Genomic DNA, 144,179 nt, shown 5'->3' with positions numbered 1-144,179 from the left:
CCAATGGTTTGTACCCTGTGTAATGACTGTGCTCCTCCTGACCCTTGAAGCTTAGCTCCAGTGTCCTCTGACCTTTCTGGGCCTACTCTCACAAAGGAGAGGGCAATATAGAAAGCCATTAGCCTTGACAGGGTCACTCGGATAACACAGTCCAAAGTCAAACTGGTCAAATCTTAAAGCTTGTTCTAAGACCATACTAAGGCCTAGAACTTACAATAACTTGCATCAAACTTGCATTGTGTGCTTGCCGGAATGGCCGACCCAAACATTCTGAGTTCTGTTCTGGTCTGTGAGCTTTTGGGTCGAACATTCCGGCAAGCGCACAAGGCAAGTTTGATGTGAGTTCATAACATCAGACTCGCTTGTTGGTTTTAAGGCCTAATATTCAGTTTTTACTTGTCCTACAATAAGGTGCAGTACTGTCAAAGGATTGTAGAATGTAAGAAATACAACGTATAATCATAGTAATAGATCCTGTGTAAGGACAATTTGCTGCTTCTCCTTTACTGTCCATGCTTGCATTCATTTAGAGTTGTGGGGACAGAAGGAGAACAGTTAAATGCACTTTGAAACCTGAAAACATAACGCAAACACAAGATCACAATTTTCTTTGGCTTAAATGTTTCCTGTGAGTATTCTTAAAGAGCTCATTGATTCTTTGCAGATGTTCTTTGAATACTAGTAGTTTGAGATTCCATTCCCCAGAACCTTTCAGAATATTGGCATGGAGTCAAGTGCTTGGCTTTCTCTCTTTCACTGACAGCATGCAATATATTGGCAAACTGATTAAAGCATTTCTTGATTCATGCAATGTGTGAAGTAAAGATATTAAGACATCCCCCAATTACATTGCCTGGTGATTTAGCTAAGAGATTCTGCATAGTCACATTGAGCTCCATCACCATTGGTAAATCTATAGCAAATCTTCCTTCTAGCAGATTCTGTCATTTCCATTTCTGTAAAGAAACAATGGGGTGAAATAAGCACATTGACTGAGGTCATTTTTAGTGTGGTAAATGATCTCCTGGAGGAGTTCCAGTATAAGCTTCATCTCTCAGACGGTAAAGAGCTGTTAGAATGAGCAATGCATCTTTTACCGTGGAGTATAAAACCAAATAAAGACAGAAGATTTGATGACCTAATGGTGAGGTTGCCACGTTCCACTTTAGTATACTTTAAGCATTCTGTAGTCATTCATTAGGTATCCAAGTAGAATGGTGTAAGTGTCTACCAGTCCTTTAAATCTGAGATACATGGTTTCCTGGTTTGCGTAATGTATTTCCCATTGCCTTAGATAGTTCATGTTCCCGACAGAGCTTGAAAGCTAGCACACAATAGGACAACTTACTATGAAATCAAACCATCAGCGTCTTTTAGAGGATATCCGAGCAGCTGGAGGAAACTTCCTGTTGCTGCTGACCCCATTCTAAGATGTGCTGCAAAGCAAAAGTCATAGTTTGTAAATTTATGCTAAAACCTATTACCATTATATTGACTAAAGGTTTAGTGATACAAACTGTATGGATTTTTGTCGCTGGTCATTAAAGTAGTGGCCATTTTATTTTTTTTGGAAATTTTAACCCCTTTAGAACCACATCATTTCAGGTTTTTTTTGTTTACAGAACTGTATGAGGGCTTGTTTTCTGCCTAACAGTGATGGCATTTCATATTCTGCGCTGGTTACTGGCACGCTGATAAAAAAATTCTCAATGCAAGGAAAAAACACATTCTTCTTGTGGACGCAGCTTTTATAGATTTCACTGTATGCTCCAAATGACACCTCTGCTTTATTATTTGGGTGAGTACAATCGTGGGAATTACACTGCTCAAAAAAATAAAGGCAGCATGGTGGTTTAGTGGTTAGCATTACAGCCTTGCAGCGCTGGGGACCTGGGTTCAAGTCCCATGGTCAACATCTGCAAAGAGTTTATATTTTCTCTCCGTGTTTACGTCGGTTTCCTCCCAGACTACAAATCATACAGGTCAGTTGATTAGATTGTGAGCCCCATTGGGGACATGGACCGATTTGGCAAGTTCTGTGCAGCACTGTATAATCTGTAGGTGCTATTTAACCCCTTAAGGACGCAGCCATTTTGTAGCTTAAGGCTCAGCCCGATTTTTTGGATTCTGACTTGCTTCGCTTTATATGGTTATAACTTTTGAACACTGTTACTTATCAAAACGATTCTGAGATTGTTTTTTCCCCACATGTTGTACTTCATTTTAGTGGTAAATTTTGGCTGATAAGTTTTGCGTTTATTTACAAAAAAAAAGAAAATATGATACATTTTTTGAAAAATTTGCCATTTTCGAAATTCTAAATCATTGCGTTTTCAGGCAGATAGATTTACCACCTAAATAAGTTGCTGAATAACATTTCCCATTTGTCTACTTTACATTTTCATAATTTCTGAAATGTCTGGATAATTTATTTTGATGTCACGCGGCCTACAAATAGAATATCGCTTTTCCGGATTTTCAGAATTGACTATTTTGGGGATAAATGCAGTTTTGAATGAAATTTTACATATTTAGCATCAAATCCCCCTATATAATCTACCCATTTTCAAATCTGCACCCCTCAACCTATCAGAAACAGCTTTTACGAAGATTGTTAACCCCTTGAGATCTTCATAGTAATTGAATCAAAATGGAGGTGAAATTTAGAATGGTCATATTGTTCCCTTATACGTTCATTTAGCACTAAAATTTACACATTTCCAAAATATAAAAAGAGAAAACCCACCATACAATTTGTTCTGCAATTTCTCCTGAGTACAAAGACCCCCCACATGTGGCTGTGACTTGTTTTATGGGGGCACAGCGAGGCGCAGAAGGGAAGGAGCACCCTGCAGCTGCCAGGATTTTAGTTTCCTCATTGGCCCCTTTTGAAGGCTATAAAATTTTCGCTTTTTCGTTATTGGGGCCATGTGACGGCATTTTTTTTTGCGGGATGAGATGCTTTTTCCATTGTTACCATTTTGGGGTTGGTATCGCCTATTGCTGAAAATTTAGGAACTTTTTTTGAGGGCAGGAGTAGAAAAGCATCAATTCTGTACTGGATTTTTTACTTTTTTTTTTGGTGTTCACCGTATAGACCAGTGATGGCGAACCTTTTAGCAGCCGAGTGCCCAACCTGCAATCCAAAACCCTGCTTTTTTTATTGCGAGGTGCCAACCAAAAACTAAAGCAGTAACTTATTGCTCCCTGTTCAACAACTTTCAGTCATATTGGTCTCCTGAGGACAGCAACACAGTAGAAAGATGGAAAACTTTCATCATTTTAGCTTCTTTCCAGTGTTCCTCTGTACACAGAGAAACGTGGAGCCAGCAGGAGGTCCTCAAAAAATAATTCGGCCCTGTCTATTTATTCTCCCTCTTCCTACAGTCCCAAGTAGCGAAGTTAGTATCAAAATATGACTGAAAGCAGCATCTTTTAAGTTGCATGGAACTGCAGGAAGATTTTTTGAGTCTTGTCTGGTGTGCTGGGGGCGATGGCCTGGGTGCCCACAAAAAGGACCCTGAGTGCCGCCTCTGGCACCCGTGCCATAGGTTCGCCACCACTGGTATAGACTAATAATCATGTTATCTTTATTCTATGGGTTGATACGATTACGGGGATACCAGACATGAATATATTTTCTTACGTTTTACTAAATTTGTCAAACAAAACCCTAATTTGGGGAAAAATCTATCATTTATGTATTGCCGTCTTCCAAGTGGCATTACATTGTTACTTTTTTGGCTACGGAGCTGGTTGATGGCGTGTTTTTTGCGGGACATGTTGTACTTTGCACCAGTATCATGTCTGAGTACATATGGTTTTTTGATCGCATTTTATAGCATTTTTTGTGGGATTGAAAAGGTAAAAATCATAATTTTTGTAGGGTTTATAACAGTTTTTTTTTACGGCGTTTATCGTGGGGGTTCAATAATGATTTACTTTTATTCTACGGGTTGTTACGGACGCGGTGATACTATATATGTGGGGTTTGTGTTATGATTTAGACTTTTTTTTTAGTTATATGTCTCTTTATATGTTTTGGGGGTTTGGGGCATTTTTAGTGATTTATGACTTTATTTTTTTATTGAATAACTTTTTTTTTTTACTTTTTCACTTTTATACCATTGGACATGAACAAGCAATCTTCTGATTGCTTCTTCATGATAATATTCTGCAATACTGATGTATTGCAGAGTATTATCAGTGTCAGCCTATGCACTTGCATAGGCTGGCACTGTGCCAGTAAGATGACGTCACAGACGCCATCTTACCGGCAATTCTTGCAAGTAACTCTGGGGTCCAGATCGGACCCCAGAGTTGCTATAGCAACGATCGGCGCCCCCCGAAAACGGTTCGGGGGGGCCGATCGTGGGGGAAAGACCCCCCAGATGCATGTTAGATGCCGCGGTCGCGCTGACCGCGGCATTTAACGCGTTAAGCACCCGCGATCGGAGACAACTCCGATCGCGGGTGTTACACTGGGGTGCCGGCTATTAGTTACAGCCGGCACCCCGTGTTTCTCAATGCCGGTTCGGCTCTGATCCAGAGCCGAGCCGGCATAAGTGCCGTGGCGTATATATCCGCCACTGAGCGCTAAGTCACTGCGCTCCGTGGCGGATATATCCGCCACGGAGCGTGAAGGGGTTAAATAAAGGAATTATTTATTATTATAAAGTGAACACTCAAATAACACATCCTAGATCTGAATGAATTATGTTTTTTTCTTTAACCAATGGAGTCACCCACATAATTAAAGTGGAAATACACACTGCAGGCTGATCCAATTTTGAAGAAATGTCCTTAAAACAAATCAAAATGAGGCTCAGTATTGTATGTGGCCTCCATGTGCCTGTATGTCCTCCCTACAACGTCTTGGCTTGCTCCTGATGAGGTTGTGGATGGTCACCTGAGAGATCTCTTCCCAGACCTGGACTAAAGATCCACCAAATCTGGGACAGTTTGTGGTGCAACGTGACGTTGGTGGATGGAGTGAGACATGATGTCACTGGATTGGATTCAGGTCTGTAAATCAGCAGGCATGTCCATAGCTTCAATGCCTTCATCTTGCAGGAACTGCTGACACACTTCCGCCACATGAGGGCCAACCGCACCAGAATATGGCCTCACAAGGGGTTTGAGGATCTCATCTCAGTACCTAATGACAGTCCGGCTACCTCTGTTGAGCACATGAAGGGCTGTGTGGCCCACCAAAGAAATGACACCACACACCATTACTGACCCACTGCCAATCCGTTCATGCTGAAGTATGTTGCATGCAGCAGATCACTCTCCAAGGCATCTCCAAACTCTTTCATGTCTGTCACATGTGCTTAGTGTGAACCTGCTTTAATCAGTGAAGAGCACAGAGCGTCAGTGGCGAATTTGACAATCCTGGTGTTCTCTGGCAAATTCCTAGCGTCCTGCATGGTGTTGGCCTGTGAGCACAACTCCCATCTGTGGACGTCGAGCCCTCATACCTGCTGGAGGCAATTTTGCAGGGCTCTGACAGTGCTCCTCCTGTTCCTCCATGCACAAAATCAGAGGTAGCGGTCCTGCTGCTAAGTTTTTGCCCTCCTACGGTCCCTTCACTTCTCGTGGTATACTGGCCAGTCTCCCAGTAGTGCCTCCAGCCTCTGGACACTAAGCTGACAGGCACAGCAAACCTTCTGGCCACAGCTCGCTTTGCCAGTGCCATCCTGGATGAGCTGCACTACCTGAGCTTCTTGTGTAGATGTAAAGTCTGTCTCATGCTAGCACCAATGTGAAAGCACCACCACCATCAAAAATTGACCAAAGCATAGGCACTGAGAAGTGGTCTGTTGTCCCCACCTGCAAAACCACTCCTTTATTGAGTATGTCTTGATAATTTTCAATAATTTCCACTGTTTTCTTTTCCATTTGCACAACATGTGAAATTGATTGTCAATCAGTGATGCTTACTAAGTTGGATTTCACAGAAGGTTGACAGAAGGTTCACAGAAGCAGTTTACAATATTAAGCATAACTCATATATATTATACATCCAGCACCCACAATCACTCACATTTATACCATTATGGCATAATTCTGATATACAATATGTTTCATTAATACATCCAGGACTCTCATTTGCACTATTTAGAAGTACTATACAACATGTGTCATTCATATACCACATCTCATATCCATCTCTCAAGTCAGATGCTTTCCTATACTTGTCCCTGCTTAGGTGCCAATCACATGCATTGTTACCATATAGATTTATCTCCAATTCTCACATACAGTATTAATATATTACATCCCCATTATATGGAAATACCTTTAGGCATAAGATTTCCACATTAAATATCTAGCTACTATACTTATCTTGTCATGGTTCCAGCGCCTACATTCTCTAGACAGCAATGTTACCTCTACATCATACCACTTATTAACTCCTAGTACACATACATCAAATTCTTGTCTACTCTACCTTTGCATTTAAACCAGCGAAGCCGGCCCTGACGCTTTACTCAGAGGTTATGCTGGATCGCGGTTTACCTTTCTTACTCCATTCTCACCCATCCCTTTATTCTAAACTAGAACTAGCACTACAGCAGAGACCCTGGACGATCACCATCAGTGCAAAATTTTATCTGACCCTTCACTCATACATTTTGACTCATTACACACTCATAAGACGATCCCTCTTTTATAGGCTTTAAACATAGACCAATCTGATATCGGTGTCAATTTAAGCCTACCGATGACAAGGCTTTGTCACGGGGGTCACGGGTGCTCCCACGACCCATATCACGGACTAACCCCTGCCCCTCCATGTTCGCAGGTGCGGCGCTCGCGCTGCTCACCTCTTCCTGCTCCTGATTCCCATCTGCGGTCCATGTGCGTGTGGCGGCTTCAGGAATTTTAAAGGGTTAGCGGGCTGTTGATTGGCGCTGGCCATTTCCCAGAAATCTATTTAAACCTGCCTTCCCCTGCACACCCTGCCGGATCTTTGTGCCTTGTGCCTTAGAGAAAGCTTTGTCTGATGCCCTATGCTGTTATTGTGATTTCCTGTTGTCACCCCGGTTCCGTTCCTGACTACGTTCCTTCGCTGCCTGCCTTGACCTATTGCTATTTCCCGGACTCTGAGACTACGAGATTGCCTGCCATTGCTGTACCTCCACTTTGGCTGCCAACGCTGACAAGTCGCGCATGTGGAACAACCTGGTGAAGACCGGGTGCCACATAGATTCTGGTCCCAGGTGTTGGCTTGTGTCATCATCCGCGGTGGTTCAGAGGATCCACTACCTCCGATCTTGACAGGGTTAGTTTCACTTTTGTATTTTGCTTCTCTCTATTGGGCGCTGTTTGCCTATAAATTGTTAACATCCTATGAATTTAATGTATATGTATTAAGTACAATTAATTTTTAGGATGCTTATTTTATATATACAAATTATAGATTCATTCATGTTAGTTATTTACCCCAGTTTGGACCTGATGAAGGGAGCGGTACGTCCCTGAAACGCTTGGTCCATCACTGTATCTCATTGTGAATAAATTGATTATACCTACGAGCAGCGCAAATCAAGTCTGTTTTTTTATCCACTTCCCAATTTCTGCATTGCGATACAAGCTACAGTTTTGGTAATCAGGCTTTTGTTACAGCTCATGTTGTCTCTGTGTTAGTAACATGATCTTAGCCTTGTCTGTTCACATCCTTTATGATATCCCACTAATAATAGTTTGCGCTGTGTAGCGTTTTCCTAATTTATTGCATGAAGAAATGTTTGTAGTTAGAAATAACTCTCTAAAATATGTAAATTAGGCTGGAGGCGCTCAGGCGTCAACTGAGTGCCTCTCGGCATCCCTGGGTTTTAATTTATTTCAACCCTAGCTTCTGCTCTTGACCGAGGAGCTGGGAGAGAGCACACACCCCGCTGTCTCCATGCCCGGCTCTCTGGCGTCATAGGGGGGGCTCCTAGCTCCTTGGCTGGGAGCAGGAAATACGATCCCAGCAGGGAGCTGGATAAATTAAAGCCTGGCAGTGCCAAGAGGCGCTCAAGTGACATAAGCCTTATTGCCTCCGGCTCATTTACATATTATTTAAAAGGTATTTTCTCTACAAACATGCCCTTACTTGTTTATTTATTTGTATATATAGGGAAAGGGAGGTGATTTGAAATTTTTTGTATTTTATTTGACGTATTGGCAGACCCCCTAGGGATTCTTGCTTCAAAAGAGGGCATGGCTGCACAAATAAAGGGCGTAATGTAGCCACGAAATTTGTTCTGTTTCAACAGTCTTAAACTATTCCAGATCATCCAGAATTAAGATACTGGTCCATTCCCCAACACTTTGTTAAAACTCCCCATAATGTATGAACACTCATACATTTTGACATTTCCGGTTAGTGCTTATTGCTAATATTTCTCAATTGAAAGTGATGGAACCTTATGGCACAAGCACCATATGCAAATCACCCAATATTAGTTGAGGCTCTGCTGAATTTTTATTTCCCATGCTAGATGCAATGTGCTTAGTACAATTTCCTTAATTAGCCACTGGCTGTTTTTAATTTGAGGTTAATTGGAGAACACTTTAGCTATCAGGTGGGTATGTAGAATGCAAAAGTTTACGGTATAAAATGTTACCATGTTGAGAGTTCTTTTAGTGTAGTTAAAGCCTAAAGTGCGTAATCCTGAAGTACAACAACAATGTAACATACGCAAGCTGTTGTGACTTATGGGTGAAGATTAGTATGTAAAATATATTTTAAAAATCTATGATGGATTTTCATTTATTTTCATCTATCAGTAATTGGAAATTGTTACAAGGGAGGGGATATAGCATCTGTATGCTGCTTTTTGAAAATCCATTTAATGAATGAGCCTAGTCTAAACATACTGGAAGTTTGTTTTTAAATGGGGTCTAGACCTCCCAATCATGCAATAGCTAAAACCAGCATTGTGTTGTGCACTTCGTAAGCTTCATAGACCTGTTTTCCAATGGTAGACTTTTTATTGAAAATTACATTTTAATCTCATTTCAATGTCTATAAGTTCTCGGGTGAAGCGCTTCCAACAATTTTTTCTTTATATACCTTAAAGGAAATCAACATTTAAAAAAATAAACACCTACAAATAATCACCTGCGCTCTTCTTCATCTTGATCCTGGCGGATCAAAAAGAAAAGAAAGTTACAATTAGCAGTACGGCGCGCAGGGACAAGATGTGGAGCGCTCCGGACTGCTAATTATGTATGCCCCTGCACCTCCTCCCATTCTGGGAGCACAGGAGAGTGAGGTGACATCAGGCTACAGGCGTGAATTCACACGCATAATTAACAGCCCGGAGTGCTGGACATCTTGTGATCCCGGAGTGTTAAACAATTTTATGTGTTTCTAAATGGTGCTAAACATGCTAAATGGTTACAGGGTTCACTAACAGGAAAAATTGTTTTTATATTATGATAAATTGAGTATTTTTGGACACGGGAATTACCTGACATGTTTATGATTGTGCTTGATTATTTATTTTTATGTATTGAACGTATTCTAGGGAAAAGGAGGTGATTTTAAGTTTTAGCATTTTTAAAAAAACTTTTTAAAAATTTCTTATTACTATTATTTTTAGACAGCCTATGGTGCTTGAACCCTAGAGGGTCTGATCATGCATTCATTTCACTGCAATGCAATGCCACGCCTCCTGAGGAAGCAATAGGCGAAACACGCGTCGGGGCGAGGGGCAGACGGCAGCCACAGCAGTAAGGTAACTATCAGCTGAATCTTTAACATGGAAAGAAAATGTGTTTATTTAAATAAGGGGATGCCAATATGTTCATACTGTAATGTGATGTAATATTGACTTGTTACAGCTGGGTTGCCGAGTCCCAACTTGCTCTTGGGATCATTTTAAAATTAAGTGAATTGTTAAATGTATGTATTTATTTTAATATTGATGCAATAAAAAGAATGACATTTTTAAAATACATTTTGTAGGTTCCCCTATTCTTTAGGGTGTTATATTGCAGTATAGCGGAAATTTATTGGCTCTGTACAAGACTCAAACTCCTCCAGGGTCTTAAATTTGCTATGACATGTCACAGGATCCTCGGTAAGGGTCCCGGCTATCATAGCAACTGATTTGACCGTGGCAATTAAATGACTAACTCCTGTAATCAGCTCTTACCGCGGATGATTGCAGCATTCGCCGTGTATGCAGAGGGCTCAGCCCATGAGTCTTCTTCCCTTCTAATATCCCTTCTACATCAACATTACATGCTATATATGTAATAAACTCGTCCAGAAACAGCGCAACCCCAACCAAACTAGGCGCAAGCTGTCAGACTGGGTAAGTGGTGGCAAACTAACCCTGTTATCTCCTTGCAAGCTATGGCCCTGCCTACAGAAAATAATACCACCCTGATAGGGGGGAGACCCACTATCAGGAACCTAACTAACGGATCAAATGTACAGTTTTTTGGGGAACTGGTAGGCTGGTATTCTTCCTTTAAGAGGATGTGTGTCCAAATAAATATGAAATATTTTCAGTAAAGAAATATATCAGCACACAATACAACTTGGAAGAATAGAGAAGCAGGGGAACTCATTGGTAAAATAAAATTCCTTTTTTTTTAATTTATTCCGATATTAAAGACATCACATTAGGTTTGTCTGAATAAAAGGGAATAAAACAAAAAAGCACCTATTGTTTCTGTTGCTATACATACATACATGCTCAACTCGAGTACTCACGTAAGCTTTCTCTCTTTATCTTCTTAAGTTTCTCATTTCACTATTAGATTTACTGTAAGCACAGTGGCCAAATAGCTAATTATCACTTAGTTTGCATTTCTCCAACCATTTAGGTTTCTTTTCTGTGTATTTAAAGTTTTTTTTAACTATTTGGGCCTCTTTAGATGCCGGATTTTGTTCATGCTGTATTTGATTACATATTTCCACAGCCAGTTTGTCTGGCTTTAAATCTAAGCGAGACGGCGTGTGCGTGCCATAGGAGACAGGAACGCGTGCGCCGGACCACGGGAGCCGTGGAGACTGCCGCTGGAGCCAGGAGAGGTGAGTTAAATTGCAGGCAGGAATCAGAGGCACCTGGAGGAACACGGGTGCGCCGGCTGTAGTTTGCAGGGGCACACGTGCCCTTGACACAGTTTATGCTCAAATATACATGTTATATGATATACATGTATATGTAAAGGCAACCCCGTGTTACTTATAAGACACAAGAATTTGTATGGAAGTCGGAAGAGGTAACTCCAGACAAAAAATTTTTCCCAGTGATAATTGGATTTTCTAAATTTTGTGCTGTAATGGGAACAAGGATTACAGTATTAATAAAACTAAATCACAGACACGTTACAGCTGATCATTTCAGCCTGGGCCTAAAGTAAAGCTTCACCAGGGCTCACAGTGGGAAGAAAGGTCCGTCTGTAAGTCAGGAGCTGCCTGTATTATATAACATTCACTATGGATCTTTGAGTACCACAATAATGTGATCCTGTTATTCTTAGATATAATGGAAAGGTTATAAGATGAGTCTGAATACTATTTGGATAGTTCTGTCCTTATCTTGGTATATAGTGTATGTACTTTTGCATATGTGGACCAATGACAGGAGGTGCAATGACTTGATGGGCTTAAATATAAAAAAACATATCTAATTGTCTGTTAAAATCATCTGAATATTTTTATTCCAAATAACCATCTAATCATGCACATTTTAAACATATTACTAATGACCATATATTGTCATTCATTTAATAAATAAAAAAAAATAATAATAATAATAAAAAATAAAATAAAATAAAAAAAAAATATATATATATATATATAAAAAAACAAAAAGTGTTGTAGCAGCACTCAATATAGAGAATATAGGTTGGGTGCACATCCCAGGACGACGACCACGAGTCCCTCTCAATCGTAGGCAAAAGAAGATGGCAGCACTCCAAAAATCAGTGAAGAAAAAAGTACCGGTTTATTCAAACATGTGCCAAACAGCTACGTTTCGGCTTCTATGGCCTGGAGCCTTCCTCAAGCAAAGGTGCATACACAGGTGTGCGGTATAAATACAATTTACAAAGGAAGTGACATCAGTATGAGCAAATTGTCATGTGACATAAACAATACATATTGTTCCACAGTAAATACATTGATATTTAACAAGATCTAGTGCATAAGTATTACATATAAAGTGCAGAAGTGCATATCTAGATCAGGGGCTCACCTAAGGATCAGCTGTAGTCGGATCAAAATATCGTGGCATACCACGGAGTCTAGTGCACATGTGCACAGTCAGCTGACTGTGCGTGCACAGGATTGTGGGTATGGGGGAGGTCACATGATCGGAGCAACACACCCATTGGGTACTGCTGCCGATAACGCCATCTTGGTTAAGGGAGGACAGGATGCGTCCATAGAGGTATATGGACAGTCTAAGGGAAACTTATAGATAATATCGGTGCACCGTTCTCCCAGAGCCACAGGCACAGGTACCGAAGCAGTGTCACCCTTATTACAGGATGGCCACATGCACGGTTACAGACCTATTAGCGAGCGATCCGAGCCGGGGGAACCCAGCGGGTGCTCGTGTCAGGTCTATCCCTGTACCTATAGTGGTCCTCTAATCGGAACATTTTGCACCTATAGAAATAACAATGAAAAGAACACGAAAGTCCTCCTAGTGGCATCGGGCAGGTACTACTCCCCATCATACTATAAAGACATATGGAAAAACAATATATCTGATCCTTAAGGTGATGTCGCGTTGATCAATTCTTCAACGTGAATGTGCGTGAAGTGTGGTGCTAGTGATCTATATAGAAAAAAGAAATAAAAGTTAAAAGGCTTGTAACACAAAACATATTTACATAGTAATTTTCAATTTGCACCAATGTTACTCAGATTATGATAGTCAGTCATGATCCCACAGCTCTCAGGGGGATGCCCATTATTAAGTCACATCAATGGTTCTAAATTCTGCATTTAGGCCCTTGGGTTTCAGCGTATCAAGTCTATATATCCACTCCAATTCTTTCCGATGCAGAGTGCGGATCCTGTCCCCTCCCAATCTGTGTGGTGGGACATGGTCTATTATACGCACCCTCAATTGGAACTCTTTGTGTTTAGCCTCAACAAAGTGTTTTGCTACTGGTAGGTCCGTCCTCTTGTCTCTGATGGACTGTCGATGGTTATTAAGTCTCATCTTGAGTTCCGTGCTTGTCTCCCCGACATACCATAGTCCACACGGACATTCCAAAAGATAAATTACATAAGAAGAACTGCACGTCAGGTAATGCCTAATGGAGTATTCCTTATTGGAACGTCTGTCTGTGAATTTGTGCCCTTTTACAATGATCTTGCAATTTACGCAATTAAGGCATGGAAAACAACCAAGTTTTCTGGAGGATAAAAATGACTGTACACTTTTCTTATCCGTACCGATGTCTGATCTCACTAATGTATCTTTAAGGTTCCGAACCCGTCTATATGCAAATAGAGGGGGGGTCTGGAAGCACGATGTATTTGTCAGTCCGTTTTTTAGGATTGGCCAGTGTTTTCTGCTAATGTTAGAAATGTCATTACTGGACTCGTTATAGGTAGACACGGCTGGACAATATGGAATCCAAATTTCGAGATAGGGGTTATCCTAAACAGATTTTGACTAAACATAGAGACAGGGTGACAGCCCTGGACAGAAATGATATACTGAACAAAAAATCACTGAACAAAACTGGAGATAGACTTACCTTTGTGTCTACCTATAACGAGTCCAGTAATGACATTTCTAACATTATCAGAAAACACTGGCCAATCCTAAAAAACGGACTGACAAATACATCGTGCTTCCAGACCCCCCCTCTATTTGCATATAGACGGGTTCGGAACCTTAAAGATACATTAGTGAGATCAGACATCGGTACGGATAAGAAAAGTGTACAGTCATTTTTATCCTCCAGAAAACTTGGTTGTTTTCCATGCCTTAATTGCGTAAATTGCAAGATCATTGTAAAAGGGCACAAATTCACAGACAGACGTTCCAATAAGGAATACTCCATTAGGCATTACCTGACGTGCAGTTCTTCTTATGTAATTTATCTTTTGGAATGTCCGTGTGGACTATGGTATGTCGGGGAGACAAGCACGGAACTCAAGATGAGACTTAATAACCATCGACAGTCCATCAGAGACAAGAGGACGGACCTACCAGTAGCAAAACACTTTGTTGAGGCTAAACACAAAGAGTTCCAATTGAGGGTGCGTATAATAGACCATGTCCCACCACACAGATTGGGAGGGGACAGGATCCGCACTCTGCATCGGAAAGAATTGGAGTGGATATATAGACTTGATACGCTGAAACCCAAGGGCCTAAATGCAGAATTTAGAACCATTGATGTGACTTAATAATGGGCATCCCCCTGAGAGCTGTGGGATCATGACTGACTATCATAATCTGAGTAACATTGGTGCAAATTGAAAATTACTATGTAAATATGTTTTGTGTTACAAGCCTTTTAACTTTTATTTCTTTTTTCTATATAGATCACTAGCACCACACTTCATGCACATTCACGTTGAAGAATTGATCAACGCGACATCACCTTAAGGATCAGATATATTGTTTTTCCATATGTCTTTATAGTATGATGGGGAGTAGTACCTGCCCGATGCCACTAGGAGGACTTTCGTGTTCTTTTCATTGTTATTTCTATAGGTGCAAAATGTTCCGATTAGAGGACCACTATAGGTACAGGGATAGACCTGACACGAGCACCCGCTGGGTTCCCCCAGCTCGGATCGCTCGCTAATAGGTCTGTAACCGTGCATGTGGCCATCCTGTAATAAGGGTGACACTGCTTCGGTACCTGTGCCTGTGGCTCTGGGAGAACGGTGCACCGATATTATCTATAAGTTTCCCTTAGACTGTCCATATACCTCTATGGACGCATCCTGTCCTCCCTTAACCAAGATGGCGTTATCGGCAGCAGTACCCAATGGGTGTGTTGCTCCGATCATGTGACCTCCCCCATACCCACAATCCTGTGCACGCACAGTCAGCTGACTGTGCACATGTGCACTAGACTCCGTGGTATGCCACGATATTTTGATCCGACTACAGCTGATCCTTAGGTGAGCCCCTGATCTAGATATGCACTTCTGCACTTTATATGTAATACTTATGCACTAGATCTTGTTAAATATCAATGTATTTACTGTGGAACAATATGTATTGTTTATGTCACATGACAATTTGCTCATACTGATGTCACTTCCTTTGTAAATTGTATTTATACCGCACACCTGTGTATGCACCTTTGCTTGAGGAAGGCTCCAGGCCATAGAAGCCGAAACGTAGCTGTTTGGCACATGTTTGAATAAACCGGTACTTTTTTCTTCACTGATTTTTGGAGTGCTGCCATCTTCTTTTGCCTATATATATATATATATATATATATATATACACCAATCATGTGTGGATATTGGAATATATTGCTAGAAGATTAGGGGTGCGTATACCATTCTCCTTTTGTTGGCACTGTTGAAATTTTAAAAACAAAACAATCTGTACATTTTGGCATTTTTCACAAATAAAAACAAAGCTTGTCAGCCCAAAATTACAACTATTATGGTACTTAAAGGGAACCTGTCACCAAGAGACCAATTTTTAGCACTCCCCCAGTCCCCACAGAGCATAGCACATACTCTGCCAAAGTGTTTTTGTATAAAAATAGGTTTTACAGATGCAGGGGGCGTCGCTAAGCCAAGTGATGGGTGTTTTCATATATTTGAAAAGGTCACATGGAGTAGCAGTTTCCCAAGAGTGGGGTGGAAACTACTCCTTTCCAGCCCCTCCCAGTGGACGACTTGCTAGTCACACAGCAGATGCTAATGAATAACATATCTTTTTTTCTGTAAAACCAATTTTTAAAGCAGAAATGTCATTTTAAAATTTTGCTGTACTTCTGAATTTAGTAATGAATTGACCATTTTGCAGGCCACGGACCATTCATTGATAATATGTATTAATAAACCTAGCAAATACGGATAAAAAACAGGAAGTAAAAATAAGTATTTATATACAGCTTTTGAGCAGGTTAATATGCCCCCTAAGATTTTCCTAGCAGACAAAGTGTGTCATGCTTACTAATTGGTGCCATGAACAGCAGAGGTTTGCAACCAACAGCGAAAGTTTAATTACAAGGGGACCAACCCAGGGCAAAGTTTGCCAAGGTTTTCATGCAAGAGCAGATTGCAGATCTCAGCCTTTTTAACAAAGAACCAAATGAATTGGACATTAGGGAAATAAAAGGAGAAATCTGATTAAGCATCCATTGATTCCGAAAAAGAGCCACAGGGCCAACAAGCCATCGTTAGCATCACCACATCTGCCACTTTGAGCTGCATTAATAGAGATTCATGAACAAACCCAGAAGCTACTGCGGTGCCTATGTGTGCTGTCTCAGGATATTATCATGTCTCTGCTAAACCATCTGACTGATCCATCAAAGTTTGGTTAAAGGCTGTAAAAACTCATACTTAAATTCATTTAGAAAAAAGTGATTCCTTTCTAACAATCGACAGGCTAAAGCTACAGTGAAGAAATACTGTCACATGATCATAGAATTGTTAATGCCAATATAATGCACAAATGGAGTAGAAGGAGGTTTCAGACATGTATTGGCCTTAACACTAAGAACTTTTTTGACCCATTACCGTATATATCTATCCTTTGTTATAGCAAATAATATATTTGTTGTAGATTCCCTATTCATTTATTTTTGTCATTTTAAAGGTGTTTTCTAACTTATTGATATTGATGACCTATTCCTCAAGATATGGATGGGAACTGGATCTTGTATGTAGCTCGTGTTTCCAAATATGTATTTATATGCCTATATGTCTGATTCTATAGCTCACAGAACCACAATCCTGATATGAACTTAAAGATCTTTAATGTATCATTTCTAGGGGCTCTAGAATCAAAGCAAGTGTCTGAAATGACACTCCCCCTGGAGCCTCTAAACTTGACTCATCTCTTCTCCTCAATGCTAATTTTCGCATAACTTTGGAGGAGAATTTTTATAGGTAAAGATACGGGCAAGAGGTACTTCAAGAAAAGCTATTTCATAGCCTACCAGAGGTTTCTAGTAGTTTATGGAGTCATCCCTTGTTTTTGTGTTTCTGTGTTTTACTCCATATTTTAAAAAAGCAATTACTCTTTTTATTGCATTTATAGAGTTTTATGCAAGAATGTGTTCTGCAAAACAAATTGGGGCAGATTTACTTACCCGGTCCATTCGCGATCCAGCGGCGCGTTCTCTGCGGTGGATTCGGGTCCGGCCGGGATTCATTAAAGCAGTTCCTCTGACGTCCACCAGGTGGCGCTGCTGCGCTGAAGAGCATCGGAACGCACTCAGGTTCACCGGCCTATTCCTAGTGAAGGTAAGTGCAAGCTCAGTGACACATTTTTTTTTTAAATGCGGCGGATTTTCCGAATCTGTCGGGTTTTCGTTCGGCCAAGCCCCCCCATTTCCGTCGCGTGCATGCCAGCGCCGATGCGCCACAATCCGATTGCGTGCGCCAAAATCCCGGGGCAATTCAGGGGAAATCGGGGCAAATCGGAAATATTCGGGTAACACAGCGGGAAAACGCGAATCGGGCCCTTAGTAAATGACCCCCATTGTATTCTAGTGGCTCCATTCAATATTCCATGCAATCCACTGGAAAAATATGTACAAGTGTGGTGCAATTGACAAATATTTATTATATCAATATCAAAGTTTACCCATATCACCTGCACTTTTGAATTATAAAATCATTTCTTATTAAATTTGAGAAATAATTAAGGATACTCAGATGAGTTCATTAACAGAAGACCTGTGCGGCTTCGATGCGGCCCGTTGTCCTTCACCTGACGTGGATTTGACCAGTATTACCTCTGCTAGGCCAGCAGTCAGCCCTCTCCCCACTGACGGCAATCAGCAACTGCCCCCTACGTATATCTTGTGCGGTTCAACAGGTTCTGATTGGAATGCTTCTTCAGCTCTGCCTACCGACCGCTCTGGCTCAGTAAACCAAGCCCCGCTCTTTCCAGCTAAAGCAGTGGAACCCCATAGTCCGTATCTAATTCCTTCTTTTGTACGTTCTGAGCCTCTTGAACATTCTTATGTCATACAACAACAGTCGCTGATGCTGCAGACTCTAGAGGCGTTGTCAGAGCTCCACACACTCAGATCTTGCCTTAAAGCAATACCTGCAAAAGAAAATATGGGATGCTATGTAGAACGCCTGGAGCAGTCATACATCGCTGAACTGACTGCAGTTTGGGAATAAGTGCAGCATCTGCAAAACCAGTGCAATCTCAGGTTGAAACCCATTCACAATTTAATTGTGAACATTTAATTTTAAATGACCTTTTCGAGGTCCCTCCTGAAACACCTCTTGAAATAGACAGGGTACACCGCTTGCTGCAACCCCGCCAGCCAGTGTCAGCACCACCAGGAGATGTCGTATGCTGGGTAGAACCACATCCCACTGAAAGAATCCATGATGGCTAAAGTAAGAACCAGAGAGACAATCTAATTTAAAGAAGCTACAATGATATATGCATAAGTGCACTATAATTATCTTTATTATAAAGCGATTAGCACAAGATTCAGGTAGATGGAGGCACCTGGATGCAAAATCTGCCAGAAGTATATCCAAATGCTGATGGAGAAGTTACTTCATTGATGGATAATGAGGAAAAATAGGACTTAATTGAGCTATACAGGCAGTCCCCGGGTTACATACAAGATAGGGTCTGTAGGTTTGTTCTTAAGTTGAGTTTGTATGTAAGTCGGAACTGTATATTTTATCATTGTAACCCCAGCCAGAACTTTTTTGGTCTCTGTGACAATTGGATATTAAAAATGTTGGCTTGTCATAAGAATCAAGATTAACAATAAAGCTTCATTACAGACACATGTGATAACTGTTATAGCTGATCATTGTAGCTTAGGACTAAAGTACAGTAAATTACCAATATCCAGAGGTCCGTTTGTAACTAGGGGTCGTATGTAAGTCGAGTGTTCTTAAGTAGGGGACCGCCTGTATAGCTGGATCGTAATGTTATTTAATTATACAAAAGTAAAATACATATAAAACAGGGGCTTATAAAATTTACATATAAAAAAAAAGAGAGAGAACGGACAACGCGTTTCACGCCTACTACCAGGCGCTTCGTCAGGTCCAAGTATTTTTCTCTCTTCCACTCCAGGTGCAAAATCTGGCGGGGGGTCTCACTAAATGTAGCTCAGAGAGTGGTTTACATTACTATTCTAAATTATCATTAATATTTTAAGCTTCCTCCTACTTACATGTTAGCCTAGCTGCTGGCCTAGCTGGCACAGTGGCAGTAGTACTGAGCCCTAGTTCTAGTGGCCATGCTAGTCCCATGCTTCACTGCAACCAGTTCAGCCAACTGCATGCAGTGCAGCTCCTGAAAAGGCATGCTGCATGCAGAATTCAATAAGTATGGCTGGACAGGTATGCTCTCACTGACAGAGCCAGTGAGTCACTGTCACAGTTTGGAAGCAGGTGCATGAACAGCAAGGTGGCACTGTCACTGCGCATTACTGCCAGAGACATTGAGCTCACAGCCGTGAACTTACTGTAGGACATTGCTGGTGGGGACCCCTAATGAGTAAAGTTGTGGGGGCCCCGGGTGCACACCACTAGAGCCCACCCTACAATTCAGCCCTGTAAAGAATCATATTCTTTAGGCATTTTGTATATAAGTGAAGTATTTTGAATAGAGTAAATTGAGTATTTTGTCCTAAAAAAACCTCTTGGAACTGTTAACAGGCAATATAGCATACTTGTTTTTAAACTGCATAACCCTACAATCTTTCTGGTGCTTCTAGTGTGACTGTTGTTTGCTGTTTCATCAGAAAATGGTCACCAATATGTCTCCTACTCAGGGCCGCATCTGCCATGAAGTGAAATGAAAATCTCACCTCAGGCAACAGAATGCAGAGCCCTTTGGGGAGCTGCATTATTTCCAATGCAATGGGGGGGCGATTCAGGCGCCCTTTAGAGCCCTACTCGTCCAACAAGGTAAATCCATCACACCAGTTTTTTAAGGTGTGATAGATATGCCGAGTAACGCAGCACCTTTCCGGCTGTCTGCGTCACTCCATACAATGCAGTGACACAGGCGGCGGGTGATGATGTCATGTCGCCTGTGTCTCTGTGCGTAGCCGGGAGAAGACGGAAGATGGGAGCTGCATGTGTGGGAGCAAATAGACTGTATGTAACTATAAGTTTTATTATTTTTATTGGCATAGGATGTGTTAAAAGGGGGTCTGGGGTCTATATATGCATATGAGGTCTGGATACTCCTTATACTCACTCTCTCTCTCTCTCTCTCTCTCTCTCTCTCTCTCTCTCTCTATATATATATATATATATATATATATATATATATATATATATATACTCCATATATTTCTATATGGCTCTACATAATATAAATAAACTGGCAGGTGGCTATATTTTAGGCTGTATGTATATATTAACTGTGAGGGGGCTTCTGAATATAATAAAACTGGGGTGGGGGAATTTATATATGGGGCAATTTCATAGAATCATAGTTTATAAAAAAAAAATTACACATGTCCATCAAGTTCAACCAAGGAAGGGAAGGGATTGGATGAGGAAGGGATTTAGGGGAAACAATTCTGTGACCAGCGCCTGAGGCAGGCTATTCGACAGATTGACAGTTCTCATAGTAAAAAAGCCCTGTCGCCTCCGGTGATTAAAGCTTGATTTATCCAAACGGAGACAGTGCCCTCTCGTCTTTTGATTTGATTTAATCTGAAACAATTTACCACCATATTTTTTTGTATGGACCATTCATATATTTATATAAATTAATCATGTCCCCTTGTAGTCGTCTCTTCCTGGCTAACTAAATCTAGGTGTTTTAATCTTTCTTCATAACTGAGACTCTCGACTCTCCATACCCCTTATCATTTTTGTGGCTCTTTATTGAACCCTCTCCAGCTCCAGGGCATACTTTTTATGGACCGAAGCCCAGAACTGCACAGCATATTCCAGGTGAGGCCAAACCAATGCCTTGTACAGTGGTAATACTACATCCTATCCTGAGAGTCCATACCACTACTGATACATGACAAGATCTTGCTGGCTCTAGAGGCAGCTGATTGACATTGCATGCTGATATTAAATTTATGATCTACTAGTACCCCCAGGTCCTTCTCAACCAGGGACTCTCCCAGATTTACTCCCCCATGGGCATATGTTGCTTGTGGGGATTATTAGCCCCCAGGTGCATGAATTTCAACCCACAAAGTTTTGCCCTGTCTTTCAGAAAGAGTGTAAAACTTTGAATGTTAACACCCCAATCACGTGCTGCATCGAGCCATGTCTCTGCATCACCAACAACATCTAACTGTTCCTCTAATACCAGAGCCTCAAGCTCACCCATTTTGCCTGAGATACTTCTGGCATTTGTGAACATACACTTTAATTTTCCACAGTTATTTATCTGATTTATAGTAATTTTACTGGCACATATATCCTCACTTTTGTTTTGTAACTTGTGGATCTCCTTATCCAATGCCTTACTCCCCCATACATTGCCCACTTCACCAACCACCGCCATAACCTGCCCCCACTTTGACCTGTCTACCCCTTTTGTGTCTTCCTTTTCCTCCTCCCCCAATCCTAGTTTAAATACTCCGCCACCCCTGCTAGGATCAAGTAAATAATTACACTAGGGGGGACTATATAGCAGGCTGTATATATTAAAACTGAGGGGGGAATCCAAATATGGGCGCAACATATTAATTAAACTGGGGGGTACTTTTATGGGAGACTGTATATAATTAAACTAGAGGGGGTGGGCCACTTTATATAAGGGTCAGATACTAATTCAACTGGGGTGGGGGACTATATGCGAGACTGTTAGAATTAAACTGTGAGTTCTGCATATGGGGCTGTATTTTAATTAAACTAGGGGCGGCTGTTAATAGGGCACAGAATATAACTAAGCTGGGAGGGCTGTATATGTGGGGCCAGATTTTATTTAAGAAGGAGAGAGTCTGTATATAATTTAATTGGAGGGGGTATATTAAAGACCTTTAAACATATTAGAGGGGGTGCTGCAAATGCTATAATTCCAGTAGAATATTTATATATAATGAAGGAATGTTTTATATGTGCGGAGAGTGTGGTTAGTTGTGTTGTGAGGGGTATATATCATTTAGGAGCACAGTGTTGTTATCCAGGTGACTTTATACTGTAAGTGACTGTGGTATTTTTAGGGACACTGGTGGGAGATGTGCTGGATAGAGCTGAAGAAGTCTGGCCATAAATTCAGCAGTGATACGTCATGGATGGGAAATCTCATTATAAAGTCCTCCTGATGGAAAAGCTTGTCATCTATAAGGTACTAACTGCCACTAATTATTATCAGTACCTGTAGTCAGTGTCAGTCGCACAGTGTCAGTGAGCCTGCCTGTGGGAATGTTAACAATTGTTAGTAAAGTTTTCAGCATTTACTGAACCTAGTGTGGATAAAGGATCAGTACTGGCTACTGAAGAATGGGGGGCAGCATTTTAGTTTTCACCTCAGGCAAAAAATATGCTTGAATCGGCCCTGCTCCTACTCAGAATTCCATAATCACTTTACATCATGATTCTAAATAGACAAGACTTCTTCATTTAGTTCCCTATTAGAAACGTATGGATGGTGTCCTCAGCGTTATAAGCAGCCATGGTACTTTTACTATTGCAATTATTTTTTGAGAAAATGACTTCACTAATGGTTTGTACTATATATAAAATGTACTGTTATAGTGGTCTGTAAATAATAAAACAACTGGATGTGGCCTATCTAGTACAAACAGAGGAAAAAATAAAATAAGCATGACGTGCTTTCTTTGAAATCAGACACCAGCCGTTATACCAGATGCATTAAATAAATATAAATTTTATTAAAAACACCCACATCTCAGCATTATCAGGAATGATATAATAAACAGTTTTCAAATAGCCTGCGTTCATTACATTACATTACAATACTTACAGTATTTATAGCCATCATTAGATTTTATACACATACCAACATTTTATGGGAAAAAAAAAACTTAAAGGATAAAAAAAGCCTCTATAAAGTACGCAGAGAAAATGCACACGTGAAATCATTACTTTAGTGTCAAACTGCATGGATTCCTATACACATTTTACTATTAGCTTTAATAGAAGTGACCACACTACTCTGTGCACCTATTAAGATGAAAAGGTTCGTTCAAGTAAAGATGACAACACTCAAAGCATTTTCAAGTATGGCTATAGTCAGCCTTGCAAATCCTATCCTAGGGTTTTCATGTTTGCTTTGTATCATGTCCAGATGTGTACGCGAAAATACAGATAACATTTTCATAATCTTTTAAGTCAACCTTGCTTTTTATATATTTTTTTGTTAATTTTGCAAGCAGTTTGGCAAATGGTGTATGTTGCTGCTTTTTAGTTTATTTTTCTTTACAAATAAAACAACAGTAATAGAAAGTCACATGAATGGTAACATAAGCTTGTTTATCCCTTCATGGGGCACAACACTCTTCCTATATAGCCTTCTACAGAAGTAAGAGTTTTATACCTCATTTGGAAACACCATATTTTTACATGACAACAAAATCAACAAAGCTAAATTAAACAAAACACAATATTACAAAAATTATTAAAGGTATTATAGTGTGCACAGGCACAATGTTCATTAAAAAAAAATAATGTACATATATACACAGTATGTGACTGGTTAAAAACTGTTTCCCACTCCATGGCAGTGGGAACTAAATCTAATAAAAAATGAAGATGTATATTGCACAGTATGACAACTTGCGAAAAGGGGTTTGGACTTGATGAAGAATGATGAAGGAAGCCCGGTGATGCATGTATGTACAGTAACCATTCTGAATCAATGTTTAATAAAGTTGAGAATCAACACTAAATGGTGCTATGCACTGAATTACATTCTAGCAAGTTGCACCCTTGGTTTTAATTCCATTTTATTCATCTAGATAATGGCTACAAAATCTGGGGCTCCAAAGTAACTACAACTAAGGGTATGCTGATCTGATATTTGGAATATATGCTGCAGACTTTCCATTGCTGTTTGTGCGGCAGATTTGTTTTTTTAAACACTTCAGAAAAGTCAATGAGAGTCTTCCAAAATCTTACTTATTGATGGTTGAAGTGTAATTTGAGGGAAGGATTTTAAATCTGCAGCATATAAAATTTTTGTTATAAAAACATCCTGTGTGAACCGGTCCTAAGTTAGCCTCTGTTACTAATAGCATCAGCCTAATGCTGGTGTACTAGGAGTCAGATCCTGTCATCTATGAGAACGGTATGTGACAGATAAAATCAATTTGTCCATTCATTGCAAGCTTTTATACCAGCATTCACAAGTTTGAAGGGTAGTTTTCCTCACGCAGACTAGACTTAAAATATCTAATTGTCTGTGTTTCAAGGTGATTATACACTTTCACAAGCTGTTAGTTGATAGCTATTCCTCTCAACTCCCCATTAATATTGGGCCCAGCTTATATTAGTTGTCAATGGGGAAAGCAGAATAATGGTGGCTGGTGGTGGCGGTTAATCTCTCCTTAAAACAAAATAATTGGTTGCCTGATCCTTCCTTTCTCTAAAAAATAATAAGTCAGAGGAAAGTTAAAAGGTCTAAAATATTCAGATGCCAATCCCACCAAAATCATTGTCAACTTCGATATGCATGGCCCCTTCAATGTGAGGGACTAATATCTGGATTTTCTTGTACTATGGAGAAGGGCCTTTCAAATGTTTGTAATATAATTTGTATATGATGTATAATTGCATTTTATTCACCATAGTATACAGGATGTGAGTCCTGACTGATCAATTTAAGGCTAAACAGATACAGGGACACAATGAATGTATACTTTTTTAGGTTATCATAATCCAAGGACTCAGCACATCTTATCTCTCATTCATAAACAATGAGTTTCCAAGTGCTACATTGTGGCATACTTGCTAAAACCATAGCAACTGCAGTTAACAATGGAATTAACCAGTGATGCAACTTGGTGCATGAGCCATAAGACTGTTACTTGCCAAACCCCTGCCTTACAATTTGTCCCTTTCATTTATCTCAGTGCATTCAACTTTACACATTCTAAGTTTTACATATTTTACAGTTTGAAGAAAAAAAAAAAAGTATCCCACACATTTACAAAATTAGAGTTATATGTGTCAGTACATACACACATACAATGAAAACTAGGATCAGAATCACCTTGCACCTGAAAACATTGAACAATAGGATATGACATACTAGATACTAGAGCCTTACAGAAACTTTATAGATTGCCGTGAAAATAATATAAGCTGAAATATCCCTGAATTTTTAGAAGAAAAAGACTGAAGTTCAAGTTATACTTGTTAAGTTATCAAGTACTTAGAAGAGTTGCCATGTAAGTTTCTTTGATTTATTTTCACTCTAGGTGTTTGGGACAAGATGATGGCATACCATCCAATACTCTTCTCTCCGTGCCCTACTGCCAATATAGTGCTGAGGTAAATGACAAGTAGGACATGCTCTCAGGCCTAATGTGTATCTGTAGCTCACATTGTTAAAAATTGGTAGCAGGTTGAATAGCACCATCATAAATAGCCTTGATTATTATCTGGTTATTGATGTATCTTTAGTTTAAAAGAAAAAATAAAATATATATATATATACAATTCTAAAATAAAAAACCTAAAAAAAACATATGTTTAGAATCAATTTTCTATACATGTGTTGTTTTTTAATTTTAATTTTCTTCTACATATCCATTATTATCAAATTTGTATTACGAGATAGCTGCATACTTTTTCTAGCTCCATATAGCCATGTATCTCAGCTTGGAGTAACACTTAGCAACTTCTTTCAACTGCTTCTTCAAGAATGAAGAGTAGGTTTGTAAGTAATTTTCAAGGCAAGCAATTCGATATATATACAAATGCCTGGGTCAAGCCAATAAACATAGCTTTGGATCCCCCCCCACCCCCTAGGAAAATTCTTCCCCACTTCTGCTTGATGTTGCTTGAGGTTTCACCACCTATGTGAGCCTGTGAGATGAGCACCATGTTCGAGTTTTGTAATATTTCCTCCACTGATACAGACTATAATTAACATAACATAAATAAAGGAGCTACAAAGCTATATAAATTCATGTATTCCATGGGTCAATTTATTTCCAGGTAATTATGTTTTTTTTTTTTACTGGAAGAAGTACCTACATTATAGTATCTCAAAGAATGGTTATATTAAAATATGTTTGCTAAAAAAAACTTGCCTGTGTTACACATTGTAAATACTTTTTTATGATGACATGAATCTGTTACCTCAAATACTTTAAAGACTCAAATTAAATACTAAATAATAAGTGAGTATAGCGCAACATTGGCAGATTCTTTTTATTCCAAACAAAAACTGCCAATATATTGTGATTTATTTCTACAGAATTGAGCCTCACATGTTCACTGGTTATTCATTTCAGGGGAGCTAATCTGCAGCAGTGCTGGATCGTTTTGTTAAAAAAAAAAACTTCCATATTTTTTAATGATGGACGAGCCCTTTAAACTGTGCCATATTATATGGGTAGAATCTAGGACATCAGACATTCTGTGCTAAAGGAGATGTAAAATCCACTACTATTTTTAACATGTGTTCTCCATTAAGAAACAAAGACAAAGCATGGTAAGGAACTATCTTACAAAGACTACAGACACTACACACTTAAGTACCTCCTTTATCCTGTCTTTCTGTAATTACCAAAATGGGAAGAGAACGAAGCTCAGAGAAGAAGTAAAACATATTAATACATTTTGGGAATATTTTCTTTTCCCTGAAGTGGGTTCAATGCTCATCATTGGTAATGAAGACACACTAGAGACTAGAAAACCTGAACATAACTATGCATGGGACCTCATAGAGGAATTTACAAAAGAGTTTTATTTTATTGTATACATTTTGAGCTAAAAAATATTTTTGTAATTTCTTTCAATTCAAAAGTGTTCAGAAGTGTTATTAATTTAGCAGCATATAAATCTGTATGATGGCATCTGTTTTCTGCTTACTTAATGTATGATCAAGTGAATGTTGATAAAATTTGATCATAACACCAGCTTAGATCAATAGCAAGGCAATCACAAAAGTCATCAGACAGACCAGCTGATGGATTTCAAATTGAATGACATTCCGCAGTTTTCTGTATATCTAAATGGATGCATGCTGCACTGTGAAAGCCATTTCAAATTTTTAAAGGGGTATTCCAAGAAAAAGCATAATTCATACACAATTGGGTACTTAAAATTTAAGCTAATATGTAATTTTATTTTATTAAATTATTTAAAATTTTGCTCCCCTTAGCAGAGAAATGCTGTAGACATACACTGTAATGAAGAATTTATGGAGCAGACAGAGAATAGAAGATGGCCACTGGTCACCTGTCTACACCACATGTCCTCCACCTACCTGGGCAGGTCATGCTATAATCACTATGTTTGGCTGTATTCATTTGGTTGCAGTGCATCCAGTATTGCCAGTGTTGTGGTAATGTAAGTGATGGCAGTTACGCACATCATTACTATGGTAACAGAGCAAGAAAGTGTGTTAGATCAAAGGATCATGGGACTTGTAGTTTCCAGTGGCGACCATCTTGCTGATAACTCTGCATACTTTAGAAAGCCTATAACATTTTGTGAATCATAAAATCAAACTATTTAAGCTCCATTTTTTAACTAATGACAATGAGTTTTGTTATGTTCATTTGTTTATAGCTTGATGGGTTTTTGTATCAGACATTCACATTCCTGAATAAAAGTTTTTTGCATTTTTTTTTTAAATCCCCAAAAGGTATCTATATCCTTTTTCAAGACATCATACTTACGATTTTATTTTATGAAGGTAATTTACATAGATGAAAAAAATGTTGACGCAAAACAAATACAGAATTAGAATATCTAGAAATACAAATATTTTCCAAATAGTTATTAAAATGTTTCAATCATAAATCTGTGGGTTTCAACAGATTAGACTTTAAAATTTGACTGTAGGTGCAAACACCAGCCCGTATGTAATAAAGATATAAAATAATTAAAAAGAAGTGAGTTTAAAAACATAAGGTAACCCCTATACCAGCCTAGTTCCATCACAAATTATACAATCATTATACTACCTTAAGTTGCCAGGGAAAATGTTTACAATTATTCACGGTCCAGCCAGTATCCAGTACACACTTCTTTATTAGGTAAATCACCGATACAAGAGAGTTGGTAAGGTCTACGCGTAGACCTAACCAACTCTCTTGTATCGGTGATTTACCTAATAAAGAAGTGTGTACTGGATACTGGCTGGACCGTGAATAATTCTTCTATTGAAGCTTGGATGCCTCAGCAGCGAGGTGGCCCGTGCCGATTCCCACACACAAGGCATCGTGTTTGGAGCGTGAGCTCAATCTTTTCTCTTTGGGGCAAAATGTTTACAATCCAGCACTCCAGACTTCTAGGGACCTCTTTCTTAACACAAATCACTGGAAAAGCAGATATTAGACTATACTAGATAAGTAAAGCAAGAATTAATCTGCCCTAGGCCATCAAGGATGCTTACCAAAACCTTTTTCTGCCCTGGACCAACAGTAAAAAAGGAATTTACCCTTCTATAGTACTAGTTCACCAGGAAAGTATTTTTTTTCTATGTGCATTTAATAATGTGGCTCATTTTACAGTCCGAAATATGCTAAAAGGTTACTATGGGATAACTTTTAACCTGAGAGAATTTGTTTTATACATGAGGGCTTCTATGAGTGCACAGCCACATGTTTTGCAGTTAGTGAACAACCATAAATAAGTTTAAAACTATGAATATGTCAAGTTATTTCTGTTGTAAAACATGTAGCTTTGATGCAAATATACTGAACCAAGACTACTGTATCTGCAATAGCTTATTGTATTCAAATGTAAACTGTGACATAAAATTCAACATTGCATAAAAGAAATATTATTTTCAATAAGAAACTTTGGTAAAAAATAATAAACTACCACCAATATTTGAAAACATAAAAACCTTACTATACCCTAAATGCACCATTAGTTACAGTAACATGTTCTCTCCCAAGCAAGTCAGCTTTGCGAATTTTATTATATGAAATACTCAATTGTGATCGTATTGTTGAAACATGCAGTTGTTATGTTCTGATCAGTTCCAGCAGGATTAATAAACCATTCCAATATTAAATTTTACATAGCTTATTATATAAACTCTAAACCACTTCATAACGATCTTGATTTTAATTAAAATAAATAAATTCTGCTGATTTTTGTGACTTATTTTTGGATGATGTCAGAATTGATCTAGCACCGTTTTTTTTCACAAGTGTCTGACAACATTTTGCAGTTTAGATCTTATACACAAGTTTAGAAGTAACAGACAATTAATCCACTGGAACACAATACAGATATATACAAGATGCATTAACTTTAAAATTAAAGAGGATAAATATAATTTAATAATAGTATTGCTAGAAATAAAATGGGTTGTCTTTAAGTGAATAAGCAGAATTAAAATGTTTGAATTAACTTGGCTCATCAATGTGTTATGAACAGGCATTTGAAGAGGAGATAATGGGGCAGATTTATCAAGTGTCTGAAAGTCAGAATATTTCCAGTTGCCCATGGCAACCAATCACAGCTCAGCTTTCATTTAGCCAGAGCTCATGAATATTTTAAAGGGGAGCTGTGATTGGTTGCCATGGGAAACTGGAAATATTCTGACTTTCAGACACTTGATAAATATGCCCCATTATCTCCTCTTCAAATGCCTGTTCATAAATCTACCCCAATGCATCTAGGTGGACTACAGTGCATTTCTCTGCTAAAATCCAAAAGTTAGAAAATCAAAAGTTAGATATTTGCATTGTAAAAATTTTTCATACACATGCAGTCCAGTATGTTCGAACCTGTGTTTTCATATAATGTCTTTTACAATGTTGTTTGCTGCTTGTAGCGATCTAATAACTTGTATATAAATGTTATGGTTGATGTAAGTTCTTTTCTTTATATTTGCTGCCAACTGAACTTAAAGGGGTATTCCCATGAAGACAAGTTTCTTAAATGTACTCAGGATAACAAAATAACACATTCTCTAGTTCAATGTTATTGACAAAAATACAGCATTTCACAGATATAATTTTAACCTGTCTCAGTCCTGGTGTATACAATTTTGGTTGCCCCTAGACCCGACCCTGGATCTTCTGATTTTAGGGTCGAAAGGACATATTGTTCTCCTGTCTGACACTGCATTGAGCTGAGTTATCTATTCTTCTAGCCCCTACCCCTAAATTCCAGGAAAAGTGTCCGGCAAGCAACAGCACAGCTTGAGGAGAGTAAAGCTACAAGCTACAGGCAGATAGGATCCTTATCCAGGGGAGAGGGAGGGAGGAAGGCATGTAGAAGGGCTTATAGTATTTAATGGCTGTTATAGCAGAGCGGAAAATGTCATGTGTAATATGTATCTCATGGAGCTCATCTATAATCTCTGATCTGTCTCTTTCTGTGTCAGATACTAGTGAATGTTCGGAAGCTAAATAAAAGTGTATATAAACCTGTTTAGAGAGTCCCCTTCCACACTCTGGAATTTTACACTGACCATCACTGAGTGATAGGAGCTAAAACAGCAATAAAACTTGTAAAAATTGTAAAGTAAGGGGTTAAAAATGATCTTTATTGTTTAAACATCACTGGGAGATAGGAATTTGAGAAATTTCTTTCATGGGTAAACCCCTTTAAACTAATAGAAATAAGACATCCCATATAAAATAAACATTAAGTGGAAGACTTATGAAAACTAAAAGACTAATAGTCTTTGTTGCTCATAGCGACTATTTATAGCACACCTTTCATTTTCCAAAAACATTAAAAAGAGAAATCTGTACTGCAGGTAGTATCTATGGGCCATGATTACAGTTTTTTTTCTTAGAAAATGTAATAGCTTTCCCCTTTGTTTAGAAGCATGTTAGCACTATGGAGAAGGTGATGAACTTTTGTGCATTGTAGTATAACAGGTTTTCATAAAAAGTACAATGGACAGTAACGTGAAGTGCTAAAATTACAACTCAAATGTTAAAGAGGTTATACTAACTATTTAAGTTATTAGCGAGAGTATGACAGCTGCGACTTCCACAATCAACAGAATGGGACCCCTAGCAATCCTGCGAATGTGGGTCCTATGCTAACTAATGATGTACCATTCAATAGTTTCCAATTGATTGAAATAGCCAAGAACAGAACTCAGCTATCTCTGACACTCCCATAAACAAAGAATGGGAGTGTCGGAGATGGAGAAGCACTGGGCTCAACAATTTTCAACACTACCATACAATTGAATGGAGCAGCATGATGTATGCTCAACCTACTGATTAATTAATGATTGAAAATGGGATCCCTGTTCTCCAGAATGCTGGAGGTCCCTTTGTCATTACAAGTGGGTGTACCAAAAGTCGGACCCTCACTGCTCAGCTTGTAATAGCCTATCCTCTGTATAGGGAATGACTTAAATAGTTGGGACAACCCCTGTTACTAATTACTTTCTCAAATTGTCCTTCCAATTTCAATCTGGCCCTTTGGCTGTGTTGTATACCTTAGGCTGTGTTGCATACACGCGCTCCTCACCCCTCCCTTTTCCATTGAAAGGTGAGTGGCTGCACCGTAAAAACACCAAAATATAGGGCACAGCCTATATTTTGTGCTTCAGCTGCCTGGCCCGGTCATGGTGTGGTGAGACAGCGTGTGCTCCCTGCACAGTGACTGAGTGCCAGAGATGTCTATGGGAACCGTGGGGCAGCCACAAATTGTACAGCCAAAGCAACGGACCGTATTTGTTCGTCTACAAGGGAACCTATGCTATATACTCATTCATACTGCAGTATTTCATTGTATTGTGTTTTACTTTAGTAAACCACATTAATGGGAATTTAATGCAAAAAATGGTCTGGTAACATCAATGTAATCAGTAATTACTGAAGAAGTGCAAGGTAAAAAAATCCCAGGTTGCAGTTAGTATAATTGGATTTAGCACTTAACAGACAATCTACATCTATAACTCAACATTGGGAGATAAATGTGTTCATAAATATATGTTAAAACAAAAGATTGAACATGAAAAACACCACTGTAATGCAAACCTAGAGCCATGGAATTAAAGTCTCATAGCTGTTTTTTGAAAATAGTATCAAGTACTTCTTGCAGCCAAAATAACATGGAAGATAATTTAAGAAAACAAACTTATTCTAATGGGCCTGGTGAAATACTCCAATAGAATATTGTGGGTTGAGCAAAGAAAAAAAAAAGACAAGTGTGCCCAAAAAAAAGTATGACTACTGTTAAGTCAGACATTTGTACCATTGAATAAATAAATTCTTAATATTAAAATATTAATCAAAAAAATCTTTAAAAACATTATTTACTTTAAAATGTTCTGTGTTCTTTGATGATTATCAAAGGTCAAAATTCATTTAATTATAAACAGCGGCCCCAAAAACTTTGTAGTAATCTTTTTTGAATGCAGGAAAAATACACTCATGTTTTTCTTGTTGTAGGCATTTAGCCTAGGTTGGCATCGAAGAACATTTTAAGGAATAATGAATTGGTTACTAAAAGCAATAAAAAAAATCAAAAACATATTATGTACAAATTAGATGTGTAGAACATAGCGGATTAAATAGTCGGCTCTTTCATTCATGATCACTAAATGTTGTAAATTAGTATATAACAGGATATGTATAAAACAATTAAAATTTAGTTAAAAGTGTACATTTTCTCTCATTTCTAAAACATGTTTCATTTATGTACACTCAATAATGGTATTAATCTTTCAAGGCATTAAGTATTCATAAAGACGCACATGATAGCACCAATTTTTCTAAATGTCCAAATATTTTCAGTGTCTCTTTGAAAACTATTATCTGTGTATTTACATTACTTCAGTACACTGGAGGTCATTATTAAGCTATAGCATTGGTTAAAAAAGTTGCAATTCCAGTATCATTTAGCACATTAAGAAGTCAGCACCGCAAGGTCTTTGTAAGATTCCTGATGTTGTAATACTACAGCAAGTTTATCTCTAGCTCCTACCTAGACATTTTTTTATTATAAAAGTGGTCACAGATGTACAATGTTGTATGGTCAAAGGTAGAAAATACCATTTTCTTCTTTTAGTTAACCTGTAATGATAACTGTTAAACACCATTGCATAGGGTGATTGTGTTCTTTGACATTTTCTGAGACAAGAGAAATATGATGGTAAAGATACCCATTCTTGGTTTTGCTGGTATTCTTTCTGATAGATCACATTTATGTTTCATCAAATACTGCCCCCTTTAAGTCACAGCATTCCATACAACCACATGAATAAGCCTATAAGAAAATGGTGCACCAATCTGAAGTATGTGAGGTAACCCAACAGACTATATATATCTGTTGTAAGGACCTGTAACCCGTGTTAAGGCGTATGGAGATGTTGTGATTTGTGTATCTGTGGTCATTGACATTGTCCTCTGGGTGAGTGATTTGATGAAACGTAGATAAGTTGGTTCAGCAGGTTCATGAGTTGGTTCAACAGGTTCCCGTTTTGCCTTTTTATTGTAAGATTTAGGAGCAACATAATCTGGACCATACCTCTCACAGTCCTCCTCTTTTTCTCTTGCTTTACCTGCCATCTTAGCTTCCCATAATGCCAAGCCATGCTTTGGCTCATTCATACTTTTATGTTGATAAAACACTAGTGATATCCTAGTAGGGTGATTCCTGTTTGGATTTTTTACAGGGGTTGTAGCATGAAGTTCACGCTTTGCACATTCAATAAGGATTGAACCATGAGTTGGGGCTACTGCCACCCCTCCTATATCAGGATCTAGAAAGCTTTGCTCACTGTCTGACCAGACTTCTTGTGGATCTTCTTTCATTGTTGCTGAGGCTTTTGGTGGCTTTTCCTGAACATTAGCACCATTAGCTCTATTGAGACCTCCCATAGTAGTTCTGTCATGATTAAGACTTGGAAGCATGTCGGGCATCCCATTCATTACACGTGAGTGCATGTCATTGTTTTTACCATGAAGATGTAGAGGTCCAGCTCTGTCTCCCATGGATGCATTGCTTTCATGAGCCCGGAAGGAGTGTGGAAGCGGGTAATCACTGTTCTTATTTAGAGAACTGTAGTCAGTATTACTAAGGTTTGGGTTTGACTTGGAGACAGCATCCCTCAAGTGATTATCTCCTTGATGCACAGGGTAAGGGTCAAATGACCCCATGGGATTAGAGTTTGGTTTGAGATTGCAGCCATTAAAATCTTCAATTTGCGCACTTTGGTTTCCATAATTCATATATTTATTATTATAGGTTTTACTATTAGCAAACCTTTGGTGGTACAATGACTGAACTGGAGGCATACTAAGATTAACTGCTGGATCTTGGTTTTTAAACCTGTAAAACATATGTTGCTCCGGTGAAGGATAGTGACTTAGATAAGGAGGACAGTTGTCTATTGGAACATTTCCGTTACATGGATATGGGGGACATGGAGTATTTTGATTTAAGGATCCTTGGTATGGATTTACTGGAGTGGAGGCACAGGAGTTCGGAGGTGCGTGAAAAAGATCCATTTGATTAGACCCAGCAAAGTTAGAGGAGGCATTCTGATAGGGGTCAGCCAAGTTAGGAATTCTTGCATAATGTTTGTTTGGATCTGTTGTAGGAAATGAATTTTGGGGGTTTGTTTGACCAATATTAGGAGCTGAACCTGGTTGTATGGCTTGTCCCGAAATCCGTAAAAGGTCTGCAATTAAGAGCAAAATTGAATTATGCATACACTTGCATAAAATATAATTTACATTATTATAAACAGTTTTAAGATGTATTTATCAAAAGAGCCAATCACCAGTGTGGTTTAAAGTTCTATTTTACAAATCCCAGACAATGTGTTCAATTATTACATTGATAATTCTCCAAACTTACCAAAACTGTACCAGATATCAAACTAAAACAAAATTAATAGTCAGTTAAAGAAGATCATGTTTTTCAAGTAATGGTTGTAGCTTGTTTTGTTACATAAAAAAGAATACCCTAATAAAGGCCTTAAATGTAACAGTGCTCAATATTATGTTTCCATATTTCAAGGTAAAATGGTTATGACATATGATTATCCTTTACTAATAATTATGGTACAAATATTACATCCCTTGATGCAACCCCCAAATCAACCCAATATATCCCATGAATACTGCCTATATAACAGTATAGTAACATATACATATATATATATATATATATATATATATATATATATATATATATATATATATATATATATATATATATATTAGGTAAAACCCAGGGCACATTGATTTTCTGAACTTGGTGTTTCTTACCTGCCAGCTGTTTCTCATGGTTAGCTAAATCAGAATGTGCATTCTTGTAACGAGAAGATTTCTCTTTTTCTTTGCTTGTTCCATGTTCTGAGTTTGCCAAGTGTTTTTCGGCTGCAGCTTTTTTGGCTTCCATTTTCTTTTGCCGACAAGTTTTAACAGGCTCTGCCAGCATTCTCACTTGCCTGCGGAAAGAAGTTAGAACCTGGATGGCACCTGTTCTTTTCTTTTCTTCCTGTGCCTCAGAGCTGCCAAATTCATCCACATTGGATACTTTATAAAGAGGTAACACATGCAGCTGCTCATCCTGGGCAATTTTCCCAATTTCACGATTGTCTTCTCTGGTTAAAGTGCAAACCTAAGGGAAGGACAATGTAGACTCTAAATTACCAAATTTTTGGATTGATATGGCATGAAAATTAATTGCTGAGAAATTATTAAAAATGCATTCAGTGACTAAAAATGACCCACTAAGAGTAATTTGACAATGAGTCTGTGGATCTCAATGTGCAGATGTAATGATGGTGTACAGTATGTAATTGATTACAACACTAGAGCCAAAGTTTATTGTGGAAATCTATGCTGGAAAAGGGAGGCTCTAGCACCCTATTTCTGCCACTGAGATAGGATTGAAAATAAAGGTGCACAGCTTCTACATGGTTTGCTGGTAAATCTGGCAACCAGAAGGCAAAAGAAGTGTTGCAATCTGGTGAGGATATTTCTGAAAAAACCCTTGCTGTATATATGCAAACAATGAGTGGACACAGATGTAACCACAATATCTACTGCACATATTCTTAAGCTGTTAGTGTCCCCGGTTTCAATGCTAGGCAGCAAATGGTCCCCATATGTTGCTCGACAGCAAAAAGCAGGATAATAACCACCATGAGGCCTTCAAACTTAAACCTGACTGTCATCAGTTTGGAAATAGAATCTGGATTTGTGGTTAAAGACAATATGGTTCCAGTCCACAGTTCATGTTTCTCCTTCATAAAACAATTGCAAACAGTGGTAAGACCATCGAAGAATACAATACCTGTCACATAACTGGTGCTGTGACACCTCATACCTCATACCTCTGCTATGCAGAGGTATGAGGAGCCACCTGTAACTAGATGGGGGACAACTATGGAGACAACTACCTGCTTGTTGGCAGAGCAAACATACCTCTCGCTGGTGATCTGCTTTGGCCATGTGTGCCCTCATGTAACCACTGCTCTAAACATCTTCTAACAACCATGATTACAATCGCCTAGACAGCAGCTTATGTGTCAAAATGACCATCCTACTTTTTCCTAGTCCATTGATGTGCCTTCTTTGAGTCAATCAAATGGGTATAATGTCTTTGGGGAATATTGTAAGAAACATAAAAAATTGCATACAAAGAAAAAAAGAGGTGAAATAATAAAAAACCTATGCAGATCTTCTGAAAAGGGAGTTCAGCATAGGTTCTCACCACCCAGTAACAGTGTTATTGGGACCAAAATACCTAGGCTGATATATTTTGCCACGCATGAAAAAATGGACATTACTGAATACATTCTTTTCTTGGCCTTGTTATGTCTTCTGTATTGTTGCTTAATTTAAAGAGACTCTTCATTAAATGACATCAACATTTTAATTCACCATGTATTTAGTTTTGCCTTTTTATCTATTACTTTAAAATTTTAAGTGAAACCTACCAGTGTGCTGCCATTTTGCATATTGTGCAAATCTCTATGGGAATGAGCGCAAAAGTCCAAACAAGCAGTAACTCCAGAGAATGGACGACCTTCTTTTTTGCCAAGCCGACAATCTGGGGCTCTGTGCTCATGCTCAACCTGGTTATTATAGGCATCGGGTGCAAGCTTCTTGTAGATTGGTGCCATCATTGTTGACAAGTACTGAAGACTGTCTTCCAACTTCTCTTCCTAAGATGACATGCAATAAATAAAAACTTTCTAAATCTTTCCAAAATATGTTTTCCAACATATTTTTACAGATGTACTGATTTTGCAGATAAGAAATTATGTATACAATTAGAAATATAAATGTGTATTTCATATCATTTAATCACATCAGACATGTATGCTGTATTAATATCACAGGGATCTCAGACTCATATTCTTGAGGGAGGGTCTAAATGTCACAATGACAGGAATATTTAGCCTCTTGTTAGGGTGTTGTTAGTACAAAAACCCTTTCAGACACTTGTAAATAGGTTCCCTATACATATTGCTTCTGTATTCTATAGGGAATGGACCCAAAAGCATGACTGATGCCAAATGCAGCAAGTCTTGGCTTGGTATACAACATCCATCATCAACATGTCAAAATAACTCAAATTAACAATGCAGAAAGAATACAAAAAACCACATGCAACATATAAATAGAAGCAAAAATATAAAACGGGGGAGGGGTAGAATCTCATATCATATGTTATTCAGAATCCTCTGAATGGCCTCTGGCTGCTGCATTTGGAGCGAGTGAGCCACAGCCAGGGCTGCCTTGCAGCTTCTGATCCCTGAAAAGTTGGTTGGTTCATTCTGGAGTTCTGTTTTAGTCTTAGCTGTGGGTTGAATAACATGTCTAACAAAGAAAGCTAGTATTCTCGAAAGCTAATACCAAATATACTCAGTTAGCCACAAAAAGGTATTGTGTGGGTTGAATGATGCAGTTATAATTTCTGCATCCTCAACTTGTACCTAAGCCTGTATCCAGTTTAAGCTGGTATTCTGAACCCAAGTCTAAATTGGAACCTCTGTGTGAACCTATAGCTAGTTTCCAAAACACCAGTCTAAACTGGAACCTAAATCTAAGCCAGTATCTATCCTGAGCAGTCTCCTAAACCACAGTGTAAACTGTGACCTGTATCTAAGCCTACAACCAACCTTAGCCAGTACACTGAACCCTGGTCTGAGCGGAGTCAGTGCCTGATCATGTATCCTGACCTAACTTGTATGCTGATCCAAAACCCTGTATCCTCCACTGAAATCCTGTATGCTGACTTGATCCGGAACCCTGTATTCTGTCTGATCTGGTAACCCTAAACCCCAAAGTGATCTGAAACCCTGAACCTATGCTCTCAACCCTATTTTAACACCTGAACCCTTTTTCTGTGTTTGTACCCTGATCCTTGCCTGTTCCCTAATACTCATATGTCTGCATGCTTGTCTGGCTTTGCAGAATAAATAACTATTTATCTGAAACACTAACTATAGATGGATTGAGAGAATGATCACTCTAATTGTTCATGTGAATCTGTGGTATTCATGGGCAAAGTAGAGCAAGAGGAAGTAAGGTAAAACCTAAAATCAATCTACACTTCGGGAACTTCACAAGCTAAAAACCCTTAAAAAGTTATTTTAATCAATGCATTTGAAAATCAAAGTGTTCTGTAGTTGTATGTCATATGATATTGATATGAATAATTTATTGAGATATTAATTACAGCACTCCATTTGCACTGTTTTCAAGATTCAACAACGTCAATACTCCTGTAGTGCAGAAGTGTCTGATAAATAACTATGATTACCTGTTGACTTATCTAGATACACTTTTCTGGACAAATAATGTTGGCACCCAGACCTGAGCAAGTGAATTGCATCCATACCTGCCCTATTACTTAAGTGGGGACTCCGAGACCAGTGGGAGTGGGGCCTTAATATAAATCTTGTCTGCAAAAGTAATATAAAGTACAACATGTAACAGGTGGGGCAGGTGTGGTAAATTGTGTTCTTCTTTAAAGTTAAAAATTTTAATGATGTGATACTCCTGGTGCAGGCTCCTCTAAATACTTCCTGGTTCTGGCAGCCCCTGCAGCCTGTGTGCGTATGAGATACTCCTATACACATGACAGACAACCTGTATAATGATGTGACACTCCTGGTGCTGGATCCTCTTTGTTCTTCCTGGTGCTGGTGGCCACACAACCTGAAGCCTGTGTGTATGAGATACTCCTATATGTGAAGCTGATGTCTGTGTCTCTCACAGGCAGCAGATAAAGCAATAGCAATGCTTTACTATACATTACTCGCAGACATGAGCAGGGGGGAGGGGCAACAGACGTGCCATCAATTTATCTCTCCATGTGCCAAGGCTCATTTACAGAATACAGAAAATATGATTTTAGAATGATTGATGTATGAATTAGCTAGATAAAGGCTGGGATGGATTCCTTGTGAGCTTCTCCAAAAGGTAGTGGTGACCGAAATACAGAGACCTCATGACAGGTGTTCTTTAAGCATCACAACTCATTTAGATGATTTTTTCGATTTTTTCTTTACTGAACTATTTATTGGCATAGTTAAGCTATATCTACTTTTGATTTCCTTTTAGAAAGGAAACAGAAACATGACCCACTGAAACCATTGCAAGAGAAACAGAGGTGAGAGGAGTAATATTGAGAATTCTTTCTACAGTTACCAGCAAGATCAGTCATTTAGATTAAACCAATTAGCTGTATGGAGACACGTTGCCATACCTGCTCAAGCCTGTCATTCTGATTGTCAGACTAGAGTGCATTGACATAACACCAGACAATACACCAACACTGCTATTCTATCAGTGTGCACATTACCAGCTGCACGGAGATAGCAGCTTTAATTGCCATCAAAACACTGAATATGCCGAAAAGGACCATAAATAGAGTGAAATGACACCTGCTGTTTAGATGGAACAGTTTAACATTCACAGTCAACCAGAAATGTCATCAGAGTATACTGCTCATTCCAAGTCATGCAACTTGTAACGGCAAACAAATTTACAGCGGGTGACAAAAGTATTGAACATGTTACCAGTTGATATATTTCTAAAGCTTCTATTGACATGATATTCTAAAATGTTGGTAGCTATCCATCCAACCACAATGGCATATTAATCAAAACATGACGCAGGGAAAAAGTTTTGAACACATGAAGAAGGAGACGTCCAAAGAAAAAACATAGAAAGCCATGACACCAGCTGAAATCTATCAGTAATTAGAAAGCAATCCTGTCAGTGAGAAATAATATTGCCTGATTCAACAGATGTCCTATAAAATGATGCCTCCTTACCAAGGTGTGCCACAACCTCATGATGTGTAAAACCAGTGAGCTATCTCAAGACCGTCCCAACTTTATTGTGGTTATTGTTGCATTCTAATTGGTTCTCCTTTGGAGAATATTTTTGCTTCAGGGCTTGGGCCAACCAAAGGACTGTTGCTCTGAGTTTTGTTATGTCAGTGCCTGTGAAAGCTTGTTTTGTAATTCTTGAATATCAAAGGCTATTCTTTATCACATGACAGTGTGTAAGCTATAAATATAATGGTGTGTAATGTGACAGCTGTTTTTCCATAGTTGAAAACTATGCAATGCCGTTATAGTTTCTGCTATCATTAGGATAGGACCCCAAGGTAGTTCTGAAGTATCAGACATCTCTAATGTTAGAATATGTAAATACTAATGAGAAAAATGTAAACTTACCTCTCTTGGGTCATCACAGAGAAGTTTAAATTTCCTGGGGATTTTACTTCTGGCAAACTTGCATCCATTGTAGTACATACTCCAGGAGCACCCAAAAGAAAATGAGGCACCACAAGTATCGGGGTCCAGCCCCTGGCATGCACAGGTACGCCTAAATAATATAAAATATCTCCATTATTACTCATTTAATATTATTGTGCTATTGTTAGCTAGGCCAACAACGATCCTGGTTTCTTTCTTATAATTCTTTCAACTTACTCTTCATTGAGAGCGCAGCGCCTGTTTGTTAATGTTCCATACTTCCGTAACGTATTGGTGAGCTCACTGTACATCGTGTCTGCTAAAGTTGTAGATATGCCTTCCCAAACCAAGATCAAAATCACTATCACAGCAGTTTCACAGGAATGGCCTGCTCGTTCGCGCACCAGACACAGCATTTTTTCTTCAAGTCCACCTCGGCGAATGACCTGTGAACAGATCAACAACCTTATATACAAAATAGCTTTCAGACAAATGCAAGTTTTGTGGTACTATGTTCTACTTATTATATAAGCATTTCCAACAGATGTATAAAGCAGCACAAAAAGGATTACTGTATTTTCTGGAGTATAAGAACACTTTTTAACCCAGGCAATAAGGTGGAGCAAACAAGCACCCCTGCAGCAAACACCCACCCTTAACACCTGCGATTGGTGCTAGCACTGATTGCGGGTGTTAACCCTTTCACTAGTAAAAAGCCGGCGACGCATGGACGCTGCCATCTTGGCTTAGATTGTCAAGCCCTGTGACATCATCGGGGAGTAACGATCTGTCTCCATGACAGCTTTGGGTCTTTGTAGAACCTGAGGCTATATGTTTTCTGGCCTTTTGTTACAATAGCACCATTCCCAGAAAAGATCGTGCTGCGGAGGATCGGACCCCCCGGTAATAGGGGGGGATCCTATCCAAGCTAAATGCCCCTTACACGCCCCGGTCATGATTGACTGCAACGTGTAAGGGGTTAACACCCACAATCGGAGGAACCTCCAGTCGTGGGTGTAACAGACGGGTGTCAGCTACGATAACTCACTTCTCGCCGCTCTGTACTATTACGGCGCCCGCCGGGAAGGGGTTAAGGATATATGACGATGCCTCATAGGCTGAGCCATGTTCATACATGGTGAGTGGTGGCTGTATAATGCAGCAAACACCAACCACTAACACCTGAGATCGGTGCTGGTATGGATCTGGAAGCGAAGATCTGTTCCTGTGGCAGCCGGGAGACTGAATGAGACTCCAGGACCAGTCATTAATGATCCATACAAAATTCTCCATATACTGCTATATACATTTTTTGTATTCTTGCAATTGCACCGGCCCAAGGAATATAATAGAGGTGTCATTTGGACTGTACAGTGAAAGCCTTAAAAAATGTGTCCACAAGAAATTGGCGCAAATGTGTTTTTTCTTCAGTGTTCATCACATTTGGAATTTTTTCCAAGCTTTCCAGTAACCTTCATGGAATCTGAAATCCTGTCACTGGGAGGTATAATTTGTTATGCAGAAACAAGCAATCTTACAGCTTTGTAAACGGAAAAACAAAAAATGTAATGATTTTAAAAGACAGGGAGTGAAAAATGCAAAAAACTAAAATGATCTCCTTAAAGGCTTAATACATGGTCCTAAAATGAATGCACTATTCACTATTCACTGCCTCTCTCTGCTGTAACAGCCGGCAGAGATGCGGTCATGTGCTCTGCTGCCCAGCTCACACTATGATGCTACGGTGTCGCCGTTGATGATGTCATAATGTGTCATAGCGCACTGTTACAGCAGAGAGAAGAAAGAAGAGGAGATGCGGGATTGCTGGCCGTATACCACAGGGGGCTGGCTGTGTACTGAAAGGCGCTGGCTGTCGGTATACTAAAGGGGGCTGGCTGTTTACTAAAGGGGGCTGGCTATATACTATTGGGGGACTGGCTGGCTATATACTGGAAGGCTTATAATGGAGTCATTAGGTTTTCTCAGTTTTTGGTGGTAAAATTAGGGGCCTCGGCTTATACTCGATCAGCTTATGCTCGTGTATATACAGTAATAGGAATTTTACTCTCTCAATATGTTATAAGATGTGCAACATCACACATTACTTACCCATTTTGCAATTGGACATCCCTGAGAGCTCTTCCCTTCTTTTCCTGTATACACTACTCTTTCAATCCTGAGGGCCTTGCCCTTTTCACCTAACCTGAGAATAAAACCTCTAGGTTAGTACAAGTGTTCACTGCCTTGTTTTGGAACATTTTTTTAAAACACACACATAGTTGAAAAGCTGAAAAGCCATTGTGAATGACATGTAGGGTAGAGAGAGTTGCATAGGAGACACAAGGCTTCAAGACATCTTAAAAGAAGGGATACTGCGAAAGTGGAGACAATCATTTTTTCATTTTTTTAAATGTGAGTGTATACAGTGTGTTCTATTATAATACTTCAAGGCCAGAATTTGGAATAATTCAGCAGGTTGTTGTATCAGTTCTGTGTCCACAACATCATTCTGCTCCTTCATCCCTCCTTCATCAAGAAACCAGCAGGGTAGGCTTATCAGGAGGAAGACAACATAAAAAAACATGAAAATTACCTTTCTTCCATCATCTCTCTAATAGCTGCCACATTCGGTCCAGCACCAAGATGAGTGTAATACGGACCTTCATCTTTCTCTATGATTTGATCTGTCCAGAGAAAAATATATTTATATTGTTTTAATTTTCTTTGTGTGCAATTTGTAGCATTTTGCCATATGTAAATTAAAGAAAATCATGGCACATTCTAATTAACTGTCACCTTTTCGTGGTTCATATATGTATTTTTAAAGGAAGGTGTCACATTATGGTGTGAACTATTTTTCTTTTTTTTTAAACTAATCAACGTTTATTCAAAATACACAGAATCAGACCCAGCATCCTCTCTACATTGTTGAAATCAAATTTTACTCTCATCTATCTCATACACCCAGCAATGCTCCCGTCGCAGTCTCATACAGTCACGTAGTACCTCCACTGATGCCATTCCCGAACATTCAATCCATTCGCTCCATTGCTTTTCAAATTGCACCGATCCCATTTTAATAGACACTTTCAGCACCATCCTGACCGTGATATTCAGAAATCTTTGCACCTCCCTTCTGCTCCACATCCAACCAATGCTTAGCGATAGTTTTCTGCGCATTCCTACGCATCCCAATTTGGGTCACACGGGACCTACACCCCAAATACCTTTCCTAGCAGCCTCAACGTCCATTCCCACAACTCAACTCCAGACACGTCCAGAACATGTGAAGATCATCAGCAGCCTCTAACATTGGCAGCATCAATTCTCCCAAATCCACATTTTCCATAATTAACAGAGGCGTGCAATACACTCTATGGAGGAGGAAGAGCTGTGTGTGATCTATTTTCTGTTTCAATATTTCTTTATTAAGTATTATACCTATATCAAAATTTTTTAAAGAAAAAAATATATATAGCACAAAACATAATGCACAAAATAAAATTAGCCAGGACAAAACAAGGAAACTGTACTGTGTCATGCAATTCTCAATCAGAGCACTAGGCTTTAAGGGGTTTTCCAAAAAAGTGTTTTTTTTTTTATTTTAAATGATTCCATGGTCCTCAAATGACCTCATCTACTGCCAATGAGTAGCAGAGCAATGATTTTCTGAACACTCTTGCTCTCAAGCAAATGAGTTCACAACTTCGCTGCTCAGCCTGTTATTGGCTCTGGTGATGCTGTGTCCAGGGACGGACTGGCCATTGTACCCACCGGGAAGTTTCCCGGTGGGCCAGTCGGTCCTGGGACGGTCTGGGGCCGGTCCGGGGCCGGTCCGCACTCCCTCCCTCAGATTTTAACATAATCGTACGATGCAGGTACTTTTAATTAGTACACAGACGCAGCGCAGCACCGCTGCCTCTGCGTCTGTGCACACACGCAGCTACACAGGTCGCGCAAAGGACGTAATTGCGCGACCTGTGTAGCGTGGAGGAGGCTGACACTTACCAGCTGTCAGGTCTCCTCCGTCCATGTAGCTCCGCGGCTTGGTGTAAGAGGCGCGGAGCAGTGACGTTATTATTATATGTCTGGGGCGGGGCATTATTCTATATCTGGGGCTTGCAGGGGGCATTATTATATGTCTGGGGCGGGGGGGGGGTTATTCTATATCTGGGGCTGGCAGGGGGCATTATTAAATGTCTGGGGCGGGGGCATTATTATATGTCTGGGGCGGGCAGAGGGCATGAATTCTATGTCTGGGGCAGGAAGGGGGCATGAATTCTATTTCTGGGGTAGCCTGGGGCAATTAATTCTATGTCTGGGGTAGGCTGGAGGCATTGTTCTATGTCTGGAGCAATTAATTCTATGTCTGGGGTAGGCTGGGGCAATTAATTCTATGTCTGGGGTAGGCTGGGGGCATTAATTCTATGTCTGGGGTAGGCTGGGGCCATTATTATTACGCCTGGGTCATAGTAGGAGCTCTATCAATACTGGGGTGTGTGTGTGTGTGGGGGGATGGGTCAAAGGAGAGAAAGAAGAAATAAATTACCCTTCCCATTACAGTGTGTTACATTATGGGGCACTATTTGTGTGGTACTAATATTTCAGGGGGCTCTATTACAGTATTTGGGGCACACTATTGGTGGTAGCAGAAGAAGGGACAGTTAAGGGACAATGGGAAAGTGCAGAGCATAAGACATCTGTGTGGTAAACTCTGCAGGAAAGCTGTGTACCTGGAGGAAGAGACATGGTGATGGTGCAACTAATGGAGAAGTGGAACGAGAACAATCCGGGGACACGAGACCTGATGTCACTGGATGCAATAGGTGAGGATCGCATGTGTTTTCTGTAGCTGTATATGATACATATGATTTTTTTCATGTTCGCTTCTGTGTATATATGTAGCATTATAGTAGTTATATTCCTGTACATAGGGGGCAGTATTATAGTAGTTATATTCCTGTACATAGGGGGCAGTATTATAGTAGTTATATTCCTGTACATAGGGGGCAGTATTTTAGTAGTTATATTCCTGTACATAGGGGGCAGTATTATAGTAGTTATATTCTTGTACATAGAGGACAGTATTATAGTAGTTATATTCCTGTACATAGGGAGCAGTATTATAGTAGTTATATTCTTGTACATAGGGGGCAGTATTATAGTAGTTATATTCTTGTACATAGGGGACAGTATTATAGTAGTTATATTTTTGTACATAGGGGAAGTATTATAGAAGTTATATTCTTGTACATAGGGGGCAGTATTATAGTAGTTATATTCTTGTACATAGGGGGCAGTATTATAGTAGTTATATTATTGTACATAGGAGTCAGTATTATAGTAGTTATATTCTTGTACATAGGGGGCAGTATTATAGTAGTTATATTCTTGTACATAGGGGGCAGTATTATAGTAGTTATATTCCTGTACATAGGGGGCAGTACTATAGTAGTTATATCCTTGTACATAGGGGGCAGTATTATAGTTGTTGGCTTGTATATGGGAGAAGGTATTGTAGTATTTTTATTTTGTATATAGAAGGCAGGATTGAATGTGTTATTGTAGAATTATTCCTGTACATAGGAGGCAGTATCAATATATTCTTTCTCTGAATTGTACTTACGGGGTCGGGGTCGTGTGTTTGCATCATTTACTGATCGACAGGTCACATTCTTTGCGCATTAGATTCACTTACTAGCAAAAGATGTTCCTGTTTTGCATTAAGGCCATCTACCAACAATTTGTCTGTTATAACCCCACCCACATTATCAGACCACACCCACTTGTTTTGACTCCGCCCATAAAATGGGGCCACTTTTATAGTTTTTTCCAGGGCCATTTTAAATTCCCAGTCCGCCCCTGGCTGTGTCACCTAACTTAAGACAGATACTGGGGTAACGGGGAGTTTCAGCACTAGATTACCTATGGGGAAATTAGGTAAGTTTAATAATGTTTGACAAGACCTTTAACAGACTAACTGTAGGGGGTTTTCTATGCAGCAGTCACTTTACTTAGAAACAAAATAGATAGGATTACAATACAAGGTGGTCCTTTTTAGAAAACATTCTCATTACAGCAACCACTGACAATTGATGGCATAGCATGTGTCTCAGTTAGTTGGCTGCAAACTATTGCTGTCAATAGGCTGTTTTAATGCTATTACTAGGTAAATTGTAGCTGTCATAATCCTGGACAATATAAAAGGAATCAAAAATAAAGTAAATAAAAAATAATCTACAAACAGAAAATAAAAACAGATTACAAAAAAAATGGAAATTGGTGAAACTTTTGAGTTAATTAATCCACATTTAAAGGGAACCTGTCACCAGGGACCTCATTTTTACTAAAGACAGGTTACAGAAGCCCTTCACACCAGCAGTGCAAATATGCCTTTCTGCCTTCTCTATGCATCTGCATTAGAATATAATTGGGTCTTATAACTTACCTTGCACCCTGACCCTGTGTAGTCCCAGGGGCTGGACTTTGGTTTGGAAAGGCATACTTACAATGCAGCTGTAACCAGCTTTTGGAACCTGTTGACAGGTTCTCTTTTAGCAGGAAATAAATCTTATTCAATTACTTCCTTACAAGTGCTTGTAAGCAAAAGACAGACTGCCATAAACAGCAGCCTTTATTCAAGTGATGTGTTTGGAAGGCTACAATCGAGTTCTTAATTTAACTGCAGTTTCCCTTTATTTTGGGGACCCTCCCACCTTTTTTGCTATGAAGTTGTATGTACCAAAACCTATTTATTAATGACCAGTGTTGAGATGCGAAATATGATACCTAATGACATTCTATGACTATGTAGTTGAAAGGAGGACCATATCTGAATATGTTTATTAAAAATAACTCAGAGCACTTACCTACACAGCTACATGATGGGAAATCATACTGGGTTTTTATAGGCGTATCCAATAGGTTTTTGATAGGGGTGCTTAGAAGTGTTGAAGGAGAGTCTAAAAAATTACTAAGAGCAGATCCTGCTGCTCTTTTTGTCGGGGTTTTCTCTTGTGGATGGACAATCTGTTGGTCTAGTGTTGAAGTTTTAGTGTGTGTGGTTAGGACTGTAACAGGGCCTGAAGACTCCACCTTCACATGCTTGGGCGATTTAATGGTAGATACTTGATGGTGAAACAATGATTTACTGGGATACTGTTTCATTTGTTGCTCCATTGTTTCAAGAATACTTCTTTGTTGTATGTGTTCTGGGCCAAAATGCTGAAACTCTTGTTTGATTGTTTTTTTCCCTGTTTTGCTTTCATGAGGAGCCCGCATGCAGACTGACGATGAGCTGTTCTCCACTTTGACAGATCTACGTGCAGAGGAACTTTCATGTTTGGTTTGCTCCCTACGCTGAAGTAAATGATGTCTCAGAGCAGCATGCTTTGGAATACAATTCATCTGATTTGAAAACTGAGGATTATATCCTCTTTGAGTTAGCAAAGGCTGAGCAGTAGAATTGCTTTGTGGCAAGTATCTATTTTGGTTTATTGCACTTTGTTGGCTTGACCGATCTTGGTTGTGTATTGTGTGATTTGTGTTCATAATGTGAAGATTGCTGTCGATTTTATGCTCTTGGTACCCAAGCTGGTCTGGTTGCTGAGATCTGTTGGTTTGGTAATACTGCTCAATAGTCTCTGCTTTAACTTGTACATGCTCTTTACCCACCTTTACGTTTTCAGATATATACTGATCTTTACTATGAGAGTCAGACTGGCTTTGATTGAAATGAAAATTTGTGTTGCTTGAACTGTGTCTCATTTGCCCCTCAACATCTTGTGCAGATAGATGGTACTGATGCATATTCTGATATTGACTGACTTGAGAATTTTCCTCCAGTTTTACAAGATTATGTGGACTTGCCCTATGGAGTGTATTACTGTAGAGTTGTTGAGGATGAAAAGGTGGTAACTGGTCTTTGTTAAAATCTTGATTTTGCCTCTGCTGAAAATGTGGATTTGGATGAAACTGTGATTTCTCTCGCTCTTTTGAGTGCATAACTTGTTGGTGTAATGACTGTACATGATGTGGAAATTGTTTGTTCTCAGATGTTTGTGGATTTAAGTGCTGTTTTAAAGTATGGTCAAATGGTTGCCCAATTTGCTGTTCTAAATTAGGTTGCTGGTAAAGGTTAGAACTCTTTTTCAACTCATAGGATTGTAGTTGTGTATCTCCTTGGGATAAGTGCTTTTGGAAATTTAGTTGCTGCCCATGAAGTTGAAGTGGTGATACTTCTCCCACCAAGTCCTGACTAGCATGACCTCGACTCGTGTTACCCTGTTTTCTTGTATATTGCTTAAGCTTCTTTTGATTTTGTGACTGAGAAAGCATAAGTAACCTTAACAAGTCTTCAGATGACTGTGAACCCTCCTCCTTCAGACAATAATTTCGTCTAAAATCTCTGAAGTTGGACTTAAGAAAGGGCCTCCTTTGATCCAACATATCAATATAATCTCTTTCTGTCCCATTGCAATGATCCTTCCCTTTTTGTGAAATATGTTCTTTTAGCTTCTCTGAATAGTTGTCAACTGCATAACTTGTCTGCCCATTATGTTCTTGGGTTGGATTTGTCCCTGCCGAACAGTGTAGCGAAGGGAGCCCGGCCGTGGGTGATGTCTTGCTGTTCTGCGACTGTAAAAATGTCTGCTGAGAAATGATTCTTGGATCGAATGGCTGACATGAGTCATTATTTTGTGAGTGTAAGAAATTAACATTACATATGTTTTGGGTAGCTCTGTAGCTGTCAGTTTCCTGGGCATATAGTAACTTGTTTAACTGCATTAAACTAAAATGATCTTTGTTGAAAGCCTCAGAAAAGCTTTCACTAGGTCTGCCTTGGTAAGATGGACTTGCAGAAACAGCAACTTGCTCTGAGCACATTGGTCGCACAGTCTCATGTGGGTCACAGTTTCTTTCATTTATATTCTGGGAATTATAATTGGGTGCCTCTTTTGGAAGTGGTTTCTGTTCTTGTACATGCAGTGAATAGCTTCCTGGCTTCACAGCTGTTTCGCTGCTCTCATCAACATTTTGGGCCTCAACAGCCATAGCACCTGGCCCTTGAGACAGCACCGAGTTCAAGGATAGTTGGGAAGTAATCTGCCCTGAGGTATGTGGTGAATGATTTGTCTGGGGAGACACATCATTGCTAGCATCATTTAGAGTGTTAATGGCAACCGTGTGAGGTGTGTTATTCCGAACATCGAGGGAAACCTTTTCAGGATAATATTGAGAACATGTTTTCTCCAATAATTCACCATGTGTCAACTTCAAGGAAGAGGCAAAAACAGTAGCACCATTGGACAATGGACTTGTCTCATCATTCTGACACAAGACATTGCCATTGTTGTGGGAATTAAGGTCTTTGTTCTGCTCACTGGAAACCTGAACATTCTGATTTTCATTTTCTTCTGTTCTCACAGCTTTGTCTTTGCTACAGAATTCAGAAACACCTTGTTGGACATATTGTCCATTGATTTCATCTTCATTTTCTCCATTCACCTCATCAACTGTTTTGACTTTTTTCTGTTCGAGATATTCTGACACCAAAGGTTCACTAAATGTGCGCTTTATTGCACCGTTATGTAAATTTGGATATTCTCCATTTTCATTTATGAGGTCAGAGCTGTCCTGGTTTCCCTTCATGTGTGTGATACCATAGCTGCTCTTTGTTTGTAAACAGCTGTCTCCGTTGACTTGGGGTTCGGCTCTTTCAGTTGGCAGGCTCCCATTTTGTAGCTTCGCTGGATTGTTTTGGCAAGCAGGTGAGGGATGTATTAGGAATTGACTCAATCTACTGCCCTCATCATGGTGGCTTCTTTCCTCTTCCATCGGGCCTGCTCCGGGGCCATCCACAAGGCTTCCCTGCAAACACGTCTGGAAGACAATAAAAAAATTATTTAGAGACATGTATATACCTGTTTAATTAAATATATCAGTACAACTTATTAAAACCCCATCATTGTATCAATATGATACGGTATATAATATATATTTTATTCTGGTGTATTCTACTGTAAAAGATATTCATTAAACATTTCTGTAAATCTGTTTATAATGGAAAGATATTTTAAATTTCTGAGGATTTATCTATCTCTAAATGTCACTTCTCTCATTAAAATAAAATGGTTGTGGCTGTATACACAACTAATACATCAACAGAGACATTGCAACTTAATGTCTGCCATCGCAACAAGGTCCCCTGCTTACACCAAGCTTAAATAATAGAACTTACATTTATTTTAGGTATAAGGCCAATTGGCAGTGCCTAATTTCTAAAGAGCACCTTATGTAGTAAACAGCTATAGGAAACAAGATTGTCCAGCACTTATGTCACGGCTAATACAGGCATGTCTTTTACATGAGCAATAATCCACATTCATTCTTAAACAAAAAAAAAATCAACATTTATTCAAATACAATTACATCATTATGTTCTGGATCACCATCATAACTTTCAAAACCATAGATGGTATTGGAAGTTCTTTTTCTCTATCTCTGCACTATGCTAGCATTACTTTCATTCATTCAGAGCTTGATTAATGCAAAATCATTTTATTGGTTAAACTAAGGGTGGTTTCACATTGGCATTTTTCTTCACATCAGTGACTCCCCACTGAAGCCATTTCGGCTTATGGACACATACAGATTGGTTTTCTCTTCCTGTCTTGTCCTGTCCTGTCATTGATGTCTTACCGAACCATTCTTTTCAATGGGCTTTATCACACTTTTGTTTTTTTCCACTGATCCAATGTTGTGACTGAACACAAAAAGAACAGCTTCTAAATTGACCATTGAAAAGAATAGTTCAGTAAGGCATCAGTGAAAATAGTTCGTAAGCCAAAATGGGTTTGGTGAAAAAACAGGTACTAAAACAACAACAACACTTCAACATCACAGCCTGGATCTGATCCGGTTAAAATTTTGTAATTCAAAACTTTATTTGGCTATAAAATTCTTTCCAGGCGAGGTAAAAAGCAGAAAGTATGGCTCTCAAGATTATTTCTAATCCTGCTATTTGATTGTGTGGTACCAGATTACACTTTTATGTTGTTAAATTATTGACACCATATTCTGAGTGTGAAAAAAAGGATCTTTCAGAGAGGGTTTTCAGTTTGGTTCACTCCTGTGTCCCATAATGCTGATTTACCTCACCCCTTAAAGAGAACTGGTCCACTGCCCAATGGTCTGTGGCTTCGGCCATTATGGGGTGTGGAAAACGGGTACAAAATCTGCAGTTTCTCACATAGTGCTCACTGCTAAATTCTCCATGCAATCAGAGGGACAGAATTCTTGTAAGAAGTGGAGAGGAAGAGGACTTCCTGTTTGCTCAGAACTGTGGACTCGTCTCCTGTCTGTTTGACTATTTGCTGCTCATTTGCATATCGGCTAAATGGCTGTAATTAAGGTACAGTGCCTTATTGGCAGATAATATTAGGTGATATGGGGAGGACATGTAGCCCTTTACCAGCAGGATTACTGGTATGAGAGGTACAATTTTGTTGATAGGTCTTCTTTAAATGTCACGTCATAGGCATTTAGGCCAAGGACACACAACATCACCTCTGTGATGTTTCCAAATATGACGGGAGATCAGTGTATCCATTTTTGTGTTGACAGAACTTAGATGACCAGATATTTGTCTTCTTTGTTCTTGAACCATATAGTTTTAGGCAACAACATGATGCCACATAGCTCACATTAACATTTTTGCAATTAAAGAAATTTTTTATCTCAAATTTTTCAGGGAAGATTCCAGCTGGTAGACCCAGAGATATCAATCTATGGTTAAGACTGTCACTGTGCAACGGCTGGATTTACTGTATTTTTAATAACAGCCAATAAAAATGTTTTATGAATTGTGAATTAAAAGTTATATTTTAACACTGTGGCTAACCTACATATGTGCAAACCAAAGAAGAAAGAAACCAAAAACGTTCCCAATCATAAAGTATCTCTATGATACCGGACTCTGAGAAAGAGTGGGAGGCGGAACGCTCTGGCACGACCCCCTAGAGATTGAGCAATATGGTTAAGCCCAGACCAACAGATATAAGAAGATTACCATCGTCATAGTACCTGGTTCTATGAGTTAGTATTCCTGGTTTATTATGCTTTATTTTGATGGTTTTTTAAAAACTCTTTGGGCCACATTTAATAAAGCCCCTGAACCAGTTTTTGTCTGACTTTGCACATTCTTTTTAGTGCAAACTCCTTGCACACGTATTTATAAAGTGTCCACAACACATTTGTGTCCCGGCTGCACTATGCCCAACGCAACACAAAATTTGGCGCTGAAAGGTCGTTCTGGTGCACAGTTAGACTGTGCGCCACATTTGTTATCATTGTCTGACAGCCCTATGTTAGACGTGCACCAAAAAAAGTTGTTGCAATCCAATTCATGAATCTGGCGCACCCTGCACACTTCACAGGCAAACTGCACCCAGTACACACTGCACTGTTTATGTTTATGGTCTTTGTTTTTTAAAGGTGTTTCAAATAGAATTGGCTATATGAGCACTGGCACTTTATCTATGATCAACATAACAATCTGTTTATCTGAATTATTATTAATATTATTATTAATTATCAATAAAAACTCCCCAACACACCCTGTATAACCATTTTCATTTCCAAAAAAAACAAACAAAAAACATTGATGGGGTCTTTTGAAATTGGAATAGAGCACCGCAAATGTGAATGACAAAAAAAGCAAAACGTTTATTGAAAAAACCAAGATTATGGGGGAGATTTATCAAAAGTGTCCGAGAGCAAAACTGTTCTAGTTGCCAATGATAACTAATAGAAGCTAAGCTTTCATTTTCCAATAGCTGTTTATAAAATTAAAGCTGAGCTCTGATTGGTTTCCATGAGCAACGAGAACACTTTTACCTTAGACACTTCTGATAAATCTCCCCTTATGTTTATACCCTCCTGGCTCTTCTGTAGTAACCTGCTGAGGGCTACTAGAATTTATAAACCTACTTTCTGAAGTAGGCCAATGAAATGTAGTAACCACTTGCCATTTCTGGACCAGAGAGGGATCCTGTGTATAATATAATATAATAATGGAAGTCCGCTGTATATTATGTGGTAATATTAATATAAATAATTCTGTAATAGCTCCATAAAACTTGTGCTAATTTGTGTTTTGAGGGGTACATATGATATATATATGGGGGCAAAGTGTGGTCAGTTATGGTATGAGGGGAATTTTTTATATATATGGGGGCATGGCATGGTCAGTTGTGTTGTGTTGGGTTTACTTTAATTATGCAGAGACACAGCCTCATATTTACCAGTTTTCTGGCGGACTTTGCATGTTCTTTTATGTGCAAACTGCTTGCACATGTATTTAAGAAGTGTTCACACCACATATTCGTTGCACACGACCATTTTGTGGTGCAGCTGCACTATTCTTCATGCAACACATATTTCTGAACTAAAAGGGATATGACCAGTGCGGCACATTTATCACGCAAAGTCCGATAGAAGTGTGTTGCACGCCCGATGTTAAAGAAAAGTTATCAGCGCAGGAGAAAATAGATAGGATCTTACTCTGAACCTTTATAAAAAATATAGCTACAGCCAAATATTGAGAATGATTAAAACATGACTTTTACTTTGTAGTTATTAAAGCACCAAACAAAACTTCAGAGTTAAAACCCAAGGCCATATAGTGGACACATTACACATTAGAATACATGATCAGTAAAATCCTCATATACTGCCAGACTGTAGTATGGGTTAAAGAGGGTGTTGTAAAAATAGTTAAAACAAAAAATAAAAAAGTAAAAAAATAAAGAAAGAAAACTAAAAATTCAATTCTCCCCTTTTCCTAGAACAGATATAAAAATAAACAGTAAAAACCATGAACATGTTAGGTATCATCATGTCCCAAAATGTTATTTCTCTGAATCGTACCACCCAAAACAATAATGAAGACAAATCATTTGCACAGTAAAAGCCGTAAAAACCAAGCCCACAGGAAATGTCGCTTATGCATTTTTCCACAAATTTCACTGCATTTGGATTATTTTTCCTGCTTCCTAGTACAAGGCATGGTATATTAAATGCTGTCACTATGAAGTGCAATTTGTTAAGCAGAAAACAACACTCACACAGCGCTTTTCATGGAAACATAAAAAAGTTACAGAATTTTGAAGGTGGGATGTGAAAAATAGAAACCCAAAAATAAAAAAGGGCCTGCCCGTTAAGGGGTTAACCTTGAAATATAGTGGGGCACGAAAAAAGGCTTTTATTTGTATCTTGATAAGGGAAACTTTTTTTGTTACATATTTCGCTGCTCTTCTGACATATCAGAACAATTGTTAGATAATGACAATGTCAACACAGTCTAATCATTGGCCATCCAGAAATGACTACTATAAGGCCCCTTTCACACTTGCGTTTTTCACACGCGTTTTCTGCGCCTGCTTTTGACGCGCAGAGTTCGCATTGCACTCTGACTCATTGTAACCAATGGGTCTTTTCAGACTTACATTTTTTTTAACGCACACACGCGCGGTTTTTTTAACGCGCGTTTAAATCTCGACATGCTCTACTTTTGCAAGTCACGCGCGTGAAAAACGCACCATACAAGTCTATGGAGACGCATCAAAAACGCATTGCACTCTGAGACACTTGCAAGTGCAATGCAAGTGCAATGCATTTTTTACGCATGAATTGCCATAGAAAAGATAGAGCTCATTGAAATTGCATTGAAAACGCGTGTGAAAAACTGAGACACTGAACAAACTCTGACTGAGAACTGATTGCACTCTGATGCAAAATGTGCGTTTTTCACTGACCAAACACTGATCGCACCCTGATCAAACTCTGACGTGATCTGCAACGCAAGTGTGGAAGGGGCCTCACAGAGCCCCATAATTGTGTTATCTACTGAAGCCCCTAATAAGAGGGTTATCCATAGATTTCCCTGTGTGTCATTCACAAATCCCCAATAACAATATATCATGTGCCAGCTGCTTTGGCCCCATTCCAGCCCTGCTGTTACCTAGGATACAACCTTCCTGCAATGGGTGTTGGTACATAATTACTATAAATATGACAATAATAGCATGATTGTGATACTACATTGCACAAAAGAATATGACATAAATGGTTCTCTGTGTAATTTTGAATAGGAGGGAGCACTTGTGAATTGCATGTAGTTTTACAAGAAACCACAGTTACTTATTCAATATGATTTGGTCACAAGCTCAACATGTGATGAGAACACTGAAATCTCAATTTCTATAGCAGTATGAAGATGCAAACGATTTAAAGAGTAACAGAAACTTTACATGCAAAGTCTCCTTTTTTACCTTTCACCCCTTATCAACATGTGATGTAATTCTATGTCACATGTCAGTTAAGGGTGTGTGGAGGGGGCTCACTGGCTGAGCCTGCTACATACACAGTGGGTGGTAGCTGCATCATGCAGTTAAGACCCATGGCTGAGACTGCGACTGGTGCTTGCATGGAACTTAGGTGTTAAGCCCCTAAGTGGCGCAATCAAATGCCGACAGCATTTAAGTAGGCATTGGCGCCACCATCTTGGATTCTTACGGCGCCTCCTATTACATCATTGCTGGCCGGTAGCTATTACAGACAGGATCGTAGAAGAGATCTGTAAAAGAGCCTGTTGTTAGCAGCATGCTCTTTTACAGATCCAGTGAATTTACAATATACTGTAGTATTGCAGTATATTGTATAAGTGATCAGATCCACTACGGTTAAAGTACAGGAAATAGAGGACTCCCTAGGTTTTAAAGTGAAAAAAACCCACTAAAAGTTCAAATCACCCCCTTTCCCTACCACTGATTTAAAAATAAATAAACAAGTCAAAAAGAAACACCAACAAAAATCATCCCTCCCTACCTCCACCAAAAATGCACATAAAGTGATCAAAAAGTCAGATGTACCCTAAAAAAACAAGCCCTCATATGCTAAGTGAAAAATAAAAAGCATGTTTTCTGGAAGACAAGCATGGAAAAACTTAAAAACGTGCTGTGTCCTAAAGGACTAAGTGCATTGTCTTAAAGGTGTTAAAAAATGTATTTCTCTTTATGTATTCAACTTTCATTACTTCAGCTATTGCTATAGTGTTAGTGGTACAGTCATGTGTATGCATATAATTTTCTAAAAAATCAGAAGCTTCTCCCTCCAGAAAGCCACTGGTAAATAGGCGCAACTTATTTTTGCAGTGGAAAAGACAGAAAAAGAATATCAGTTTTCACTCATAAACTATCCCATACAGTAAGTTAACAAGTACCACTCACGACAAGACCCTAGGTCCAGGTCTGGGTAAGCATACAGCCAAATGGAGGATGGGAGAATGCTCCTCACCACTCCCCTCTCCATTGAAAGTTGAGCGTTCAGCGCCATAATATGGCAAAATACAGGACATTCATTTTATGTGCATCCACAAATTCCTAACTTAGGAAGCCCCATGCTTTACTGTATCATTAAAAATGGATGATGGATATTTTTCAGAGAGTTTATTTTCTCAGCAGCAGAGCCTTCATTCTGAAACATCACTACTGCAACCTCCAAAATACCATATTCAGATAAATTTGAAGGACTGCGATGGTTGCAAGAGTCAACCCAGGATACACAGATAACTGGGCTTTTTTGAAGAGAAAGATATAACCAAAAACCCCACTTGGTTCAGAAACATAAATTAATATAGGAGAGATAAAGATGATTGTTATGGGTTATGGGGTTATCGTGGCACCCCCAGGCAAAAGTACTAGTGTGGAAGGGATATGAATGAGAACTTAAATATAAAACCAGGGGTGTAACTACAGTGGTAGCAGATGCTATGGGGCCCACAGTGTCAGGGGGCACCGTCATCCAACCTGACACTAAAGAATGGAGGATGTCCACAAAAAATGTGCTGAAAACCCCAAACTCGGCGTATACTTGAGTCAAAAAAATAAATAAATCAAAACTCGCCTTTCTGGCGGCACCCGTAGATCTTCTGTGCGATCCATGCGGTATTGTTGTACTGCACGACGGGGAAGGGGGGGCTATATAAACTGGGGCAGGGGCTGGCAGGTTATATACACTGGGGCAGGGGCTGGCAGGCTATATACACTGGGGCAGGGGCTGGCTAGCTATATACACTGGGGCAGGGGCTGGCTGGCTATATACACTGGGGCAGGGGCTGGCTGGCTATATACACTGGGGCAGGGGCTGGCTGGCTATATACACTGGGGCAGGGGCTGACAAGCTATATACACTGGGGCAGGGGCTGGCAGGCTACATACACTGGGGCAGGGGCTGGCAAGCTATATACACTGGGGCAGGGGCTGGCAAGCTATATACACTGGGGCAGGGGCTGGCTGGCTACATACTGGAGAGGCTGTGACCAATGCATTTCCCACCCTCGGCTTATACTCGAGTCAATAGGTTTTCCCAGTTTTTTGCGGTAAAATTAGGGGCCTCGGCTTATACTCGGGTCGGCTTATACTCGAGTATATACGGTATGTGTATATTTTGTATAGTGTTTTATACTGTATATGTGCTCATATGCTGTGATATGTGATGCGTATGTGAGTGAAGAACTATATGTCTAAGTATATAATTGTGTGTATATATAGTGCAATATGTATACTTTTAAGTAGGGGGGGGGGGCATTCAGTAGCCTGCTATGGGGCCCTGACACTCCTAGTTACACTTCCTGAACTGCTCATCCTCTTATGTGTTTTATCTATTCAAGGCAGTTGCACTTGTTAGTATACATTGCCCTCTCTCCACTATATCTGTATCTTCATACCAGTTACATAGCAGCCCTGTCTCTTCTAGTTTCCTCTCACCCCTTCCAGTATTATCATCCATCCCTTTTCATTTATCTTTCGTCCTCATATACACAATTCACACAAACTTTTCAGTTTTGAGCCAATAACATCTCCCAACTGGTGTCAGCCATGTTTTTGTTTGATAGGAAACCATTTACATGTGGCTTAGTCCTCTAGACCCAACAATTTTAAAGAAGCATCAACTTCTGCTAGTGATGTTTTGAGATATCCAATGATGCCTACCAATAATAAGTTCCTGTGAAACCCAATCCAAGTCCTATTTTGTAGTCTCTTTCATTTGACCTGAATTTTTCTTAATTTAAAGGGGCTTGCCCATGAATGAAAATTCTCAATTTCCTAGTGATGTTATTAACACAATAAAGATCATTTTAACCCCTACAATTTTACTCAGTTTTATTGCTGTTTTAGCTCATATCACCCTCTAAGCAGCCCCATCATGATTCCTCTGTGCTGAGAAATGGTGAAAGCGTGAAATTTGTGTCACGTGAAAGCCGACGGGATAAAAAATGATTGCGTGCGACACAATCCCCGGCGCGATCCCCGAAAAGTCGGGAAAACCGACGAAAATGCGGCTGTGGGACCCTTGCTAAATAAGCAAAAAGTCAAAAAGTCTCTCTGTGTGTCTGTGTGAGCTCGTCTTGGAATGCAAAGGTGGGAGCTGGAGTGCAGAGAAAAGCTCAGTGCAGCGTCAAACAGGAGAACGATATGTCCTCACGACCCTAAAGTCAGAAGTTTCAGGGTCCAGGGCCAACTAAAATTGTATACACCAGGACTGATAGAGACAGGTTGGCATTATATCTGTAAAATGCTGTATTTTTGTTAATAACATTGAATTTGAGAATGTGTTATTTTGTTATCCTGGGTATACTTAAGAATCTTGTCTTCATGGAAATATCACTTTAAGTTGTGTGGTCAGAAGTAGGGGCTGCTACATGGGGGCTACTGAGAAGACACATATGAGACTTATACCTGCTATTTGCATAACACTGTAAGTTACGCAGCTATTGACCTACGTTATTTTTACAAAAACAATACTACCCTATGAGTGAGTTTTGCTTCAGTTTAAATAATTTATGGAGCTTTCTCACCAATTACATCATGAGTATGCAGGAAGGGTAATTATGTAAGATATGTTGGAAAAAAAGGCAATAAAACTCAAAAATCCTTTATTCACAAGTGACCAATGCCCCCATGATCTTTAGAATAGGAGTGAACATTCTGTGTAACCAGTTATACTATTGTGTAGCTTTAGGTATATTAAAAATGTTACATATAGCACAGATGAATAAAAATTGATTCTATTAGTTTTTGGCAACACACTTGTAGGTTGTTGGGGGTCAGAACTTATTATAAAGCAATAGTTGCACAATACACTACTATTGCTTCATGGCTTTGGTATTGTTTGTGTAGTTCCTTATATGGTATTTTATGGATTTACAGGATGATGTAGATTGGGAACAATTGTTTCAAGATGAAGCTAAAGATAACTGGCGGTAATCGTCATACACACCCTTTTCTTGTGTTCATTTTATACATCTTGAACTGCCTTACAGTCATCTGCTACACCCATTGAAGCCAAAACTTTCCATCAAGTTTTCAAGTCTATATAAAGAATATGTCTGACTTAACAGAAACTGATATTATGCTCATTGAATAAAAAGCTTACTTTCAAGCTATATAAAAATGTTATCAAACACAACAGTCTAACAATAAAAAGCCAATTATAATTAATCTTCCATTAGCAATTAAAATGCCTTTTTTTGAAACATAAAAATTGATAATGGTTTTAGTTGACCAATAATAGATTATCACTGTCTGTAAAGAAGGTGGCTATTTAAGGTTTTGTTGGCCACCTATGGATGTTGGTAATTCACTGTACTTTCGCCCCAGGCTTTAATAATCAGCTGCAGGAGTTATAAAAGGTGTCTGCAAATAAGCTTAATTGTTAATCCTGGTTCTTATGACAATACAACATTTTTAATTGTCACAGAGGCCAAAATAATTCTGGCTGGGGTTACAATTATAAACTATACAGTTCCGACTTACATACAAATTCAACTTAAGAACAAACCTACGGAACCTATCTTGTACGTAACTCAGGGACTGCCTGTACATCTTTAAGAGGTTAAGGCTGTTTACAAGCTGAGCCCTATCATTACAGGGCAGGTGTTTGCTGTATTATACAGCAGACATCTGTGGATAACTGCTGCAATCAGTGCAGTTGTGGCAGTCAATCTGTTAGTTGCCGTGGTCAATACCAATCCTTTCACATAAACATCAGATTCACATATGGCTGCCGATGGGAGGCTGTAATATAAGAGATGGAAATTTGCAATATATGTCAATACAGTTGTATTGCAGTATATAGAATCGGCAATCAGTCTCCCTAGTGTTCAAACATCCTGGGGGACCTAAAAAAGCAGTAAACAATTTTAAAATATATATATATATGTAGATTGGGAATAATAAATAATATTTCAAATCACCCGTCTTTCCCTAAAACACATATAAAAATAAACAAACAAATTCCTAAACGAATCAAATCATAAAATAATTATTCCCAGCAGTTATCCCTGTAATGGGATAAAGCCCAAATGTCTGAGTTGCCACTTTTTTGCTATTTTACAAGAATAAAAAGTAATAAAAAAGTTGTACAGTTCCAAAAATGGTGGTAGTGGAAATATTGGCTAGTCTCGCAAAAAAATACTTCTTACACTGAAGTATAAAAATGTCATTAGCCTTTCAATAGTACAAAAATTTTAAAAAATGTACAAAGGAGCAGTATGGTGGCACAGTGGTTAGCACTGCAGCCTTGCAGAAATAGGGACCTGGGTTCAAGACCCATCCAAGTCAACATGTGCCAAGAGTTTGTATTTTCTCTCTGTGTTTTACGTGGGTTTCCTCCATGTCCTTTGGTTTCCTCCCACACTCCAAAACATTCTAGTAGGTTGATTAGATTGTGAGCCACACAGGGACACTACATAAATAAAGGAATTATAGTACCACACTGTGTGCACTACATAAATAAAGGAATTAATATTAAAATCTATACAAATTTTGTAAGTATGTGAGGTATCATATGAAGTGAACAGTGAAAGATGTAAAATCAGTGTCCATAAGAAAATTGTGCAAATGTGTTTTTTTTTTGAAACTTCATTAAATTTAGATTTTTCTTTTAGCTTCCCAAACCATGTGCTATAGAATATAAAAAATCGTCACGAGGAAAAGCAATTTGCTATGCAGTTAACAGGCCCACATATAGTTCTGTACACGGAAAAATAAAAGAAGTTATTTATTTTTAAAGATGGGGAGCGAAAAAAAAAAATTTAAAAAATTAAAATGTCCCGGTCCTAAATGGGGTTTGCGGTATGCAGGACAGCAGGACTCAGAACTTCCTGTGATGTCCTGTGTCCCGCTGACATTACTGTGAACACACCTCCTTTATCATAACCACTCCCATATCAATAGTTAGAGAGGGTGTGGATCTGCATAACCCAGATCCCATTTTCCAGATGCCAGCATATTTTAACACGGCAAGTATAATATTGGTGATATACTTATCCTGTTTAAGTCTATAACAAGTAGCCAACCCGTTTAAGGAAAATATTCTTCACCTGTTATGTCATTGAACATATTAAAACTAAAAGTGTATGACTGTGTTGGCATAATAACTGCTTGGCATAAGAGCTTGTAAAATTGCTAAAGCGTCAACCCACATTTCTCCAATATGTATGGTAACCTTATGAATTTTTAAAACCCAATATGTTTTCCAACTAAAACCAATTGTATCAGACCATAACCTACTACTTGCCAATTCTTTAAAAAAGAAATCATGTAAACATTGCTGAAAATTCTCTATTTATAGCATTATAGAAGAAACTTAATAATAGGAATAGTTTTATTGCTTCCTCTATACTTGTCAAACATAAGGGCTAGAGGCCCTTAGTTTTTGATGTCCATGAGATCTGCTGCATGTAACATGTTGAAGCTGTTTAGCATGCGGCACCACAGCAGGATCTTCACTGGTGATCCTACTCTGAGCTCAGCACTGGTCCTGTCACATAAAGCGGACATGTTGTCCTAGAACATCAGCTAGGCCTTCCCACCAGGCTCCAAATGTTACTCCAATAGTGTGGGAGGTTGGTTGAGTGCAAGGTTTTAATAAAGTAAAGTGGAATTGATGAATTGTTGAAAAGAAAACATTACTGCAATAGGAGCCGCTGCCTTACTTGCTTGAGAGGAAAGTTTCATTATAACAGTATTACTATAACCATCAGCTCTTTAAAGGACATCTACCACCAGGATGATAGACTGTACGCAAATGAGCCTGAGGGGCTCCAGGCTCCATTAACACTTATGGAGCTGGGAGCCCTTCAGGCTCATTTGCATACAGTCTATCATCCTGGTGGTAGATGCTATGTAAAGGCAGCCATAAGCTGAAATTCCATTTGACACCCCTGTTCCAAACTTACAGTCGACATAACTGCTGGACATCATGCACAGAATTTAGGGAAAATGAGGATGGATAGAAAGTGTTTTTTTCATTGATATTGTTGATTGAAAATGGTCAAAAGGGTGAATTGTAATGCTAAATAGTGACACTATGCAGGCCTTTAATATTGATCTTTAACCTTTCCAAGTAAATAGTTTCTTAGAAATAGTTAAAAAAAGAGTTAGGACAGGAACAAACATGCTAAAAGTGACAAGCTAAAAAGGGACCCTGTGTATTGAGAAATTCAAGACTTGCCATAAATAAACACCTTTCTGGTACAATTCCCAATCCAATCAGCATTAATTGAATGTGACTTTTTAGTATTTAATTTTGTCATAGACGAAGAAATCTAAACAAATGACAGTGAAATGACAGCGAAATGACAGCTGAAATTACCAACCGGTAGACCCCGTTGAGGGTTTCCATATTGGTATCCATCCTTTTACCAGATATAAAATGTGGATCCTCTAATGCAGATGTGAGCACATATAATTTATGGGTTTTTTTTATTCCTAATAACATTTATGTATTCTCAGAAGGAATGACATTTGTATACTGCTTTCTCTGTAAAGTCACTCTCTTTTGTCCATGGAATGTTAGAAGAATCCAGAAGCTAGGGGGTTAAAGAAAAAAAAGCATCTTTGTATACTATACCTACTTCCTTTGCTATAACTCTAAACAAAGCAAGGAGTCCTATTACAACTGAGACCATAAAACACACACACACAGGCACACTCCCGAATGTCCTCAGAAGACGGGTGATTTTTTTTTCTTGTAAAAACTAGAGAATATAAAATATTAGTATTTTTATTTGTTTCAACTACAGGCAGATATTGACTATGACACATTAACTCTTGCACAGTATATTGTTGCTTTATTGGCAATGTGAAATTTCAGTGAAGGCCCCTTGCACACAGATGTATGCTTGACTGGGCCTTAGCCCAGGTGAGCATACAGACACATGCAGGAGAGAGGAGGGGTGGGCACTCCTCACCCCTTCCCTGTCCATTGAAAGACAAGCGGCCGGCACAGTAATACAGCAAATTATAGGACATGTCCTATATTTTTCCATGCATCTGTCCGGCTAAGTCACGGTTCAGTGAGACACTATATGCTCACAGGATTGTGACTGGGTGCCATGGACCTCTATGGTGGCTCATGACGCTGCTGCAAATTGAGCGGCCTTAGAAATTTAAAACAGTAACAATATGTATGTTGGGAGAGATACATAGAAGAGGTAAATCTGTGTACAACATATCCGATGCTAGAATGCGGCAGTCTGTGAGCTCCTAGTACTCTAAAGAATAATATAAGTTATATATTTGATATTGACCTTCAGCTTTGAAACAAGAAGGCAGTGTCACGGGTGCTTCCGAACCCATAGCGAAGGTCGTGGGTTCACCAGTGCCCCTCCATGCTCGCTTGCGCAGCACCCACTTTGCCCACCTGTCTCCACTCCTGATTCCAGTCCGCGGGCCGTCGCCGATGTCCCCGTCTCCTAGGGCGTGCGTGCCGGCTTCATAAAATTTAAAGGGCTAGCGCACAGTTAATTGGCGCTGGCCATTTCCATGAATTCAATTTAAACCTGACTTTCCTTGCACACCCTGCCTCAGAGAAAGCTGTTCCATGCGACTTACTGTGTTTCTTAATCCACATTTTGACCCCAGTTCCGTTATTGACTCTGATCCCGTGCTGCCTGTCCTCGACCTTCCACTACGTCCCCGACTCCGATCCTGTGCTGACTGTCTTGACCTCTTGCATGTTCCTGACAACAAGTTTGCCCTACAATTCTGTACTTCATCTTGGCCGCCACCGGGGACAAAGTCGCGTCTGTGGAATCACCTGGTTGTACCACGCCACAACAAGTCCAACCTGCTTTGCGGCGGGCTCTGGTGAAAATCGGGTACCACTTACACGGCGGTCCCAGGTGTTGGCTTACGTCATCGTCCGCAGTGGTACAGAGGATCCACTACCTCTGAATTCTGACAGGCAGATTTATTAAAAAGTGTCAGTTACAGACACTAGACAGTCTTAGGGCTTTTTCAAACTGATGTCCATTTCATGGTTGCAAATAAATGCATTTGTTTTCAGTCTGTGTATTTTTTAATGTCTGAATGTCTTCGTTTTTTTTTGTTCATGTCCGCAAAAAAAAAAAAGATATTTGGCTAATAATAATAATAATAATTCTTTATTTATATAGCGCACACAGATTACGCAGCGCTGCACAAGCATGTCAAATTGGTCCCTGTCCCCATGGGGCTCACAATCTAAACTACAATTAGATCTAAAAAAAACCTGGTTCCCCTGAGAAATAAAACTCTACTTTTCCAGAATTATGGACATCTATAAAATTATATGGTCCACAGGAAACAAGGAAAACAGGACTGTGAGTCCCTGAGAAAAACAGACATGTGAAAGACCATACATTTATGAGCCCTGAAATAATTGCAATAGCTAGCGTATTGCCTGGCCTGGAGGGGCGTAGCCAGCGGGGGAGTGGTATGGCGTGGGGCGTTCCTATCCCTGCATTGGTGCACTTTCTGCAGCCTGCGTCTCCGATTATTTCTAAGCCAGGTAGGACTTGGTGAAGAAATGGTAAGCTGCACAGCCACCTGCCAGATACATCAAGAGGCCTAAGCCACTTCATGTATCTGGCTGCGCCTAAGGGGGGGCAGGGCTATTAATGTCCTGGCGAACGAATGACAACATATGATAAATACCCCCAATGGGTCAGTGTACCAGAGATAGTAAAGAAACGTTTGTCTGAAAGAGAACTAGATGTATCCTGGTGCTGCTGATATATCTGGCATAGTTTAAAACACCCTGGTTATACTTGGGATACTCCTATTAGTTGGTTTACTTTGCACCGTTAAAGTGCCCAAACATTTCGGGGCACACTTTTCCCCTACAAAGCCACTACTTGGAAAACTATTTAAAACCTGTCTAATACCCTTAATAAAAGTGATAAAATGCTTTTAAGACATTTTGGAGGGACACAAATAACCACCAAGTTTTGACATAAGCAGTTTTTATATACTTGTCCCAATATGACTGTTAATGGTTTCAATGCTATAATTATTTTAACGTCACATATTACACCTCACTGTGACCAGCACCCATCATCCATGAGAAAATGATCCATGAAAAGTTATTAGCAGTTCTGTTTTGTAGAAGTGCTTGTATACTGAGAGGAGACCTCTACAATATTGTCTGTGACTGACTATAGCAAAAAAAAAAGCTTTGCATGTCTCCTTATGATATTAAGGACACTCAATGGTACACAGGTACTCATAGGACCTTAATACTGCGCCATGCAACCGCAATTTCCTACACTGCTTGTATAAGTTAGGTATTACCCGACATGTTGGCAAAGTCAAACCAGTGTTATAAAGAAATCCTTCAACCTTAGGGGCAGCGTTTTTTTCTATATATACACTTTACATTCCACACTTCCTGGCCCTGGTGCTTTGTTAATACTCAGTGTGACCTGGTAGTAGCCTTAAACAAACACAGAGGTTGACAGAGGATGAGAACTGTCCTGCCCTCCTACCCTCCTCCTTTCTTTCTTCGCACCCTGGTTGATAAGCCATAACTCATTCCCCAGTCTGCCAGCCTTCATTAGTGATTTAATGGGAATGGCTACTAGTCTACTGTGATGTTCTGCAACATGTACCACTGAGGTACACGTTACATAGCTACAATCTCTAAACAATTGCAATATGCTGCGTGAATATGGAGCAGACACATGATTTCGTCAGAAAGGTAACTATGGAGCCGCACAGGCTCCGCTTCCAGCAGTTACAGTGAGCCGGTCCGCAGCTTTACTACTCCCGGCTGCTTACTGGCTGCTGATGTCACTTGTGTAACACCCAGATTTCTTTCATGCTCCCCTCCTCCCTCCTCAGCATTGCAGAAACAAGACAACTGATGGGATCTTTTCTTACAACCTTTGCACCAGTATAGTGAAAGGCTTTTAACACACTCTTCTGCGGGTTACATTGGAAGCAAAGACAAGCTGCCAGTTCTTCCCTTTCAGTTGAAATATATAAAACAAAAAAATACCCACAAGGTCAAAATGAAAAAAAAAAGGAATCATTGTTAAATTTTAATCAAATGTAGAAGGTATTGGTAACACTACAAATGAAATACAAAAGTCACAGTCACAATCCATTTATTAATATGTATATGAAAGGGACTGATGCTACCGTTATGTCTTGTTGTACTGGGACATAATAATAGGAGTTTTTGCTGTTGGTCATATGCTTAGGATATTCCTCTTTTAGCTAGAGAAGAGCACTGCATGTATCATGGCATTCAGCTTAGGTGAACCTTTCTGAGAAATGAACAGACAGCCATTAATTTCTTTGTTGTGACGTTACAGGGAGATTAAGCATTTATTACGTGGCTCCCCCGTGGATGTGGATTAGAAGCATTTATTATGTGGCTCCCCCATGATTACAGCTGAGTGCTCAGGATCCCAGCGATGGGACTTCCCATGATCAGCTGCTCCCCGAGGGGTTAATATTGGATGAAAAAAAGATCTTTCCTACCTTGCTCATAAAAATAAAAAAAAATTGACAAAAGGTACCCTAAAAATATTAAAATGAGGTACACTGCTGAGCCTATCTATAAAAGTGACATGTCATTTAGCTGTGAATTGGTGGCTCTATGGACAGAATTAATTCATCAGCCAGTACTTAAAGGTCCCTATACACATTAGAATAATCTCTACTACCTCTATGATATATGGGGTTGTCCTGATTTATGATAGATAATGTCAGAGGGAAAAAAGAATAATGCATGTTGAATTTGTGTATGCCTGGTGCTTTTATTGTGGAGATAAGCTATCACCAGAGCTAACTGGTAAGGCATAAACCCCTTTTCCCATGCCCAGCGAAGCCACATATAGAAAGGGGAGCTTGGGAAGCATAGATATCAAATGAATATTTGGCTGCTGAAGGTGAACACTAGCAGCATCAGATTTTTAAAATGCACAACACCCCATTCACATTTTTTAGGAGTATACATGCTTTGCATAGCATGGAGTTTTAGGTAACAACACAATTTATGTTGCTGTTTGCTTTTTGCTTTCTGGACCAGATCAAAGTGGAAAAAAGCAGCGCTGTATATGTATATGTTAATGAAGCGCTAGACATTAATCATTACAATGATTTAACACTTTATATTATGAAATAGATAGATGGATAGATACAGTGCAATTGAAAATATTTGGCTATTTAATGTGAGGGACAAGTAAAATACAGTAATCAGTTGTATCTAGGTGTTCAGGACCCAGATACCATTTATTGGGAGAGCGGCACAGCTGAGTTTCTTGGCATTGCTTTTGCCATCTCTATGACACAGGTGAAGTGATGATGACCTCCTTTAGCAGAAACTAAGTGAAAGTGCACAGGTGAAGAAATTGCTGTGAGACTGCTGAAGAATCTGACTGGAGGGGGTGCTGTATTAATTTGGTAGTTAATAGATGTGAAAAGTCAATAATGTATTGCCTAATACAAGAGCCAGTTTATGGACAGATTACAATTTGCACTTATAGTGTTAATTGTGAATGAATCAAACTTAGGGCTCTTTCACATTGGCATTGTTTTTCATGTCCATGGTTCAGAGATTTCCACGGATGCCTCACAAAGCCATTGATTTCTATGGGTGTTTTCACATTGGCTTGCATTTTCACTAATCTGTTGCCCGTGAAAAAGATGATGAAACATGCCCTATTTTTTTCAAGGATCCAAGTCACAGAAGGCAATAGAAATTTATGGGTCCGCAAAAAAAAAAAAAGAAATGACTGTTTTGTTTTTTTTTTACCTTTGAGGCTAAAAAAACAGGTGGGATATTTTTAAAGCAATGACCTTCAGTTTTTTATGCAGACAAAACGGATGCATCATGGAAAACAAAACAGAAGAAAAACCGAGGTATGATGGAGACAAAATGCAACAGATGCCCAACTGTAGCTGAGCACTAATTTGAAAGAGTCCTTAGAGTGGAAATGTTCTGTGTGGTTAATTATAATAGATTTGTGAGAAGAAGAGCTTTTTTTTAGTTAAAGGTCCAAAACATCATCCTTACTAATACTACATTTTATAAAACATCATGAATTCCATGGTGGAGTGCATAGCATACAAGCAAGTACAAATAAGTGCTAAAGACACAACACTTGTCTGATCTGGCACAAGTGGAAAAAGGACCTGAGGGTGCACAAAATATATAATTGAATAGACCCTATGTGGGGGAGTATAGCATTGGGTTTATTGCTTATTATAGGCATTTATAAACAGGTGGATTGGGAATGTAAGGACAGTTTGATGTGTTTTCATAAAGATTTCCAGAGTATGGGCAATTCACAGGAGGAGTCTCAGATGGTTTGGAGTGAAGCTGAAGGTAATGTGATGATCAAACATTACTTGTGGGATGCCAATATCTGATTAGCTCAGAATTTTATGGAGGGGACTGGGATGCCTTTGTAAGTCATGGTTACTACTTTGATCTGAACTTGTTATACAATAGTTCAATAGTTAATCAGTAGAGAGACTGGAGAGAGGTGAGGCAGAAACAAGGATAAAGATGGATTAGCTGGGCAACAGAGTCAAGGATGGATTGGAGGAGTGAACAGGGAGACCACAGAGGAAAATTTGGCAGTAGTCTTATCAGAAGATGATGAATTATGGCATGGTTTTACAATTTGTAGACTCCATGGTGAAGAAGTAGTTATGTTTTTTCAATCTTTGGACAATCCCCTTAAAGGATAAGGCAGAGTCAAGGGTTACTCGTAACAGCAGACTTTTAGAACTCGAGAGAGTTTTGAAGCTTGTGGGAGGGAAGAAAAAGCCAACCCAAACATTTCTATTAGTCCTTAAAACATTCACTAGTCTCATAGTTTGAGGCTGATTATATTCATGAGCAGAAGTTACATCCTTCCTTAACCACCCAATAAGATGGGTATTGGCAGGCTGTTATTTATTCTTTCATGTTATGCTGTAAATTTAAAGGGTGTGGGACAGATGGGATGGGCAAAAAAAGGTTTTGATCTTTATGTTTGCATCCCCAGAAAACCTCTCACTGAGCACTTTATCCACATGTACAAACATTTGGTAAACTGATCAACTTGTTACTTGTAGAACCAGCTTTATGAGATACCATTGTGAAATGTTATCAAGCATAAGAAATAGTCACAACAATAAACATGAGAAATGATGGATTATATGCAGCCAACTGTGAACACAAAGCCTGATTGACATAATATGGAGTCCACATGGGTGAAAATATAACAAAACTGTTCTCATGTACATCAGTACGCTGCCATGGTGCAACCTGGAATTCTATCCTAGAAGCAATTGATCCAGGTGTGAACACTGATGTAAAATGACAGGTCATCATATCCTAAAATGCAATAAGGAACCTTACAGTTAGGTTAAGATATATGGTATAATCTTTTACTGCCAGTTACCTGCTTGGGCCACTAATAAAGAATATCAATGTTTTACACAAGGAGATCTAGACCTAGCTTCAGGCTGGTTGCTGTTTGACTACCTGTTGGTTCTTGAGGAACCAAATCTTTCCCGCCAAACAGAAGTGAGACAGTCCAGACAGAAGTCAGCGATTGTTCTGCTAAAGCAATATCAACTTCTGTAGGAACTTACACCTCTGGGATCTAAACTTTTAAAAGGCTCTTTTCCTTTTGTAAAACTTTTGAAAACTTTTTGTTTGGGTGGAATCAATATTATCTTTAGTTAAAAAAATAAAGTAAAGCCATTCAACACATTTCACTTCGACAACCAGTATAATGAAGCTGATTTATTGATTATTTTCTAAGTACTGTAAATCAACTAAGGTCGAAAGATACTAATACGACTGGTGCCATTTTTTTTTTTATACATAGCTGCCAGGTAAACTATATAAAAAATGGATAGTAGCAATAATCACTAAGGTCCATGTATCAGTGCATATGTCAAATCAGCATAATGACTTTAAACTTATTTCACACCAGATTGCCGTTTTCCCTTAGCTTGAAAGCCACAAATTAAGCAGATTCTAAATATTCAGGTCTTCTCTACACTGAATCTGTAAATGTGTAAGCCTAAAACGTATTACTTGTATTCTTATTATAGACTGTCCAGTTCAAATTTATTTTCATAATCAGTGTCTCAACTCACATTTTCAGAAGCCACGGCTAATAGAAGCGTGTTACTCCAGCGTGTTACTTTCTGACCTTTAAGATGACAGAAGACATAAAAAAAGCTGTAATTCACTGCGTATCTAGTTTCCGGTTCCATATAAATGGACTTTTTCACCTTCATCTGACATTTCATTATTGGAAGAATAATAAAAACTAATTTTACTATGGTTAATGTGAATTCTGAAATTCATTAATATGGTAACATAACTCCTAAAAAATACTAAATTGTAGAATTGATAACCTACAGTCCTTTTTGCAATAGCGCCACATGTGCTGCCATGCAGAGTGTTGTGCAGGAGGGTACGTTTGGGAACCTGTTTACATGGTCTTCATGCCAAATGGGCACAGTATCACAAGTCTGGCAAAACATTCTTGCTCAAAAATTGAATCATTATTACAGCACTTGGGCATAAAGCCAGGAGAGTCAAAGCATGTCTGAGTCACTCATTAAAGGGAAAAGTGCCAAATAGTCAATGTCATGCATAACTGGGATTATCAAGGTCTAGGGATTGGCTAATTTAGCTTGACTAACCCAAAAAAGGAAAAAGTCATGCCAAGGAGGCGTGCTCTATACTCTCAAATTAGTGTCCTATCCTGTGCAAACATAATACTGAAGACTGTGGAATTCTTCCCAATGTATTCAAGGCCACCTTCTGACCAGCCTCACTATAATGTAATGACTGAAGGAGGCAAACATTCCATTTTTAACTACATAAAAATAAGAACTGTATATTCAGGCAATTTAACAATTATTCTACTGCCAAATAAGAAAATACTATAAACAAATTCCTATAGTGTAAAGTTTTCTGCAATAAATAACAGTAGGTGCAGAAGGTATTCCCATTCAGATAGATGTTGCTATAGCTCCGCCGAGTTCACACAGGGACAGCCTTAACAGTAGCGGTACCGTGATAAATGAGTGAACTAATGACTTATCAGAATGTAGGTCAGAGGGTATACATACAGCGCTATCAATTCAGAGTCATTAATGTGACAACTAATAAAATAGCTGTGTCTCAGGAAGCATGCTTCCCACAGCACAATGTACCATATATGGTCTAACACATTCCTCTCCACTTCATCTATTCTTGTATAATAATAAGGCGCCCATACAACCAGGAATAGAGCTGACAGCTATTCCTTCACTTGCCTACATACATGTACACTCAACGTATGTATTCTCAACGATAAGTATGGAATAAGCAGCTGACGGAAACCTCTGCCAGAAACCTTTCCCTGCCCCTGATAGTCAGGACGCCTCCATATACCTACAGTCAGTAATGGCAATACTTTCAGAGACAGAGGGCCCAAAATTCAACTCAACACAGCAATTGAAGCAGAACTTTATTACCCCTTGCTCCGAGGAATCCAATACTGTTAAAGGGGAAATTCAATTATTATTGTAACTTCCCACCAGGGCCACACATCAGGAGTTGCAATAGCTATAATAAGGATAATCCAACCTTGACAATACCCTCTCAGTCTTCTTGTATTTCCAGGCAGCCTAAGATGTGTTGCTTCAAGATAACCCTAATTACAGCCATTTGGGGCTGCCTTGAGTCCTGTCTGGTGAACTTGTAGTAGGATGATGGCAGATTACTCCGAAAACTATGGCATGGATACAGTGGAGAGGCGTAAAAACAGGGACGTATTTACGTTGCCACAATGTCCATGTAAAATGGGCCTTGGGTGGTTGGTAATTTGTATAATGGCCTTAATTTATTGTTATAATGGGACCGAATATCCATGAAGACAACTCTTGCATTTAGAGAACACTATAAAATATTGTTTTGGTATAGCATTTTTACATTTATATTAATGATATACATGGTATATAGGCACCTAGCAAATTCTTACCAAAGTTTCCCTACCTTTTATCAATAAGCTGTAATAAGTGCTCAAAACATTAGATTTACTGAATTAGCATTTTGAGTGCAGTTCAACTAAGTGGGATTAAGGGCGGAGACTGGTGACACACAACCAAGTTTCCCACAGTGAATTTGCTGCGTGAAATGGCTTAGTCCTATGAAAACTGCAGATAGCCCGTTCCCGTCATGCACATAGGTATGGGAGAAGCTGATATATAATATACTTTTTAATATGAATGGTAACCCGTAGAGTCAATTTGCTTGTCCATGTGACTGTGTGTAAACAGTGACCCCTCATACATTCTTCTCTTTCCTGACTGGTCTAAGAGAGGCTGCCAGACATGATGTTCTTTACATGGAGGATGGGCTTGAAAACAATGGCCTTCACAAATTCTCTTTCTTTGAAGTGGCGGAAGAGAACATTTTTATAGGTGTTTATTTTCTTTTTTGGTGTCTCCTCTTTTATCACGATGTAGACAAAAGCAGATACAGCCAGCTCAAATCTCACATCATGGATGTCATCCACCCGGCAGGATAACAAACTCTGGCAGTAGGAACAACGGCAGAAACGTTTTCAGAGGAAAAAACTTGAAGGATATTCCAGAAAAAAAAGAGTTGTATTCTTAAATTATAACTTTTATTTTATCCAATAAAAACCATTATGCAGATACTGTTTGATAGTTGATATGTTTCAAAATATAAAAGTTCCTAATCATAACACAAAACTTCAGAAAATACATTTAATTAAATGAGATTTCACAGTGTAATTAGGTAGCGTCCTCTATTTACAGGAAAAAAGGAAATATGGTGGAATGATTGGGCCAATCACAAGGGGCATATAAATGCAGTCCTGAAAGAAGACAATTGGTAATGAGGAAGAGTGGACCTGAAGGGAAACCATATGCAAATGTGGACCTGAAAGGAAACCACATCTGTTAGACTACATCAGACTTGAAAGAGAACTACAGGTAGAAGTCTATAAAGTTACAGACAGAACTAAAGGAGAACTAAAGATGGGTTGGACCTGAAAGTGCACAGAAACAGCTACCCCAAGGAAGGAGAGTAACCAATTTAAAAAAAAAATGGTTATAAACCATAACTTTACAATACTGTAATATTTTGAACAATATAGTTAAACCATCTTAATAGTTTAACGATCTAAATAATAATTAGTAATGATAAATGACTTCCTCTCTAAATTTCATCCCTGGTGGCCGTTGTGTGCCCAAAACGAATATCTTGTAAGCTGCCCTGTCTAAAAGCTTACTTTTTTGTACACTTCCTCTAATAAGTCTTTGGACTTATTTACTTTATATTGACATATACCTCACTCTATGTGGTACAGAAAATGGGTGTAGGATCAAATGTAATTTCATGTTTATGATCACGATTATGTTTAGGAATATGCAGTCCGTTTCCAAATTACAGGCGGTCCCCTACTTAAGGACACCCGACTTACAGACAACCCATAGTTACAGACAGACCCCTCTGACCTCTGGTGAAGCTCTCTGAATGCTATTACTATAGTCCCAGACTGCAATGATCAGCTGTAAGGTGTCTGTAATGAAGCTTTATTGATAATCCTGGGTCCAATTACAGCAAAAAAATGTTTAAACTCCAATTGTCACTGGAGCCAAATTTTTTTTGCCTGGAACTACAATTATAAAATATACAGTTTCGACTTACATACAAATTCTACTTAAGAACAAACCTCCGGACCCTATCTTGTACGTAACCCGGGGACTGCCTGTAGTGACATAATGTTCAGCCCTCAAACAAGTGGTATATCCATGCCCAATGAGGATATTTTTGTTTTTCAAATGTTTTGCTCCTCAGCAAATTTATCAATTTATCAGCTTTCCCTTATATTTTAAATGATATGGGGAGAATAGCATGATCTATCATGTAACATCGATAAATGTAACATCAGATCAGGTTTTACGCTATCATTGGCAATTCTTTTGGCATATATATATATAATATATATATATATATTACCTTATATATATATATTATGCTGCACATTTTACAGCATAATATGTATATAATATATATGTTATGTATATATTCTGTATCTATGATGTGTATATTATATATATATTACCTTATACAGGCAATCCCCGGGTTACGTACAAAATAGGGTCCGGGGGTTTGTTCTTAAGTTGAATTTGTATTTAAGTCGAAACTGTATATTTTATTATTGTAGATCCAGACAAAAAAATTTTGGCCCCAGTGACAATTGGAGTTTAAACATTTTTTGCTATAATGAGACCAAGGATTATCAATAAAGCTTCATTACAGACACTTTACTGCTGATTATTGCAGCCTGGGACTATAGTAAAGCATTCAGAAAGCTTCACCAGAGGTCAGAGGGGTCTGTCTGTAACTATGGGTTGTCTGTAAGTCGGGTGTCCTTAAGTAGGGGACCGCCTGTATATATATATTATGCTGCACATTTTACAGCATAATATGTATATAATATATATATTATGTATATATGCTGTATCTATGATGTGTATATTCTTTATGTCTATACGGTGTACGATGTGTGTTTATATTTTTGTGTATATATGCTGTACATTTGTATATGGCACTGCCTGTTTGTATATATGCTCAGGTCTTCCTATGATACATAACTATACTGATTTATTCTTATTTTAAATATCCAGCACTATTGTCTGAAATGTTTTGTTATGATTAGTCCAACACTGGTAAACTACTAAATAGTATCTAGGTTGGACTTGAAGGACTTACGTCTTTTTCCGGCCTTATATACTACTAAGTTGTGATAAGGTGAGAGGACACATATATGAATAAGACTATGTACACATCACACCTGCATACTTTCAGTTTTCAGTTTTAGCACTGCTCATCCCTCCCCTCTCCATCGACATATTTACGCTGCCACAATGTCCATGTGAAAGGTCCTTAAGTGGTTGGTTAATGTAATTTGTATAATGGCCTCAACTTCTTGTCATAATAGGACTGAATATCCATAAATAGAACTCTTGCATTCAGAGAATACTAGGAGCAAACAATGCTTCCCAATACTATCATCTGTGTGAAGGGTGTGCAAAGTGTGCAAAACAATATTGTTTTGGTATGGCATTTTTATGGTTTATTTTAATGATATACATGGTATATAGGCACCTAGCAAATTCTTACCAGTTATAAATAAGCTGTAATAAGTGCTCAAAACATTAGATTCGTAATAGTTAAAATATGACATATCTATGGGGGTGAAGCCAAATTCAATGTGAACTTCAAATTAAATATTTTTGATGGTTTAGTGCTTGGGAAGACCCTGTATTTAGGAAAACAAATGGGCTTTGACATAAGGTGAAACAAGTCTTTTGCTGAAGGAACATTCATTATATCAGAACTTAAAAATAGGCAAGGCAAGCTAGGTGTGTCTTTGGTTTAACTTGCTCAGCAGGATTTCTCTGTTCAGGTGACCAACCCTTGACAGTACTTGTACACAATTGTTCTTTAAAGCTACTATTTGCTTGTGCTGACAGCACTGCAGGCAATAGACAGGTCACCCTGTCCTGAAGAGAGTGAACACAACAACTGTAGGTCTTATTAAATAACTGCATTATGCCTTGCATGAAGATTTAAACATTTTTGTAACTATCAAAGTTTACTGACCTTTTATGCTAAGGTGTATTGAGGGAATTTTACATATTGTGATAGAAGCGCAAACAGGAAGCAAAACAAATTATTCTTATTCATTTTAATTGTAGACAAAGCGTAGAGGCTTACACTGGTTAGGAAATAGGGGTGGGGTATTGGGAAACAAGTTTTGTCTTTTTATATATAGGTAACCATGTTCCAAATCACATAGTATCATAGAAAAAGACATCCGTTCACCAAGTCCAACCTATACATTATATTGTGTTGATCTAAATGGAGGCAAAAACCCTGCAAGGCTGATGCCAATTGGTCCAAAGTAGGGAAAAATTCCTATCCGACCCATACTAACTCCCTGGATCAACAGAAACTACTAACAAAAAGATTTATTCCCATACAATGTGATATTATTGCTCTCCAGAAAGGCATCACACCCCTCTTGAAAATGTTCAGATATTACAACATCTTGTGGCAGAGAGTACCATAATCTCACAGCTCACACAGTAAAGAACCCTTGTCAATTGCCAAAGGTAGAATCGTTTCTTCTTTAGGCGTAGAGGATGCCCCCTTGTCCTGGTCACAGGTCTCGGTATAAAAAGATAATTGGAGAGACCCTTGTACTTCCTGCTCAGATATACACTGTACACTGTAATGTGTTCTTCCAAAAGTTGTCTTTTTTCTAAACTGAAGAACCCTCATTTTTGTAATCTGTCATTGTATTCCAGACTCCCATCCTCCTAATAATCTTGGTTGCTCTCCTCTGCACCCTTTCCAGTCCTATTATGTCCTTTTTATACACTGGTGCCCAAAACTGTACACAATATTCCCTGTACTGTCTAAGCAGTGATTTCTATAAGGGCAAAACTATGGCCTTATCATGAGAATCTATCCCTGTCTTGATACAGCTCGTAATTTTATTTTCTTTAGCAGCAGACACCTCGCTCTGATCACTAAAACTAAGTTTACCATCCACCAATAACCCAAAGTCTTTTTCTCCATGAAGATCAAGAAACAAATAGTAGGTAACAAGCTAGTAATGTAATCTGATAAGACCCATGTATTAAAAAGGGGAGACTGAAGGTGGGAGGGTTACCTAATGTATCATTTATTACTAAAAAGTAACAAACTCTGAGTAAGGCTCTGTTCTCTCTCCTTACACATGCTTATTCAAGGGCCTACAATGGGCACGCCTTCATATTTGACATGAAAAATAACATAACATTCATAACATACATGTAAAATGCATAGCTATTTGTTCACATAATTAATAACTAAGTGGGGGTGATATATCATTGGTTTTTTTGTCCATGTTTGGTATTGTTTTGGTGCAGTTGTGGCACAAATGCTGTTTTGCGACTTTCCATTGTGTCAAATGAATATAGAACAGTGCAAAGTCACTTCAACATAGACCCAGTTTCCACCAAATTCATTATTTGTATGCACTAGTTTTCACAGTTGGACTGTTTTGTGACTTTCCATTTAGGAGCAAGTTTTGGCACAAATTGATGACAGTCCATACCCTGGTCTACATTCTGGGACCTTTGATGGTTTTTTGTGGCTTTTTATGCGACTGTCGCAAACAACCAACATAGCATTAGGCACTGCAGGCAGATTTATCAAGGGTCAAAGCCACTTTAATTAATCTGATTGCAGCAGAACTCCAAAGGCAGACATAGAACTGGTGAAAGGAGCCGCCTAATAGTAAATTACCCCCAGTGTAGTTAAAGGAAAGCTAATATCAGATTTACACTTCATTACTGTATAAACTCGATATACAAAAAATGTGCTGAAAAACCCAACCTCGGCTTATACTCGAATTAAAAAAAAATAAAGTCAAATCTCACCTTTCCGACCTGCAGGTCTTTTCTGCCATCCGTCCGGCATCGGCAGGTCCGTGTCATGGCCACTGACATTATGGCTGTTGCAGTAGGTGTCAGAGCCTGTGACGCAGCTATAATATTGTGTGTGCCGGCACACACTGTGATGTCAGCTCATGGAAAAGACAGGGAGAAGAAGGAAAGGTGCGGGACCATGGGAAAGGTGAGTTTTGACTTTGTTTTTTTATGAACTGGGCAAACTGGGGCTGGTAAAAGGCTGGCTATGTAATGGGGCAGGGGACTGGCTATATAATAGGGCAGGAGGCTGGCTATATAATGGGGAAATCCTGGCTGGCTACTAGGGCAGGTAGCTGGCTATATACAGGGGCAGAGGGCTGTCTATATACAGGGGCAGGATATATACAAGGGTTGGCTTTATGCAGAGGGAATGCTTGCCAGCTATATACTGGGGGCAAGGGACAAAATACACATAAAAAGTCGCAAAATACTAATAAAATACTAATAAACATCTCACCACATAGACCAAGGTGGGGACTGGCATCAACTTGCACCAAAACTTGCACCATGGGGCACATTTACTTAAATTCCCCCTGAAGTACATTGTCCGTGTATAATGCACTGTGCCGCAATTCACTAAGATCGTGCGCTTGATATCCTGCATGGAAACCAGCACAGCTGCAGCAAAAACCGTTCGTGTGCAACCCAATCCCAGCGTAGACACCTGTTGAATACCTGTCCATGCAGTACAATCCCCGAAAAAGTAAAACAGTCCAACGAAACTGTGATCCGCGACCCTTAGTAAATGAGCCCCCATGAGTTCAGTGTTGTGAAAACTAGTCTATGCAAATAATGAATTTGGTTCAAGTACGGTCTATATCAAAGTGATGTTCTATGTTCATTTGGTGCGATGGAATGTAACAAAACAGAGTTTTTATCACAAATGCACCAAAACAATGCCAAACATAAACTGCATCAGGTTAAATACAGTACAGAATGGCAAAATAGATACATGGACTTTCTTTTGATGTATAAAGATTAGGTAAGTACTTCTCTAAAGCCGATCACCAGTTGTAAACTGTTATGATGCTTGATAGTTTTGCATGTCTGAAAAGACTCCCAGATGTTTTCAACTCTTAGGTTTAGATGCAGGCAGGAATTTTTGGCAGAAACATCCCCAGATAAAAGCCTGTATTATTTTCATAAGTAAAAGGCCGGCTGATACCTTTCCTTAATCACAAGTTACTTTAACCACAGGCATAGGGCATGTAAGGATATCAAAGGAATATGGATACTTGCAGTTTAAGCTTCAGTTTAAGAGGATTTCTTGATACCGTTAAATGTATTAATTTTAACCTTTTTGAGTCAGTCGTTAAAGTAATTCAATATGCCATGGAAAAGAAACAGGAATGCTTCATGGCCTCTTACAATGTGAAATATGGCTATGTTTTACAGAAGCCTAGTGTTTTAATGGAAGTCTTAATTTCCACCAGACTTCCATCATGAGGTTTAACGTACATCAGTATGGGCCATTTTTGTTTTCAATTTAGATGCCCATTTCTAAATATTCTGTTAACAGCAATATTGTCCAGTCTGTAGCCTAAAATTATGACTCATCAGGGATAAATCCCACAATAAGATATATTTCATTTCAGAGATAATGGGGCTTATGTACTAAGGGTCACAGATAGCACTTTTGTCGGAGTTTGCACTGGGATTGTGTCGTACACGATAGTTTTTTGGCGCAGCTGCACTGCTTTCATGCGACAGAAATCAGGGGCCGTGCCGGACGATCCGACTGTTTCGGACTGAGCGCAGGATTTAATATTCAAATTGTGTCGCAAGACAATGCACTTATATGCACCAGGAAGAAGGTGAACTCTGGCGGACCTGAGCCGGGAAGCGACACGTGCAGGATATCGGGCGCACGATCTTGGTGATTCGCCCGTGATACAAGGACAATGCACTTTCTGTGAACTCCGCGGACAGGTAAGTAAATGTGCCCCAATGTGCCCACATATTCAGAACTTCAAAACCCCTGTTTTTTCTATAGTAACATATAAGGATGTTTCTCCCACGAGTCCCACCTTACCAGATCTCTAAACTAATTTACCCATTGATATTAAATGCTTGCAGATTTCCTTGAAATCAGTGGAGCCTTTTAAATGATTTGAAAGTAAAAACATTAACTTTTAACTATAAAGTGGGACTAGCAGGCAACCTTATGGGTCAGGGGGCCTACCAACTCTCCCACAATTGCGGAATCGGGTAGTTATATTTTTTAAATCTAAGCTGCCACGATAATGGCTTGTCATCACCTTTCTTCTTACAGAATAGATGCATCATACAATCATTTAGCTTATAGATCTCTCAGTAATAGCAAGTAATATAATGTGATAAACATTGTTATGTATATTTTCTTTTCCATGTTTTCCAAGTTGCTCCCTAAATAACTTGGCTCACAGGTAGTATCTTTTTTTAATTATATCTAATCCTTATCGATAGTAGTGCACTGGGTAAATAAAGTTATCCCCTTTTGTTTTTGAAAGCTGTAATTTTTTTTTGGATGTGTGCATCCCTCAATGAAATCAGGCATGGCTTGTGTGTCCCCATACACTCTGTAAGTAATTCTGCAGCAGGTAATATAAGCAATCTGTTTCTAGGCACACAGAAAGGACTCATTGTATGATGTTGCTCCTTATGCTTTATTTCCTAGTGTCCCAGACTGACCCTCTCAAGACATGCGCAATGTTTTTTTTTTTTACATCCTGCAAATCTTATGACCAGTGTTTCCAAACAGTGTGGTAAATTTCCCTTCTAGTATCCTCAGAAAAGAAAAAAACACTAATGCTTATAGCGATAGTCTGAATGGCTCTTATGTATCTAGAACCAAAAATATATTGCTGCAATATTTATATGGTTAACTATTGGAAACAGATAATACTGTGATTGATCTTTCTATGAGCAGCATTCTGAGCAGGTCTATATATATATATATATATATATATATATATATATATATATATATGATAATATCTGCTAATATGCTCTTTAGCAATAAGAAGTGGGGATAACTGATATCGTCATCTAACATTCTGGTCAGGTTTCAATGTTATAAGTTGCCCGTTTTTAATGAGAAATGATTGTGAAGGATGTCCGATTCTGTTTTCTTTCTCAGCATCATCTAGACATTTTCGGCACCCGTGACACTTAATAGGACAGACACACCCTCTAATTTCCCCCTAGTATTTCGAGAATTATGTTTGTAAACATTGTAGCCATGTGCGCGCTACCACGTGAGAAGGCGTCACAGTGACCTGGAATCTCCTATTCGTGGAGTCACCTCTGGCACCAATATTACTGCAACAACGCCAGAAATCTTTAACTCCCTCTCTCCTTGTCTATTCCTAGGCTGGAGCCTAAATAGGCAGCAAGTCTATTAACATTAAAGAGGAACCTCGTCTACATTGTCGGCAAAGTGCTGGTCCCTTTTGTTTCTGCGACCTTGTTGAAAACTCAGCTGTATCAATCAATCTTGTTATGACTCAGCAGAATGGTCAGATCATCTGAGCAGCGTCTAGACTCATTTACTACTGCACGATCCAAAATACCATTGGCGGTATCATGCATGTGTTATGTATATTCTTAATTCTGTGATGACACCGTTAATAGATATTTTATCATGCCAAAACTGCACCCTCCATGGTTAGTTTAATACAGCTTTCTTTACAGCGGAGGACTTCTCACGAACAAAGATTGGAGGCTATGCAAGTTGATAGTAGCGTGTGAGGGGGCATATCAGGACACAGCAATGAAGCTCCTTCGTAGAGATATTCAAAATACCCATGTTAAAGAGTTACCAATAATCACTTTTGTTCTAACACAGTAATCGCAGCATAAGATACAGTACAGTCCAAGACGAAAACTCTCCTAATGCAAATGTATGCATAGGCTACAAGAAGCTGAATGAGAAATACGCACTCTGTGCTATTTGCTCCTATTTCATCTCTAATTCCTGCCTCTAAATTATGTTATAAAAAAATAATTAAAAAGAACTAGTGATCTCTATGGAAATAATAGAAGAAACATATCACTATAACGTAGGATTTAGACAGGGCACAGAATCCTTCACAACTGTGTTTAATGGCGAGTGTTTTGTTTACAGAATAATAAGGTTTCTATGCCTTCCAATTCCCTTACAACACAGCCAAAATTATTTATAGGTTGCAGGCAGAAGGTTCTCTAACGCCAGTGCGTAGCGCAACAACCACCAGACCTGTGTTTGTGAGACTGGTTACAGTCTATTTTTGGCTCACCGCAGATGACCCCTCTCTAAGTCACGGTGCTCGATATCACTCACATGATTGTAAAAAGACAGAATAAATTGGGCTGGGTCAACCAAACTAGGGAAGCACATTTGTCACATACAGCAGGTATTCTCCATGAACACATACAGGCAGAACAATGTTTTTAAATCCTTCCACCTAGAGACAATTACGTAAATTTCCCTGGGAATTCTGGGTCGTCTTTTTGTAAACAGTGCAGACATGTGCGCGAATCACCCACGTGTCTCTCACCCCACTCATCACATTAACTCTTCCTTTCTCTATACACTGGCATAACAAGTTTAGAAATGGTGCTGAACGAAAAAATTACTTTTATGGACAATCCCAGGCAATGCTTTTGTGGGTAGTTTAATTTAAATTGTATTTTTTTCACTATATAAATGATTTGTACTGTTCTTGACAAAATGTTGGAATGTTATCCTAGCCCTGTACAATCTGGAGTTATACACACATATTTATACATAAAGCAAAAGTAAGCTGTGTGTTAAAACCTATTTAATGAAAATCTTTTGAATCTGAAGTGACAAACCTATAAGTGTTAAACTCTTCTCCATCTCGCCCCACTGCATCATCCGTAGCTGATCAGAATATAGTTCTCAGAAATCTGACTAGCTAGATACCAGTATGGCCACGATACATCAGGTATGCTTTCTTTTAAACTAAATGTGTTTGGCTACCTGCACTTGGACGTAGCCATGAAAAATTACTAGGACATGCACCACTTTTTAACAGGTTGGTTGCACGGGCCATTAAAACAACAGCCGTGGACACAGATCAGATTAAAAAGTATTGTGTTTAGTACAGTGTACACTGTACGTTCCACATAGGCCGTTTTTCCACAGTCATGTGCATTTGCTCTTATTTAGTCGTAGTTAGTGTCCATCACAACAATTTCACAGTTTTAACTAAATATGGCCACAGGCTAGTTTGTTAGTTGTTTGCAAAATTACTTAACACATAACTTATTTAATATTTCTACAATACCCCAACCAATCTGAACACAAAAGCAAATATTAACCAAGGACTTTGTTAAATGTACTAAGCCATTAAAAGCAATCTGTAACCAGGTGTGATATACTCGAACCATGAAACAGGTGAGTCTATCTCTCAGTCTAGTGGATTTAACTACCAAGGCCAAGACTCATCTTCCTGTATCAGAATACGGTTCATGTACAGTAGCTCTCTGTCCCCAGGGACCTTTTTGGGATTTCATGCTGCCTATGGTTTGAGCAACTCCAAACTGGTGACAGGTTAAAGCTACAGCCACTGACTGAACTATCACATCACTTTAAATATTTGACTCATACATTCACTGTTCCTTATTTTGATACATGGCATGTGGAAACCAAGGCCCAGTTTTGTAATATGCAATACTGGCCTTTATACATACAATATATTTTATACATTTTTATTAAACGGGTGTAATTGACAAGTAGACTGACACCAGTGGACTTGTGTTTATTTCAATGCTTTGTTTAGTATCATAATGTAATATTTGTTTAATGACTTAATTAAACATTCTAATGAAAGACACTCCCTAAGTAAAGCAATTATTACGTAACTCTTCAGAATCACAATATTACATAATACCAGGCAAGCAACAATATATTCTCCATTTAAAAAGCCCCATGTGGAATTCTAACTCTTTCTTCCAACAAGATACAAGGATTTATGACAATCCACTTTCCTAACTTTATTCATAGTCATACTGACTTTATTCTTACTAGTATGGATTTTGTCATTGTACTGCATAAACTGTTACATTTTGGTTGCCATATTACTTTAATGTGAATGGCCACATATGCCACATATAAATACTCAAATCCATTTGAATTACAGAGATCCAAAAATATATAGCAATCTAAGTATGCTTTTTAAAACAAGTAGTTCAACCTAAAACAAGTATTCCTCAAATATCACAAAGGATGAAAATGATCACTGAAAGTCTTCTGAAGTTGGTCAACAGTCTTTGCAAAGATGATATTCCAAAATCTTTACACCCCCCATAAGCTAGTTGTAAAAAAATATCATCATTTAGACACAGGCAATGAGCAGGGAACATCATACAAGTATAAGAAAGTGTGTACCAAATTTACAATAATATTTTGTGATCATTTTTTTATGTCAAAGTACTGCTTTCCCTAATAGCTTCTAATTACTTTTAATTCATTTAACAACAAAAAAACTTTTACAACAACATTACCCATTGTAGAATGTTTTATAGCCAATCCTTTTTCATGGTCAAGTGATTATAACATTCTACAATTTTTTCACACTATGTCCCATGCCTATTTCTTCTCTGTCCGGGGGTTATTCCCTATTCCAACTTACAAGGTTCTTTTCTGGCAAGCAGTAGTTTGTGGATGGTAAGAAACTGCCTTCTGGATGTATGCCCTTCATGTGATTATATACCACAATGAGACGTAAGGATAGTATGAGTCTGTCAAAACAATTTGTGGTAATGTTTTGCAGAATTATTTCCAAAGATAACCACTGACAATGCTATTTACTTGGCAGCACTGTTCCATGAACATAAGTGACTATCCTTAAATCAGCTCAGGATACAGTTAACTATAAAGGTTACGCTACACAGTTTTCATGCCAATTCATAGAATGTTTGATGGCACTGTAGATTATTATGCAGTGAAAGACAAGAACAAGCATAAAAAAGAACTTAAACACAGAAAAGCAAAAAATAAAAAAAAACATTTTTGAGAAACAAATTAAAATTATCTTGCCCAAGAATTTAGTTGTCATATTGATGCAACCTAAGTCTCCAAGTGAAACCATTGAGTCTGACAATCCAAGATAGCAACGTCGCAACAAGCTTTGAGCTGGCGCATGGTGCCTGCTCTTTAAACAATGTTGACATGCCAGAGTCCAAGACCATGCGCACCGCATCAGGACTGTTTCAGTGCTCTGGATGAGTGCCAGTAGTCATAGAAACAATGCCAATACTATACATCATAAATAAAAACAACAACTTTCTAATCAAATATGAGAGATGTTTCTAATGCTAGGACCATGCCCATACCCAGGGCAGATGGCACTGTCTTGATGAGTCCAAGTGTCAAAAACATTCTGGATAACACCCATAGCTTTGCATAATACATAAGACAGAGTCATGTACATTCAGTTTTTCTGATGCAATTTACTTTTTTCATAAGATATTTTAAAGTTAGCCAAATACATTGATTGTGGATATAACATCACCATGTGAAAGGCAGGCACAAAGCAGTTGTTAACTACCTCTCGCCAGGCACATTAGTGATGCCTGATTATAAACACTGATGTATTTTACACACCTTTCCATTCCCATTGTCTTGCCATTAAGGATTAACTTTCCCAAGGTGTTACTGTTTCCCCCATGGACACTTTATTCTAATGAAATGACATTGAGGGCTTTATATTTTCTTCCTTTTATCCCAAACATTAGCAGTTCTAAATGAAAGTCCTGTGTTGCAATACACATGTAAATATACAATTGCATCTGCATAGTTCCTCCCTACTATGCAGTACTGCAGACAGCCATTAAGATGCAAATGGAACAACCTCCATTAGCTAGCAACAGGAAACAGATCTTTTAATCCCAGGGAATTGAGAAAAAACACTATTGGAAGATGAGCTGGGGATCCAGTTTTCTGAATGAATGCTGTGCCTTACCTCACTTTTTATATGGTTCAGCCAAAGTGTGACGAAACCAACTGCATTGAAGAATTTTCTTAGGTGTCACAATGAACTGTTCATTGGATTTGAGATGGAGGTTCCCCCTCGTCTTTATTATCCATTTAAAGTGGGACAGGCCACCATCATTTATCCATAGATTTGTAAAGCCATTAAGCATCCCAAGTCATGCAACCTACTGCACAGATAGGATTATCTGTAATGGACTGTAACACTGTAATGACCAGGCGTAAATATTCACACATATCAAGTGATCATATACGGCTATCACATGCTTATCTGATACGTACTGTCATTAGAGGTGACAAAAATCAACTACTGCTTCATAATGAAGTCTAACAAAAACACAACCTCATTCTCAATGAATGCCATTTCTACAAATACAACAAAAAGGAAATAAATATTAGATCAATTTTCAAAAAGGGATCAATAAGGATACAAACCTTACAATTCACAAAATACACAAAAAATGTGTGTTTATGACTCTTATATCTATTTCCTTTTGACTGTGCCTGCCTTTGTGTCTGCTTGTCATTCACCGGCTATGTAAAGGAAAGCTGATTCACCAGCAGCACAAAGGCAGAATGCAGCTTTAAAAAAATGTCCAAGGTATGCTGAAAGACACATGCCGGGCGACAGAAAGAAAAACAGAGAAAGATGTCTTTCTCTAAAGTCTGCTCATATCTAGTCACATGGTATGTTGGCTGACCATATAAAATGTATGGGGTTAGTAACACGGCACCAAAAAAAAGAAAAAAACACTTACATAAAAAAGCAAAACAACAAACAAAATCTACCTAAAGAAATAAAATAAAAGGCAATCTATAAAAAGCACACACAACCTAGAACTGTAAATGAGAAGTGAATTAAAGCAGAGTTTAATACTGTGTAGATGTTACTTTTTCATACACAGAACAGGAAACATTGAGAAAGCACACCCAAAAGGTTACATGTAACAAATAACAAGCTAAAGCAAGCACAAAGTAAAAGACAGAAAGCATACTGGAAAGAGAGAAAAACATAAAAAGAAAAGGCTCTTTATTATTTAGAAACTACACTTGTCAGCCATGTTGGAGAAGGATCAGTATTTTCTCCTCTTTATTCTTGCACACACTGAACAAACAGATGTGTCTCCAAGAGTGTGAGAAAGAAACAGGGAAGAGAAAGATAGGGAAGGACGTATGGGCATAAATATAGCACTCTGACCTCTTAAATGTCCCTCTGCCTTGCAGAAATCCAGCAAACACAGTCTGGTCTCCTTTCTAACAAATCCTAAAGGGCAGCCATCTTGCTTCCTTCTGCTCCTCTACGAAAGCAGACTAGCCTCCACATCAATATTCATAGGGCAGTTTGACGTCTGCTCTCATCACTTGATGAAGCCCCGGTGTTGCTGTTCACTGTTCCAAAGGGTGGACGTGACTGGCATGTGAACCAACCCCAAAGTAGTGTCTGCTGACAAGGAGCTGTGCCTGACTGCTAGCTTGGGTAATGTAAATCAGTTCCCTACTCAGGGCTTCCCACATAAAGCCTCACATTTTTTTTGGCTCTACAATAGTAAGCAGAAGCCTGGGTTGCATTGAAGCTGTGGAGTGGATCACACTGGTATTCTGGCTGACTCCTTTGCTTACTCTCCAGCTTCACAGACACTGCCTCCAGCTACAACACAGTAAACTGCCTTCTGTCATGCAGAGAGGGGGGAAGGAATTTGAAGGCGAGATTAGATAGCTGATTTTCTGAATATCACATTACAGTACAGTTCTCTTGCTCTAGTTCCTCCTTTGCATCTCCCCCTTTCAGCTCCTCTTACACACACATTTCGACATTTCCTTCCAGCCGTCGCTCGGCTAATATAACCAAAGTCAATACTATAATATATGCTTTAATTTTCTCTTTGTATTTTTTTAGTTGCAGGACTTGAATGCTGCAGTTATAAAGTCCATGAAAAAGTCCGATTGGACAGAGGAGCCAAGCCAACCTCTTGTTTACACTGACCATGTGAACTGCAAAGTACTTGACACATGCTCCCAACGTCTTACTATGCAGCCACCTCGATGACACAACAGCTGACGCACGCCGGTGACAAACTTTGTTTTCCGTTATTGTGTGATGACACACTTTCTATTATTATGCAGTGAATGAGACAGCTAGCTTTTTCCATGGCAATCTTTTATTCATTCTCTAACCGCTTATATGCATATTCTAAGAGAGAGAAAAAAAACACTTTTCCAAACAAAGGAGCATTAGGAGATTCTTCAATTGAATCCATAAGCGTTTCTCCTCATTGGACATTTTAGGGTTGTGTCTGAATACTCTTCCCCGACTATTTCCTTCAGATGTATTTTTCTGTACATAACTGACTCTTATAGACCAAGCGTGTAGTACTTACTATACTGGTCTTTTCGTAAGAGCAGACTGAAACTTGATCCTGCCCATTTCCAAATGTGCTTACACCCTAGGTTGTCCTGCCTCCTGTACTTTGACCAAACCAGAAGAGGAAGTAAGCTGAGGGAGGAACTGAAAGTGTTAATACATAATTCACATAAGGCCCATGTTTTAGCTATTACTTTGCTAAGCTAATGATCATTTAGAAGCCTGCCAACATAAAAGCAGGTATAGATAGTCTATACATAAACGATATGATAACTTAACATTATAATACATTTGTATTATAGGGCTGGGCCGGCTTTAGTGGTCCTGCTCGTAGGAGAACTTTGTAGATGACACTGCTAAGATAAGTAAAGAATGGCAGTATAAAAGGGAAACCAATTTAACAAGGAGACCACAACATATACAGACGGTCCCCTACTTAAGAACACCTGACTTACAAATGTACCTTTGGATTTTGGTAATTTACTGTACTTTAGTCTTAGGATACAATAAACAGCTATAACATTTATCAAAGGTGTCTGTAATGAAGCTTTATTGTTAATCCTGATTCTTATAACAACCCAACATTTTAAAAGTCCAATTGTCACAGAGACCAAAAAAAGTTTGACTGGGGTTACAATGATAAAATATACAGTTCCGACTTACATACAAACTCAAGAACAAACCTACAGAACCTATCTTGTACGTAACCCGGGGACTGCCTGTATCTGCTTTTACCTAACTTGTACAAGTGATGATCAACAGAGATGGATGTGCTAATATTGCACACATCTTAATTTATCTCAAATATTTAATAAAATAACTAAAACTGGCTACTGATGCCTCACAAGTAACAGCTACCCAATGGTAAAATTTCAGCTGTGGTGTCACAAGTATCTAAAAACCAGGAGATCACTTCATTCATAGTTTTATAACATGTGGGGGTTGTTTTTCGGTGATCAAACATTCCCATTAGTAGCCCACTACATGGTTTAGCGATTTTCCCTATCATAAGATCATAGGAAGAAATCAAGCTGTGTGACCAGCTTAAGCACAATCCCAATTGTCCCCATGTCCTGCTATTATATACTGCAGCAGCATATGTGTTGCACTAATAACAGGGATACAATACTCGTTCCTGGTAATTGGACACCTATAAGTCTTTAATTTAGGCATCTCTTAGATGACCTAATAACACTAATCTAGTTGTCATCATCATTGCACTTAAGGCCACTCACATCTCACCAATAGTATTTGATGGAAAGAAAATTCCCTTGTTTATTGTATTGTTCCCAAATTAATGCGAAAATACTCAATAGTTTGATAGGAAAATGACATTTACATAAAACACAACAAACACTTTTAAGATTTATCATTAATGACCTATTTAATCACAATTTATTAGTTACAATTGAAGACACTGAGAAAAGAACAATTTTGATAATTGGGAAATATATTTTAAGGTTTACTGACCTGTTGCCTAAAACTGTTCACTGTCTCAAAAATGATTATCTCCACATATGTTTTTGAACCACATAGTGTCAAGAGAAACCCACACATTCTCTAATGGTCAAACGACTTTAATAAGACATTCATTAAGCAGGTGGCTAAACAGTAGCTTAAAAAAGAACAGATAATTACCACAGTGATCCCCCACTAGTCCTGCTTCAACCCTACCCAAGTTTGGACTGGTCTCTACTTCTCCTCTCTCAATGGGCAGGAAGTATATACCCAGCCATTTACTGAGCTTAGCAGTGACCCACCATCTGTGGACATGTGCAAGGGCAGAACGCAAGCAGTAAGGTGGATCAACTCCCCATTTTTTTACTGCTGGGAAGCTTATTTGGTATCAATTGTCTGTAGTTTAATCTTAACGTGGGGTTCAGCCTACTGTGACTCCAATTAATTGCGTTTTAACTACTATTTGGTCCATAAAATAACCCTTACAAATGTGATTTTTTTATGGTCTGTGACATGGTGGTGAATCTTTAAGGTATGCAGACAAATGTGTCAACTACTGATTTGTTAAGAAATTTGTTTTGTCAGAATTTGCTTCTGGAAAAACTTTTTAAAAGATTTCTGATTACATAGGGGGAGATTAGGCCCCTTGATGTATCCGGCTGGCGGCACGACTACCAGGCAAAACTATGCCCGGTCTGCCCTTGTATAGTTTTGCATGAAAAACAGCGAAGAAGAAGAAGTGATAAATCTTCCTATAATGTTTATGTTTAAAGGAAAAAGGTAACTTTGGTATGTATTCTATAATCACTGTTGCCATGCAAGTGAAGGATTTTTACAAGAAAACAAAAAAGTATGTTTCTCATCTAACTAATGACAAAAACATGAAAAAATTATTCTCCAAATACACTCATCACTGGCTACGAAATATTAAACCGCAGAACTATATCTTGTAAAAACATTTCAATGACATAACTTAGTAAACAATTATTTACATATTTTAACACCTCAGAAACAGGCAATAAAATTACTAGATTTGCATAGTGACTTATGTATGGGAACTCACTGCTATGGTCCACTTTGAGAGATGTCCAATCATGAGCAATCACTCTGCATTACATAAGATATGGAAATAGTTGCATATGAAAAATTGTATAAATTTGTGCCATTGTATATTCAGAGGATATTTCAGAACAAACAGCTTAGTTCTGATAGATATACAGACTGTGTTTCCTGACCTAAATATATCAGCGGAATTTCCTGGTCTAACTGTCTTGGCTTGAGATCTGCCCCCATTGCTTCAAAGTACCGTGTGATGCAATTAGTTCCAAAATAATGACAATTCTACTATCTGTTCATGATGCAGAGTATGGGATAGTAAACTCCGTTTTTCTTAAATTCACTGTTTTTAAAGCACAAAATATAATTCTTGCATGAAATTATTTAAATGTTTTCTTTCTGGGTAAATACAAATTATCTCCTATCTTTAATATAGGTAATTTATTGGTGACCAGTGGTGGGTGTAACACCCAGCACCCCAGTCAGTTAAGCTGTTTGACAACAAGGACTGAGACAGAAGCAGAAAGACAAACGCAGCTCCCATTGAAGTGAATAAGAGCTGCATCTTCTGTCTGTTTCTGGTTCCATCTGCATTGTTAAACAGCTGACTGCTAAATATGGTGGATTAACATTTATGACTAATCCAAAAGATAAGTCATTAATAGTATTTATTCAGAAAACAGTGAGGTGAAAATTGCTTAATGTGTCTGCAGCTATCATCAGCAAGTTTTCCTTATAGCCTTTGTAGATAGTGAGTGCTGCAATTAGGGACATCAAATCATATTACAAACTATGGAAATTTCCAGAATAGTGGCAGATAAGACAGAACCTGATATGAGGAAAAAACCCAGGTTCCCTGAAGTCTTCTTATTGCTATTAATATGTATTTCCTTAGTAATTTCCTGATACTACTGATACTTTAGAATACTTGCATAACGGCTATCTTCTAGTAAGAATAAGGGTCCATGCACACTAACATATGGGGGACATATATATGGCTACATATACGTTCCCAATAGAATAGTTGTCTTTGGCGTTTGGGTGCTCACCGTACCGTGCTGTGGCCGCAAATAATAAGAATGTGCTCTATCTTTGGCCGTAAGAACGTCCGTGCACAACTATTCTCAATGGAGAGAGGAGGGTTGAGAAGCCCTTGCTTCTCCTAGGCCCCTTCCACACTTGCGTTTTTAATGCTCGTGTTCTGCGCATGCTTTTGACGCGCAGAACTTGCATTGCACTCTGATCCATTGTAATCAATGGGCTTTTTCAGACTTGCATTTTTTTTCACTCGCACGCGCGCTTTTTTTTAACACGCGTTTCAGCATGCTCTACTTTTGCAAGTCAGGGGCGTGAAAAACGCATACAAGTCTATGGAGAGAGAAATACGCATAAAAAATTGCATTGAAATTGCATTGAAAATGCGCGTGAAAAACTGAGACACAGAACAAACTCTGACTGAAAACTGATTGAACTCTGATGCAAAATGTCAGTTTTTCACTGACCAAACCCTGATCGCACCCTGATCGCACCCTGATCAAACTCTGACGTGATCTACAACGCAAGTGTGAAAGGGGCCCTACTCTCCAGCGCATCTGACGTAATTTGACATGCCTGTGCAGCGCTGCGTAATCTGTGTGCGCTATATAAATAAAGAATTATTATTATTATTACTACAGCCGGGCAGGCACACGTTTGTGTGCATGGACCCTAAAACTGTACAAAGCTATATCTTGTACTGATTCACTTGTTGACAGAATAACATTATGATATGAATCATCTTGTCTTAGACTTTCCTATTACATAGTGACATTGGGGGTTATTTATTATTGGTTTTCCTGGTTTTTTGGGCATAAAAAAGTCGCATTGAGTTTTTTGGAGACTTTTCACTATTAAAAAGTCTCACAGGACTATTTCCACCTCTTCATTAATCTAGTTTTGCAAAAAGTCTCATTAAAAGTCTCACAGTCAATCCAGTCCTCCGCTCATGTATGTACTGGGACTTTTAATGCATTTTGAGAAAAAAAATCCCAGACAGAAATTAGACCATGCGGGGCATGTATCTTTATTTTGATCAGTTTTTTTCAGGATTTGTAATTTTTTTTAGGGGACTTTTTAGGTGCATTTTTGCAACTATGCCAGGGTCTTAAGAAGTTAATCAAGAAACCTCTGTTCCCGAGGCAGGTGTGGATCCAAGTAGTGGGACCCACATCTATCCTCTATCAGTGGCATATCCTGTTGATATGTAACGAATAGTTAAAGAGGAGCTTTCACCACAACGCACATGTGTAGATCAGCATACTGTAAGGACTATTACACAGATTCAGGGGAACTTTCCTTTTTAGCCTCCACACTTCCGGAGTTATTAGTCCCAACCATTATAATCTGTGTTTGGTCAGAGAGGTGGAGCCGGGGCTGGGGCTGGAGGCGTGTGTTGTGCTAATCTTCTCTCATACTGTCCAATCAATGGCAGGCAATGTCAGAGAAGATATTATGAATATTGAGCTGTGGTTTTTTTACTATGTTCATCTAAAGGCTGTGTTCACACACATTCCGCTAATATTCCGTTGACATTGCGTTTACATAATCACAATGTTTCACCGGTTTTGCTGGTCGTTGTGTTCACGCGGCGTTTGCATCACGGTTATGCTTACACAGCATTTGTGTCCCGGTTACGCTTATGCTTACATTATGTTGACATTGCGTTTACATAATCACAATGTTTCGCCAGTTTTGTGTTTATGCGGCGTTTGTGTCCCGGTTACGCTTATGCTTACATTATGTTGACATTGCGTTTACATAATCACAATGTTTCGCCAGTTTTGTGTTTATGCGGCGTTTGTGTCACAGTTACGCGATGCTCGCGTCACTGTTACGCTTACCTAGTGTCTGTGTACATTTATGCATGCACAGCATTTGTGTCACGTTTATGCACATTTGCATCACCGTAATGCTGCATTTGCCTCACGTTTACGCAGCGTTTGCGTCATGTTTACTGGGCGGTTGCATCACAGTTAAGCTTACTCAGCGCATGCGTGTTGTCACCAAGTAGAAAGTGTTGAATTATATCTCTATTACTGATGTGTTCTTGTTTACTTTGATTACTTAGTTTTTTAAAATCTGCTTCCCTCTTAAAAAGATATGGCCCAGAAAGTTTATATGGGAATTGGTTCATACAGGTCAACGGGGCAGGCACCTTTCATTTAAAGAAACATACTGAAATAAAATAAAGTTTTACAAAAAAAACCCCATGAAATTCCATTATAATATCTTTGAAAAAACTTTAATGTTAAAAATGACAAAAAAGCTTAATTTTTCACATTTATGGCCATTTATATGCTAATTCTATACAGTAAAATTAAAACTATCCTATCAATTTAAAGTGTTACATGTAATAAAAAAAACAAACTAAAAATTGTTATGATAGGTATGGAAGTTCCAAAGATATAATTTTCAAAAGAGTAGACCAGAACTGCAAAAATTGACCTGGACTTTCAGACACCAAATTCCTTTGTGACCTACTACAACCAGATGACTAAAGATAAGTTTTTTAATAAAATAAAAAATAACTGTTCTTTGAATCGGCCCAGTGGTATTTATCCATATGTAACTTAATATATTCATATTTTTTTGTCAATTGTTTTGGAGATTTTCTTTTCTTATAGGTTTTTTTTATATATCTATAACATTTTTAAAATAATAATGAAACAAGTAACCTTACAATGCTAGATAGTCTATACTTGAGGCAATTATGTTAAGTGTCTTATAATTTTGAACTTTGGTGCTCGTCGGGTACGGTTGCATGTAGAGGGCTCACAGGCAAACACTTACTGGTAACACCCGTGTGATCCCGTCGCGGGTGTTAACATGTCCATTGCCACCGGCAGCTTCAAAGAAATGGCACCGTATGAGCACCGCCATCTTGGTGAAGATCATCGTTTCCTGTGACTTCATTGGACGGCGGCAATCAGTTACCATGAAGGCCTTGGTTTAACTCATTCATTACAATGTGCGATTTACACATTGTAATAAATGAGGAGGAAAATCCCCATATACTGCTATATGGTAGTTTTAAAAAATTATATTAGAAAAAACAAAAAATTCAAATCACCCTCATTTCCCTAGAAGTCAAATAAATAACAGTAAAATCATAAATACATTAGGTATTGCCCATTTAACGTTACTGCATTTAACCCTGTAACAGAAAATAGCGGCCAAAGTCGAAAATGACACTATTTTGTCATTTTGAAAAATATAAAAAATTCAATAAAAAGTGATCAAAGGTTGTACAGTCCTAAAAATGGTAGCATTTGAAACGTCATCAAAAGTCGGGAGAAATGACACTAGCCACAGCTATGTAAACTAAAGTATGAAAAAGTTTTAGCGCCAGAAGATGGCAAAACCCCAAAAAATTTTGTATAGGAGTTTTAATTTTTGTAAGTGTATTACAAAACTCATACAAATTTGGTGATTGCACCAACCCAAGTCGACATGTCATTTGTGGCGCACAGTGAAAGCCGTAAAATCTAAGCCCACAAGAAAACGTTGCAAATGCAATTTTTTCACCATTTTTACTGCATCTGCAATTTTCCCACAGTGCAATTTGTTATGCAGAAAACAAGCCCTCACAGAGCTTTTTACCTGTAAAAATAAAAAAGTTATACATTTTTGAAGGTGGGGAGTGAAAAATGGAAATGAAAAAACAAAAAAGGCCACATTGTTAAGGGGTTAAAATTCTAAAATATATCTAACCAGTTATTTTCTTTTTATACATAGATAAAAAGATGCCTCCCTAAGGTGAAACAAGACTGAATTACTTCTTTACTTCTTGCAACATTTTTTGTCCTTTTTTTTAACTTTCCATAATTATATATTTTTCTTTTTACATAGAATACCTCCATTTTGCAATTTTTGTTTAATTGTTCTCCATTTTCTATTCAAATTCATACAATGAACCCCTCTAGGTATGGATGTTTATGGAAACTCTGCCCCCAAGGGGAGCAACAAAGTATTACCGAAGGCTTCTTCAGTTAAAGGCCTCAAGCACATAATGGTTATGGGGGCGGTTATCTGGCCGCAAAACTCATCTAGAGGACTATGGTATCCATGGTGTGGTGAGCACAGTGGGACATATTTTGCAGGAATATGGCGCGGCCCCTGGATGTTTATGGAGAGGGGTAAGGAGCACTTATTCCTCCTTCCTTCCCATTCCGGCCGTGTGGCCTGGGTGAGCATGGGACCATCTGCATGAAGTCTAACTGTTCTTCTGGTTGTTTTAGTTTATTTAGAAAAATGTTATCCAATGCTAAATGGCTAATAGGTGTGTGTAATAATATGGATGTGTATATTTCTCTTTTTGTATGATCATGTAATTGTATAATGTAGGTATTTGTGAAAAGGTCATATAGGGACATTATTTATTAAAGATGTATAAAATGGTATTTATATTTGTAAGACTCAGAAAATGGAAGACCTTCTGTTCAGCTTCCATTTATAGTTTCCATTATTCTCTTCTAAAACAGAAGAGCATAATAGAAAAAAGCAATGGTGTAAACTTTGTTTTCAACATGCCCTACCATTATTTAAAGAAGCCTCATACATGTAACACCATGGAGAATGGATACCTAGATACCTTCTATACAGTTTTTGTTATGCCCTTCTATAACAAAAGAAGATATGGAAACTATTAGAAGTGACACTTTATGACTGGTCAGGATAAGAAAAATGTTAAGGCTTTTAGGAAACCAAGCTTCCAGACAGTTGCCCTCAGAAGCATGAAACTACCTGTAACTGTAACGTTAACGTCCTTGACAAAAAGAAAGTCCCGCAGTTGGCAGAATAAGTGGCGTTAATTTGTTTGTTTCTTGTGTGTTAACTGTGTCTTATGTTCCTGTGTTTGGATTGATAGAGCCACCCCCTGCTCTTGCAGTTCAGTCCTGTTCAGCAAGGGTTACTAGCCTGATTGACAGCTGCTCCAGTCTTCTGCTGGTGGCGTGTCCAGGAACTGCGTTATATACCTGCCTACTCCCATCAGACCTTGATAGTTTTTCATTCTTCTTTGCTATCTAGTGCTTTTGCTGTTTTGTTTGCTACTCTGTGTTATTTGACCATCTATGCTCACCGAACATTCTATTGCTATCTAATTCTGTACCTTTACCGCCATCTTGGTTTTGACCCGGTTTTGGCCGACTCTGGTTGTCTGTCTGTATCTGTTGTCCATCAGTGTCATGTATCTCCCAGTGTGACCCCCTGTGTCAGACTTGTGGTCTATATCCGAATTCCTGTTATCTGTCTGCTCCACCAGCCAGCATCTGCCAGACGAAGTAAGTCCTCCTGGCTTGTAGGGTCTCTCAGGGAATGTCAGTTAGCGCCAAGCCTGGTTGTGGTTGCACTGTTGCTGGACAGGTCTGTTACAATAGGGGCTTAATAGAAAAAAACCCATAAGGGGGTTCTTTGGTATGATAATCTAGGAAATATTTTAGGGAACAGGGAACATTTTTATTTCAAAGTGTTTCAAAGTCCAGGGGCCTATTGAAACCTGGAGCCGCTCGTGCATATGGATTAAACTTATACGAGGCCAGGCTTCTAAATATAGATTTAGACATGACTGGTAACTATACATATTTTAAAACTGAGATTTTCTTTCTTATAGTAAATGTGCTATGCCTTTGATTTAACACTTAAAACATTGAATATTTATTGGATCCAACAAAAAAAATTTAGCCATTAGTGACTATAAATCTGAAATGTTTTTTTTTGGAAGATTTCTACATACACTACACATCAGCGGTGGCGAACCTATGGCACGCGTGCCAGAGAGGGCACGCAGAGCCCTCACTGCTGGCACGCGCCCCATCCTCCCAACCACTGCCAGGTGCGGACAATCACTGTCCACACCTGGTTGTCATGGCTGTGGAGCTGTGCTCCGATACTGCTAACAGCCATGACAGAGCAGGGCGCCGACACTGCCTGCTGTCACTCTTATCACAGCAGCACACAGGACGGTAAGCGTCCCAGCGCTGGCAGCGTAATGATGTCAGCGTAATGATGTCAGCATAATGATGTCATTACGCTGCCAGCGCTGGGGAACCTTACTCCGTGTGCGGTGCAGTGATCAGCCGGAGGAACGCGGAGTCTGAGGTGAGTGTATTTATTTTTTTAATTCAGCGCATCCACGGGGCATAGTAGATCAGCAGGAGGCTGATTTCCTGCCCGCTCCCGCACCTACAATAAAACTCCGCCCGCAACCGGCCCGAAAGTCACTGCACAAACTGCGCCCGCTACTACAAGCCCCCCCCCACCCGAACCCCAGCCCGATCTGCCCGCTACATTGCTGCATTACCCCCCCCCCCCCCCCGGAACAACAGACACCTGAGCAAGTAACAAGTATTTTTATGTATGTATTTATGTATATGCATATTATATTATAAATTTATATGTGCATTTGTATATACCTGTGTGAGGGCTTATTTTTTGCGTAACATATTTTACTTCTCATTTATTTATTATTCCATGTCGTGTACTGGGAAGCTGGATTTTAATACTTTCGCTGTGCGCTCCAAATCATTTGTCTCCTTTATTCTTTGGTTCGGTAAAATCACAGTGATACCAGACTTGTAGGTTTTATTGTGTTTTAATGCTTTTTCTATAATTAAAACAGTGTACGAAAAAGAAAATAGTTTCGCCATCTTGTGACGCTAATATCTTTAGTGCACGGAGCTGGGGAGGTGTGATTTTTTTGCTTAATGAGCCGTTGTTTTCATTGCTTCCATTTTTAGGACTGCGTGACCTTTTGATAACTTTTTATTACTCTTTTATGTGATGTAAAATGGTGTAAAAGTGGCGTTTCAGTGTGTATAGGACTGCTGGAATCCAAGCTCAGGCAGTCCTGTGTAAATTGATTCTAAACTAAACCGTCAGTTTTCTGGTTAAATTGCCGTACTGGCACTTTGCGATAAGTAATTAGATTTTGGGTTGAAGTTTGGGCACTCTGTCTCTAAAAGGTTCGCTATCACTGCACTAGATTCTTCATGAATCTGGCGCCCCCTGCAATGCTTCAGCAGAATGCACCATTTTTTGTGCACTTCGTTCATACTGCAAAATTGTGGCGCATACACAATTGTGGTGCACGTCGGACTGAATTGTGACGTATGGTCCGACTTAGCACTAACACACCCCTTTTAGTGCACATTTTTCTGACTTTATAAATACATGTGCCAGTAGTTTTTACATTCTTTCTAGTGCTAAGTCAGACAGAAAACTGATGCAAACACTTTAGTAAATGTGGGCCAATGTGTTGATTTCATGTACAGCACATTGACCATTTTTTGTCACATAATACCATTGTAGTGGCAGTTCATTTTATATTATCTGTACTTTAAACCACTAATGATAGCCTAGCACACAGAGTGTTCCCCAAATCTGATTGTTCCATCATATTTTACAAGATTCTTTATGAGGACTTGTATTCTGCATAACAAATTGTACTTCCTAGTCTTAGTATTTCATTTTTTTTGCCATGTTATGGAAAGCTGGAAAAAAATTCCAAATCGAGTGAAATTGATTTTCTTTTACAGCTTTCACTGTGCTCCAAGTAACCTGTGTCTTTTATTCTTTGGGTCACTACTCTCATGGGCATACCAAATTTATTCAGGTTTTATTGTGTTTTAATATGTTTTTAAAAAATTAAATCCTGTACGAAAAGTTTTCTGCATTGACGCTAATAACTTTTTCATACTTTGGGGTACAGAGCTGTGTAAGTTGTCATGACGTTTTAATGGCTACTATGACTAAATGGACTTTTGATCACTTTTAGTAAAAATTTTTATGCTTTTTAAAATGGAGAAAAAGTGGTATTTTGGACATTTGGGCAGTATATTCATTTACGGGGTTCACTTCTGGAAATAACAATTTTTATGTTTTGTTAAATTGGGACTTTTTGGATATGGCGATACCTAACATGTTTATGATTTTATTTGTTTATTTTAATATCAGTTCTAGGGAAAGTGGGTAAAATTTTGTTTTACGTTTTTATACTTTTCACCTTGTTTGCAGAGGTCCTAAGGTACTTTAACCCTAGAAGGTCTGATTGTTCCTGCTGTATTGCAGCATATGGTGGATTTATTGATGGTAGATTTACTTCAGAAATGACAATCCCTTGAGTCTCATACAGATTCCAGGCTGCCATGTCAGTGGTTAGTAGTTCCCTGATGATATCACATGGAGTGACAATCCCTGTCAATATGGCAGTGCCCATGCGCTGCCAGGCTTTAAATGTCTCTGCTTTCACACTGGCATTTAAACACTTAACACCCATGATCAGTGCCACCATACACCCAGTCTGTATGAAGAGGGCTCAGCCTGGAGGCCATTTTCACACATCCTTAAAGGGGTTGTCCAGCATTTAAAAAAACAATATATCAGGCCTTGGGGGGCTATAAAAACAATAAAACCTTAAGTTTACTTCCTCCATCGCTCAGCTTGTGTCGCACCCCATTTTTTTTTGTTTTTTCACAGCTCACCAGGCTAAATGGTCACGACACTGTGACTAGTTATAATCTAGCCTGCTTATGTATATGCCGTTTGTTTTGTTAAAGCCAGCCGTTTTAAGCTGCCTTTATCAATAGCGGATAGCCAATGCTATCTACCTTGGTAGCGTCATGTATCCATGATGATCGGCTACGGAACACCCTCCCCTGTTTGGTCATATGATCCGCTCACACAGGGGCATTATCCCTACAAGACCACAAAGGGATCACGGACAGGGTCTCTGCAGCAGGTTCACCTATTGTAGCACACCCTGAGGGATACCCTGTTATTAACGGGGTCCCACTTGATATTTGCAAGCATTTCAACCATAATCTGTCTGATGTATCCGAAGGAGGAGGAACGCGTCAGGGAGGGGGGATGCGGGGTGTTTTAGAAGAGGGCAAACTTTGGGTACTGCTCTTATCAGGGCGAGAGCTGTGATTTATTTTTTGTTAGGGACACTGTTAGGGACAGCATTAGGTGTTGATGCAATGTTCACTCCCTGTCAGAACTGGTAAGAACTACTTAGTCGCCAGCTGTATTTGTCTCTTTATGACAGTGTCTGCTAGATGTAAAACTACATATCACAGGTGTGAAGTGTTGTGGTATTTAGTATAGGTGCTTACGATTTTGCATCTATAATCTGGGTGAATAGTGTTATCGTTATTTTAATGAATACCAAGTAAAATATTGGGGCACATTTACTAAGGGTCCGTTGGACGCATTTCCGTCAGATTTCCCAAATTTTTCTGTTTTGCGATGAATTGCCCCGGGTTTTTGGCGCGATCAGATTGTGGCGCATCAGCGCCGGCTTTCATGCAACACAAATTGGGGGGCGTGGCCGTAGGACAACCCGACTGATTGGGACAAACCACGGAATTTAAAAACCAAATTGTGTTGCAAGATCAGCACTTACATGCACTGGGAAGAAGAAGGTGAACTCCAGCGGACCTCAGTGGGGAAGCGACACATGCAGGAAATTGGACGCACGGTTTTAGTGAATCGCAGCAGCTCCGAATCCTCATCGGACATTCTGGATCGGCGGCGTTAATGGGATGGGTAAGTAAATGTGCCCCATTAAGTTTTAGATGTTCACTGCCATGCTGGTAGATGTTTGTGTATCTTGATGAACTGTAGGATTGATATCCTCTGATTTGGCAATTTTTTGTTGCTTGTACCTACCTCATGGAGCGTTAAGGAATTAACTGGTACTTGATCCAAAATCGTCCCTTTCCAGTATGTTATTTATTCACTGCATTCTTTTCTTGGGGGAGGGGGGGGATAGTATGCTGTAGGCTGCTGTATGCTTTTCTCTTGTATAAGTTAGGGTTAAAGATTAGTAAAGGCAGTGTGTGGGTAATGCTCATGTCCATAAACTATAAAAAATAAATAAGACTTGTCTGTTATAGTACTGCAGAGCAACTGTTTAAAGGAGTATTCCCACGAAGATAAAATATATATAAAATACACCTAGGATAACAAAATACCACATTCTCCAATTTAATGTAATTAACAAAAATACACCATTTCACAGATATAATTCCAACTTGTCTCTATCAGTCCTGCCATATACAATTTCAGTTGCCTAGGGATCCGGCTGTAAATTCTTCTGACTATGGTCGGGCAGGGAAGTTTCTCCTCAGGAATAGATTCTCCTATCTGCACACTACAGTGAACTCTGCATCCAACCCCCCCCCTCCCCTCACCTCCATTACAAGACCATCTCACAGACAGATACTTTCTGCTGGCAAGCAGCATGCAGGGTTTACTCTACAAGCTACAGATATGGTCTTCATCCAGGAGAGGTGTGTGTTATAGCTGAGATGTAGCAGAATTGACAGTGTGTTATTGTGTGTTATTTCTATCTCATGGATCTCTTATCTCTGACCTGTCTCTTTTTCTATGTGTCAGATAATAGTGATTGTTCAGAAGCTAAATAAAAGTGAAGATAAACCTGGACCATGAAAATCTGAGCACATTGTTAGCACACAGCATCTCACAGCACTAGTGGGATCACGAAGTTTCTGCTGAGAGAGTCCCGTCCACACTGGAGTTTTACATTGACCACCAATGAGTTATAGGAGGTAAAACAGCCATAAAACTAAATAAAATTGTAAAGTAAGGGGGGGGGGGGGGAGGTGAAAATGGTCTTTTATTGTGTAAACATCACTGTGGGATTAAATTATGAGAACTTTCTTTCATGGGCAAACTACTTTAACTACCAGAAATTATTTGCTTTGCACATACTCAGTGATGGAAATGCACATATACTCTCCCAGGACTTTAGAAAAGTTTTAACCTGCTTCATGAATAAAATGTTTTGGGAAAAAAATGTTAAACTTAAATTTATGAAAAACTTGTGCTACTGTACATGTCACTGTACATTATGTAAGGCATTAGATGTTTGTGCACACAGTTTCATTACCTATTCTCAGAGATCTATAATATTGGTATTTATCTTGACACTATCTTCCTGTCTTCAAAATAATCTTTTTTTGATAAGAATAATAATTTTTCTTCATAAGAATGAAAAATGCCATTTCATTTATTTGTTGTTGTATTTTTATTTATTATTATACATTCTTGTATTATTTGTTGTATGCACTTTACTAAGTTGAGGTGCAAAGGTCTTGCGCATCACAGGCAACTTTTGTATGAATATAACCTTAGCCAGGGAATCTCCTGTAGGATACTTATATTATATTGCCTTAAAATAAGAAATATTGTAGTCAAAATATAAAATATAACCAGCAAAAATAGCTGTAAATAACAACATTTGATTAGGTTACAAACACTGGATTTATTCAATTTGTAATGATGGCACCTTCAGTTTATAAAAGTGTCAGATATTTTTAGCTACAGGAACAGAGCAATTGTAGATTGTCCTTAGCAAAGGAATCCTGAGCTGAAACTAACATTAAGACATGAAACATTTAAGCCTGATGTCTGCAACCAAAGCCCAGGCAGTTAATTAGTTTAGCACTGAAGCATGGAGCAGCAATGCACAGGGGTGTTTAACTATGTAACTGTCTCTGCTTTAATTTCATTTTCAGTTTTTATTCCACAAAATTTTATGAATAATTTGTATGTTCTTTAAATTATTTTACTAAATAATAGGGCACAATTACTTAAAAGTCACTCGAGTTCACTAAAAGTGCATTGTCCGTCTATTATGCTGCATGTGGCGATTCACTAAGAACGTGCACCAGAAATCATTAATCTGTTGCTTCCCCACACTGGTCAGACAGAGTTTACCAAATATTTGTGGTGTACATTTAACATACGACGTGCAAAACAATTTGAAAGTTAAATACGGCACTCGGTCTGAATCAGTTGGACCGTCCAAAGGTACCCCCCTAAATTGCTTCGCATGGAAGCCAGGGAAGCTGCACCACAAAAGGGTTGTATACGACGCAGTCGCAGCGCAGACACTTCTTAAATATATGTGCAAGCCATATTAGCCATGAAGAACGCGCACGGTCCGACAAAAGTGCACCGTGCGACCCTAAATGTGCCCTTATATGTTTGCCACAAAACAACAGCTACAATTCTAGAAAATGATTGACCAGTCATGGCTCTTGCAGTCCAGCAATATTAAAATATTGTATTATGCCATAAAATGTACCATTAGCACAAAAGCGGTAAAACTTTTTTAAAAAATATACGTATTTGTTACTGGCCTACCCGCACTGACCTATGCCCCACCACAAACATTGCAAACTGTAGAACACAAGAAACCATGTTGATATTGATGTTTTTTCCTTCATCAATGTCTAGAAAGAGTTAATGGCCCACATTTATTAAAGCCCCTACACTAGTTTTTTGCCTGACTTTGCTTGTTCTTTTTAGTGCAAACTGTTTGTACATGTATTTATAAAGACACAAACTATTTGTGTCCTGGCTGCACTATGCCCGACGCAACACAAAATTTTGCACCGAAAGGGGAGTTAGGGTTGGGACATGCGTCACATTTATCATACAGTGTCCGAAAGAAGTGTGTCACATGCCCCATGTTAAAGGTGCACCGAAAAGAGTTGGTGCACTCTTTCGGAGCAGTGCGAGGAGCACCATATTAATGAAGAACGTGCGCCACAATTCATGAATCTGGCGCACCGTGCACACTTCACAGGCAAACTGCACCTAGTGTTTTTGATAAATGTGGGCCAATACTAATCAATAAGCAATATCTACACCAAAATGGTGCCAATAAAATACAACTCGCCAACCAATCCTTTTAAACAGGATCAATGCAAAAAAAAAAAAAATTAATAAAAAAAAATAAATAAAAAATAATAATTAAAAAAAATAAAAAAAAAAAATAAAAAAAAAAAATATATATATATATATATATATATATATATTCTTTAACCCCTTAATGACTTGGCCTTTTTTAGTTTTTTCACTTCCATTTTTTCTTCGTAGTGACGGTATTTAATATTCCATGGTGTGTACTAGGAAGCGGGAAAAGAAAATTCCACATGCAGTGAAAATGGTGAAAAAACACTTTTGCGTTTTCTTGTGGGCTTGGATTTCACAGATTTCACTCTGCGTCCCAAATGATATGTCTACTTTATTCTTTGGGTCGGTAGGATCATGTGGATACCAAATTTGTATAGGTTTTATAATGTTTTCATACATTTAAAAAAATTAAAACCTCCTGTAAAAAATTTTTTTTTGATTTTGCCATCTTCTGGCGCCAATAACTTTTTCATACTTTGGTGTACGGAGCTGTGGGTAGTGTTCATAAATTCAATATCGGCTATTTGCATATAGAACTATTTGCATAGTTCATAAAGCTGTTTTTCTAGGAAACCAGGTTATTCTAAAACATGAAAAAAGGGGAGGTGAGTATAAACATTTAGAATCAGATTATCTGATGGTAGATGTCCTTTAACTCCAAAATATGTTTGTTATTTTAGTTTAAAAAGACTCCAAGGACATAGTTACAAAAATGCAGAGTACACAGATAACACCTAATAAACGTATTGCATACAGGCAGTCCCCGGGTTACGTACAAGATAGGGTCTGGAGGTTTGTTCTTAAGTTGAATTTGTATGTAAGTCGAAACTGTATATTTTATAATTGTAGATCCAGACAAAAAAAAAATTTGTCCCCAGTGACAATTGGAGTTTAAACATTTTTTGCTGTAATGGGACCAAGGATTATCAATAAAGCTTCATTACAGACACCTTACAGCTGATTATTGCAATCTGGTACTATAGTAAAGCATTCAGAAAGCTTCACCACAGGTCAGAGGGGTCTGTCTGTAACTATGGGTTGTCTGTAAGTCGGGTGTCCTTAAGTAGGGGACCGCCTGTACTTGGATATCAAGGCTTTTTACTCTATTATTCAGCAGCATTTAGGTATTCAATGTATTAGCACATCAGGGAGTGTCCAAGGTATTCTCACATCAGGGAGTGTCCAAGGTATTCTCACACTGTGGAGTGAAATTGAGTTACTGTACAATTGATTCTTTTTAATGGAACATTTTTGAAATCAAATCAAGGAAACCCCTATGGCTACAAATGTATTTGGTAGATGGTGAGAGAATCTTGAATCTTTATTTTTCCGTTGATGATTTTGTCACAGTGATTTGGTCATCATCTAGGCTTTGTCCAACCCCGGTCTGGGCCAGTAGGGTAGAATCAAGAAAAGGAGACAGAATGGTATGGTTGATAGTCCCCCTGGGCACTCAAGGTGTAGGTGGTCAATTGCTGGCAGGTGGCAGAAGGGAGGCCCGTGGTGTTGGTGGCAAGCCAGGAATGCACACTGGAGACACTAAAGTGATGTGGTAAAAACTTACTGTTCCTTTTTTGGCAAACAGTCCAAATATCAGCAAAGTGCAAGCTGGCAATGGGTTCTCCTGTGACAACCAAGTCTGTCTTGGCCTTTGACATTCATCACAAAACCATTTCTGAAATTGCGCATTGTATTGGCCTCTCATAACAAATTTTCATGAATTTCCCTCTATTACCTATTGTGGAGGAAAAAATTTTGGTGCATTGTCACCTCCGCACCAAAAAAATCAAACATAAACTTCATGTTTCCCTCTGGAAATTGCTCTTTTGGTCCTGTAATAAACAAAAACATTTTTGGAACCATTATATCTTAATGCCTACTGTGAATGCTAGTTTATTTTCCTATAACTGTAGTGGGGAAACGCCCCTGTCCAAAATTATGTTTTGGTACATTTTGATTTTATCCATGTGTTATAATTAACCCCTTAATGACCGCCGTATCGGCTTTTTACGGCGGTCATTAATGGTACTTCTTCTGACGCGCCACCTTTCTATAGTCATTTTAGTATATAATTAAATAAATAAATAAAAGTCCCATAATCTCCCCAGTTACACATAAAATGAAAATATAAAACACAAAAACACGTACATATTTGGTATCAAAGCGTCTGTATCAATCTGTACAATAAATCTAAATCAATATTGAACCTGCTCGGTGAACGACGTAAAAAAAACCTCAAAAAACTTCCCGTAATATACAATTTTTCATCAAACACCATCATTAAAAATGTTCTAAAAAGTGATCAAAAAAAGTTACGTTGCCTAATATGATACAACTGAAAAGAACAACTCTTTTCGCAAAAAATAAGCCCGCAACCAGATCTGACAACAGAAAAATGCAGAAGTTATGGCCCTACAAATTTGTCAATAGTAAAAACAATGTGATTTTCTCCAATATTGGTTTTGCTCAGGAAAATTGAGCAAAGATGAGAAAAACTATATAAATGAGGTATCACTGCAGTAGCAGTGAACCAGAGAATAAAGCTAAAATATTATTTTTACATTACGGTGAGCGGGGGGAAAAAATGCTAAAAATCCAAAATAAAAATTGATGATTTTGTTTGTGTCCCCCTTGAAATAGAACACCAACAGAATTTGATAGACCTGATATATGTGGACAATACTGTCGGCCACACTCGGGTCCCAATACAAAACACTAATAATTTGACCAAAAAGTGATGTAACACTTACAAAGAATAAATGTAAAAAATTACCATCTTTATTAGTAGCATACAAATAATCAAGACACACAATGGGTGAACTACAATGGGTTAAAAGCCATGTGTGGTACAATAAATAATTATATCCATGTATATGGGTAGGTAATAAATTTGTCATATGGCATAGCCCCAAGTAAACATGCATAAGACAATGGGGTTAAAATAGATGCACAGATAATCCTGCAGAAAAGAATGACAAAAGGAAAGTGAAAAACAAATACCATACCAAATCAGATCACACATGGGAAGTTGCCCCGACACGTGTTTCGCTATGAGCGCTTTATCCCCAAACGTGTTACCCGAATATTTTCGCTTTTGCGACGATTTCCCTGAATTGCCCCGGGATTTTGGCGCACGTGATCGGATTGTGGCGCATCGGTGCTGGCATGCACGCGACGGAAATCGGGGGGCGTGGCCGAACGAAAACCCGACGGATTCGGAAAAACCGCCGCATTTAAAAAAAAAAATCTGGAACGGAGCTTGCACTTACCTTCACTCAGCCCGGCTCGGTGAACTCCAGTGCGTTCCGATGCTTTTCAGCACAGCAGCGCCACCTGGTGGACGACGGAGGGGCTAAAAGTTGCAGAGAGTTTCATCATTTAATTTATTCTGAAACTGTCAGTTTTGGCTTAAATTAATGTATTTTCCAAAAACATTTGAAAGTTTCTAAATCGCAGGTCCATATTGTTTAAACCCATGTGAAACACTTAAAGGGTTAATAGACTTAATAGAAGTTGTTTTACACACGTTGAGTGGTGAAGTTTCTATAGTGGGGTAATTTATGGGGTTTTACTATTATTTAGGCCTTTCAAAGTCACTTGAAAGCTGAGTTGTCTCTTAAACTGTGAGTTTTGGCAATTTTCATAAAAAATGAGAAAAATCGCACCTAAAGTTCTGCGCCTCATAACATCCTAGAAAAATGAGAGGATGGATAAAATATCATCGCAACATAAAGCAGACATTCCGTAAATGTTAATTTTCAAGCTTTTTGGGTAGTTTTACTTCCTGTCTGGAAAGCAGGACATTTCAAACTTGGAAAATGAAGAATTTTTACAAACTTGTGCCAAATTTTCACATTTTTTCAGAACGAAACGCAAAACTTATCACTTAAATTTTGTAACTGACATGAAATACAATATGTCACGAGAAAACAGTCTCAAAATCACCTGGATATGTTAAAGCGTTCCGAAGTTATAACCAATTATCGTGAGACATGTCATATTTGAAAAATCGAGTCTGGTCATTGAGCTGAAAACTAGTGTCGGTGATAAGGGGTTAAGGTTTTTAATAGGGTTTATTTACTGACATGACAAGGGATTTTTTGGTTAATTTGTTAAGACTTTCAGGTTTAGGTAAAATGCTTTGTGCTGTCTCCTTTCTGCCACTATGGGATACATGGCCTGAAGCGTTGAGGAAGAACTCCCCTAGATTACCATTTTTTTTACTGATAATGTTATTTCACATAGAAGCATGACATTACTAACAAGGGGTGATAAATAGAAAAGAGCGAGCACTAAAATGCTCGGGTGCTTGTTATTCGAGACAAACTTTTCCCGATGCTTGAGTGCTCGTCTCGAATAACGAACCCCATTGAAGTCAATGTGAGACTCGAGCATTTTTCAAGGGGACCAAGGGTCTGCACAGGGAAGCTTGGCCAAACACCTGGAAACCTCAGAAAAGGATGGAAACACCACGGAAATGGACAGGAAACAGCAGGGGCAGCATGCATGGCCATGACAGAGTGACCGAATGAGGCTAGATAGCATATAAAACATCCAATAATTGACCCTGACACTATAGGGGACGACATGCAGAAGCAGCGGCAGGCTAGAGAGTGTCATGGCGACATACCCTAAATGGACTCAGGCTTCAAACCAATGGGTGGCAGAGAGGAACCAAAGGAGGTGAGCAAGAAGCGCTGAAATGATTTCCTATGTCAACAAAAGGTTGACGGTATATTTAGTCGATAACACAGCATGGTGGCGACATAGTGACCAAGTTCCATAACGTATCTGGTGAAACACCCGAAAAATGAGCCTGACACAGCTCGTTTGATAATGGGATGACATGTGGAGGCAGCCATGGAGACGACTTAAATGATTAAGAGTGACAGTATGGGGCATCCATATTGCGCTGCTATGATTGCAACTTCAGGTCTCCAGCATGGCGGCGACAGATGGGCCGAGTTCCATTATGTATCTGGTGAAACACCTGAAAATTCTGCCTGACACAGCTCGTTTGATAAGGGGATGATGTGCTGTATATCCTCTCGTGCTCCAGCATCTGGGGTATAGAGAGTTGAAAGTTGCGCATGGAGACATTGGTGGACGCTGTGGAGGATCGTGGAGGCAAAATGGACAGGAAACAGCAGAAGCAGTATGCATGGATGCCTCTGAGGCTGCCTAATCTTGGGATAGAGCTGGCGGTCCGCTGCCAGGCGAGCTTTCGCCTGTCCAAGCCCCTGTCTCTCGGCTCCTCCCCAAACAGCAGTTCTAAGAACCTTTTGTATAAGATCAAGTGTAGTAGTGTTCTTATAAGTTTGAGTTATGGCGGGTGAGGGGAATGTAAACAGATGCGCAAGAAGCGCTGAAATAATATCGGTAAATGATAAAAGTTTGCCAGTATATTTTGTGGATAACACAGCAGGGTGGCGACAAAGTTAACAAGTTTGATGTGGAAGCCATGAAAACAACCCAAAATTATGCCTTACACAGCTCGTTTGCTAAGGGGACGATGTATGGAGGCAGCTATATGGACGACTTTGGGAGGCAGCTATGGAGATGATGTGTGGAGGTAGCAATGGAGACAACGTGTGGAGACAGCTATAAAGACGACGTGTGGAGACTGCTATGAAGACAATTAAATTTGGATAGTGCCTGTATGTGGCAGTCCAAAAAAGTTTTCAAACCAGAGGAGCAGGTAGGTGGTCCTCCAGAAAAATTAAATAGATTGAGTGCCTGTATGTGGCACTCCCAAAAATTATTTTAAACAGAGGGCTGGGTAGGTGGCCCTCCAGAAAAATACATAGAGTACTATAGCTAGAGCCAGTTGGCCCTGGCAAAAAATAGCCAGTTTCCTCTGCTTTAGTGTACAAAGAGGAGGAGAAGGAGGAAAATGAGGAGGAGGAGTGCATACATTATTCAGGTTGAGATTCTTTCACCTGGTGGAGAATGGAAATCCTGAGAAATCCAGGCTTTATTTATCTTGATAAGCGTCAGCCTGTCAGCGCTGTCAGTCGACAGGCGTGTACGCTTATCAGTGATGATGCCACCAGCTGCACTGAAAACCCGCTCAGACAACATGCTAGCGGCAGGGCAGGCAAGAACCTCCAAGGCGTACAACGCCAGTTCATGCCACATGTCCAGCTTTGAAACCCAGTAGTTGTAGGGAGCTGTGTGATCATTTAGGACAATGGTATGGTCAGCTACGTACTCCCTCACCATCTTTCTGTAAAGATCAGCCCTACTCTGCCAAGACTGGGGACAGGTGACAGTGTCTTGCCGGGTGACATAAAACTAGCAAAGGCCTTGTAAAGCGTACCCCTGCCAGTGCTGGACAAGCTGCCTGCTCGCCTACTCTCTTTCGCTACTTGTCCCGCAGAAGTACGCCCTCTGCCGCTAGCGCTGTCAGAAGGGAAATACTGTTTCAACTTGTGCACCAGGGCCTGCTGGTATTCATGCATTCTCACACTCCTTTCCTCTCCAGGGATGAGAGTGGAAATATTTTGCTTGTACCGTGTGTCCAGGAGAGTGAATACCCAGTACTGGAATAAATTCATTGAACGCGAGGGTCACGGGAGAGGCAACCTAGCATGAAATCTGCCATATGCGCCAGAGTCCCAACTCACAAGAATTCACTCCCCTTTCTGGCCTGACTGTCCATCCCCTCATCAACAAGGGAATCTTCTTCCCCCGTCTCTTGTGACGAGGAGCGCAAAGCTTCTGACTTCAACAGGCCAAGCAGCGGGATGGGGAGGCTGATGATGGCGGCATCGCCACTGACCATCTGTGTTGACTCCTCAAAGTTACTCAGCACCTGACAGATATCAGACATCCACGTCCACTCCTCATTGTAGACTTGAGGAAGCTGACTGACCTGACTACCAGTTCTGGTGGAGGTTGACATCTGGCAGTCTACAATCGCTCTGCGCTGCTGGTAAACTCTGGATAACATGGTTAATGTTGAATTCCACCTCGTGGGCACGTCGCACAACAGTCGGTGAGCGGGCAATTGGAGGCGGCGCTGCGCTGCCCTGAGAGTGGCAGCATCTGTGCTGGACTTCCTGAAATGCTCACCTTCGTGAGCAAATCAGACAGATTGGGATATGTCTTGAGGAAACGCTGAACTATGTGATTTAACACATGGGCCAGGCATGGCACATGTGTCAGTCTGCCGAGTTGCAGAGCCGCCACCAGGTTACGGCCATTGTCAAATACAACCATGCCTGGCTTCAGGTTCAGCGGTGCCAGCCACAGATCAGTCTGCACCGTGATGCCCTGTAATAGCTCTTGGGCGGTGTGCCTTTTATCGCCTAGGCTCAGCAGTTTGAGCACCGCCTGCTGTCGCTTAGCGACGGCACTGCTGCTGTGCCTAGAGCTACCGACTGATGGCGCCATTCCCACGGATGGTAATTCGGAGGAGGAGGTGGAGGAGGAGTGGGAGGAGGAGGAGGCATAGTAGGCCTGAGAGACCTGGACCGAGGTAGGCCCCGCAATCCTCGGCGTCGGCAGTATATGACCAGCCCCAGGGTCAGACTCGGTCCCAGCCTCCACCAAGTTAACCCAATGTGCCGTCAGCGATATATAGTGGCCCTGCCCGGCAGCACTCGTCCACGTGTCCGTGGTCAGGTGGACCTTGTCAGAAACGGCGTTGGTCAGGGCACGGATGATGTTGTCTGACACGTGCTGGTGCAGGGCTGGGACGGCACATCGGGAAAAGTAGTGCCGGCTGGGGACCGAATACCGAGGGGTGGCCGCCGCCATGAGGTTGCGAAAGGCCTCGGTCTCTACCAGCCTATAGGGCAGCATCTCCAGGCTAAGTAATCTGGAGATGTGGACGTTGAGGGCTTGGGCGTGTGGGTGGATTGCACTATACTTCCTTTTGCGCTCCAGCGTCTGGGGTATGGAGAGCTGAATGCTGCGCATGGAGACATTGGTGGATCGTGGAGGACGAAGATGTGGTTTTCGCACTGGAGGTGTTTGGGCCGGGGCCCTGGGCAGGGAGCTGACTAGCAGAGGCAGCAGATGACACAGGGGAAGGAGCAGTGGTGTGCCCGGCCGGAGGTGAACGGGCTTGGTGCCATTGAGTGGGGTGTTTAGCATTCATATGCCTGCGCATACTGGTGGTAGTTAAGCTAGTAGTGGTGGAACCCCTGCTGATCTTGGTGTGGCACAGGTTGCAAAACACAGTCCGTCGGTCATCCGGTGTTTCTTTAAAGAACCTCCAGACTTCCGAAAATTTGGCCCTCGCCACGGGAGCTTGACTACGTGAAACATTTGGCGCTGATGCGCCAGCTCTGGCCTTGCCTCTCCGTCTGGCCCCACCACTGCCTCTTCCAACCTGTTCTCGTGGAGGACTTGCCTCCGTCTCAGAAGCACTGTGTTCACCCGGCCTATCAACCCAGCTTGGGTCTGTCACCTCATCATCCTCCGATCCCTCAGTCTGCTCCCCCCTCAGACTTCCTGCCCTGACAACAACTTCCCCACTGTCTGACAACCGTGTCTCCTCATCGTCCGACACCTCTTTACACACTTCTTCCACTACGTCAACAATGTCATCATCACCCACAGACTGCGACCGGTGGAAAACCTGGGCATCGGAAAAGAGCTCAGCAGCAACTGGACAAGTGGTTTGTGACTGTGGGAAGGGTCCAGAAAACAGTTCCTCAGAGTATGCCGGTTCAAATGCCAAATTTTGCTGGGAGGGGGCAGACTGGGGGGAAGGAGGCTGAGGTTGAGCAGTGCTGATTTCGATGACATGGGTGGACTGCGTGGAAGACTAACTCATGGACAAATGGCTAGAAGCATTGTCCGCAATCCACGACATCACCTGTTCCCATTGTTCTGGCCTCAACAGTGCTCTACCACGAGTCCCAGTAACTTGAGACATGAACCTAGGGAGTGTAGCTCTGCGGCGTTCCCCTGCTCCCTCATCAGCAGGTGGTGTCTCACCCCGCCCAGGACCACGGCCTCTGACCCCTGCAGTAGTTGGACGCCCACGTCCATGCCCTCGTCCTCTACCCCTAGCCCTCGGGTTCAACATTTTCAAAATTAAAGTGTAAACTGTAAATTTTTTTGGATTTTTTTTTTTTTTGGTTTTATTTGTGTTTTTTTGTGTTTTTTTTTTTACAAAACAATGCTATCCTATTGCTATGGCTAGTTTTTAACCTACACTGACAGCACACAACTGGATTTTGTGCTGTGCCTGATGACTTTGAGTTATAAAAAAAAATAAAAGTAAAAAAAAAAATCAGCAGACTGTGCCTAATTCAATCAAACCCCTAATAAATTGTCCCACTTAGGTGTTTGAGATGTGTGTATCACTAAGAGCTAAATATAACGTTCCCAAGTCTCTCTGCAAATTCCTCACAATATGGTACTATCTGCACTACTAGTGCCAGCAAGGCCAGCCACAAGCAAATCAACAATATATTTAATGCTATTGTAGGCCTAAGAAATTCGGTTGGGTTCTTGTATGCCTAGTTTCTAACAGCACACAAGAACTGGATTTTAAGTCACTTTAAGTTTTGAAAAAAAAAAAATCGTCAGACTGTGCCTAATTCAATCAAACCCCTAATAAATTGTCCCACTTAGGTGTTTGAGATGTGTGTGTCACTAAGAGCTAAATAGAACGTTCCCAAGTCTCTCTGAAAATTCCTCACAATATGGTACTAGCTGCACTACTAGTGCCAGCAAGCCCAGCCACAAGCAAACCAAAAAACTAAAAATATATAACGCTATTCTAGCCCTAACAAGGGCTGTTGGGTTCTTGTAGACTCACTCCTGCCTAACAGTAAGCTAATATAACACCCTAACGCTATCCCTGCAGCGGCTCTGACAGACAGAGAATGATGCGAGCAGCGCGGCCAGGGGCTAGTCTATTCCAGGGTCACCTGATCAGGCCAGCCAACCACTGCTATCGACGTGTCATGCTGGGTGGAGTGCAGAGTCTCCTGGCTTGTGATTGGCTCTGTTTCTGGCCGCCAAAAATCAAAACAGCGGGAGATGCCATTTTCTCAAGCGGGCGAAGTATTCGTCCGAGCAACGAGCAGTTAAGAGTACGCTAATGCTCGAACGAGTGTGTTCGCTCATCTCTAGTGATAAACAAGGGGGGGGGGGGGTCTCAAATATTATACCTCTCCTCTGGGGTGTCTCCTGTATTATAGGTCTGCTCTGGGGCGTCTCCTGTATTATACCTCTGCTCTGGGGAGTCGCCTGTATTATACCTATGCTCTGGGGCGTCTCTTGTATTATAGGTCTGCTCTGTGGCGTCTCCTGTATTATATATCTGCTCTAGGTAGGGTCTCCAGTATTATTATTGTCTGGTTTGTGCACTGGATTTATAGATCACTTGAAGTCTTTATTAGTTATTGTACAAATGTAGTAGAGCAGCCATTATCACCCGGCAAACCCCGGGCAAGTGTCGGGGCCCACAGCTGCTGGGTGGGCCCACTTGTGGCCACATCCCCATCCCTAGCAGCCTGACCTTGCCGAGTGCTGGCGCCGTAGGGGAAGCTCTGCAGAAGACTGAGGTGAGTACTAATTCTTTTATTTTGAATGGTCACATGGGGATGAGGAGTGGGCTGTATGTAATGCATGGGGGATCAGGAGGGGGCTGTGTATAATAAATGGGGGGCTGTATTGAATGAATGGGGTTTGAGGAGGGGGCTGCATATATTGAATGGGGGTGAGGAGGAGGCTGCATATAATGTATGGGGTGAGGAGAGGGCTGCATATAATGTATGGGGTGAGGTGGGGGCTGCATATAATACATGGGGTGACTTGTAAGTATGTGGTTAGGGCAGAGGCAGAACTAAATTTAGGAAAGGTGAGTAATCACCACTGAGCAGGGAAAGACATTCAGCTGATCATTGTCCATGTGCCTGGCTGCTTTTATGTTTGGCATTCTCCAAAGAACTTCAATGTAACACATTGAGGTATTACTTTTAAATGAATATGTTCATTTTAGAGATGAGCGAACATGCTCGTCCGAGCTTGATGCTCGGTCGAGCATTAGGGTACTCGAAACTGCTCGTTGCTCGGACGAATACTTCGCCCGCTCGAGAAAATGGCAGCTCCCGCCGTTTTGCTTTTTGGCGGCCAGAAACAGAGCCAATCACAAGCCAGGAGACTCTGCACTCCACCCAGCATGACGTGGTACCCTTACACGTCGATAGCAGTGGTTGGCTGGCCAGATCAGGTGACCCTGGGATAGACTAGCCGCTGCCCGCGCTGCTCGGATCATTCTGTGTCTGGATGCCGCTAGGGAGAGAGCTGCTGCTGGTCAGGGAAAGCGTTAGGGTGTTCTATTAGCTTACTGTTAGGCAGGAGTGATTCTCAAAGAACCCAACAGCCCTTCTTAGGGCTACAATAACGTTCTACTTTTTTTATTTTAATTTGCATCTAGTACCATTTTGTGAGGAATTAGCAGGGGGACTTGCTACCGTTGTGTTTAGCTCTTAGTGGCACACATATCCATAGCAAAGACCGAAGTGGGAAAATTTAGTAGGGGTTGGATTTCAATTAGGCACTAACTCAGTGTCATCTCATCTGGCATAGTAGTGTGCTTTGATACTTGGCTAGAAAATAGCCATAGGAGAATACAAAGAGCTTACTTACGCATACAGTAGCGTTCTATATATTTGATTTCTGGTTGATCTGCTGGTGGCTGTACTTTCTGCAGTGCATGTACTAGCCAATTCTGAGCAATTTGTAGTGAGACTTGCGACCGCTGTGTTCTGCGCTTAGTGACGCACATATCCATAGCAAAGACCGAAGTGGGAAAATTTAGTAGGGGTTGGATTTCAATTAGGCACTAACTCAGTGTCATCTCATCTGGCATAGTAGTGTGCTTTGATACTTGGCTAGAAAATAGCCATAGGAGAATACAAAGAGCTTACTTACGCATACAGTAGCGTTCTATATATTTGATTTCTGGTTGATCTGCTGGTGGCTGTACTTTCTGCAGTGCATGTACTAGCCAATTCTGAGCAATTTGTAGTGAGACTTGCGACCGCTGTGTTCTGCGCTTAGTGACGCACATATCCATAGCAAAGACCGAAGTGGGAAAATTTAGTAGGGGTTGGATTTCAATTAGGCACTAACTCAGTGTCATCTCATCTGGCATAGTAGTGTGCTTTGATACTTGGCTAGAAAATAGCCATAGGAGAATACAAAGAGCTTACTTACGCATACAGTAGCGTTCTATATATTTGATTTCTGGTTGATCTGCTGGTGGCTGTACTTTCTGCAGTGCATGTACTAGCCAATTCTGAGCAATTTGTAGTGAGACTTGCGACCGCTGTGTTCTGCGCTTAGTGACGCACATATCCATAGCAAAGACCGAAGTGGGAAAATTTAGTAGGGGTTGGATTTCAATTAGGCACTAACTCAGTGTCATCTCATCTGGCATAGTAGTGTGCTTTGATACTTGGCTAGAAAATAGCCATAGGAGAATACAAAGAGCTTACTTACGCATACAGTAGCGTTCTATATATTTGATTTCTGGTTGATCTGCTGGTGGCTGTACTTTCTGCAGTGCATGTACTAGCCAATTCTGAGCAATTTGTAGTGAGACTTGCGACCGCTGTGTTCTGCGCTTAGTGACGCACATATCCATAGCAAAGACCGAAGTGGGAAAATTTAGTAGGGGTTGGATTTCAATTAGGCACTAACTCAGTGTCATCTCATCTGGCATAGTAGTGTGCTTTGATACTTGGCTAGAAAATAGCCATAGGAGAATACAAAGAGCTTACTTACGCATACAGTAGCGTTCTATATATTTGATTTCTGGTTGATCTGCTGGTGGCTGTACTTTCTGCAGTGCATGTACTAGCCAATTCTGAGCAATTTGTAGTGAGACTTGCGACCGCTGTGTTCTGCGCTTAGTGACGCACATATCCATAGCAAAGACCGAAGTGGGAAAATTTAGTAGGGGTTGGATTTCAATTAGGCACTAACTCAGTGTCATCTCATCTGGCATAGTAGTGTGCTTTGATACTTGGCTAGAAAATAGCCATAGGAGAATACAAAGAGCTTACTTACGCATACAGTAGCGTTCTATATATTTGATTTCTGGTTGATCTGCTGGTGGCTGTACTTTCTGCAGTGCATGTACTAGCCAATTCTGAGCAATTTGTAGTGAGACTTGCGACCGCTGTGTTCTGCGCTTAGTGATGCACATATCCATAGCAAAGACCGAAGTGGGAAAATTTAGTAGGGGTTGGATTTCAATTAGGCACTAACTCAGTGTCATCTCATCTGGCATAGTAGTGTGCTTTGATACTTGGCTAGAAAATAGCCATAGGAGAATACAAAGAGCTTACTTACGCATACAGTAGCGTTCTATATATTTGATTTCTGGTTGATCTGCTGGTGGCTGTACTTTCTGCAGTGCATGTACTAGCCAATTCTGAGCAATTTGTAGTGAGACTTGCGACCGCTGTGTTCTGCGCTTAGTGACGCACATATCCATAGCAAAGACCGAAGTGGGAAAATTTAGTAGGGGTTGGATTTCAATTAGGCACTAACTCAGTGTCATCTCATCTGGCATAGTAGTGTGCTTTGATACTTGGCTAGAAAATAGCCATAGCAATAGGATAGCATTGTTTGGTTTTAAAAACTAAAAAAAAAACAAAAAACACAAAAAAAAAAAAAAAACACAAAAAAAACAAAAAAAAGTAAAAAAAAAAATAAAGTTATAACTCTCATTTTAAAAATGTTTAACCCGAGGGCTAGGGGTAGAGGACGAGGGCGGGGACGTGGGCGTCCAACTACTGCAGGGGTCAGAGGCCGTGGTCCTGGGCGGGGTGAGACACCACCTGCTGATGAGGGAGCAGGGGAACGCCGCAGAGCTACACTCCCTAGGTTCATGTCTGAAGTTACTGGGACTCGTGGTAGAGCACTGTTGAGGCCAGAACAGTGCGAACAGGTGATGTCGTGGATTGCTGACAATGCTTCGAGCAATTTGTCCACCACCAGTCAGTCTTCCACGCAGTCCACCCATGTCACCGAAATCGCCACTCCTCCAGCTCCTGCACCTCAGCCTCCTCCCCCCCAGTCTGCCCCCTCCCAGGAAAATTTGGCATTTGAACCGGCATACTCTGAGGAACTGTTTTCTGGACCCTTCCCACAGTCACAAACCACTTGTCCGGTTGCTGCTGAGCAATTTTCCGATGCCCAGGTTTTCCAACAGTCACAGTCTGTGGGTGATGATGACCTTCTTGACGTAGTGGAAGTGTGTAAAGAGGTGTCCGACGATGAGGAGACACGGTTGTCAGACAGTGGGGAAGTTGTTGTCAGGGCAGGAAGTCCGAGGGGGGAGCAGACTGAGGGATCGGAGGATGATGAGGTGACAGACCCAAGCTGGGTTGAGAGGCCGGGTGAACACAGTGCTTCTGAGACGGAGGAGAGTCCTCGACCAGAACAGGTTGGAAGAGGCAGTGGTGGGGCCAGACGGAGAGGCAGGGCCAGAGCTGGTGCATCAGCGCCAAATGTGTCAACTAGTGAAGCTCCCGTGGCGAGGGCTCCTGCGGCGAGGGCTAGATCTTCAGAAGTCTGGAGGTTCTTTAAGGAAACACCGGATGACCGACGGACTGTGGTGTGCAACATTTGCCAAACCAGGCTCAGCAGGGGTTCCACCACTACTAGCTTAACTACCACCAGTATGCGCAGGCATATGAATGCTAAACACCCCACTCAGTGGCAACAAGCCCGTTCACCTCCGGCCGTGCACACCACTGCTCCTTCCCCTGTGTCAGCTGCTAGTCAGCCCCCTGCCCAGGACCCTGCCACAAAAACCCCATCGTCGCCTCCACGATCCTCCACAGCATCCACCAGCGTTCAGCTCTCCATACCCCAGACGCTGGAGCGGAAACGCAAATATAGTGCAACCCACCCGCACGCCCAAGCCCTTAATGTGCACATCTCCAGATTGCTTAGCCTGGAGATGCTGCCCTATAGGCTAGTAGAGACCGAGGCCTTTCGCAACCTCATGGCGGCGGCCGCCCCTCGGTATTCGGTCCCCAGCCGCCACTACTTTTCCCGATGTGCCGTCCCAGCCCTGCACCAGCACGTGTCAGACAACATCATCCGTGCCCTGACCAACGCCGTTTCTGACAAGGTCCACCTGACCACGGACACGTGGACGAGTGCTGCCGGGCAGGGCCACTATATATCGCTGACGGCACATTGGGTTAACTTGGTGGAGGCTGGGACCGAGTCTGACACTGGGGCTGCTCATATACTGCCGACGCCGAGGATTGCGGGGCCTACCTCGGTCCAGGTGTTTCAGGCCTACTATGCCTCCTCCTCCTCCCACCCCTCCTCCACCTCCTCCTCCGAACTACCATCCGTGGGCACGGCGCCATCAGTCGGTAGCTCTAGGCACAGCAGCAGTGCCGTCGCTAAGCGACAGCAGGCGGTGCTCAAACTGCTGAGCCTAGGCGACAAAAGGCACACCGCCCAAGAGCTATTACAGGGCATCACGGCGCAGACTGATCTGTGGCTGGCACCGCTGAACCTCAAGCCGGGAATGGTTGTGTGTGACAACGGCCGTAACCTGGTGGCGGCTCTGCAACTCGGCAGACTGACACATGTGCCATGCCTGGCCCATGTGTTAAATCTGATAGTTCAGCGTTTCCTCAAGACATACCCCAATCTGTCTGATTTGCTCACGAAGGTGCGCCGCATCTGTGCGCATTTCAGGAAGTCCAGCCCAGATGCTGCCACTCTCAGGGCAGCGCAGCGCCGCCTCCAACTGCCCGCTCACCGACTGTTGTGCGACGTGCCCACGAGGTGGAATTCAACACTGACCATGTTATCCAGAGTTTACCAGCAGCGCAGAGCGATTGTAGACTGCCAGATGTCAACTTCCACCAGAACTGGTAGTCAGGTCAGTCAGCTTCCTCAAGTCTACAATGAGGAGTGGACGTGGATGTCTGATATCTGTCAGGTGCTGAGTAACTTTGAGGAGTCAACACAGATGGTCAGTGGCGATGCCGCCATCATCAGCCTCACCATCCCGCTGCTTGGCCTGTTGAAAAACTCTCTGGTCAGCATGAAGTCGGAAGCTTTGCGCTCGTCACAAGAGACAGGGGAAGAATATTCCCTTGTTGATAGCCAAAGCACCCTCAGGTCTGTTTCTCAGCGCATATCGGAGGAGGTGGAGGTGGAGGAGGATGAGGAGGAAGAGGAGGAGAATGTTGGTGAGACACAAGAGGGGACCATTGTTGAGTCCTTTACTGTTCAGCGTGTATGGGCAGAAGAAGAGGAGTTGGAGGAGTTGGAGGAGGAGGAAATGGACAGTCAGGCCAGTGAGGGGAGTGAATTCTTACGCGTTGGTACTCTGGCGCATATGGCAGATTTCATGCTAGGCTGCCTATCCCGTGACCCTCGCGTTCAAAGAATTTATTCCAGCACCGATTACTGGGTGTTCACTCTCCTGGACCCACGGTACAAGCAAAATCTTTCCACTCTCATCCCTGCAGAGGAAAGGAGTGTGAGAATGCATGAATACCAGCAGGCCCTGGTGCACAAGCTGAAACAGTATTTCCCTTCTGACAGCGCTAGCGGCAGAGTGCGTAGTTCTGCGGGACAAGTAGCGAGGGAGAGTAGGCGAGCAGGCAGCTTGTCCAGCACTGGCAAGGGTACGCTTTACAAGGCTTTTGCCAGCTTTATGTCACCCCAGCAAGACACTGTCACCTGTCCCCAGTCTCGGCAGAGTAGGGCTGATCTTTACAGAAAGATGGTGAGGGAGTACGTAGCTGACCATACCATCGTCCTAAATGATCACACAGCTCCCTACAACTACTGGGTTTCAAAGCTGGACATGTGGCACGAACTGGCGCTGTACGCCTTGGAGGTTCTTGCCTGCCCTGCCGCTAGCGTCTTGTCCGAGCGGGTTTTCAGTGCAGCTGGTGGCATCATCACCGATAAGCGTACACGCCTGTCGACTGACAGCGCTGACAGGCTGACGCTTATTAAAATGAATAAAGGCTGGATTTCTCAGAATTTCCAATCTCCACCAGGTGAAGGAAGCTCAACCTGAATAATTGATCCACTCCTCCTCCTCCTCATTTTCCTCCTTCTCCTCCTCTTTGTACAGTAAAGCAGAGGAAAATGGCTATTTTTTGACAGGGCCCACTGGCTCTTGCTATAGTACTTCATGCATTTAATTTTTCTGGAGGGCCACCTACCCGGTCCTCTGTTTGAAACAATTTTTGTGAGTGCCACATACAGGCACTCAATCTATTCCATTTTACTGGAGGGCCACCTACCTGCTCCTCTGGTTTGAAACATTTTTGGGACTGCCACATACAGGCACTCAATCTATTCCATTTTACTGCAGGGCCACCTACCTGCTCCTCTGGTTTGAAACATTTTTGGGACTGCCACATACAGGCACTCAATCTATTCCATTTTACTGCAGGGCCACCTACCTGCTCCTCTGGTTTGAAACATTTTTGGGACTGCCACATACAGGCACTCAATCTATTCCATTTTACTGGAGGGCCACCTACCTGCTCCTCTGGTTTGAAAAATTTTTGGGACTGCCACATACAGGCACTCAATCTATTCCATTTTACTGCAGGGCCACCTACCTGCTCCTCTGGTTTGAAACATTTTTGGGACTGCCACATACAGGCACTCAATCTATTCCATTTTACTGGAGGGCCACCTACCTGCTCCTCTGGTTTGAAAAATGTTTGGGACTGCCACATACAGGCACTATCCAAATTAAATTGTCTCCATAGCAGCCTCCACACGTTGTCTCCATTGCTACCTCCAAAAGTCGTCCATATAGCTGCCTCCATACATCGTCCCTTTATCAAACGAGGTGTGTCAGGCAGAAATTTGGGTTGTTTTCATGGATTCCACATCAAAGTTGTTAACTTTGTCGCCACCCTGCTGTGTTATCCACAAAATATACTGGCAAACTTTTACCATTTAGGGATATTATTTCAGCGCTTCTTGCGCATCTGTTTACATTCCCCTCACCCGGCATATCCTAAACTTATAAGAACGCTACTACACTTGATCTTATACAAAAGGTTCTTAGAAGTGCTGTTTGGGGAGTAGCCTAGAGACAGGGGCTTGAATTGGCGAAAGCTCGCCTGGCAGCGGAGCGCCAGCTCCATGCGCATCATGCGCTTCTTGCGCATCTGTTTACATTCCCCTCACCCGGCATATCCTAAACTTATAAGAACGCTACTACACTTGATCTTATACAAAAGGTTCTTAGAAGTGCTGTTTGGGGAGTAGCCTAGAGACAGGGGCTTGAATTGGCGAAAGCTCGCCTGGCAGCGGAGCGCCAGCTCCATGCGCATCATGCGCTTCTTGCGCATCTGTTTACATTCCCCTCACCCGCCATATCCTAAACTTATAAGAACGCTACTACACTTGATCTTATACAAAAGGTTCTTAGAAGTGCTGTTTGGGGAGTAGCCTAGAGACAGGGGCTTGAATTGGCGAAAGCTCGCCTGGCAGCGGAGCGCCAGCTCCATGCGCATCATGCGCTTCTTGCGCATCTGTTTACATTCCCCTCACCCGCCATATCCCAAACTTATAAGAACGCTACTACACTTAACTTGGTGCAGGCTGGGACCGAGTCTGACCCTGGGGCTGGTCATATACTGCCGACGCAGAGAATTGCGGGGCCTACCTCGGTCCAGGTCTCAAAGGCCTACTATACCTCCTCCCACCCCTCCTCCACCTTTTCCTCCTCCGAATTACCATCCGTGGGCATGGCGCCATCAGTCGGTAGCTCTAGGCACAGCAGCAGTGCCGTCGCTAAGCGACAGCAGGCGGTGCTGAAACTGCTGAGCCTAGGCGATAAAAGGCACACCGCCCAAGAGCTATTACAGGGCATTCCACATCAAAGTTGTTAACTTTGTCGCCACCCTGCTGTGTAATCCACAAAATATACTTGCAAACTTTTACCATTTAGGGATATTATTTCAGCGCTTCTTGCGCATCTGTTTACATTCCCCTCACCCGCCATATCCTAAACTTATAAGAACGCTACTACACTTGATCTTATACAAAAGGTTCTTAGAAGTGCTGTTTGGGGAGTAGCCTAGAGACAGGGGCTTGGATTGGCAAAAGCTCGCCTGGCTGCAGAGCGCCAGCTCCATCCCAAGATCCAACTAACATAGTTGCAGCACCTTTAATCTACTACTAGTTCACTGCCTCCATAATAATAATAATAATAATCTTTATTTATATAGCGCCATCATATTCCGTAGCGCTTTACAAATCATAGGAAACAAATACAAATGTATTGTAACAGAGCACAACATTTGTATGGAACAACAGGAGTGAGGTCCCTGCTCGCCAGAGCTTACGGTTTATGAAGATGATGGGGTAACACGAGGTAAAAGAATATTTAACGGTCAAGCCATTCTTCTTAGGGAATAGAACAAAATATAATAAATGGAATTGCTGTCGCTTGAACCACTCAGCCGTCATCTTATATACCAGGTCCAGGGTGAATGGGACTGCAGAGAAGTCTGGTGCCTGTTGGTTGCTGGATAACAGATGGGAGGACGACACAGGACGGGTTAGTAGAAGAGTTAAAACTTCATGCAGTTAATGAGTGTTATAGGCTTGCCTAAAGAAATGGGTTTTAAGAGCACGTTTGAAACTTTGGAGGTTAGGTATTAGTCTGATAGTCCAGGGCAGAGCATTCCATAGAATTGGTGCAGCTCTAGAGAAGTCTTGGAGACGCGAGTGGGAGGTCCGCACTAGGGTAGAGGTTAATCTAAGATCACTGGCGGATCTAAGAGCACGGGTTGGGCGATAGACTGAGATAAGAGAGGAGAGGTAGGGGGGTGCAGCATTATACAGAGCTTTATGGATGAGGGTTATTATTATTTTAAACTGTATTCGAAAGGAGACTGGCAGCCAGTGCAGCGACTGGCATGAACTGTAAGCATACATGGTCCCCTTATCAAACGAGCTGTGTCAGGCAGAATTTTGGGTTGTTTTCATGGCTTCCATGTTAACTTTGTCGCCACCCTGCTGTGTAATCCACAAAATATACTGGCAAACTTTTATCATGTACCGATATTATTTGAGCGCTTCTTGCTCACCTCCTTTGGTTCCTCTCTGACACCCATTGGTTTGAAGCCTGAGTCCAATTAGGGTATGTCGCCATGCCACTCTCTAGCCTGCTGCCGCTGCCTCTGCCTCTGCATGCCGTCCCCTATAGTGTCAGGGTCAATTATTGGATGTTTTACATGCTATCTAGCTTCATTCTGTCACTCTGTCATGGCCATGCTGTTGCCCATAATTTCGGCATAATGGTGCGATTAAGCAGCCTCAGAGGCATCCATGCATGCTGCCCCTGCTGTTTCCTGTCCATTTCCGTGGTGTTTCCATCCTTTTCTGAGGTTCCCAGGTGTTTGGCCAAGCTTCCCTGTGCAGAGCCTTGGTCCCCTTGAAAAATGCTCGAGTCTCCCATTGACTTCAATGGGGTTCGTTATTCGAGACGAGCACTCGAGCATCGGGAAAAGTTCGTCTCGAATAACGAGTACCCGAGCATTTTAGTGTTCGCTCATCTCTAGTTCATTTATTTATAATTCTTTGCTGCAAAGAACAGCTTCATACTAAAAGACCTGTAAAAGAAGCATGCAAGTGTGCATGCACTTATAGAAAAAGGATAAAAATGCATATTTCTTTTTAATTTATGTTGAAATATATGTATGAGGGCTTGTACTTTGCGGAATGACTTGTAATTTTTTTTAGCAGCAATATTTAGCAAACTGTGGATAAACATCTCAGGGGTATAAAAGTATATAAATGTTGTAGCTTTTATTTTTAATGATGTTCTAGTAGGAGTTTTGGTAACATATTTTATTAACTAATTTTGAAGAGTCTTTCTTCAAAAACTGTAGTGTAATGAGAAGTATGTATTCAGTGATATCATGTATGACCCTGTATGCTTCTCTGTGTGATTAAAAAAGTTAGGGAGCAGATTCTGTATACTTGTGCAGTGCATGGAACATATCAAAAATGCCAGGTTACAGCCATCAGCCCTGAAGAAAATGTAGAATTAGAGATAGTACCTGCAGAAGTGAATCTTCTAAAAAATGCAAGATGCAAATCACATGTGCTTTTTGATTTTGATTAAAGTTTATTGTATTGCATAAATGATTAAAACCTGAATATGTACAGTCAATCTTAAAGAGGTTTGCCCATGAAAGAAAGCTCTCAAATTTGAATCCCCTATTGATCTAATTTTTAAAACCCTTACCTTACAATTTTACTGAGTTTTATTGCTGTGATGGTCAGTGTCAAATTCCAGAGTGTGGGCGGGGACTCTCTAAGCAGACACTTAATGATCCCTCTAGTGCTATGTGATACTATGTGCTGACAATGTGCTTAGATTATCAGGGTACAGTTTTATTTAGGTTTTACACTTTTATTTAGCTTATGAACATTCTACTAGTATTTCACATAGAGAAAAAGAGAGAAGAGATAGATCAAAGATGAGAGATTATGAGATGAATGAGATGCATATAACACACAATGACACACTTCCGCTCTGCTACATCTGAGCTATAACAAACGCTGTCAGAGTTCCCCGTGGATAGAGACCTTATGTTACCTGTAGCTTGTAGAATAAGTCTCTGTACAGAGAAGCAGATAGGAGAAGCTATTCATGAGAAGAATCTGCCATGTCTGACCCTAGAAGATTTATAGTCAGATCCTGGGGCAACCGAAATTGTATGCACCAGGACTGATACAGAAACAAACCCCTTATACTAGAATAAAGAGGAAAGTATAGGTATATGATATGAACATATGATACTATACAAACTCATCACTATTTTCTGACCATCCTTTTAGAAAAAAATCTAAAAAGTAACAATTATACAAGAAATTAGGACAGTTTAGTAACAATAAGCTTGAATATAGAAAACCATGCATGTGGTAGAATGCTATTATTGGACAATCTACATTCACTTCAAAACATATTGCCCTATTCTGTCAATCACTTGAATACAATATAGTTCCATAGTTTATACATTTGAAAAAAGACACATGTCCATCAAATTCAACCAGGGAAGGGAAGTGATTGGATGAGGAAGGGTACAATATGTTACAAGTACAACCTGTCTGTTTGCAGTATAGCTTGCACACCAGCACCTTCTGTTTCTAAAGCTTATGTAATCTGCCTGTTTTACAAGACAACCTTAAGATTTCTAATTGCCAGATGATGCTGCCTATAGCCATTGCCGTTTATTGATTTACAGAAAACCTGTGATTGTAAATTAATGGAAACATTTATAAATAGCATTATAACGTGTGTCACCATTTATACAAGAAAATAAGCTACGGTATATCACCAACTGCATGGGGAAATAGCAGTCATTAGATAGTAATTTGATTAAGACATTACCGTTTGTAGGCGTCTTCTGGCTTTGAAGGCATATGTTTAGAAGCTCCTCTTCCATGTTGTTCTTCAGGTGGACATATGTGGTTAGGTTTCCTCTCCGTGGTCTGAGCATGCTGCTGAATATTTGCTTGTAAGTTACTGGTGAGAGAAAAATAGACAGATCTTTAACTCCTGCTGCAGTAACACAAGTACATCGTAGCTCAGTGAAATTCTCTCCTGTAATTACGGTCTTCCATAGAATGAAGATCTTAAGCATTTTTTGTATTAGTCCTTCCGTAATTGGAGTGTCGCAATTCCTGTTAGCAGTCTTACACCATATTTAATATTCGATCATTTACTAATTTTAATATGAAAATCCAAGGTCATCAGGAAAAAGCACAGCACAACTTTGACTTCTCCGTGATAAAAATAACTGATATCGTTTTTTTAGGTTTGATGATGACAGCTATATTTTTATTTCCTAAATGTATTAGTTTTTGTGGTTACTTTAATGCCTCATGTTACTAAAAATTTTTAGGGCTTCTACCTACCATATAAGAGCTTTTTTATAAAGTTTTTTAATAGTGCATGAGGCTTCTACTATACCACTGTACATCTCATATGTTGTACAGACCTACACAGATTTTTTTTGTATTCAATACAAACATTACAGGAAAAAAAACCATGGCATTACTTCTAAGAAATAATGGGGCACATTTACAAAGGGTCCGCATGGCGCATTTTCGACGGGTTTTTCCGATTTGCGCTGCATTTAAGTAGGGTTCTTGGCGCATGCGATCGGAATTTGGCGCAATCGCGCCAACTTGCATGCGGCACAAATCCGGCGCATGAAAATGGACGCACGATCTTGAAGAATTGCGGCGGACATCATCCTCATCGGAGAACGCACCTCAGGGATCGCGACAGGAACAGGTAAGTAAATCTGACCCAATATTTCTGTACATTTCTGTACAACCTTTGCCACTATGGCTCCAGACCACAAATCAAGCACAGTACCTTTTTAGATGTCTATATACATGTTACACAGTTACCTCTGGCCATGAGATTAGAGCCAGCATTTTCTAAAAAATACTTTTTTTGATGTCCTCTGTTCCAGTTATGGAGGCGGGCAACTGAAGTGTACAGTCAAGCTACCCTACCCTCATCATGGAGGGCTGAGGAGGAAGATTTTTTTGTCTCCACACAACCAGAGGGAGTGGTGAATGATTACACTCATTTACTCCCTTCCTGAGTAATACAAAGCCACGGTCTCCCTCTAAATCTCTTCCTCACCCCACCTCAGGAATTCTCTTCAGCTTGGCAGTTCAAGTACCTTGACTGTAAACTGCAGCTCCCCGCCTCCATGACTGGAACAAAGGACATCAATAAAAGTCTTTTTTAGAAGAATGGTAGATCTAGTCCCATGCATAGAGGCATGATTGGAGCACAAAGACATCTAAAAGATACTGGGGCACATATACTGAGGGTCCATGGACCGAGATTCAGTTGGGTTTTCCCAAATATTTCCGTTTTGCACGCGATCGGATTGTGGCGCATTGGTGCCGGCTTGCACGCGACAGAAATGGGAGGGGCGTGGCCATCGGACAACCTGACGGATTCGGAAAAACCGCAGAATTTAAAAAACGAAATGTGTCGCAAGATCACACACTCACATGCACCAGGAAGAAGAAGGTGAACTCCGGCGGACCTCGGCGCAGAAGCGACACCTGCAGGAAATGGGACACACGACCTTAGTGAATCACACCGGACCCAAATCCTCATTGGACAACGCACCGTGGGATCGCAACAGGACCAGGTTAGTAAATGTGCCCCACTGTGTGTGGTTTGTGGGTGACAGGTTTCCTTCAACCTATCTTTTTGGGGGTTTTTTCTCCCACCTTTCAAAAACTCCTTTTAACTTTGTAATTTTTCTGTGTATGGAGCTGTCTCAGGTCTTGTCTTCTGCATAATGGTGCTTCCTTGTGACTGTATTTAATATGCCATGCCATGTACTGGGAAGGTTGAAAAAATCCAAATGTGTTGAAATTGATTAAAACATACTTGCACTATTTTCTTTTGGGCACAGTGTTTACAGCTTTAGCTATGTGCAACAAATTACGCTTTCCCTTTATTCTTTGAGTGGGTAAGTTTTATTATGTTTATTAGATCTAAAAAAATGTTAATATTTTGTACAAAAACTTTTTCATACCTCAGTTTACGGACCTGTGTAAGGTGTTTTTTTTCTGCGGAATGAGATGGCATTTTGAATGCTACCATTTTGGGGACTGTACAGCCTTTTGATCACTTTTAATTCAAATGTGTTTCAAATTGGTAAAATAGTGGTAATTCTGTCATTTTCTGTGACGGGCTATTCGCCAGGAATCAACATTTTTATATCTTGACAGATAAGGCTTTGGGATGTAAGGATACTAAAGATCTTTATGATCTTATTATAACTGTATATACTCGAGTATAACCCGTAAGAATTTGCACTTATTGCACATATTGACGCTATTTAATATTCCATGCCGTGTACTGGAAAAAATCCAAATGCAATGGAATTGGTGAAAAAAATGCATTTGCACTATTTTCATGTGGGCTTGGATTTTGCAGCTTTAAATGTTGGCGCCAAATAACATGTTTCCTTTATTTTTTGGGTGGGTACAATCACAGGGATACGAAATTCATATAGGTTTTATAATGTTTTCATACATTTACAAAAATTAAAACCTGTACAAAAACAAAATTCTTCATTTTGTCATCTGCTGGCGTTAATAGCTTTTCATACTTCAGTGTACAGAGCTGTGTGTGGTTTAAATTTTTGCATGATGAGATGACATTTTCAATGCTACCATTTTAAGGACTATACAGCCTTTTAATCACTTTTTATTAATTTTTTTATAGTTAGCAAAATGGTGAAAAGTGTAATTTTTGGCATTCTGTGATATTTTCCGTTATATGGTTATATGCTGGGAAAAACTGTTATCATATTTTGGGACACAACAATACTTAACATGTTTATGATTTTTACTGTTTATTTCAGTTCAATGGAAAGGGAAGGTGATTTGAATTTTTATATATTTTTTTTACTATTTTTTTAGACCCCCTAGAGTACTTTAACCCTAGGTTGTCTGATTGATCCTACCTTTTGCACATAATCTATTACATTGAGCAAATTGCACATTGTAAAAGCCTAAAACAAGCAAACCTTTGGTCTTTGTATGACCCGGAGGCTGTCATGGTAACAGATTGCCGTTTCCCGATGACGTCACTAAGCCAATATGGGGGCACCCACACAACTTTTTAATGCTGATCGAAAGGTTAACGAACGGCAATATGCAGCAAACACCCACCTTGTATGGAGATACAGCCTTCTCCATACACCTGCAGATGTGACTAAATAGTACGTCAGGTCGATAAGGGGTTAACCCAGTGGACAAATAAAGAGTTGCAACGTCCCTGCACATAATTACTTGTCCACGTGACAGTTGCGATTTGCAGCTTGCAACTAATAGCGTTGTGTAGCGCACTCCTTATTTTCTCCACATCCTGCTGGTGATAGACTGAGATGGCCCAAAGAAGTGTTGCCTGGGAATTATGTTTAGTGGGACAGCTGCCATCATAAGATTTTTAAAGCTCAACATCTACACAATCCTGAAGGGTAGCATTTCAAAGGCCAGCAATTTAGCAAAATCTCCCACTCAGGACAATGGGGGAAAATGGATGAGATGGGACAAACTTCTGCTTTCTTTTCATTTTTTGGGGATAGAAAGCTAAACACCTCCCTTGGATGGTGTGCAAAGGCTTAGAGATGATGATGGTGACGAAGATCCTCCCTTTGCGGGGAGACAGGTGATCTTATCACTCAGGAGGTTGGGCTAGAGGCTCAGAAAATGGAAGCAGCAGTGGGTATTTTCATGTTTTTTTATGTCTCATCCACTTTTCCACACTACACATCCCCCCGGGGGTGACCGGCAGTAAGAACTAGAACCTTGAGTGGCTGACTATGATGGTGGCTAGGCCGCAGATATCACAGCAGCCTGGGGTTTCTAAAGTGAGAATTCCGCTTGTGTATCCCCCTGTGGCAGTCAGCGTGATCAGTGGTCAGCTTCACTGGGAAAACAGCAAATTTCTAGCACAGCAGATATGTGTCTCTCTGAAGAACTATACAGAAGACCCATATGTCCAGATAAAGAACAATTCATTATCTCCCTGTTATGGAACTTTCCAGAATGCCAGTGAATCAGAAGCTTTTTAACTTGCAGAAAAATACATGTTAGCAGAATACAACATTGATCTTTTCAAGTTGCAAATATTGCACATTAATACCCTATCTCTGCCTCTTGGTGGTATTGTAGTGGAATGCAGCTTACCCAGGGGATATGGTTGCAATTAAAGGGATCCTTAGTCTAAACAAGGCCCTCAATAACTGGATTTACCTTGAGTTGGGATCTTGTGGGGTGATCAGTCCCACTTGCCCCCTTAGGGTAAGACTATCAAAATTTGTTTTTGTAATGGCCCAAAACTAAACAACTGCAAACTTTTAAGGGAGGTTGTTTTAGGTACAAAAAAAGTTCCAAAAGTGCAAATTCGCTACAAAAGTTGCAAAAGAAGAAAAAGCCATAGAGTACATGGACCATCACAAGAGATCTACAATGAAGATGAAACCCAAGTGCCAATTGTTGTGGCTTTCAAAACTGAGGTTGTCAAATTCTGCATTAACTGTCATTAAAAATTGAAATCTGTTAAATACTGCAGTATCTGAGGTGAAAGAAGGGTGTGTGGTTTTCCAATTACTTCTTTTACCGCATAGATCAAATAACTGTGTCTGATCACCAAGAGCGCCTTTAATTGCTGGGAAAAGAAGGGTTTGTGGTTTTACCGTTAGCTCTTTTCCACTATGATAATGACTAACTAGGTCTGAAAACCCAGAGTGCCTTTAAACACAGTGAGAGAAGGGGTATGCAGTTTTCCCATTGCTTGTTATATTGCAGAGAGAATAACTGGGTCTGAACAACCAGAGCCCTGTAAACTCAATGACATTAACAACATGTAAAAAAAAAATTATTAAATATTATTAAATTATTCTTTGTTTATTTAATATTATATGATATGTCATTATTTTAAGGAATTTTCTAGCCTATGTTTGCCAATTTTTTCCCGGTGTTCAGCTGAATTCCTGTAACCTGAATTTCAACTAACCTGTTCATCACTATTAAAAAGTCTTTTAGGACTCTTAAGCCATAGAGTTGGCCCCCTATGCAGGTCAAACAGATTCCACTCTTCAGCAAAGTTGAAGTGTGGCCTTTGTGAGGTCAAGGACTGGTGCGAAGACCAAGCTTGCAGTCTCCGCTTCATTTTTCCCCAAAAGTTTTAATTTGGGGGTAAAGTTATGGTTCTATGAGAATCGTAGATCAAATACATAAAACTCACCATGCCTTTGAGAGCACCTCTTTGTGACCTGGAGCAAAGTTATCCTTGAACAGAAAAGGACCCATACTGTACTGTACTTACAATGTTGTAAACTTACAATTATCCACAATGTCTTGGTAAACTCTAAACATTTAGATTTCTGTTCACCAGAACTAAAAAGTCTAGGCCTAACTTTGAATAAATCCTGTGGGGTTGTGTTTTCACTTTGTAGATGGCACAATGCGGTCAGGCAGATAACAATTTCACAGTACTTACCAAATCTAGCCTGACACACTGCCAGGCAAATGTGCTCCCCAAGGCTGACTCTGTCACAGTTTACACAGTAAAGTTGAAAAGTGAGCTACAGAAAGCAGTTCATGGAAGCTTTCTTGTCTGTTGTACCAGCAAGTCTATAATGTATTTTAATTTTTCCGGAATGAAGAGCCACAGAAAAATACAGGAAAAGATGAAAAACATTATCAAAATGTTAAGAGATTTTCTTGCATCAATCATAGATGCCATATCCTTACCTAAAGCATTCTATTGTTGATATTGTCATGATACATTGCCTGCACCAAAACTATGAAGAAGGTGCCAGGAGCAAAGTAAGTATGTTTTTCTTTCTTAATCGGCATGGGGGCGTCAATGTGGCTACGGGGGGTACTTATCAGATGATCTACATTCCTCTGTGGGTATTAGGCATATTAAGTTTTGTTTTAGGTTCAAGTACAGTAAGTTTTCTACTTCTCAAGGCAGGTGTATTCGCCTTTTGGGTTGTTTAACCCATTAACCTGACCTTTTTTCATTTTTGCATCTCAGTTTTTTCACCCCCCCCCCCCCCCAGCAATATTTTTCTGTGAGCTGTATGAGGGTTGTTATCTGTGGGATGAGGTGTACTTTCTAGGTCTTCAGTATTTAATATTCCACGCTATGTACCGAGAAGCTGGAAAAAGGGAAAGAGCCCTGCTTAGCTTTTATGCAGGGCAGATATTAGATTTCAGGTGTCAAGAGTGATTCCATCTGGGAAACTACAATCTTTAAGAAATTTAACATATGATTTAGTATTTTGTATTTTGACCCACATTAGTGTATAGTGCTTGGTCCACAGAGCAGCATGATGGCTTACTTTTACGGCGTGGACAATTATGTATTTTTTACACAAGTTGTTTTGGACATGTAAACACTAGAGATGAGCGAGCACTAAAATGCTCGGGTACTCGTTATTCGAGATGAACTTTTCCCGATGCTCGAGTGCTCGTCTTGAATAACGAGCCCCATTGAAGTCAATGGGAGACTCGAGCATTTTTCAAGGGGACCAAGGGTCTGCACAGGGAAGCTTGGCCAAACTTTAGAAAACTTATTTTGTGTCAATAAGAAATATTTTTCCCTGATCCTGTGGACAGCAAAGGAATCTTTTTATACGGCTCATGCATAAAAGAAGAAGGCCTAGACACGTACCTATCCAGAGCAGAGGTTGCTAGGTGATTAGTGAACGAAGCCGCAGTAGACTGTGTAAATCACAGCGTCAGAAGAGATGTAATCCTGGCACTAAGTTTAATCAGCGCACCTTTTACTATCAGTTATGAGGAGGATGCAAGTATGCACTGAAATATATATAGCTTCTTATTCCAGTTTACATCTGGTTACCTGGTTACTAGAGATGAGCAAGCACTAAAATGCTCGGGTACTTGTTATTCGAGACAAACTTTTCCCGATGCTCGAGTGCTCGTCTCGAATAACGAGCCCCATTGAAGTCAATGGGAGACTCGAGCATTTTTCAAGGGGACCAAGGCTCTGCACAGGGAAGCTTGGCCAAACACCTGGGAACCTCAGAAAAGGATGGAAACACCACGGAAATGGACAGGAAACAGCAGGGGCAGCATGCATGGATGCCTCTGAGGCTGCTTAATCGCACCATTATGCCAAAATTATGGGCAACAGCATGGCCATGACAGAGTGACCGAATGAGGCTAGATAGCATCTAAAACATCCAATAATTGACCCTGACACTATAAGGGACGGCATGCAGAGGCAGCGGCAGCAGTGGCAGGCTAGAGAGTGTCATGGCGACATACCCTAAATGGACTCAGGTTTCACCAAAGGAGGTGAAATGATTTCCTATGTGAACAAAAGGTTGACGGTATATTTAGTCGATAACACAGCATGGTGGCGACATAGTGACCAAGTTCCATAACGTATCTGGTGAAACACCCGAAAAATGAGCCTGACACAGCTCTTTTGATAAGGAGACGACATGTGGAGGCAGCCATGGAGATGACTTCCATGATTAAGAGCGATAGTATGGGGCATTCATATTGCGCTGCTATGATTGCAACTTCAGGTCTCCAGCATGGCGGCGACAGATGGGCCGAGTTCCACTATGTATCTGGTGAAACACCTGAAAATTCTGCCTGACACAGGTCGTTTGATAAGGGGATGATGTGCTGCATATTCTCTCGTGCTCCAGCGTCTGGGGTATAGAGAGTTGAAATGAGACATTGGTGGACGCTGTGGAGAATCGTGGAGGCAAAATGGACAGGAAACAGCAGGGGCAGCATGCATGGATGCCTCTGAGGCTGCCTAATCTTGGGATGGAGCTGGCGGTCCACTGCCAGGCTAGATTTCGCCTGTCCAAGCCCCTGTCTCTCGGCTCCTCCCCACCCAAAATGGGCCGGTTGGCCAGAAGCGTTTACTTTGAAAAAATTATAATTTTCAAAGCAGGCCGGGTCGTTTGAATATTTCACCTAGGAATAATGGAATAGCATAGTGGTTCTATTTTTAATTGTTTTTACGGAAATGGTTCCATGATTAAGAGCGACAGTATGGGGCATCCATATTGCGCTGCTATGATTGCAACTTCAGGTCTCCAGCATGGCGGCGACAGATGGGCCGAGTTCCACTATGTATCTGGTGAAACACCTGAAAATTCACAGCTCGTTTGATAAGGGGACGATGTATGGAGGCAGTGAACTAGTAGTAGATTAAAGGTGCTGCAGTTAAAACTATGTTAGTTGGATCTTGAGATGGAGCTGGCGCTCCGCTGCCAGGCGAGCTTTCGCCAATCCAAGCCCCTGTCTCTAGGCTACTCCCCAAACAGCACTTCTAAGAACCTTTTGTATAAGATCAAGTGTAGTAGCGTTCTTATAAGTTTGGGATATGGCGGGTGAGGGGAATGTAAACAGATGCGCAAGAAGCGCTGAAATAATATCGGTAAATGATAAAAGTTTGCCAGTATATTTTGTGGATTACACAGCAGGGTGGCGACAAAGTTAACAAGTTTGATGTGGAAGCCATGAAAACAACCCAAAATTCTGCCTGACACAGTTCGTTTGATAAGGAGACCATGTATGGAGGCAGCTATATGGACGACTTTTGGAGGCAGCTATGGCGATGACGTGTGGAGGTAGCAATGGAGACAACGTGCGGAGCCAGCTAAAAAGACGACATGTGGAGGCTGCTATGGAGACAATTTAATTTGGATAGTGCCTGTATGTGGCAGTCCAAAAAAGTTTTCAAACCAGAGGAGCAGGTAGGTGGTCCTCCAGAAAAATTAAATAAATTGAGTGCCTGTATGTGGCAGTCCAAAAAAGTTTTCAAACCAGAGGAGCAGATAGGTGGTCCTCCAGAAAAATTAAATAAATTGAGTGCCTGTATGTGGCAGTCCAAAAAAGTTTTCAAACCAGAGGAGCAGGTAGGTGGTCCTCCAGAAAAATAAAATAAATTAAGTGCCTGTATGTGGCAGTCCAAAAAAGTTTTCAAACCAGAGGAGCAGGTAGGTGGTCCTCCAGAAAAATTAAATAGATTGAGTGCCTGTATGTGGCACTCCCAAAAATTGCTTAAAACAGAGGACCGGGTAGGTGGCCCTCCAGAAAAATTAAATACATAGAGTACTATAGCTAGAGCCAGTTGGCCCTGGCAAAAAATAGCCAGTTTCCTATGCTTTAGTGTACAAAGACGAGGAGAAGGAGGACAATGAGGAGGAGGAGTGCATACATTATTCAGGTTCAGCTTCTTTCACCTGGTGGAGAATGAAAATCCGGAGAAATCCAGGCTTTATTCATCTTGATAAGCGTCAGCCTGGTGAAATAAGCGTCTACGCTTATTGGTGATGACGCCACCAGCTGCACTGAAAACCCGCTCGGACAACACGCTAGCAGCAGGGCAGGCAAGAACCTCCAAGGCGTACAGCGCCAGTTCGTGCCACATGTCCAGCTTTGAAACCCAGTAGTTGTAGGGAGCTGTGTAATCATTTAGGACGATGGTATGGTCAGCTACGTACTCCCTCACCATCTTTCTGTAAAGATCAGCCCTACTCTGCCGAGACTGGGGACAGGTGACAGTGTCTTGCTGGGGTGACACTGGCAAAGGCCTTGTAAAGCGTACCCCTGCCAGTGCTGGAAAAGCTGCCTGCTCGCCTACTCTCCCACGATACTTGTCCCGCAGAAGTACGCCCTCTGCCGCTAGCGCTGTCAGAAGGGAAATACTGTTTCAGCTTGTGCACCAGGGCCTGCTGGTATTCATGCATTCTCACACTCCTTTCCTCTCCAGGGATGAGAGTGGAAAGATTTTGCTTGTACCGTGGGTCCAGGAGAGTGAATACCCAGTAATGGGTGCTGGAATAAATTCTTTGAACGCGAGGGTCACGGGATAGGCAGCCTAGCATGAAATCTGCCATATGCGCCAGAGTCCCAACGCGCAAGAATTCACTCCCCTCACTGACCTGACTGCCCATTTCCTCCTCCTCCAACTCCTCCAACTCCTCTTCTTCTGCCCATACACGCTGAACAGTAAAGGACTGAACAATGGTCCCCTCTTCTGTCTCGCCAACATTCTCCTCCTCTTCCTCCTCATCCTCCTCCACCTCTTCCAATATGCACTGAGAAACAGACCTAAGGGTGCTTTGGCTATCAACAAGGGAATCTTCTTCCCCCGTCTCTTGTGACGAGCGCAAAGCTTCCGACTTCATGCTGACCAGAGAGTTTTTCAACAGGCCAAGCAGCGGGATGGTGAGGCTGATGGTGGCGGCATCGCCACTGACCATCTGTGTTGACTCCTCAAAGTTACTCAGCACCTGACAGATATCAGACATCCACGTCCACTCCTCATTGTAGACTTGAGGAAGCTGACTGACCTGACTACCAGTTCTGGTGGAAGTTGACATCTGGCAGTCTACAATCGCTCTGCGCTGCTGGTAAACTCTGGATAACATGGTTAATGTTGAATTCCACCTCGTGGGCACGTCGCACAACAGTCGGTGAGCGGGCAGTTGGAGGCGGCGCTGCGCTGCCCTGAGAGTGGCAGCATCTGTGCTGGACTTCCTGAAATGCGCACAGATGCGGCGCACCTTCGTGAGCAAATCAGACAGATTGGGGTATGTCTTGAGGAAACGCTGAACTATGAGATTTAACACATGGTCCAGGCATGGCACATGTGTCAGTCTGCCGTGTTGCAGAACCGCCACCAGGTTACAGCCGTTGTCACACACAACCATGCCTGGCTTCAGGTTCTGCGGTGCCAGTCACAGATCGGTCTGCGCCGTGATGCCCTGTAATAGCTCTTGGGCGGTGTGTCTTTTATCGCCTAGGCTCAGCAGTTTGAGCACCACCTGCTGTCGCTTAGCGACGGCACTGCTGCTGTGCCTAGAGCTACCGACTGATGGCGCCATTCCCACGGAGGTGGAGGAGGGGCGGGAGGAGGAGGAGGCGTAGTAGGCCTGAGAGACCTGGACCGAGGTAGGCCCCGCAATCCTCGGCGTCAGCAGTATATGAGCAGCCCCAGGGTCAGACTCGGTCCCAGCCTCCACCAAGTTAACCCAATGTGCCGTCAGCGATATATAGTGGCCCTGCCCAGCAGCACTCGTCCACGTGTCCGTGGTCAGGTGGACCTTGTCAGAAACGGCGTTGGTCAGGGCACGGATGATGTTCTCTGACACGTGCTTGTGCAGGGCTGGGACGGCACATCGGGAAAAGTAGTGGCGGATGGGGACCGAATACCGAGGGGTGGCCGCCGTCATGAGGTTTCGAAAGGCCTCGGTCTCTACCAACCTATAGGGCAGCATCTCCAGGCTAAGCATTTTGGAGATGTGGCGTTGAGGGCTTGGGCGTGTGGGTGGGTTGCGCTATACTTCCTTTTGCGCTCTAGCCTCTGGGGTATTGAGAGCTGAACGCTGGTGGATGCTGTGGAGGATCGTGCAGGCGAAGATGGGGTTTTCGCACGGGAGGTGTTTGGGCCGTGGTCCTGGGCAGGGGGCTGACTAGCAGATGACACAGGGGAAGGAGCAGTGGTGTGCCCTGCCGGAGGTGAACGTGCTTGGTGCCATTGAGTGGGGTGTTTAGCATTCATATGCCTGCGCATACTGGTGGTAGTTAAGCTAGTAGTGGTGGAACCCCTGCTGATCCTGGTTTGGCAAAGGTTGCACACCACAGTCCGTCGGTCATCCGGTGTTTCTTTAAAGAACCTCCAGACTTCTGAAAATCTAGCCCTCGCCACGGGAGCTTGACTACGGGCAACAGTTGGCGCTGATGCACCAGCTCTGGCCCTGCCTCTCCGTCTGGCCCCACCACTGCCTCTTCCAACCTGTTCTGCTATAGGACTCGCCTCCGTCTCAGAAGCACTGTGTTCACCCGGCCTATCAACCCAGCTTGGGTCTGTCACCTCATCATCCTCCGATCCCTCAGTCTGCTCCCCCCTCGGACTTCCTGCCCTGACAACAACTTCACCACTGTCTGACAACCGTGTCTCCTCATCGTCCGACACCTCTTTACACACTTCTTCCACTACGTCAATAATGTCATCATCACCCACAGACTGCGACCGGTGGAAAACCTGGGCATCGGAAAATTGCTCAGCAGCAACCGGACAAGTGGTTTGTGACTGTGGGAAGGGTCCAGAAAACAGTTCCTCAGAGTATGCCTGTTCAAATGCCAAATTTTGTTGGGAGGGGGCAGACTGGGGGGAAGGAGGCTGAGGTGGAGGAGCTGGAGGAGTGCTGATTTCGGTGACATGGGTGGACTGTGTGGAAGACTGACTGGTGGACAAATGGCTAGAAGCATTGTCCGCAATCAACGACATCACCTCTGCGCACTGTTCTGGCCTCAACAGTGCTCTACCACGAGTCCCAGTAACTTGAGACATGATGAACCTAGGGAGTATAGCTCTGCGTCGTTCCCCTGCTCCCTCATCAGCAGGTGGTGTCTCACCCCCCCAGGACCACGGCCTCTGACCCCTGAAGTAGTTGGACGCCCACGTCCACGCCCTCGTCCTCTACCCCTAGCCCTCGGGTTAACATTTTCCAAATTAAAGTGTAAACTTTACATTTTTTTTTTTGTGTTTTTTATTTATTTTTTTTAAACAAAACGATGCTATCCTATTGCTATGGCTAGTTTCTAACCTACACTGACAGCACACAACTGGATTTTGTGCTGTGCCTGATGACTTTGAGTTATAAAAAAAAAATAAATCAGCAGACTCTGCCTAATTCTAATCAAACCCCTAATAAATTGTCCCACTTCGGTGTTTGAGGTGGATATGCGTGTCACTAAGAGCTAAACACAACGGTCCCAAGTCTCCCAGCAAATTCCTCACAATATGGTACTAGCTGCACTACTAATGCCAGCAAGCCCAGCCACAAGCAAACAAAAGAAAGGAAAATATAACGCTATTGTAGGCCTAAGTAAGCCATTGGGGTTCTCCTATGGCTATTTTCTAGCCTACAGTGAAAGCACACTGATTTGCAATATGACTTTGAGGTATAAAAAGAAATAAAGGTAAAAAAAAATAAATCAGCAGACTCTGCCTAATTCTAATCAAACCCCTAATAAATTGTCCCACTTTGGTGTTTGAGGTGGATATGCGTGTCACTAAGAGCTAAACACAACGGTCGCAGGTCTCCCTGCAAATTCCTCACAATATGGTACTAGCTGCACTACTAATGCCAGCAAGCAAACAAAAAAAAGGAAAATATAACGCTATTGTAGGCCTAAGTAAGCCGTTGGGGTTCTCTTATGGCTATTTTGTAGCCTACACTGAAAGCACACTGCTTTGCAAGATGAGTTTGAGCTATAAAATGAAATAAAGGTAAAAAAAAAAAATAAATCAGCAGACTCTGCCTAATTCTACTCAAACCCCTAATAAATTGTCCCACTTTGGTGTTTGAGGTGGATATGTGTGTCACTAAGAGCTAAACACAACGGTAGCAAGTCCCCCTGCAAATTCCTCACAATATGGTACTAGCTGCACTACTAGTGCCAGCAAGCCCAGCCACAAGCAAATAAAAAAAAAAAAGTATAACGTTATTGTAGGCCTAAGAAGGGCTGTTGGGTTCTTGTAGAATCACTCCTGCCTAACACTATTCTAATAGAACACCCTAACGCTTTCCCTGACCAGCAGCAGCTCTCTCCCTAGCGGCATCCAGACAGAGAATGATCCGAGCAGGGGTAACTAGGGGTCGTATGTAAGTCGAGTGTTCTTAAGTAGGGGACCGCCTGTATTGGGTTTTTGTACTGAATTGTAATTATTTATTTCAAGATAGGTTCTGTAGGTTTGTTCTTAAGTTGAATTTGTATGTAAGTCTGAACTGTATTTTTTATCATTGTAACCCCGGCCAGAATTTTTTTGGTCTCTGTGACAATTGGATTTTAAAAATTTTGGATTGTCATAACAACCAGGATTAACAATAAAGATTAATTGCAGACACTTTTTATTTTTGACTTTTTGATTTTGATAACTCTTATAGCTGATTATTGTAGCCCAAGGCTAAAGTACAGTAAGTTACCAACATACAGAAGTCCGTTTGTAACTAGGGGTCGTCTGTAAGTTGGCTGTTAGGGGACCGCCTGTATATTTTGTTTCACCCATAATTATGAAATTTAACAAGTTGTACAGTGAGCATTTCAACAGCAATGCATAATGGGTCCAATGTGGATTTTTTTTGCGGCAGAAGTTGTCCTTTGGATTGGCACCATTTTGGTGTAGATATGACTTTTTGTTCACTTTTTGTCCATCACAAGATTTAGTTTTTTAAGGCACTGAGGATTAAGGTTGTGTGAGTTTTTGTTCTGTTTTGTAATTCTTCAATTTGTGTGAGTTTTTGTTCTGTTTTGTAATTCCTTTTTATACTATATGCTGTTTTGATCACAATGATGTAAATGTACATGCGTTGAAGTAACTTAATGTGGAGCAAGGGGTTAATTTTGTTTTCAACATAAAACAGGTATTTCTTGGAGAGGTAGCAAAATACAGCCAACATACAGTCCATGCTTTAACAGACCAAAAGTGGCAGTTTAAATCCAGCCTAAGAAAGGGTGATTTTAAGTTTTATATCATTTGCTTTCTCACACATAGCTTAAGCCAAGTCTCCCAGCGTGATAATTTTAAACGTGGCACAAACATGTTTTTTGTGTCCACACCTTAAATGTACTGCAGTGTTGACATACCATCAACTCATATTATAATCCTCTCACTCTATGGCAAAAAAAACAATAGAGTCTGATTAAAAAAAAAATACATTTCTCATTAAACATGCAATGTATGAGAGGTATGAACAGCATATGACAGTAAGGTTGTCAGTAAAGTGTGTGTGTGTATAGGTTTAACATGGGAAATTTCATACTTGGCATCACAGTAAATGAGATATGATGTTAAATACAGCAAAATAGGTCAGCATTAGATACAAATTACAACCAAAAATGGAGAGAAGTTTAAATAAGTTTTGATCAGAATTTGGTCTCTTAGTAATCAAAAATGTAATATGTTTTTCCTTAGAAAGCCCTAAAAGGACAAAACAAACATAAGCAGCAATAAACCAAATAAAAACATGAAAATTAACCCCTTAAGGACACAGGGTTTTTCGGCTCATTTCTGGCTCTCCAACTTAAAAAACCATAACTTTTTGATTTTTACGTGTACAGACCTGTGTGAGGGCTTATTTTGTGCGTAACAAATTTTACTTTCCCGTAATGTTATTTATTTTAACATGCCGTGTACTGCGAAGCTGAAAAAAAATTCCAAATGTGGAAAAATTGTGGGCTCAGTTTTTACGACTTTCACTCTTCACTCCAAATAACACGCCTACTTTATTCTTTGGTTCGGTGCGATCGCGGTGATACCAAATTTATATAGGTTTTATTGTGTTTTAATACATTTTCAAAAATTAAACGAATGTGTACAAAAAAGAAAAAAAATTTTTGCCATCTTCTGACGCTAATAACTTTTTCATACATTGGCGCACGGAGATGTGTGAGGGGTAATTTTTTTGCAAAATGAGGCGACATTTTCATTGCTACCATTTTGAGGTCTGTGCAACATTTTGATCATTTTTTATTTCATTTTTTATGTTATGTAAAAAGGTGTAAAAGTCGCATTTCGGACATTTGGGCGCCATTTCCCGCCTTGTAGGTCACCGCCGCCCGTAACGTTTTTATATTTTGATAGATCGGGCATTTTGGGACGCGGCGATACCTAATATGTTTGTGATTTTTACTTTTTATTATGTTTTATATCCGTTCTAGGGAAAGGGGGGTGATTTGAACTTTTAATATTTTATTAATTTTTTTTATTTTTTAAACTTTTTTTTTTCTTTTTTTTTCCACTATTTTTTAGACCATCTAGGGTACATTAACCCTAGATGGTCAGATCGCTCCTACCATATACTGCAATACTTCTGTATTGCAATATATGGCATTTTTGCAGGTCATTCATTACAATGAGCCACTGGCTCATTGTAACGAACCTGCACAAAAGAAGACCCGAGGCTACCATGGTAACCGATCGCCAGCGGCGTTGAGAGGGTTAATAGCCGCGATCGGTGCAAGCACCGACCGCGGTTATTAGCAGTGGGGGTTTTCTGCAAAATGCATAAGCCCCCACCTTTGTATAAAGAGGACTCAGCCCATGAGCCCTCTTCATACAT

General features: G+C 40.4%; 1 protein-coding gene across 2 annotated transcripts; it reads right to left on the bottom strand.

Moving 5' to 3' along the window:
• Nucleotides 1-29,867: 29,867 nt before the first annotated feature.
• TET2 (tet methylcytosine dioxygenase 2) lies at nt 29,868-127,999 on the bottom strand. Of its 2 annotated transcripts, none has more exons than XM_072118914.1 (9): nt 127,883-127,999; nt 47,825-50,837; nt 43,549-43,639; nt 43,065-43,158; nt 41,193-41,401; nt 40,935-41,085; nt 37,176-37,403; nt 35,497-35,851; nt 29,868-34,904 (listed from the first exon to the last, which is right to left on the bottom strand). In XM_072118914.1, exons 2-9 carry the CDS (start codon nt 50,790-50,792, stop codon nt 33,538-33,540), a joined length of 5,463 nt encoding a protein of 1,820 aa, XP_071975015.1. In that variant the 5' UTR covers nt 50,793-50,837; nt 127,883-127,999; the 3' UTR covers nt 29,868-33,537. The 2 variants fall into 2 exon arrangements, with proteins under 2 accessions (XP_071975015.1, XP_071975006.1); XM_072118905.1 differs by lacking the exon at nt 127,883-127,999 and adding an exon at nt 88,042-88,443.
• Between the last annotated feature and the right edge of the window lie 16,180 nt (nt 128,000-144,179).

The sequence above is a fragment of the Engystomops pustulosus genome, chromosome 1, assembly GCF_040894005.1.
Source record: "Engystomops pustulosus chromosome 1, aEngPut4.maternal, whole genome shotgun sequence".
NCBI lineage: Eukaryota > Metazoa > Chordata > Amphibia > Anura > Leptodactylidae > Engystomops > Engystomops pustulosus.
Note: the sequence above shows the minus strand (reverse complement) of the source record. Positions and strands in the feature narration are given on the sequence as shown.

Coding starts and splice junctions, on each gene's coding strand:
- TET2 (XM_072118914.1), bottom strand. CDS start 50,792: ATGGAAGAGGAAAGAAGCCACCATGATGAGGGCAGTAGATTGAGTCAA. Junction 43,640..47,824: donor CCCATCATGTAGCTGTGTAG/GTAAGTGCTCTG, acceptor TTCTCTGGACAG/ATCAAATCATAGAGAAAGAT. Junction 41,402..43,064: donor GATGTCCAATTGCAAAATGG/GTAAGTAATGTG, acceptor ATCTGTTCACAG/GTCATTCGCCGAGGTGGACT.